Genomic DNA, 144179 nt, shown 5'->3' with positions numbered 1-144179 from the left:
CCAGTGTCACATCACAGCACCCTTGGCTAACCCCGCGCGTTCCGCCACTCCACTGGTAGCGAATTGGCACGTTTTGTTTACGTGGCAAATCTTACTAATTTCGTCGAGTGGTGGCGGGTTTGACGACACATTTATATTTACGCGATCTAACCCCAGAATGCCTCTGTTGCGGCGCTGCTGAGAAGTTACCGCGTGTAGTGTACACGCACCGGCTTTGTGCATTTTATTGGCTCAAGCGAGCTGCTGATGAGACAACCGTGTGCCGAAACCGGTCCAGAGATTTTGCTTGAACGAACCAACCATCCTGGGCCTCCCCCAGGTCGACTCAGCACCAAATAATCGCTGTACCTGGGCTGGTGTGCAAACATTGTAACTGTGGAGGAAAAAGGTTTGCCGGACGTGGTGCTGGCCACCGCACCAACACGTGTGCCGTGTTGGCGCCTTCGCATGTGCTACTCGCTCACAGCCCTCGCCCCAAAAATCTGTTAAGGTGATGGGGAAATGCGGGGGAGGGTCGGGGGATCTTTGACGTTGGTGGGGTAAATTGTGGGTTCTCACCAGCCTTGAAAAGAGATTCGGTCACCAAAACAATTACCCCACAGATGGGATTGCTTAGCAGCAGCAGCTGCTGCACGAGCAGCAGAAGCGAGGACATTGCAGGGCTGCCCCTTTGCCTATACAGTAGGTCTTCGCTTCACGGGTGTGCACACTACAACGCGTTTTCGCTATCACGCGGTTCTCCCATTGTGGAACACTTATTGCACAATGCGGAACGCGCCCCGTTATAACGCGGAACGCGTCCCGTTATAACGCGGTTTCTGAGCTTGAGCTGCGCAGCTGAGCGGAGTGATAGAGCACGCGGAACGACGCGGTGACGTGGCGGCGTTGCCCTCCGTTATTGGCGCCGCCAACTCACAGCGCGGTGTGCGCAGGAGTAGCAGCAGTTGCACACTGCATCTCGCCCCACACTTTATCCCGACTACATTTACTCACGGGGGGACATCGTTGTCGCGTCTTTCACCTTAACGCGGCACTTTTCAGGAATGCATCTACCACTAAGCGCGTTAAACGTGGGACTACCAATGGATCAACCGCGCTCTCTCTCTCTCTCTCCGGTCTCCTATAACAACAACATCAACAACAACACAGTTACGATAACAAATCTTAAACACTCCAGCTGCCACCCCGCCCCGCGCGCCGTTTAACCACTAAGCGAATTGTTTTGTTTAGAAAAAAACAAAGTTATCCGATACCCGTACACAGGTAATTGTAGCGATAAATGCCTCCATTAATTAAGACGTCAAAGGAAATCTACGTTGACGCTTAACACCAACGGAGTCGCGGGCCACGCGTCGGCCACAAGCGCGCGGGTCCTGGGACCTCGAAGTTGCGGGCCCAGTTTTTTTTTAAAGAAAAAAGAAAAAAAAACCTCACCTCTCATGACCCCGGGAGTGTAACGGAATACAAGAATTTAGTAACTCGCCCTCCTGGCTGCATGCACGTGTTTAGAGGGGGCAGGAGAGGGGGGGGAGAGGGGAGGGGGGAGGAGTGGATTGGAGGTGAGGCCGGGGAGAGGGGGGGCAGGAGAGGGGGGAGGAGGGGAGGGGGGAGGAGAGGAGGGAGGAGAGGGGGGGAGGAGGAGGACAGGGGGAGGGGGGAGGAGAGGGGGGGGCAAGAGGAGAGTGCGGGGAGGGGGGGTAGGAAAGGAGGAGGGAGGAGAGGAGAGGACGAGGAGAGGGGGAAGGAGAGGGGGAGGAGAGGGGGGAAGAGGAGAGGGCGGGGGAGGAGGGGGGGCTGTCTTTTCTTACCAAGAGTCAAAAACAGGACTCTCGCATACCACATCATATAACAGTCGCGCCACGGTGGCTCGGAGATATTAACTCCCTCGCCTGGTATGCAGGAGGTCGTGGATTCGATCCCGACCCTGAGGCCTGCTGTATATTTGGGGTTAGAGGCGCACGCGGTGAATGCCACGCGTGAGTGGAGCAATCCGTTAACCACGTGGCGCGGGTTTCGTATCGCCGTGCGGACACCTTTAACCATCACTCTCTATATCATCATCATCACGATGGCTAAGAGATGTTAACTGCCTCGCCGCGAATGGAGGAGGTCGTGGGTTCGATCCCGACCCTGACGCCTGCTGCTGTATATTTGGCGTTTGCGGTGTCTCTCTCTCTCTCGCCGTGGTCACGTGGATTTTTCTCCGGGTCCTCCGGGTTTTCCCCTCCACATGTAGAATCAACATCACGCGTTTCAGAGTGATTTTGCCTGCTCTAAATGTCCACATGATAAGCCACGAAGTCGAGCTATCATTTGCGGCCTGGTAGCTTCTGAGAAAAAGAACTGTCCATACCTCAGTGGGCCTTACCTGGTAAGATATTTAGTTTAGTTTAACAGAGACAAAGATCTCCCGTATAGCCTCTAACAGGCTGTTGGGGGGGAGGGGCAAGTGCTGACATGGAGCACTGATGCAGGCCAGCACGTTCCACGAGGGAGGTGGTGAGTGGTCAGCACCACGCTTCTGCCACCGCACCCAGCTAGTTATTTAAGGCTAAGCCTACCTAGAGTACAGTATTCGTTCGCGAGCGGGAATCGAACTCGGGTCGCCAGGTTCGTCGCGCAGTGCACCGACCACTGCAGCGAGAAAAACAAAACTAAGATAAAGGTCCCCCGATAGCATTTAACGCGCTCGTTGGGGCATGTGCTGTTAGCGAGTGCCACCTATATTGAGGCCGGCACGGCACGTAAGGGTGGAGGGGGGGGTATAGGTGGCCAGCATCACGCCCGGCCGTCTTTGTCTCTCCAGCGGCGATGTTTACCACACACCGCACCAGGTACACATTCGGTCTCAAACAGTGGTAGTAGCTGCAAACAGTGGTGGACTCAACAACACTATTTATGATACTACACGCGATAGGCGATTTCTAGACAGCAAACTGCGTGACTGTTACAATAGGATCGGCCCTAACATGCCAAATCACATGGCATCACCGCACACGATAAGAACCATGAGTTCAACTTGTAGCACTGCGCTGTCCGCTCGCTCTGGCAGTGAGTGAATTCGATATTTAGTGGGTGAGATATTGTGACCTGCAGGGTGATGGATGAGTCAGTGGGTGAATGAGTTAGCGAGTGAGTGTTTAAGTGATTTAGTGGTTGGGGGAATGGATGGGTGGATGAGTGAGTTAATGAGTTGATGAATGGGTAAGTGGGTGAATGAGTTAGCGAGTGAGTGTGTGAGTGGTTGGGTGAGTGAGTGGGTGAATGAGTGACTGTGTGAGTGAGTGAGTGGTTGGGTGAATGGGTGAGTGAGAGCGTTAGTGAGTAGGTGAGTGGTTTGGTGAATGTGGTGAGTGAGTGAATGAGTGGCTGTGTGAGTGGGTGAGTGAGAGCGTTAGTGAGTGGCTGGGTGATTAATGTGGTGAGTGCTTGTGTCAGTGACTGCGTGAGCGTGTTGTCGTGACCTGCGGTGTGATGAATGAGTGGGTGGGTGAGTTAGACAGTTAGTGAGTGGTTGCGTGATTTAGTGAGTGGCTGGGTGAGTGCGTGATGGTTGAACACAGTTGTGGATGAGGCTAAACGCTCACTGTCTGGTCGACCGTGCTCATCACAAAACCATTTATCACAGCTCATTAGACAGGCAGCGGTCTAAGTTATCAAGGGCAACACACCCCCTGGTGGTCACTCCGATGATTACTCCACAGAACCTTCTGTGATGCCAATCTTTGTCATGACCCATTATAATCAATCCACTGCTGGATGAAGGCCTCAATACATTTGTTGTTTTAGATTCATGCATGCCTGATAGTTGGTGGCCAGCACCACGCTTCAGGCCGCCTTTGTCTCCCCAGTGGCGATGTTTGCACACCGCACCAGGTACTCATTTGAGGCTGAATTGACTTAGGGGAGGCCCAGGACCGGTAAAAAAATTATCGTCACTGGTGTTGATGGCCGTGAGCGGGAATCGAACTCGGGTCGCCGGGTTCGTAGCGCAGCGCGCTAACCCCTCCCTAGAAATACAAAGATCCCCCCGTGTAGCCTTAACAGACTGTTGTGGCAAATGCTGATCGCGAGCACCTATGAAGGCAGGCACGGCGCACGAGGTGGTGGGTGGCCAACACACAACACACATCTCGTATTACCTGGCAATCCGTCTCCTTTATTTTTTGTTTCATTTTTGTATTTTTCCCCTTTTTACAAACTCTGTGTGGCCGGTTGAGGGGCGGGAGGGGGGGTGAGAAACCCACAACAAAAGCGTGGTGCCCATTTCACTGAAGCGTGCGTCTCCTGCGTGCCACTTGCACGCGTTCCGAGGGGGGTCGAGCCAGAGGGAGCGATGCGGGGCCTCACGAGTCACAGAGACGCTGAGCCGCTGCCGCTGAGGACCCGGCTTCGAATCCTAGTGAGGTGTTAGCAGGGTCCGTCCATAATGTGGTGGGGGGGATGGGTGGGGGGAATGGGTGGGGGGGATGGGTGGGTGCGGTACCCGGGGCAACTCTGAGCCCCACCACTCCTTTGAAACTAAACCGGAAGTCTTACATCTGACACCATCACGTCGAAGCGCGCCACTCCCCCCTCCCCCCCCTAAAGTGCGGGGCCCGGGGCAGTCGCCCTGATTCGTCGTTACCCTAGGGGCGGCTCCGGGTGTCAGTGGACCGACCACAGGGATCGATTAACGAGTTCACGGTCAACATCGAAGGTCACCGAATGACTGTGTACAGAGACCCCGAGATACACGCACAGAGAGAGTCGCAGGCTTACGGGTGCGGGGTCAGTCCCGCGCCTTGGCCGCCAATGAAACGGCTGAGAAATCCCTCAAGACTCGAGTCAGAAGTGAATTCGCAATGTGGTCTCCTTCTGAGAAGAAAGAAAGAATGATTTCCGTTTCACAAGAATGCTTCCTTTTGAAATGGAACAGAGCGTTTGGTGATGCTTCGTTGGCAATTCTAGACGACGTTTCGGGCAATTGTCCTGATTGATAGCACATAGACTATATCTGCGCTAGATCCATGTGTTATGCAGAAGGGCCATTGCCTGAAATGTCAAAAAAAATTCCCTTAAAATTTCAAAGCGATTTCCGCCCAGCGAGCATTTATGCATTGGCGGTCATCTCACGTGTCGCAGAGCTGATCCAGTGGTGGAAATCCCACATTCCATCCCACCCCAGCCAGGATTTAAACTCGGATCCTTCCTCTTGAGGGCCGCTCGCCCTGCCGAGGGTTCCTCTGGCGGGGTCCTTTAAGGCAACTAACGATACTGACGAACGCGTTGAGTCGGTTTTTTTTGTGGTCCCGTCAAATGCAAAGGGGTCCTGCTGCGTTTCATAGTTTTCACCCTCCTTGACTCTTGCACAGAGGCGATACGGATATTGAAATTGAGATATGGTCATGCAGGGACACAGGTCATTAGCTCAGGAATATATATAGAGAGAAAGCAGAGTCCATCTTTCTTACCTCCATCAACTCTGCTCCCTCCCACGCTGCTGCCTCTTTGATCCGTGCCGTTCCCTCCACATCCCCTGACTCTTAGCTCCGTGTGGAGAGGGAGGGAGGAAGGGATGATGATGATACCTATGCTTCCCACGGACCACGACAATAATAATATAATATTCATGCCCTTGACGTAAGAAAGCCTCACTGAGTCACAGCAATGAGGAGGCTTTTTTTTACAGAAGGTTCATGCTGGGCGGTGGGGTAAATTGTGGGTAGATCGTGGAAGAGTAGACCAAAATAGCTGCTACATGGGGACTCGACTCTAGAGCTACCTCGAGTGCAAGCCCTCCTGCCAGCAGTGGAGTCAGTCAGCAGTTGCAGGGCCGCGCCTTTACCGCGTTTTGGGATGTTTCGGGAAGAGCACCCGGAGAAAACCCAGCACGCCACGCAGGGAGGTCGGGGTGGATGCGACGGTGCAAAAGTTCGCGCACCACCCTACACGGGCCTGACCACCCGAGTTCGATTCCCACCGGCGAATAACATCGGAGACGAGTGGACATCCGAACCAGTCATGGGCTACCTCCCGTCCGGGTCATCCACGGTTAAATTGGCCGTGGGTCACGAATGAATGTGGTGCTGTGTGTGTGTGTCTGTGTGTGTCTGTGTGTGTGTGCGCTTGTGGGGAGCGGTAGTGTCGTGGTTAGCGCGCTACGCTACGAAGCCGGTGACCCGAGTTCGATTCCCCCTCACGGCCAACACCGGTGACGATTATCTGAACCGGTCCTGGGCCTCCCCTAAGTCAATTCAGCCTCAAATGAGTACCTGGTGCGGTGTGTAAACGTCGCCACTGGGTAGACAAAGGCGGCCATGCGTGGTGTTGGCCATCCATCCCCTCGTGTGTCGTGCCGGCCTTCACAGGTGCTCGCTAACAGCACTTGCCCCTACAGTCTGTTAAGCCTTTACGGGGGATCTTTATCTTTGGTAGTGGTCTCTGTGGTTGTTGTTTGTGGTGGCGGAGGCGGCAGTTGCTGTTGGTGATTGTAGGTGGTGATTGTTATTGTGGCATTGTTCGTAGTAGTGGTGTAGCTGCTGTTGTCGTTACTGCTGTTGTTGTTGGTGGTGGTCGTGGTCATGGTTGATACTCGTGGTGATGGTGGTTGTGTGGGGAGCGGTAGTGTAGTACTGTAGTTAGCGCTTTGTGTTGCCAATCATTCACGACCGGTGATAGTGGCGAATATTTTAACCAGTCGAGGGCCTCCCCCTAGGTCAACTCAGCCTCAAATGAGTTCCTGGCGCGGTGTGTGAACGTCGCCATTGGGGAGACAAAGGCGGCGTGGTGTGCAGTGCCGACCTTCATAGGTGGCCATTCACAGCGCTCTCGCCCCAACAGTCCGTTCAAGGCTACATGGGTGCCTTTCATCTTTGTCGTTTGTGGTGGTTGTGGGTGTTGATTGTTGCTGCTGCTGCTGCTAAGAGGTTTTGTAAAAGACAATAACAAATCGACCCTGGAGAGGTTAATTTCTGTCTCCAGGATGATGGATGGATGTTGTTTACATTTGCAATGCTCTGTACGAACGCTGGGCATATTGGGGTCACGTATAATACAATAACAATATATATTGCAACACAATCCTAGATAGTAATCATATTGTACACCGTTCGAGACTGTTGTACGTTACGAAGCAATAAAAATATAACATATAAAAAAAACACCAGGGGATGATAGTCGGTGGTTGAGACCAATGAGAGAACGGCAGCCGGAGGAGAGAAAACGACGCTGTGGGGAGCCGCGTCAGAAGCGGAGGAGATGGAGCGGTGAAATCTTCTCGCGTGCTGGGAGCGAGTTGGATTGCGACGGTCACCGCAGGAGGGTTAGAGATGGCGACGGCGTGGGGAGGGCTTCATCCAGCAGTGGAGAGACCACGGCTGATGACGACGATGATCATGCGCATGAGGATGAAACCGCAAAGGCATTCGCTCCGCACATCGACACCGATCCAATGAGAGCACGTGACGCACAATCCAAAGGTCAAGAGGTTACATTGCATGTCGGGAGTCGACTCAGCCCATCATCACCCCATGCAGGGATCGATAAAATTCGTACCACAGAGAGAGAGAGTGTGTCGTCCGCGTTGCATGGACTCGTCCCCGCCACATATAACGTGGAATGTCCACCCACTGGTTCAGGACTTCCAGAAGAGCCGGGCGCCGCTCCCATTAGACTTGAGAGAAGGAAGACTTCAATCCTGGAGGACCCCCCCCCCCACGCACACGAGGCGATAAAGAGGCCTACTCTGGTCACCGGTGGCTATATTTACCACCGTGAAGCTGCCCAGTGGTTTGGTGATCGCCAATGTTGTTGGGGGGGCCCTAAGCCAAAGGGTTTTGGCAAACTGCGGCTCCGGAGCCGCGTGCTATTATCGTGACGTCATTGGTTTGTGACGTCGTTCATTGAGGACCACCGCCGTCTCGTGCTCACCCACGTGTGCATTGTGCGGCTCTTGAAATATTGCAACGTTTTTTTTTTACCGAAATCGTCAAAAAATTCGCACTTCTTGTTATTCTGGTTTTGCCTGCCATTCGTTGTGAATGTATACACTCCTAGTGGTGAGGCAGAATAGATCACGTGATTATTATGAATATTACAACTACAGCATTGTCATTTTAATTGGGAACGCGCCGCACAGGATTCGCTCACTTTTCTAGACAAAGAACGATTCGGAGGCGCGAGGAGGATCCACGGACGAGCTGAAAGGCAGCAGCAGCAGCCAGTTAGTGAGAAACCTGGCGTGCTACCAACAATTGGCCATGTTCTGCGATCCTCTTTATATCAAGGTGTTATCGGAGAATTAATGAGTGTTTACATGTGGAAGAAATAAAAATCGGAATACTTATTTATACAGGAGGGAATCAGATGAGCTATGAATCTCTTTTTCACAGATGTCAAGCAGTTGCACAGATGTCCAGTATTTTCACAGGTAACCGCAAGCACTGGGAGAAAACCCGACGTGCGAGAGGGGGAAAGACTCTATCCCGTACAGACAACGCATACTCATTTTTTGTATTAATCAGTGGCCCCTTGGGCTGCTTGGGGCCCTGAGCGATTGTTTAGTGTGATTCTGCCTAGCGCCACCAATGCGCAAATCTCTAGGAGACCCACCAACCCCTGCCTTGAAAGCGGAGGCTCGCCGATGGTTTGACACGGTGGCTATACATCAACTGCAGTCACAAAAAAGAGCAATATATATACAGTTGTGCGTGATTGATGGTGTGCTTTTAATATCCCATCAGGCTGTCTAACTTTTTTTTTGCTTAATTCTGCCCTTCGTGTGGCGCTCGTTAACGATAAAGGCCCAGCCCTGCAATTGCTCACTCACCCCGCTGCTGTAATACAAGTATATTAATCAAATATAATTTAATGATTTATCCAGGAGAGAGCCTCACTGAGTCGTATGATTATTTTTTCTAGGAGGGTCCTGCTGCTACATTCGATCTTATTTTAAGATTCTTTCAACCAATGCATGACTTGTTCATTATTATTGTTGTTGTTGTTGCACGCATGGGAGGAAACCGGAGCACCCACAGAAACGTCGGACATCATACCGAACAACACATTTGGTACAACTCGAAAACACACGGGAGAGATTACTACGGCAACAATCGCGAAAACCTTCAGGAATTCCAGGAATGGTCGGGATGGGGAACGCTCCGAGCGAAGAACGCTCCGGTTAAATGAGATAGGAGGGGTGTTCTTCGCAAATTTTCAGAGGTGGGTCACTTTCGCCGATAAGACATCGCCAGTGTGTGCGAGGGTTGCCACACATAATTTGAAACCTTTGGGGTTTGACAGCAGCACGATGATGATGATGCGGGGTGGGTGAATTCACCATTAATGTATTGTCGGGGGTTTGCACTAAAGGTCACCAGGGGCTGCCAGTGGCCGACGAGCCTTGCAATGAAGATTAACTGCTCGAAGGGGTGGAGGGAGTGACGGGTCAGGCGGGGAATGATAAGGAACTGAAAGAGCGAGTGTTTCAATGCTCGCGTGGGTGGGAGTTGTGCGTATGTTATACTGTACTAGCTTTACTACCCGGCTTCGCCCGGGACTTGGAATCTTGTCTTGGATTAATCGGCCTACGCGGAGGGTTGGGGGGGGATGCGTGACGTCAGTAGGCACACTGCGTGACGCTGCCGCATGCGGGTGACATCACAGATGTGACGTCACCACTCACTTGCCGTGAAAAATATATCCATTATCTACTTTTATACTTTTTGCATTGTGTGCAGTCTGGAAGCTACCCGCATGCCAAATTTCAAGTTTGTTGCATGTCGTGAAGTATGCTAAACATTTCGCAAAGACACACATATTCACAAATTTCCCTTTTAAATACAGGATGTTTAAAAAGATGGACCAAATTTCAAAGCTGTATATTTCACGATGGCAACACGTTACAATTACACAAACAGTTACAAACGGTTTAATGAGTTATCAAGTTTTATTAACCATTTTATAAATGCTCGATGTGCCCTCCACCTGCTGTACGGACAACATCGAGACGATCGTTGAATTCTTCCCAATCCCCTCTCAAAGTGTCTTCTTCCACTGAAGTCACCGCTGCCGTGATTCTGTTGTTTAGGTCATCCAGACGAGTCGCTAATGGTGGCACAAAAACACCACGGGCCTTTGACGTATCCCCACAATAAAAAGTCGCAGGGTGTGATGATGTCTGGGGATCTTGGGGGCCAAGAGTGTAGCGCCAATTCTTGGGTCCTGTGCGACCTCTCCAACGTTGAGGCAGTGTGTCTTGCGAATGACTGAGGCTAGGGGCTGTTTGTGCGCTGGGAGAGGCATACAGTGATAATAATTTGAAACTCTATGCCCCGCCCTTTCAAGTGGTAAGAGTTTCATTCATGGGCGGTTCGTGGTTGCAGAAATATAGCGATTTCAAATTGGTTCCATCCTTTTGAAACATCCTGTATGTAGATGTATTTACAACGCGTCTTAGGTGAGTGAGGAACGGTGGCGCCGTGGTTGGCGCACTGCGCTACGATATCTGAATCGGTCGTCGTCCTTTAACAGACTGTTGGGGCGAGGGGTGGGTGGCCAACACCAGACCCGGCCGTCTTTGTCTCCCCAGTACTGTTTATTTACACACCGCACCAGATACTACTTTTTTAAAGGCTGAGTCGACTTAGGGCAGGCCCAGGAGCGATTCCGATATACGTCACCGAATTTGGCCATTAAAATAACACCTGTCAACCGATACGGTTTACCCGTATTTATTGTACATGGAAATTGAGTTTTCAGGTCCATACGGCGTACAGCTGTTTCAATACGGGGCAAAAAAAATTGTCCATTTGTGTTTCTCCCTTGTGATGTTGGACTTTGTAGGATGAACGTTGATATTTATGAGGGGCGCGGGGTGACCAACAAGGTCTGAATTGTTCTGCAATAAGGTAGGGCACTGATAAGGGGTTGACAGGTCTGTGAGAGCTTAACGAACTCTGCTCGACCGGGCTTTGAAGCGCAGTGCGCTAACCGCCGCACCACCGCTCCCCCCCTCAACCTGAACCCCGCCCACGCGAGTGACTCAACCGAGAACCCAAGAAACTTTAAAGGGCCAGTCTCGCGCATGCGCACGGGATTACCGGAAGTGCGGCGGTGGACGACCGGAAGTTAGTCGGGCTGCGCGCTCGCGGCGTTACGCGCGCTTTTGCGTTTAATTTTTAATTTTTCGTTTCTCTTCTCCCTTTCTCACAAAGTTTCTGTTTTCCATTTCCTTCCCCAAGCCTTCGCACTCATGGGCCTGTTAGGAAACCGCCGCGATCGGATACATTCGCAGTAATTGTATTTCTTTTTTCACGCACACATTTTTTTTTTACCTCAGATTTCAAATGTTGTGACGGACGGGCGGAGGGGCATTTAAAAGATGTAGTCCGCGCAAGAAGTTCAACAACAACAGTCGTCGTAAACGTAACGCGTTCACGCATTTACTTGACATTACTAGGTGATGAAGTACTGAGATATTAATTTTAAATTGCTAAAATAAACACAGTTCTGACGTAAAATTTAAATACGCTGCATGGCAAGTGTTGAAACGTTGTTTCGTTTAAGTAATTACGCGAACGCATTTTGGCGTAGTTAAATACGTTTTATGCTCGAGGTCATGTAATCGTTAACATACAACACGTAGCCACCAACAGGAACTGCAGTTCCAGTGGTATTGTACTAACAAACCATAGCAACCATCAGAAGAGGAATAATATATCACGATTAACGTAATACAGTAGGAATATATCAACAATCTCGCATCACCAACAGCACAATAGAACCTAGTGTTACTACAACGTAATACCTCAACATTGGCTCGTTTGCTATAACCAACCAACCAACTCTTATCAACTTTAGTACGGGTACAGAACTAGTAGTAATCAACTCCAGGACTTCACCCTACTCCGTGTACGCGTGTTGCCCCGCGGCAATTTGGTCTTAAACCATGTCTCTGTGGCTGTCGATGGCCATGTTAGCAGCACCCTCACAACCACCACCTCCTCTATCATCCTCGTCGTCTTCATCATCACCACCACAACCCCCTTCAACGTGGGCACGCGGTGGCGACGTCCCGGGCCCTCCAGCTCCTGTAGGGCCCGCAGTGCCTCCGTCGGTAGCCACGGCTCTCACGGGCCTCTTCACGGGCCTCTACGGGCTACTCTTCCTCTGTGTCTACCTGCAGCTGTGGCTGGTGCTCAGGTACAGGTACAAGCGCTTTAGTTTCCAGACCGTCTTCCTGGCCCTGTGCCTCCTCTGGGCCGGCCTCAGGGCCACGCTCTTCGTGTTCTACTTCGAAAACTGCCAGGCGGCAAATCGTCTGGGGGCATTCGCCTTCTGGCTCCTCTACTGCTGCCCCGTGTGCCTGCAGTTCTTCACGCTATGCCTCCTCAACTTGTACTTCTCACAGGTACTGTGGTGGTGGTGTTGTTATGCTGTACGCGCGTGTGTTCAGGGCCTTCACCTTATGACTAGTCGGCCCACTAATGAGTACTCTGGTGCGGTAAAAAAAACATCAGCATTGGGGGAGACAAAGGCGGTCGGGCGTGGTGCTGGTCACCCACCCCGTCGTGTGCCGTGCCGGCCTTCATAGGTGCTACTCGCTAACAGCACTTGTCCCTACAGTCTGTTAAAGCTATACGGGGGATATTTGTGTGTTGTCTGGCCTGGGGAGCGGTAGTGTCGTCGTGGTCAGCGCGCTTCGCTACTCGAGTTCAATTCAAGCTCACGACCAACAACACCGGTGACGATTATCTGAACCAGTCCCGGGACTCCCCTAGGTCGACTCGGTCACCAATGAGTACGTAGTGCGGTGTGTAAAACATCAGCACTGGGAAGACAAAGGCGGCCTGGCGTAGTTGCTGGTCACCCGAACCCCTCGTGTGCCATGCCAGCATTTCAAAAATTATTTCATAAATGCTCCTTAACAGAGCACTTTCCCCAACAGTCTGTTTAGGTCTTTATGGACTGACTGGCCTACCAGAGGTCTTCAAATCGAGGTAGTTTGGTGTAGTGTGTAAATACTTTTGCTCGGTGAGATAATGGTGTCGTATTTGTGTATACCACATGCGTGCTTGTGCGTGTGTGTATTCAAGGTGCACGTAGCTTGGAACGAGCGACGTGGAGACGTTTTTGTTGGTATTTTATTTGGTGTTGGGTCTCCCCCAGGTCTTGCACGAGTATAGGACCCGATGTGTGTACACTTCAGCACTAAGGAGACAGCTGTGTGGGTGGGCTAGTCACACCACCCAGTTGCGGGCCTTAATTGGTGTTTGCGAACAGCATCTTGCCCATCAGTTGTGTGTGGCTTCAAATTAAAACCAAATTTTCGTGATGAATTGTGGATGTTCTTGTTGAGGCTATCGCCCAGGTGAGGTGATGGTGCTACGATCCTGGCCACCTGATTCCTGGATATGAGCAACATCTTCCTCAAAATCATGATCACCATCGCTGGGATAATCTTAAATAGAATGTGTATCATCATTGGTATTTATATCATGTGCATTATCTTCACTTTTACCATTACAATTATCTGCATTATGGTCATCCTCACAATTTCGGACCTCGGTTGAGCTGTCATCTTCACCATGGTCACCATTATCATATTTATCAATGTCATCGTATGAATACTGTAATCCATGGAATAAATAATCAGCTTAACATCTTCACTGGCGCTATTTTAATAATTAAAAATGTAATCGTTTTGCTGCCATTTTTTGCATCGCTGTGTTAAGCTTCATCATTGCCATCTGTAAAATTGTCATTAAAGCTTATCATCATTCTCATCATCTTTACCACAATGAGGTTAATCAACATCATCTTTACTTGAAGAGACTTTTAATCTCATCTTTATGCAGGGCTGTTATTTATTTCATTTTTATTTCATAAATAACTCTCTTAAGAGGCTTTGTGAGTCAGCGGGCTCTTAGGGTGTTTAAAGTAAACAATTATGTTTTATTACTCCCACGATTTATCTCCTACCAATGGGATAATGAAAATAAATTATATCTAAGTTGCTGTTTATTCTCATCACACCGCTGCACAAAACAGCCGTTGTTATTTATGGCCTCTCACCTGGCTTGAGGTATTTATTCGTGTGTATTGTCTCCTGCAGGCCTATACTTAATTTGGAGCTTTCGTGACTGCAGGAATTACTCTGTGGTTCTTTCGGTAAAGTCACGTATAAAGAGAAAATAATAAATTAAATACTAGCATACGACGTTTCGATTGCAACACAAGCAATCATCATCAGGTATAAATGAAATAGAAACACAAATCTAGTATACTTAGAAATGTAATGTAATACAACAGAGTCGGATAACATAACAGTCAACACCCTACCTGGTTGATTACGTTCTTCCTGAGAATGCTAAATTTTAGAGAGAGATAAAACACAGAACCAGAGACATATAGACAGACATATAAGTAGAGACAGATATCACAGAGATACATAGAGAGAGTGCCTATGTTTGTCTCTATGTTTGTCTCTCTCTATGTATCTCTGTGATATCTGTCTCTACTTATATGTCTGTCTAATTGTCTCTGGTTCTGTGTTTTATCTCTCTCTCAAATTTTGCATTCTCAGGAAGATCGTAATCAACCAGGTAGGGTGTTGACTGTTATGTTATCCGACTCTGTTGTATTACATTTCTAAGTATACTAGATTTGTGTTTCTATTTCATTTATACCTGATGATGATTGCTTGTGTTGCAATCGAAACGTCGTATGCTAGTATTTAATTTATTATTTTCTATTTATACGTCACTTTACCGAAAGAACCAAAGAGTAATTCCTGCAAGCCTCTCACTTGCGTTTAGGTGAACGCCATCGATTAAGGCACAAATGACTGCCTGTGTTCGGACCGATTAATGTGGTGATGGATTTGTGATTGCTGTGCTTCAGCCAGTGCCCTTAGAGACCCAGCATATTGTTTACACCGGCATCCACTGGGTTTAGTCGGGAACATTCTCGGCCTTGAATATTACTTGGTGTATTTTCCAAATAGGTCGAGGCCAGCTGGCCAGCTGGCCAGCTTGCCTCAAGGCTCTGCTTGTGTGTGTGTATCTTTCCCAAGTTTGCCAACTTCGCTTGTTTGGTTACACTTTGCTGAACAAACCGATGTTATTTCGGAGCTTTGCAGGTCGGCAGCTGTCAACAAACTTGCCGCAGTGTAAACGCACAATGCAATTAACACCGGCAAACAATCACACTCATCTGTCCCCCACACTGCTCTCTTGACCATAGTCCTTCAGCACAGCAACATTGGGTAGAATATTTTAAGCTAATCTCACACAAAATAATCATTACCATCATGGAGAATATAAGTTAAGCAACTTATAATCGGACAATATGCCTCTATCACGCATATGTCTATCATATCAAAAAATACAATATTTTCACATTCCATGAGCCACACGGTCTACGAGAATGTATAGTTTCGGTGACATTTGGTTAAATACCAGCAAACTCTGAACTGGTTTTGACATTTAGTGTCGTCAGCAGAGTCGCTTGACTGCTGAGATTTGTTGCCAATAAACATCTGGCAGTTCACCACCATTGGTTCAAGCAAGTGTGACTGCCGATGCAACACTAAATGTCGAAACCAGTTCAGTAATGTTGAACCAATCCTGCTCATTTGGAAGCACGTGCTTTTTATGTGTGTGTATGCCTTGTGTTCATTCGTTGTTGTGATGGAAGAGCACATTATTGTCTTTATTGTTCTTGCCTTTATTAAAACAAAGTTAAAAGAAAAGCCATTAGCTTTGTCTCTCCTGTCACTGGCACCATTCAACCTTAAGTGAAAGAAGGGATGAGTTACCCATCTGGTTATTGTGTCACTTGAAATCAAGACCTAAATGAACAAATGCTAAATCCAAACCTTAATGCTTTGTTGATGTGCAGCTATTAGTTTTGAAGATGTGTAGTTTTCAACAACAAAAACGCGTAAGGCTTGCACTAATTGCAGCAGTAATTTTCCTGAGCAGTTACATGGAAAATGAACATGCGCAAATTGTTTGCCAACGGAGCAATACAAGAGTTTCATAGAATAGTGCTAATCAAGATGCATGTATTTGTGTCCCTATTTAATGATCATAACATTGTCGAGTTTTGTTGCAAATATTACGTCTTTGTTTCTAATTTCAGATGGTAATAAGAGCAAAATCGAAGCACGCTGAAGAGCAACATAAAAACAAGTAAGAATGAGTACCTGGGAAACTTTCCAATTGTTTGAAACATACACAAGCGTGTGGATGTTATTAAAACTAGTGACAAAATCACACGGCCGAATTCCTGGCAATCTGCATTGCTGATTTAAAAACCTCATGGAGCAACGACTGTGTTCCACGAAGCTGTTTTAATGAGGCAAATCAGAGCAGGCTAATTTCTGCAAGTCACAGTGATGCATTTTTTTTTATTGCGTGTGAGTTAGGCACTCATTGCTAATCCACCATGCAGCCCATTTGTTTTCTCAGCTGTGCTGAGGGCAGCAGTCCTGCTGATGTTGTCCATTCAACTTCCTGGCTGTAAATCCATTGTTGTGTGTGAGCTCTTGAGCACGCAAAAAAAATCTGCATTGTTTTGGTTTTACACGTGTATATTTATATTAGGTTTTTCTTTTGTGTGCCGAACAGGCGTGGGGTGAAGGTTGGTGTATTATGTAAAGTTGTGGGGTGAGGTTTGGTGTGTTATGTAAAGTTCTGAAACTCCGAAACATCCTGCTGGGATGTGATGTTGTCAGGAGGTACAGCAAATGGGTTTGGGAACCATCTACATCACAAAAGATTTTGGTGTTATCACCTAGTACACTTGGTACCTATTCTGCAGATACTTGAGTTTCCTCCCACACAAAGCAAAACATGCTTTTTAAACATTAGCCAAATATCCCAATGCAAAACCCTCCTGATAATGAGACTCATCATAATGAGCATTGGGACTTTCCTGGGTAAGTAAATAAATGGAGCTATGCACCATGTGATTAAACATTCATTTTATGGACTGGAAATGAAGAGCACTTTCTTTCAAATATGAGCCAAGGACTTCCAATCCTTGTTCATGTTTGTGTATATGATATGGCTGGGTTTCTTTAATAAACAGACAGAAAGTCTGCTGGAAATGCAGTGGAACCCGTAGCTAACGTTATTAAAGTGGACCAGAAAAATGGAATGCTCGATCTGGGGAAAATTGGATTTGGAAATTCGGGAACAATATTTGTGATCGTAAAGATAGTTTTCCCATGCTTGAGCTACGAATTCAGGTCATGTGCAGGTGTAAGACAGAGTTAATGGAAACTGCTTTACAAAACTATTACTGGTAGGAACGAAGTGGACCAGACCACCAATAGATTAATGTGTCCGTCCGCGTTTGTCCGTCCGTCCGCGTTTGTCCGTCCGTCCATCAACATCGCCCCCTACTGCAAACACTTGGCATGACCCTGTCCGACAAGATGGCCACCCGCTCCCCCTGCGATCTGTGAATTAAACAAGATGGCCGTCGCTTCCGGCGCATCACGGCAAAACTTTAAACTTCGCTTCAAAATTACTTTACTGAAACGCAGCACGTTTTTTTTAACACAGACAAGAAACATTTATTAACACAGAGACGAGATACATTTAATCGCCTTATTTGTGCACGAAAAGCACGGCGCGAGGCCTAGTGCGGCAGGCTTCACGAGGCCTAGTTCGGCAGGCTTATTAACACAGAGATGAAACGCAGCACGTTTATTTAAAAAAAAATTACTTTACTGAAACGCAGCATGTTTTTTTAACACAGAGACAAGAAACATTTATTAACACAGAGACGAGATACATTTAATCGCCTTATGTGTGCACGAAAAGCACGGCGCGAGGCCTAGTGCGGCAGGCTTCGCGAGGCCTAGTGCGGGAGGCTTATTAACACAGAGATGAAACGCAGCACGTTTATTGTTGTTGTTGTTGTGCATATTGGCAGTGGTGCCTGACTCGGCTGAATCTGCAGCCCGGCAGTGGCAGAGCGGAGGCAGCGAGAGGCCTCGTCGCTGCTGCTATTCACTCGCTTATAGTTCTACCGTGTTCACTACATCTCTGTCGTGTTCACTACATCTGCTGTGTTCACTACATCTCTGCCGTGTTCACTATCATCTCTACATCTCTGTCGTGTTCACTATCATCTCTACATCTCTGTCGTGTTCACTACATCTCTGTCGTGTTCACTATCATCTCTACATCTCTGTCGTGTTCACTATATCTCTGTCGTGTTCACTATATCTCTGTCGTGTTCACTATCATCTCTACATCTGTCGTGTTCACTACATCTCTGCCGTGTTCACCACATCTCTGCCATGTTCACATCTCTGTCGTGTTCACCACATCTCTGCCGTGTTCACTACATCTCTGCCGTGTTCACTACATCTGCTGTGTTCACTACATCTCTGCCGTGTTCACTATCATCTCTACATCTCTGTCGTGTTCACTACATCTCTGTCGTGTTCACTACATCTCTGTCGTGTTTACTACATCTCTGCCGTGTTCACTACATCTCTGCCGTGTTCACTACATCTCTGCCGTGTTCACTACATCTCTGCCGTGTTCACTACATCTGTTGTGTTCACTACATCTGCTGTGTTCACTACATCTCTGCCGTGTTCACTACATCTCTGCCGTGTTCACTACATCTGCCGTGTTCACTACATCTGCCGTGTTCACCACATCTCTGCCGTGTTCACCACATCTCTGCCGTGTTCACCACATCTCTGCCGTGTTCACCACATCTCTGCCGTGTTCACCACATCTCTGCCGTGTTCACTACATCGTATTCACACGCAAGTATTTCTACTTGTGCTGCAATCTTTGATTATTTAGCTGCTGGCTGCATGTTTGGTGGCGATGCTACCGTTATAGCAGCACCAACTGCGGTTGGTTCTGGGTCCATGGAAACGACGCTTTTCACTGCGAGTTTGTAAAGGGTTCCAGCAGCAAATGCGGTCTCTGTTTCAGCAAGCATCTTTTCAATGTGGGCGTCCAGACAACCATTGGGGTCTTCAAAGTCGTGGTTGTTTTCGGTATCCATGTCGGGCGCGCGAATAAAAACTCGAAGTGCCAAACAAACACTGCTCAATGTAGTACTGTTATATGAATATGCAAAACGCCCGTTTATTCAACTCTATGTAGACGACATAAAATGCACCAAGGTGCCGTTTATTCCCTCTATTTTATTTCACCTTTATACTAGTAAATGCATTCGAGTTTCCCCATCTAAGGTCAATTAATCTCAGATGTAATCGTTTGGAAATGAAAGACTACGAGTCTTTAAATCTCACAGCGTTTCTTGTCAAAACAAACACTTTTAATTAACGTTACACTAGAATACAGTAATTTTTTCTTTAACTCCTCTATACCTGGTCGATATCCCTGTACCGGTACTAAGTATTATTCCTACCAGCCCACCCCGCAGGGTCCTGTTAAATCATTATTATTTGTCCTCCTTTTGCGTGTGTACGTCTGTCTCTTTCTCGAAATAGCCGGGTGCTCAGAGGGGTGCTGCTGCTCGCCTCGCTGCTCTTCCTGGCGGTGAACGTGTCCTGCGCCGTCCTCGTGGCGGGCGGCCCCTCCTACATGGTGCTCAAGCGGCTGGTGCTGCTGCGCGTGCTGGTCAACGATGTGCTGTTTGTGGCGTGCGCCGTGGGGCTCGCCATTTGCATCTGGCAGATGGCCAAGCTGCCCGCCACGGGGATCTACCTGGAGTCTAAGGTGCGGGTCGGGCTGAAGCCAGGTCGGAGCTTAGAGCCAATTAAAACTATAAATTATTTGGATTTTACCAGGTAAGGCCCACTGAGCTATATAGCCCTTTATCAGAGGCGACCTGGCCACAAATGATAGCTCAACGAAGTGGCTTATCACGTGGATATTTATAGCAGCCAAATACTCTAAACGCATGTCACTTCGAAAAGTTGAGGGGAAAACTGGAGGCCCCGGAAAAAAATCCACGTGACTCCAAATATACAATTCTTTGGGGGGTCAGAGAGCAAGAATTTGGGGTTAAGAGCTGGTGGGCATGTGTTAAAAAAACATGTTTAATGTGTATGTTGTTGCAGCCAATGTTACGATTGGGAATTTTCCTTTTGGTCAGGACACATAATGATGCTGTCATAAGACCCTCCACCACGTGACGTTGCCAAACAATATTGTCAAGTGTGCAAGCGTTTAACTTATTGTTTCAGCTCACTGGTATTTAGCGATTAGATTTTATGTTTCGATTGAAACTGGGCCAAGCGTTTTCGGGACAGAATCCAGGTAGTCTGATTTCCCAGATGCTTGAAATCCAAGAAGTCTGACTGCACGTGACATTTCACATTTTTTTTGGTCGATCATTACGTGGCCTAACCCAAGTATCAGTTATGAATTGTGTATAAAATATCGTTTGCAGGCGGTAGGCCCCACTCCTAGGGTAGGAGCTAGTGTCAGGTGGCTAGAGCAGGAGGGAAACAAGTGATAGTGAGGAATGGTCACATCAACGACCTTGGCTGTTTTGGCCACTTGTGCTTGCTTTGATTCAGTTAACCTGCTTGGGTGGCTGTATTGCAGAGGAGGGTCGGGTTAGCCCACAGGATTAAAATAATGAACTCCACTTTGTGGAACTCTTTTTTTGGTTATGCTGTGGGTGGAGAGGTCCCTTTCACAGGAATGTGGAGTTTACACCAATTGCTCAGAGATGTTCACTGCCGAATGCTTGTTTTTAAGCATGGAGACGCTTTTTGTAGCTTTTTTTTGCTATTGGGGTAAAGGTTTTAGGTCAAGGATGTTATATTGTTTGCAACAAGGGCTTTGTGTGGTTTTCGCAAAAGGGTTTATTGCGAGGGGTGGTGCATGTGCCTGACGTTTCACCTAAACAGTTAATGTTTATTTTATTTTTATTTCAAGCTTTACTCTTATGACATGAAGGGATTTTTAATTTAAAATACATAAATATAAACTTAATGTAAAGTAACATTGGATAACTTCCCCCCCCCCCTAAATTATGAATGTAACACTGTATTTACTGCACAGCTACAAGCTGGTTTCAAACGTGCTTAAGTTGGAGTTAAAAATTAACACCCAAGCCTATAGAGGCTGGCAAAATATGTAACTAAAAATACTAAAGCATAACATGCGGGGTTAACCCAGGGATTATAAATTGGCGAACTTTACATGGCATGTTCGGTCTGCAGGCCACACTCGCCTCGACATGTCTGGGCAGATCTCATTAAACAATCGGCATCGTTGAGAAATGGACACAAAACTCCCAACAGACCTCGTTAGACTTTTGCATATAGCAAATTTAATTAGGCACTTACCGCTAGCTGCATTCATTATTTGTCAAACTAAAAAAATGTATTGTTCAGTATTTACACCTTAATTTTTTTCATCTGTGGGGCTTGCACACTGTTGTGTTTCATGAAACTTATGGATTTGTTGTTACAGAGCAACACAGTCAAAAGTGATATAATTAATTCCTCCATAAAAATGTATTCTTATGCTCACGGTAAAAGTTATTTGCGATTGATGCAAATGTTATGCGACATGTTTGAAATACACTAATGGTCAGTATAAATATAGCAAATTGTTCAAAGGATTCTCTACAAAGGCATTCCTTCTAAGGAGTCTACAAAGGAGTACGATTGAGGCATACAAATGAGATGCTACAAAAAAGATATAATTAACAAGATAGTGTTGACTGGGCGTACATGTGGTGTTACAAATGATATGGCCTTACAAAGTGACGGTTTGAGACTGAGGGATTTGACATATATACTAACAGTATAACGTTGAAAACAAAACAGTTCTTGGATCGTGCCCCAGAATTGTGACATGCAACGGAGTCGATCGTTAAGTGTCTTAAAACTTGACAGAGATTTGGAAACGCAAAAGAGAACTTCCATGGCCGCAAAAACGTCATGCTTATATGGCAGCACAAACAACATGCCTACACGATGCTTTTTACCCGGGGGCGGGGTGGTGGCTATTGAGATACCCGACTGTCTGCTTTGGCACCTGTGGTTATTGTAGGGTTAATGGTGTGCAGTTTAGGAGGCTTAGTCGAGCAATGTTGACAAAGTGAGGCTGTCTAGCCGACACGCCCACATTTAATATTTTTAACTGCTTATTCAACCCCCCCCCAAACACAAATGTAACCTGTGCAGTGGGAAAATGAATGACCACACTGTTAAGTTTACAATATTTTGTCAATCTCCTGCTGAATGATGAGAGGGCCTCCCCCACACACCCTGTGCGAGTCGTGGAGGTTGTTTGTATGTACATATGTTGAACTTCTTTCACGCCGTACATAGCCAACCGTGCTAATCGGAGGTGCGGCCATACTTGACCACGCTGATCAGTGCGGGTTGGTGGAAGCGGTGGAGTGTGGACGTACGCACTTGGCAACAATGGATTTTGCTGCGCAGACTTCTGCTGCCAACCACATCGTTCCCCTACAAATGCTACGAAAATCAGATTGTTGTATGATGGTCACCCAACCAAGGCTGCTTAGTTTTCGAGATTGTACGTGTTCCAGCTGATATGGTCGTAGGCATTTTAACACTGTTTAAGTTTAGCTTATTTATAGCAGCCGTGAGTGTCTTTGTTATTCAGGCTGTTATGTCCCAAGGTGAAAAATAAATGAGTGGTAGAAACGTTTTACATTACCTTGTGAGCATGTGGCAATTCACAAGAATACCCCTAACGTCACAACCTTAAGCCCACAGTGCAACGTTTATTCACTGTTGGTCACACTCCATGTTGGTGCTTTTCAAACCACTTGTGTAGCATCTGCTACCTTTATAACCTAGGCCAATTTAAGTGGCTTAAAAATCCACGAAAACTATGTTTTTAAAATAAAATTATCTGCCGTACATGGTAAAAGTTTCATGGTATTTATTGTATGCAGTTCATAAGATGCAAAATATTTGAATGCGTTGGTTGTTGTTGACTTTTTCCTCCATTATTTTTGTTAACACCTCATTTGTGCAGCGAATATGGTCAGAAATGCATTTTCGTTCCTGTCCCCACCGCAGTAATTGTTGAAAATTGTCCAATCACGCAGGTGCGCCACCAATTTTTATCACTTATGTGCCTCCTCCCTCGTGTGCATAATGGTTGTGAAAGGAGAGGACAACGTGCCACTCGCTTTTAACACCCTCCCCCCCCCCATCAGCTGACCAGCCGGTCCTAAAATCTCACTCAGTCACGGGTGAAAGGAGTCGCAGTGACACACACAGAGCCCGTCGTCGGCTGAGATCCCTTTTCGTCGTCGCATCGATGTCGTTGACACGGGACGGGCTCGCTCGTGCCATCCCCATCGATTTGTAACTTTGGTTTTCGGGTGTCTGTTGCCCTTTCTCGTCACCTGCGCTCAGGGTTGAGCTTCTTGTGTTGCCAGTTAAGAGATTAAGTATTGATCATCAGTTGGAGCAGTAATGTTTTTACATCTCGCGTCAAGCCCTGCGTGCATCATAACTGGAATCAAACTCATAGTGCATTGCTGCTGAGAGTTACGGGTATTTCATAAAAAAAAACTCTGTTGGCTATCTTCACGTGCAAATAAATAAAGACCGTTTAGCCTATCGGTCTATTAGCTTTACAGACCAATATTTGCATTAATTTATTTAGACAGTGTACAGAGCTCTAATTATGTATGCTTTTATAATTACTTGAATGTCAGTCAGGACTCTTCCTGTTGTTTTATATCCATCACTCTGAAATACTATTGTATCCTCACCGCATCATGATCAGCTTAATTAAGATTGTTAACATATGTTGCTCAACTCGATTAAGAGAACTAACATGAGCCAGAGCAGTGTTTGCAGCCAATCTCTCGTGTCAGACCGGCTCAACGAGATGACATTGCAATAATTTATATTCTTGGTTCTTTCGGTAAAGTCACGTAGAAGGGAAATAATAAAATTATAAAAATATAAAACTATAAAAAAAATCTCACGACGTTTCGACTGCAACACAAGCAATCATCATCAAGTGTGACATCCACAGCAAAATTTGAAAATGTAAAATGTTCTTTTTTTATATTTTTGTTATTTTATTATTTTCGTTCTACGTGACTTTACCAAAAGAACCAATAATATGAATCCCTGCAGTCACGAAAGCTTTAAATCAAAATTGCAGAAATTTGTCATATTTGGAAACCGCTGTAGTGCTTTGTACTAAACGGCCACGACTATCTTAATGATGTTCAGAAAAAATATAATTTTTAGTTAGTCCTCATCAGTAGTACATACCATTGTCTTGTGTATGTACATTCACGTAATATTTTCACTTCCCCATATATAAAACACTGTACGCCAATACGCAATTGTCTCGGCTGGCAGGGCAAGACATTATTAAACAGTCATAACTTGGGAAATTCCCACCGAGAGGAGTTTGTTTTTCTTTATTATTATTGCAACATATTTTTAAGCCTTACCCACATCCCCCCAACTGCCAAGCCTGTAATAGGAGGTGCTGCAAAGAATGCTTGGTGCACCCTAGGCTCAGGATAACCCCGTGATGTTGTGTCGCGAAAGGAGCTGTTTTCTTAGTTGCCAAGATGTCTGGAGCTATTATTAACTTGTCTGACCACCGCAAAGCACCAACGCGTTATGCCTCTCTCTGCACAAGCATTGCGATTCACTGCTGCTTACCAACCACGCGTTTTCTCCCACATACGCGCGCGTTTTTAAAAAAATCTGAATTGTACATCGAAAACTTCCTCTTTCAAAATCTCGTGGCTCCCTGTGCGCGTATGTGTAGTGTGTGTGGGGAGCGGTGGCACAGCGGTTCGCGTGCTGCGCTATGAACCCAACAGAGACCCAAGTTCGATTGCCGCTCACGGCCAACACCAGTGAGGCTGTTTAGTAAATATCACCACTGGGGAGACAAAGGCGGCCGGGCGTGGTGTTGGCCACCCATCCCCCCATGTGCCGTGCCGGCCTTCATAGGTGCTCGCTAACAGCACTTGCCCCAACAGTCTGTTCAGGCTATACGGGGTGTCTTTGTAGTTCAACATAACACAATGCGGTCAACGTTGACATTTTTGCTTGGATTTTGCAACTTGGCGTTGGCGGGCTCTATATAGTAGTTGTAATAAAAAAGTATGTCTTAACAGAGGTTTTCGTAGCCAATATTACGATTCGTGATAGTTTTTTTTATATAAGACATCACCCCGTGATCAATTATAAATAATGTAATTTATTGATAACGAAGCCTCATAGTCTGAAGACTTTTTTCAAGGTCGGCCTTAAATTTGAGATTTAACCAAATCCTTTCTCAGGAGGGTTTTGCATGTGGGAGGAAACCGGAGGGCCCCCGTATAAAACCTATCGCACGTGCAAGAGGATAACATTAACCATATCCCAATTGGTAGACTTATTACTCGTTTGTTGTATGATATTTCACAAAAATCCGTTGTGCTCCAGAACCCTTGCCTGTGTACCACAAGCATTCGTGTCCACTCTCAGCTCGTTGAAAACACCGCACGTGTGGAAAATAAATCATCGCTGCTTTCCTGTCGCCCCAATTATAAAACGTCAGTCACTCCATGAATGAGGTGTTATGTGCGATATCGATTGTTAGTCAGATCAACATAGCCAGGTATCAAACTCAGATTTTCCAGGTTTGTAGCGCAGTGCTTTAACTGCTGCACCATTGCTCCACGAATCACCATCAAAGCGGGATCCAACAGCACTTCCATCACGGCTTTTTACTGACTGGCACATTACAAATATTGGATTGATTGATACGCAGACCTGAATTTAACATGAAAAATTAAGCAATAACAAACTATAAATAGTATTTTTCGATTTAAAGCTTTCGTGACTGCAGGGATTCATCTTCTTGGTTCTTTCGGTAAAGTCACGTAGAAGGGAAATAATAAAATAATAAAAATAAAACATAATAAAATACAATAATAAAATAATAAAAAGAAAACATAATAAAATACAATTCTCACGATGTTTCGGCCACAACGCAAGCAGCCGTCCTCAGGTGAAGAACAGGGCTGTCAGAAAGACAGCGTCTGAATTCTTTCTGACAGACCTGTTCTTCACCTGAGGACGACTGCTTGCGTTGTGGCCGAAACATCGCGAGAAATTGTATTTTATTATAATTTATTTTTATTATTTCCCTTCTACGTGACTATAAATAGTATTTAGCATCAATATAGGACACTGACATTTTCGGTCATGCTGGTTTTACTAACAGTTTAAAAGATGGCACGGAGAGAAAACTCGCGTGCCCCCTTTTGAGTGCCGTCCAGGTCTGCTTATTCGTTCATATTTAGTACAAGTGCACGCACCGATATGATCTAAACCACACAGTTTACTGGAGCAAGCAAAATAAACGCAGTATAACTTCCTCTTGGTCTCGTACACGGCTGCTCAAGGTCAGCGTTTTTGTTTTGCTGCCTCGGGTTAACTTAAGTGTGTACACCTCCTCCATTAGTGGGATGTGAGGCAGGAAGGTCCGAGTGGATGGGATGGATGTAGGGGATGCGATTTGGAAATGATTGAGCTGGAAAAACAGCATGCGGTTGTGCGAACCAATGTGTGCCATCTGTAGCCAGATGCAGGCAAACACAGTATCCAGATCACCGGTTTGAAAATTGGTGGTAAAATGTTTTCTTCTAATAAAAAAAATACGGATTGATTTACTGCCCTTTGTCAGCCAATTACTGGATAAAGCCGTGCCCATGCTGTGCCAGTCGTCGGGTTTAATGAAGCTGGGATGCACGACTGATTTGGAGATCACTCGCCACTGGAGAATCCAACTCAAAGTATATCTCAGTTGGCAAGGCCCTATTGAGCTATACAACACTTTTACGAGAACGACCACAGCCCAAGACATTCGGCAGTGGCGGCAGTTACAGGATATTGTAGGGTGGGAATGTGTAAAATAACAAGCGCAAAAACAATAATATTTACATGAATATGACTCGGGTCGCCGGATTTATATCGCAGTGAGCTGACGATTGTGCCACCGTTCTACCCGTTGTCACTATTATTTTTTGTATATCACCGGAGGTGTAATAATGCATCGATTAATTAATATTGATTCTTGAGCTTGCGGGAAACATATCGAATTGCATGTGTAAAAATCGATGTGTTTATTTTAATCCGCATGTGTTTTCTGTAATGGGTTCACGTGACCCCTTGTAGCCACGAGTGACGACTATATTCATCACAATGTAAAAAAAAAAAATTCTTTAATCGAATTGTGACAATTGTAGAATCACTGGGGGCAAGGTGGGAGTACAGGGGAATCGTTACACGTCTGCATATCACAATTTCAATGGAACATACAAGAAACAACTGTCCCCTGTCCTAATTTTCCCGGAAACATCTTTGAAATTCACTCTGCATCTCCCGAATCTATTGACTGGAAATCAAAACGTAAAACCGCACAAAAGCATGTTGCTATTCCTCCATACGACACAATCGTGCACTGCGTTACATTCAGGATTTTAAAGGCTGGTGACTTAAGACGTGCATACCATGCGCAAGTATGGGAACTTACTACCGGGTGACAATTTGCTCTCTGTCAAGGGAGACTTGGCGTGCAAATAATGGACAACAACATCCCATTGTCCACTCCTGAAATAACATGGCAATGGAATTATTTAGTAAGGTGGCATTACAGTGTGTTTGCGCAAAACAATCGGCTGCAGGTTTTGTGCAAATAAATTGCAATTTTTTTCATTTTACCGTTGGAAAACACTTTTTGACTAACAATTGGCTTTCTATCTCGATGTTTTGCAGCCTGTTATTTTATTTCCAGACGTTATGGTCGTGGAAATATTATATGTGTGCCAATTATGTCAGAGCTATCCAGTAATGGCTTTGTGATTTTTGAATGTAATGCTTTTACTAAAACATTATGTATAAAGCAATGAAAGTAATAATTCTTTTCCACTTTTATCATTATTAATGGAGCGGTATTATTGACTTTATTTTTTAAAATCCGTAACAGCATTTAACGGTTCTTTTTATTTGATACATATAATAATTGTACATTTTAGTGCTGTCTTCAGACGTGTGGCCCCAATGCAAGCTTAGCGGTTTGAGAATAACGCATCGAGAAGCCATCGTGTGCTGCGCGTTATAAAAGACCTGTTGTTTTATCTGTAGAGGTGCCAAATGCTGGCTCTTTTTAGAAGCGACTGGCCTTTCCCATTGGCCCCGTGGGGGTAAAGAAATGAAACAGGCGTTGCATAGACGATGACGTTCTTATGATGAAATTCTCAAACACGAGCGCATTTCGAGAAGGAAGAAAATATGATCTTCATTGAAGGGGGTGCTGGGGTGTGGCGCCTTGCAGATTATTTCCTACCAAAGGAGCGTGCTCAATAACCTTCGTACAATGCCCCCCCTGTTCAAATTTAAGCGAACACTGCAGAAGAAGAAAATAATGAAATTGCCATACATCTTGAGGACACGAAAGGCGTCACGCCGGCGTGCTGCGCCGTGCTCTCGCCCCCCGTGTCCCCCCCTTCACTCCACCGTCTCTACTGGACACAAGCTGCTATCCGCGGAGTTTATTTCGCAGCCCTTCCTGCAGATGCCTCGATGGTAATAGGGCAGTGGCGCAAAAATGTGTTCCCGCACGTAATTGCCCTCATTATAAAACATCGCAACCTGGCGACCGTACCCCGTTGCGGAGCGATTTGGAAAATGATGACGCTGTAATTACGGCCGATCAAAGGACACGTGTTCTGACCCCTCTTCTTCATCTATCATTCATGTTTAGATCTAAGTCTGCAAAGGAAGGCCACTGCAACCTGTTTATTACACAACTTCAACAGATTTACAAATTTAGTAAACATTATAATTGTCGGTTACTCCGTTTGGTTTATTGTTGTTTTTGTGGATATTGAGTATACTGTTTCAGAGATAGACCATAGCATATTACATACAACAACAATCGTTTGAGTGCTAAATTGCAGTGATGATTATTTTCTTGCCATTGTTCTTACAGTGCAATTGTTCAATATGCGCAGTCTGTATTTTCACGTGCATGTTTCTACCAAGCGTGGAGGTACACATGTTATACTGTATGTCCGTGTTTGTGTGTCAATGTGTGCACATGTGTCTGTGTGCACCCATGTTTCTTTCGGTCGTGAATGTGCCTGTGCGTGTACCCTGTGTTTATGCCCTGTGGTAGTCATTAGGTGTGTCTATCCATATGAACGTATCGGCAATACACCGCTGCAGCATAACACACCGGTCCTCCTAAAACAGTCTGACGATGTTGCTGTTGTCCTTGAGTAACTTGCACTTTCCCCATCAGAAGTTGCCATCGATTCATCTTCTTGGTTTTTTCGGTAAAGTCACGTAGAAGGGAAGTAATAAAATAATAAAAATAAAACATAATAAAATGAAACAATTCTCACGACGTTTCGGCCACAACGCAAGCAGCCGTCCTCAGGTGGACGGCTGCTTGCGTTGTGGCCGAAACGTCGTGAGAATTGTTTCATTTTATTATGTTTTATTTTTTTTATTTTATTACTTCCCTTCTACGTGACTTTACCGAAAAAACCAAGAAGATGAATCCCTGCAGTCACGAAAGCTTTAAATCGAAATTTGCCATCGATTCAGCAGCTGCTTCCCCATTTGAATGTGTGACATGAGTCATAATCTTTTGATACCACCGTCTGCCAAGAAATTATTTTGTAAATGAGTCAAGGAACCATCCAACCAAATCGAGCTGCTCATAACGTTCGTCTTCCGACTGCTTCGACATCACGAAAACTGATTTAAACGCACCCCCCGCAAAAATTTCTGGCCGGTGTTGTGAATCGTGGGAAAATAAATAATTATTTGGAACATTTTTCTTTTTTTCATACCGCACACCGATGTACCGCCAATACATTCATGTATGTCTGCATGTGTCCGTGCGTCCACTCTAACCACCGTACTATGGAGCAGTATTGCAGTGGTTACTGCTGTATGGAATTGTATTAGAGTGGTTAGCCAAAACCTAGATACCTGGTTGCGATAGCTGGCCAGCGTTAACATCAGTAGTAGAAAAGTGTGATCGGAACCAGCGCAGGACCTCCCATCGTTCGACTCGACCTTCGATGAATACCTGGTTCTGTGTGTCTACATCAGCACTGGGGAGACTGGCCACACCACCCGTTTGTGTGTACTATGCCAGCCATTATAATCTGTGCTCGCGAATAGCACTCGCAGCAACAGCCTGTAAAAGGCTACACCGGGAGTCTTTGTCCATGAGCTTGCCTAACTGGACGCCCACCTCCCGTGCATGTGCTCGTTTGCCTGCGAGCAGGGCACGTCCGTGTGCCAGGCGGTGACGGTGGGCACGCTGGTGATCCTGCTGTACGCCACACGCGCCTGCTACAACCTGGTGGTGCTCGCCAAGTCCGCTCCAGGATCCTTCAACTACGACTGGTACAACGTGTCCGACCAGGTACCGCAACACGGCTGTGGCCAATTGCAAGCTATAATCTCAACCCCGTTTGTGTGTTCCTATTATATAGTTAGGGCGTGCCTGTTATTAACACACCTATTGCCAAGCATCATGAGATCCGAAAGCAATTATACTTTTTGTGGCAGTGGTATTTTTTTTTAGAAATACTGCTGGCATAGTGGTTAGGGCATCGCACTATAAGAAGCTGTCAAAACAGTGTTGGATAGTTGACAAAGCTTTAAATCCTTGGCAAGTGATATCTGAAACCTGTCATGTTGTCCCCTCTTTTTTTGTATTAACTGCACTGACCAACATGGTTAAGTATGGTCAAAGAACCCCCACCCCCCGTGACCAACACAGCAATGTAGTGGATTGACAAAGGGCTTTGAAAAAGTAAAGTGCATTTTTTCTAACGCACCAAGCATCAGCTTACAGGCAGAGGTGGCAGGCAGTGGTTCAGATGGAGGCCAAAGGGCAGCGGGGAGATATGTGACAGGCAAGAAGAGGTGGGAGTGGGTGGGTGGGTGGAGGGCCGGCAAGGGGCTGTCAGGCAGGGGCAGTGAGAGGGGCAGGTGGTGGTGGAGGGTAGCAGTTGGCCAGAAGGCAGGCGGAGGGAGAGTTCTTTATTAGGCAGAGGAAAAGTGGTGAGCAACTTGGGTTGAGTGTCTTTTTTAGGGATGGAAGATCACCATACTGGCAGTGTTATTTATGTTTTTTACTGTACTGGCAATAATTTGGACTGGTTTGAATGAAAGTAGTTTTGAATTAATAGTTTAAATTCATTTAAAGTTTGTGGCTGTCTTTGTGTGTGAAACGTTGCTTGCGTTCATGTTCTCTAAAGGAGAGGTGTTGGATTCGTTGTTGGTCATTTATTTCCGCAACTTTCATTTCTTTTACTATTATGTAGCCAAATAAGGTGTTTATTCATTACAATTAGCATCATTCAACAAAATATAATATTGAAGGTGTCGATGTAGTTCATTAATGTTCTTGAAATTGTAGCTTGTTAACCCTTGCGCTATCAATATTTCATTTCAAAGTGCCACTTTTGTTGATGAGGGGGGCTGAATGCCATGCATTTAGACTCGAAAAACAAACAAGTCAAACAACAAAACAGCTTGAATTATTCAGATGTTTACCTCGCTGCAGTTTGAGCCTTCCTTTGTGAGAAGAAATAGTTTTGAAGTCGCAGCAACGCGGCTCAAACGTTGTCACTGCGCCCTCTAGTGACATGACTGCACTTGGACTTGCACCTTTTAAAATAAATCTACAACACGACGTGCTGTGCACGTTGGGAGACTGGCACTGCAGCTGCAGAACGCCGCGGTGGAGATATGTTAACTTTCTCGCCTGGCAAGCAGGTGGGCGTGGGTTCGATCCCGACCCTGATGCCTATATATCTGGAATTTGCATGTTTCTCCCTCCGTATTTGCGTGGATTTTTCTCCGGGTCCTCCAGTTTTTCCCTCCACATTTAGAAACTTGCATTCAGAGTATTTGGCTGCAATGAATTTCCACGTGATGAGCCACTTCTTTGAGCTATCATTTGTGGTAGCCAGGTCGCTTCTTAAAAAGAGCTACATCGCTCAGTGGGTCCTACTTGATAAACTAAGAAGTTTGATTTTCATATCTTCTTCACTCGTTGTGCGGTCAGAACCGGTCTTATCGGGCCACTGTTTGTTATTGGTGCGCACCGACAAACGTCAAACAAGAGTCAATAATTCATCGCATGGGTTAATCGTCGGTTTCCTGTTTAGGGGAGCAGACTTGTACTGCCGCACTGCTGTTGATTGATGTTATTTTAGTAACAAATAAACAATAACATGCTGTTGGTAAAAAAATCATTCAATTTACCAGTTTAAACAGCAATAAACAACACACCCTTGTCTTTATTTGTGCAAAAGCGATGTGGCTGGATGTGGTTGCTTTGGGCAGCAGCAGCAGCAGCAGCGCCTATTTTATTGAAATGTTAACAGTGGACCATGTGGCTGTTGTCACGTATGTTCACGGCAGCACAGTGTTAGAGAAGACTGAGCAACGGGCACAACTCTTACAGAGTTGGATACAGAGCTATACTTACCATATATTACTCTATTACTGATAATTTGTAGATAAAACACCGACCAAAGTCTGATTAATACTGACCATTATAGTCGTCGTTTACCTTTTAAATAGGCCTTGTCGTGTATTCACATCTGTGGTATGTGTGGTAAGTAGTGGTGGCAGGGGGTTGGGTGGAGGCGAGGGGGGAGGGTTGGGTAGAGAAGAATGAGCATTCCAATCCTGGGTTCAAGTTGATTCAATTGTGCTGCCGTTTGTGTTTTTCTCTTTGGTTAACATCTGTAAAGATTTAAAGACAACGCCGTGGTACAATCCGGGTTCCCAGTGGTGCGGCTTGGCGTGGGCGTTTGCGTTCACTCACCCACAACCGCCCCCCCCCTCTCTCTCTCTCGCTCACCCCGTGCCGCTGGCAGGCCGACCTGCAGGAGCTGCACACCAACAGCAAGTTTGTGCTGTTCGGGGTCGTGCTCTTCGTCTGGGAGCTGCTGCCCACCGGCCTTGTCGTCATTTTCTTCCGCGTCCGACGGCCTAACCAGAACCTGGTAACGTTGACTTGCCTCCCTTAAACCCGATAGAGAGGGTTTTGTCGACGATCGGGCTCCTTTCACGCCCCCACCGCCACTCTGGGAATTGTCCCTGCGAGCGTCACACATTGACGCCCGAGGGTTTTTTTGGGGTTAGATCACGTAAATATAAATGTGTCGTTAAACCCACCGCTACCCGACACAGACAATTAGTAAGCTTTGTTAAATAAATAAAACATGCCAATTAGTTACGAATTCAATACACCAGTGTGTTGAAGAGTAAAACCACAACATTTACGATTCGAGTACGACATTTTTCTGGTAATTACAACCAGCCTCATCAGGCAACGACCAGAATTGTGGAGAAATCCTCCTCCTGTTTCGGTGTTAAATAGGGGGGGTGAATATAATGTCGTCACTTGTGAGCCAATCAGGTGTGACGAGAGGGCGACGAGCAGGGTCCGCTGTTCCCAAGTAAACTCTCATCCTCGGGGTCCCTCCTGGCAAAGCCACCCCCCCCCCGGGGGATCCCTTCCTAACCCCGACACTTGAGGGTCGATCGGATGTAGGCACAAGGCCGATGTTCCTACCATCCACCAGGGTCAGTCAAGGGCAGTCGAGTCACGTGCCCAAAGTGCCATATCCCGCCATTTCCATATCGTGCAGGAAGCAAACCCTAGCTGTGGTTTTAGGAGTTCACAATGAACTGTGGGAATTCTGCAGGTGCCTCTTAGTTAGGACCTTTGAGTCTCAGCAGGCACTAACTCGAATACTGTGTGAGAGCGTTCAGGCTGCGCTGGTAAAAGCCTGGGTTTACATTGCAAGTTTCGGTATCCGTTGATCAAACCGGGTTGATGGTCTCAGCCGGTCATCAATGAATGACTTGCACAATAAAAACCATTGCATTAGATCGGTTCTAATCCTTATGATTAATAAATCCTAAATAATTTAATTAAATTTCGTTTTGGTATATCAATGTGACGGAACATTGCTCTCGTATGCTGAATGGGTGAAGAAGTGTGGACCACTATGAGACCTCCTTTACCAGTGGCAAAATATAGTAATAGGTTTTTACCCTTTCAACTGGGACAAAAACTGACACCTTTATTCAAGGCATCATGTTTGCAATAACCACAACACAAGCAGTCAAAATGCAAACAAAAATAAACAACTCTGATGATGATAATGATATGCACTGTCCTTGAAGTTGATTGGTCCAACACCAATGGAGATTAGGCTCTAAGAAAAGCTGTCTCGGGTGTGGACCAATCAACTTCAAGGACAGTGCATATCATTATCATCATGAGAGTTGTTTCTTTTTGTTTGCATTTTGACTGCTTGTATTGTGGTTATTGCAAACATGATGCCTTGTATAAAGGTGTCAGTTTTTGTACCAGTTGAAAGGGTAAAAACCTATTACTAAGTGTGGACCAGAGGTCACTTTAAGGCTCTCTAGAGGTAGCTCTGTGATGTCCGCTTCCGGGGGTCTTGTCTCACACGAAGGTATTCATTGCTGTTTGAGAGCGAAGCACATGGGTTGCTTCGTCTAATAACATGATGCCGATAGCACGATAGGGATACAATTGGGTGGGATATGACAAAGCAATATAATAGTAACAATAACAGAACTCCAGTAATTGATGTGTCCCTTCCCTGCAGTCTGCTGCCGGAGTGCTCGGCGTGCGTGGCTTTGCCTCCCGTGTTCATTTTTTCGACAACCCGCGAAGGTACGACAGCGAGGATGACCTCACGCGACCCCTGGGAGCCCATCCCAACGGCCTCATTGGGAGGTGAGTGCTGCGGATAGGCGGTGGAAATTGTCAAGCGTTGAGGCAGTGTTAATTTATTCGGAATTTCTAGTCATTGTCGTCTTGGTCAAGTCTGACAAATGTGGAAATCTAGTCAAAGTCTTAGCCAGTGGATTTCATTTCGTCATTACAATATATCATTCTGACTAAGGTATCACTGTTGAATTTCCATCCAGTAAATCCATTACTACTACTATGTGAATCACGAACCAATAAAATACTGCACGAATCGTAAATAGCTACTTTCTACGAAACGATAATGGACCGCTTTGGGGTAATAAAATAGGGAGGGCAGATGCCCGAGAGGATATCCGTCGTGGAGATGGGCAATAAATTTGTATGGTGTGTAGGTGCTCGATGGCAGGATGTGTGTGGTAGGGTCAACTGTGGGTGAGAATATGTTTAAATGGGTAAAATGCCAAGTATGCAGCTAATCTGGAGCATTGTTGGTCTGTATGCTTCGTGCATGCCCCTATGGGGGGAGCGGTCGTGTAGGGATAAGCGCACTGCGACCCAAGTTTGATTCCCGCTCGCAGCCAACAACGGTGATGAATTATTACCCGATGTTGTGACTCCCCGAGATCAAGTCAGCCTTAAATGAGTACCTTCATGCAGCGCTTAACCATTAGCACTGGGGATACAAAGGCGACGAGGCATGGTGCTGACCACTCACCCCGTCGTGTGCCGTGCCAGCCTTCTTACCAGCCCACTCGCTCATCGCATTTGCCCCAAACAGTGTATTAACGGCCATATGGGGGGGGGGGGGGGGATCTTTGTCTTTATCTGTGTGACCCCATAGCCTATCGAGCATGTGCGGTCTGTACGGCAGCCCCGGGCGCTATGGCTCCATCCGCAACAGCTATACGAGGTCGGCGTCGCCGCTGCTGGTGCACGGACGTCCGGGATTCTCGGTGTCTCCGTACACCACGCCGCAGTCCTAGAGGAAGAGGGAGAGCCACCACAACAACCACAACTACCACCACACAGCTATTACAACAACTGTGCCGAAGCTTGACGGTGGTGGGAGGTTCGCTGTGCTGCTGCTGCTGCTACTGCTTGACGTCGTGGTGTATGGGCAGCGCACACTCCGACTACCGCACGGCATTCCCAATCGCACAACGCACAATCGACACGTAACCATTCACCACCCCCCCTCCAGTCCATTGATTCATTCATTCAACGTTGTCACCAGCCTGCTTCCCACCGATTTATTTCACTTGATTAGTTGTATTGTTGGATCAACTAATTTTTTTTCAGTATAATTTTGACCGTCTCGGTTGTATTATGTTTTTTCAGTTCCGTGCTGTTTCGTTCACTCAATTAGCCTACATGTATCATCAGCGTTATATTGTGCATATGGTGTGCAGTAAATAGTAATAATTCTGCAAGAGCATGATGCTATGTGTGCAGCATGGGCATAAATTCGATAGGTCAGTGAAACCGCTACATACCTCTCACGCAAGCACCCACACGCTCGCACGCAAAACTTGTAACCTACTGTCGGACAATTGTGGTTATTTTGTATTTTTCCTTTTTTAATATTTCAGTCTTTTTTTTGGTTACGTTTTCTTTGCTGTCAGAATTTCACCTTCAGTGACTCCGAATGGTTGTCATTGTAGTCGAGCAATCGACTTGCAAGAAAGAACGTTTGTGGTTTGGCCCATTCTCCAGGGTATCGCATGAAAAAACGCCTTGGTTACGCGAGAAGACACGCGACCATCGTCGCCGTTACGTTAAACTGTCAATTCAACGTCGTCGTCATCGTTGCCGCCGATGGAAAAACAGAGCAGCTCCCCGATGGTGTTTTCGGATTGTGCCGCGTATTATCAGGCATGGTGTCCGGTGTTTCGCTCCTTGTCCTGGGAGCTATGCTTGGGAACTAATTTCCCCGAGAAGCTCCCACTGTGTGGAGGAATTCATTTCCTAAAGTAGCTCCCAAGCTCACAGAGAGAGCTAGAGTACAACTGCAAAACGTTGCATAGTAGCTGCAGCGCAAGAGTGGTCTTCAATTTTTCTTACTGCTTTTCTTACACGTCGTCAACGGATTTGATGTCAGCTTTTGACGATGGTTATTTGCTTTCTACCGCCGCGTCTGCCGGCAAAGCCAAAATCGTCGCGAAATAATTTATATTTTTATTCGCTCCCAACGGCGAAAAAACTAAAAAATCCCAGCTTGTAACGTTAGCTCCCCCCCCCTCTACCTTTGCACACTTGACGTGGTCGCCGCCACCGTTCGATCCGTCTGCCAGCGGAGTTGAACATGGAGGTGTCAAGCACGCACGCCTTGCCAAAATCAAACGCGCATGCCGCACCTTAGAGAGGGCTGCCAGTTTGCCACGCCACGTACGGTAGTGCACTTTGTGCCACGGTTGGTTAGGCCACCGTGGTGAAATGGGCGTTTGTGCCTTTGCGAAATTGCGGGGGCTGGGCACGGTCATTTCTTTGGCAGCGTTGAGGAGGATCTATGCCGCCTTTCTCGAGCCCAGTTACAGACATGCTGAGGGTTAATGGTGGTATGGTTTACAGGTAGGAGATTTTATTTCGAGAAGTTCTCCTACCGCTGTGATTTCCACATTCATTCGTTTCATGGTCTTTTTTTTTTTCAACGTAAAGTAAAAAAAAGCAGAAACCGATGGTCAAATCTGACGAATTGGAACAGGTGAAACTTTGAACTGAGGGTGAAGATATCCGTTGGCAGTTGTCAAGTGACGTTAAGCACCGATGCCGTTCAGGAAAATGTAACATTGCCCTCTGTGTAGGAGGTGTGGATGCGTTTTATTAAAGGAGCCTTGCGAGCGTGGTGTCAAAAGTTCAGCGAGGGGGTCGATCGACCGCGAGTCCACCAACAAAACGGCCAACATTTACACAAAACGCTTTTGAGTTTCAATGCAGTCGGAATTTTTTGTTTACTGTTCACGTCATTTTAGTTAATACTTTAATGTTCAACTTAGCAGTGTTACATGTAGTTGCGTCACTTTCTGTCGTTCTCAAGTTTTGCCTGCACCAATCGTTTCCCCCGTGCCGCCGTTATAATCCAGTTTAGCAGCCGGAATTTGACATCAAATCACACTTTGTTATGACCAGTTACCTTGTCGTTTGAAAATTCTTACTCTGAAAGCAAATTTCATTTTTATCCAAAAGCCAACTCCCACTGTCGGATTTCTCTTTAAGTCACAAGTTTCAGCCTTAAAAATAAACATTTGAATTTATAAGGCGCATTTCATCTGTATATCGCGTATGGAAAGCAGGAAATTAAATAGAACCAGTACAAATGGCCACTACAAGAGGGTAAAGGCCAATTTAAAGAGGTGATTATCAACACAGATTTAAATAGCTAATGACTTATTGCCTGATTACCAAAGGCAAAAACGTTCTGTCGTCTGGGAGGTTCGCTGTCGCCCATTTTACTTAATTCAGCGGAGCGATGGTTATTCCCTGAACTTGAGCGTTCCGCTTCGGTTGAGCAACACTGGGGGTGGTTTGAGTTGGCACGATTGATGGTGTGGTTGTCACGCGGGTGGCGTTAACCACCACGGGCTTATGCCAAAAAAAGAAGACGGTGTTTGTGGCTGGCAGATGATATGTGAGAGTGAGGGGGAGCTGTGGGGTTTGGGAGGGGTTGCGGTAATAATCTCCTGGTACCAATTTGCACAGTCACAACTTTTTTCCCCAGACGTTCCACCGTATCGTCTTACGCTACTTCGTTTTGATTATAGCGTCGTGTTGGGGTTTTTATTCCCCCCCTCTACTCCGTGTATTATCTTGCAACCTGAATATGTACGATCGACAAACTCGGAACAACAGCGTTGGATTAGTGGAAACCTCACGTGGACGGTTTTAAAAAAACGACGCCCATCAACCGGCAGCGTCCGTGCAATTTGTTGCGTTTGAATTTAGTTTCCAATTTCTGTGAGGTTTTTAAACCGTGGTTAAGGCCCGACGCCTGTCAGACCGCCTGCAATTTTGGTGCCCGCTTTAATCTCGCTGACAAAATGTATAATCGAAAGATCATATGAAAGTTACATCATCAACTGTTTTACGGTCACATCATTGTGACTGTACCTGTGGAATCTTTTAACTTTCTGCTGTAAATCCTCTTGGTATGCAACTCCCCCCCCCTATCTCACCCAAACCTCTTTCTCTGAATAAGGATAGATACGTGACAAAGCACCTGTAACTTACTTCATTATTAACATGACCGATGTGTTTATTTTCTCACTTTTGTATTGCATAGTTTACACCAGCGATATCACGGAGGTGAAGTCCAGCGTGATCCACCGTGCGTTTTTTTCTTTACAAAGCGTGCATTTTGGTGGGAAACTCTTTGAATGCCTGACCTGGACTTGCCACAATACCACTGGTCCACTAAATGCGTCGTGAAGGACGCTGTGCCCGGGTCTTGCTTTCGTTTTGTTGCTACGTGGAAACGTCTCGTGTGTTTCTTTGCCTTTAAATTGCACAGCTTTCCACGTGTTTTCTCGCTCTCTCCACGTGACTGAAAAAAGTCGGTGATTTGCCAAAAGTAGATTATTCGCGAACCATTTAAAACATTCCACTGTGAAGATTTTTTTAGTTATTCATTAACGTTCATCTCTTTTTCTAACGGTTTAATATTTAACCTTGGCGTTTTGTTGTATATATTTTTTTGGTTCTTCAACCGTAAAAAAAACTAATTTGCACCTGAGCTTTGATTCTCAAAGTACTGTAACGCCAGCTCCATCCGAAGTGTCCTGTCATTATAAGGGAAATGGGCTGGCGTTACGAATGTACACGGGCTTGCCTGTTTCTTGGAAAATTACAAAGCTAATAACATGTCAATCCGAATCGGAATCGCAATCACCGCGTTATATATGTTGACGTCAACATTGGGCTACGCTGCTGTGCCCACTGCAATCCTGTTTGCACTGTGTGATCTTACTGTTGAAGCCCACTTTACTCTCAGGGGAGTTTCCTCTCGGCGTCACCAATTACCACCTCCCCCGGCTATCGGGGGGGACCCAGGTCATGGCGTCACGTACGCCTCCTGGCCAGCGATCGCATCCGGCGAGAGACAAATTGGCGCACGCGTCCACGCTGATAAATCACACACCCCAAAAATGATTTCCGGGTGGTGTGCCCGTCGCCCAAGCGTCAGATTTGGAAAATGTTTTTTCCCCCCCACCGCACGATCGTCGTTTGGCCATTTTAGCTTCAATGTCAATGTTCGTTGGCGTAGTTTCACCCCTTTGGTCCTGTGGCCGCACGTGCCGAGACGTACGGCACAAAGCACGGAGTGGTCACGACGGGAGAGATTGGATTATACCGCTCTAGGTCGTCTCCAGAGTTCTGAACACCACATGCAGTGGGGTGACTGAGTGGGACATCACACGCTAGTGTGATGTGCCCGGGTTGTGTTGGGAAGATTTTAATTGCGAGCATCTCCATTTGCCCAAAGATAAATGTGTAGTAATTAAACTGCCGCAAGTTCCCCCCTGAGAGTTCCCTATAACAAGTGTGGGTGTGTGTTGTATTTTTGTATTTTCTATTAGAATTAGTATAATTGGTTGTCTTTCTGAATTTTTTTCGAGTAAAATGTGCAATGGTTTTAATAAAGTCAATTTGTGTTGTTTTCAACAGCGAGTCGCAGTGTGGTTGTTAAACTTGGATGGTTTTATTTTAATAGTGAAGTTTATTTTTTAGGTCGCAAAAGATAACAAATGGTAATGCATAATTGCTCTGTTCGTGAAAGCCAAATTGTCCTTAATAATTTCAGGCCCCCTCCCCCCCTCAATAATGATGAGCTGAACAATTTTTCTATTGAATATTTCAGATTTAATGCAACATACACCCGTCCTTGGTACGGGCAAAAAAGCTAGTTTCATTTAAAGGTTATAAGGGGCCGTCCATAAATGACGTCACACACCTAGGGGGGGGGGGTCAGACATTTGTGACGATGTGTGACGAGGGGGGGTTTCAGAAATGTGACGTCACATCAAAATGTCCAACTTTAAATAAATATAACCAATATAATTGTTATAACAACACTTTTTTTTATTAATTTTCATTAACTATTTTATTACATAAATTTACTAAGGTCACCTTTTATTTATTCCATGAAAGAGCATTTTGCTTCTCCATGGGAGAATGGAGAAGGATACATTTTGTTAATCTTTTGAATGATTGTTATTAAACATTTTTATTCTAATGATTCTACCAGGGCTTTTCATTCTATGGAATGAATATGTGATTGTTATAATTGCTTCGTTCTACTACAAAGTTTCAAGTATGTTATAATTATAAGAGAATTTAAATATCATATTTTGAACATCTGCAGTTTTAGTTAGACGTCTATTTTCAAGTAAATTGTATGCTAAATGTAAGCTTTCCAACGCCTTTTTAATACGTGTTTTCTCCTACATCAGAGTAAAGCGCCACATTAAATACGCACTACAATGACAATAGTTTAAAGTGATTTGAAGCATGTTTTATTTTCAAAATGGAAATATGGTTTTGGGGGGGGGGGCAGAGCTTTGTGACGTCTATTTGAGGGGGGTCTGACTTTGTGGCGCCGTGTGACGAGGGGGGGAGGAGGGGTCAAAAATCGGCCAAAATCGCGTGACGTCATTTATGGACGGCCCCATAATCCCTTGTTCATCATGACGTCATTTTTACTGCTATGTCTCAACAGCGGGACGGAGATCGCGTGACGTGAGGGTTCTGCCTTTGTAGTGAGGGTTGTGAGTTGACGCCGAGGAGGGGGGAGGAGGCGCCTCGCCCCCCATGTGGAGTGACGTCACCCGCTAACTTATTATTAATGGCGGGGGTGTCCATTTTGAGACGTTACCTCTAAATGATTATTAATGAAGGGGCTGTTCGATGTGGAGTGACGTCACCTGCTCATGATTATTAATGAGGGTGGAGTGTGGTACATGTGGCGTAACGTCACCCGCTCATGATTATTAATGAGGGGGGGATCTATTGGAGGACATCACCTGCTCATTATTATTAATGAGGGGGGCTGGCCGACGTGGAGTGACGTCACGCGCAGGAAAGACATTCAGACATCATTGGCTCATTATAGTAGTAAATAGGGTTGTGTTTGGTGATTGCATAACATGAAAATAATTTTGAACGTTTTGGGGGATACATTTTTTTATTTGCAAACCGACACGATCCGCAAAATTTGCTGAAAGTCTTCAGTAAAAAATGGTTCGAACTTGAATGCCTACATGCAGTTGGTAAATAATGAAATAAAATGCAAGAAATTGTGCCCAAATATAACATGCTGAAATGACATGAATGCGTGATTTCATGAGAGTTGTGTTCATCTTCTTGGTTCTTTCGGTAGAAGGGAAACAATACAATAATAAAAAACGTTGATTACGAAGAAAAATAAAACATAATAAAATAAATTATTATGTTTTATTTTTATTATTGTAATAAAATACATTCTTATGTTTTATTTTTATTATTGTATTATTTCCCTTCTACGTGACTTTACCGAAAGAACCAAGAAGATGAATCCCTGCAGTCACGAAAGCTTTCAATCGAATAAGAGTTCTGTTTTTGTAGGCGTATTTTGGTTGAGTGCACTGCCATCGACCTTTTAAGAACGGTACTACAATCGTAATTTGTAATAGAGTAAGCAAAGCAGATCAACAATATTTACAATTAAGTCATGGGAAAATGGCACATCGATAACCGTTTGATATTGCGCCAACCATAATTGCAACTGACAGGAAAAATATAATTAAATCACTTACATCTTGACTTAAAAGCTTTCGTGACTGCAGGAATTCATATTATTTGGGTCTTTCGGTAAAGTCACGTAGATAGGTTAAAATTAATTTTAAAAATACAATTTTAAAAAATAAACAAAAAACTCACGACGTTTCGATCGCAACACAAGCGGTCGCCATCAGGCGGAGAGGAAAGTGGGGTAAGGCCTCTAAATGCAACTGCTAATAGAGGTTTAAACGTGGGCGTAGCCCAAGTGTCAGAACGGAGTGGGCGGGGCACAAGAGTCTAGGTCAGCAGTGGATAGAGCATCCTGTAGAGATGGAGTCTCGGCATTGATAGAGCAAAAGCTATCTAGAGGTAGTCTAGGCCAGCAGTGGATAGAGCAAGCTATAGTTATATCTACGTGACTTTACCGAAAGACCCAAATAATTTAAAGCACTTCCGTTGATTCACAACCCCCACCCCCCTCCTTCCCTCCCCCCTTTCCTCACCCCTCCCCTCCCTCCATCGACACCCTCGACTCTGGCTCGATCGGGCCACCACTCCCATCACCTCGCGCGTCTCCAGGACCAGAGCTGTACATCTGTCGTTCAATCATTTCCGGAACGGCGCTGCTCGGCTGTCTTGGAGTTGAGATTAGGGTACAATAATAATAAGAGTTGTGCATAATAAGAGGGTTTTTTTGGGGGGTTAGAGCGCGTAAATGTATAAATGTGTCGTTAAAACCCGCCACCACCCGACACAGCCAACTAGTGAGGGTTGTCACGTAAACAGAACGAGAAATGTCTGCACAGTTGTGACAAACATGTTCTGTTTACGTGACAAGCATTACTAATTGGCTGTGTCGGGTGGTGGTGGGTTTAACGACACATTTATATGTACGCAATGTAACCCAAACAAAACCTGTATTGTGGATCAATAGCGTTGTTTTTTATCTGTGAACTTGTGGAATTTAACTTAAGATAAAATCATACATTTTCAATACGGCTGCCTGATCGACTATGAGGTGGATGGTGCCGGATCGACTGAGCGAAATGGATTGCAATTAGTCTCGATTCGCGATCCACAATTAGCAGACACGGGAGGGCAAATCTCTGACCGGTGATTTTGTCGGGTGTACGATTGTAATCGCTCTATTTGCAGCGCCGTTCCTTTGAGGAGCGCACTCGTCACACTCGAACGTCGATCGTCAACGTGAGATGAGCGCATTCTCTCTCCGAGCTACAGGTTAGCGCTCAAGTGGATGTACTCACAATGCAATGGGGGGTTTTTTTTCGATTTAAAGCTTTCGTGACTGCAGGGATTCATCTTCTTGGTTCTTTCGGTAAAGTCACGTAGAATGGAAATAATAAAATAATAACAATAAACATAATAAAATAATACTCACGACGTTTCGGCCACAACGCAAGCAGCCGTCCTCAGGTGAAGAACAGGTCCATTCTACGTGACTTTACCGAAAGAACCAAGAAAATGCAATGGGTCTCTGTGCACAGGTGAGCAACATGGTGGAGACACCTGGAAGTGAGGAGGAGGAGGTGACACCTTGAGGAAGAATGGAAAAGAGTGGGAGGGGAGCGCTGTTCCATGACGTTTGGCCTTCAAAACGCTATTTTTGAAGAAAAAAACTATTCAAACCGGATTATCAACCAATTTCAGCTATAAACCATGGGTTAACGTGAAACTGCTGTGGGGACGGTACTAAGCTCGCATAAAACGCCGTGGGAAGCAGTAAATGTGCGATTTCTCGCCACTAGACGGCACGATTTTGGTGTAAAATCGCATGAAAAACCCCGTAATTTGGACGCCAAAAACACTCACGGGAGCAAATCCGCACATTAAAACCGGTTTTACGATTAATATAGTGATAGTATATCACCGAAATGTTACGCGTAAAAATGTTTAATAACCGTATTCTGCCGAGTATCAGGCGTACATTTTCGATGTTTGTAAGGTGCCCGTCTTAACTTATCTGGAGCGTTACTGCAAATCCGGAGATCTTCAGTAACTCACACGTTACGCCAAAAAAATATCAAAAAATTCCGATTTTAAAACATTACGTGGACAACAGCCGTTTAGTGGAGTCCCTGCCACAACCGAATCAAACTTGAACCCAAAAGAATTGCGCATTCTCAGGATTAGCATGCATGTGTAATAAGAGAGCGCCATCTACTGAATCATTGTGGGGGTTACATTACTTATCATACAGTCCACGGTTTATCGATCGTAGGGATTACCGTATATCTGGGGTAAAGGTGATTTGGCGGATCTACCAGGGAAGCCTCTGGAACGTTCCCGAAGGTTCCAGGAGGGGTGTGGCCAGAGGAGGGGCGTGGCCAGAGGGGCGTGGCCAGAGGAGGGGCGTGGCCAGAGGAGGGGCGTGGCCAGAGGGGTGTGGCCAGAGGTGGGGCGTGGCCAGAGGCGGGGCGTGGCGAGTGGTGGGGTGTGGCCAGAGGAGGGGCGTGGCCAGAGGCGGGGCTTAGCCTCCGGGGAGCGAATATAAGCCGGGGGGCACAGCAACGTGAGGGGTCGGTGTTTGAAGATCAAGAGGAGCTACCCGTCGCTGCTGCCCCGCCATCTCCACCTTCCACGTGGAGGCTTGACCTCCAGCTGCTCAGCCGCTCCCGAGCGCGTCGTTAGCCAGCGGTGTGTTAGCGAGCGGGGTGAGCGCCACGTGGCGTGGGGCAGCGAAAGCCACGAGAGCGGGTCGACATCCGCGAAGAGAGAGAGAGAAGGGGCTGTACCGAAGATTTATAAATAAAACACTTGAAGTTACTTACCGTGTCGGAGCCACTCATTACACATGCAACCACTAAAAACACTTGCGCCTGGTGACAATTACGGTCTAACATGAAAAAAGACTGACACACGAACACTCGCACACTCAAAAGACAAACATTCCCCGTGTAACCTTTAACGGACTGCAGGGGTAAGTGCTGTTAGGGGCCGTCCATAAATGACGTCTCGCGATGTTGGACGATTTGACCCCCCCCCCCCCTCGTCACACGGCGTCACAAAAAGTCAGACCCCCCCCCCTCAAATATGACGTCAAAAAGCTCTGCCCCCCCCCCAAATAAAACATGCTTCAAATCGCTTTAAACTATTGTCATTGTAGTGCGTATTTAATGTGTAGCTGCACTCTTGATGTAGGAGAAAACATTTATTAAAAAGTCTATTTAATTAAGTAGAACGTGTTGTCTATATTTATTTAGAGTTGCGCACATCGTCACAAATGTCTGACCCCCCCCCCCCCAGGTGCGTGACGTAATTTATGGACGACCCCTAATCGTATCACCTGAGTACGCATTCGATGTTGGAATTGACAACCTAAGTGGTTGAAAAAAAAAACATTTAAAATCTCAGGATTATGTTTTATTTGTTTATACAGTAATGTGAACAGTAGAAATAACAAATATGCTATTCTCTTTATTACACCTACCATTGGGGTATTTCATGTTAAATATTTTTGGTGTTTTGATGGATTTTACTTTGTAATTTTGGCTTATAATGTTTGTAAATTTACTGGAAAAGATAAGGTAAATGTCAGTGAAATTTCTGCACGATTACCAAACAGTGCTATTTTTTGTACACACAACTTAAAAAGATGTACACAATTAGCCAGGAAATTGCAAAAACGTACTATGGTCAGAGGGAGGTCCGGACGTGTTCCAGCAACATGCGAGTTTCTGTTAATTTAAAAAAAGAAGAGAAATTGAGTGTTGCACATCACAAGGCTGGTTCAACTGTGAGCAGGAGCAGAACACGCGTGCCACAAGGACACTCAATTGATGTTGAAGTTCTGTGCAAGCCGAGTAACTACTAGCCAAGACTCATTAGATAATCATCGAAATTGGAACGTTTTGTTTACGTGACAAACCTTACTAATTGGCTGTGTCGGGTGGTGGCGGGTTTAACGACACATTTATATTCAGGCGATGTAACCAAAAAAACTATTATGGAAACATTGATTGGCTAGCTGCAGGGATGGTGGGAGGGGGGACAGACGTGTTGAAATGCCGTGCAAGTTCCTGTTTATTAAAAAAAGAAACAAGAAATTGAGTTTTGGACGTCACAAGGCTGGTTCCCTTTTCTCATGAAGTATAAAACAAGAAAACTGATTTAATCAACTTCTCAGATGAGAGCATTGCTTTTCATTACATCCAAAATAAGGCTGGACATTACAGAGGTAAGGATAATATTCATTGTTGTATACTTTATATTGATAATTTTTCTTGCACTTGTTGTTTGGGGCGAGATGTTATCACCCTCGCCTGGTATACAGGAGGTCGCGGGTTCGATCCCGACCCTGACGCCTGATGTATATTTGGAGTTGGCATGTTCTACCCAAGGTCGTGAAGATTTTTCTCCGGTCCTTGTGTTTTTCCCTCAACATTAAGAAAATTTGCATTTAGGGTAGTTGGATTCTATACATTTCCACACGGTAAGCCACTTCGTTGAGCTATCATTTGTGGCCAGCTCACTTCTGAAAAAGAGCTCTATATGCTCCGTGGGCCTTACCTGGTAAAATGAAAAAATAGTTTAGTTTAGAATAGTTTAAAACATTCATAGCTTTACCAAAAGTTAAAACGCCGTGCAAAACGTACCCTATTACTCCTAGATTTTAGCAATTTTACATTCCGTACAAATGTTACAGTCATGATAGGAGCTAATGTACAGAATCACAAAGATCCCTCCTATAGCCTTTTACAGACTATTGTGGAAAGTGTTATTCGCGAGCACCTAACTCCCATAATAGCACAGTGTACTTGGGCTGCTGCGTTAATGTTACCAAGTCTATTGTCTCCGTGTATCTCTGCTCAAACGAGCATCAGTGCAGATATGACACCGACAACCCAGATTGTGTGGTTCGAGCGTTCTTCTCCCACTCAGAAGGCCGAGAGCTCTAATCCCTGTTGCCGGGAGCCTTAACTCATTGTTCCTCTACGCTTAATAGAATGAGAATATTATTTGTGATGTGAAGTCAATAGTGGTTGTCTTAATGTAAGGCTGGTTCTTATCAATAGTGCTTGTCCTAGTGGGAGGCTGGTTCCTACCGATAAATAATGTAATTTACACCACTGGCTTAGACCCAAGCTATGGAGATAGGGATTGCAGTGGTCATTTAAACTTTTGATCAATGCTTCCATCAGTGTATAATTACCTGTGTATATATGCAAAGATGAAAGATTGTTCTAATGGTCAAATCTTTAGTGTCGCTAATGATCACCCGACAAGGCACGAGGAGGTTGACGCGGCACCGCATCTGGACATCTTTGTGCAGTATTCCCAGAGCAGATGTTAACACTTGGCACTAGATGCATGCAGTGGTGTGGATGTACACACAGCAATGTGTGTACAAATATAATACTTTATAATTCTGTGGAAGTATTGCGGCAAATGTTTGTACTAAATCGTGAATATAATTCCCCGGTTTTGGTAACCATGTTGAATCAATCACGTCATCACTTCATCTGTTACAGCCTTCCATGACTTATTATAAAAACGGGATGTTTTACAGTGAGTTATTTGAATGTTTTTGTTTGAATTCTTTTAAATGTTTTCTTAGCTGATCATTGATGATAATCATTGAGGTTAAAAATAAGTAAAACAATGCTTCTGTGCTGCTGTGTCGTGCCATTGTGCCCAGGTTTTTGTATTTCAATGCTATGAGAATGCATTTCCACGTGCAAGGCTTGGCAGTGTTTGGCAGAATGTGGATCGGTGTCATTTGTTGGTTTGCCTTGAGACACCACCCAGAAGGTACGTTATGCCATGCACACAAATGTTACACCGTCTCATACGAACATGGCCAGAATGCCCGCCATATCCACCCCTCCATGGCACATTGGCAATGAAATGCCCTCATCATGGGGCGCACGTCTTATTTTTGCTACTCCTGGAACTTTATCATGAAACCAAAAACCTGCTCTTGCCATTAATAATAATACAATTTAAAATGTATTCCTGCCTAGGATCCCAATGTGCAATGCATGAAAAGGAGGAAACAAAAACAGAACCAGGGGCAACCGACTAAACTAAAGTGTGAAGTCCACTTTGGGTTTTCAAAGCAGACGAACATATTTACCGACTCCGATTGCCTGATTTCGAGGCGTTCCATAGCTTGGGTGCCACGCTAACAACAGCCCGGTCACCAAATGAGTGCAACCTATACCTGGGAGTGCCGAGCAGTTGGAGATCAGAAGACCTTCAGGGCGTGATGGGAGTATATAAATCTATTAACATATATATTAGCCGTAAATGTGCAGGGCTGCAATCACTTAAGCTCATAGCACTGCTAGCAGAAACTTCCCCGCGCGTGAGCTCCAGAGAGCTTTTTTCGAGTGGCTATTTGGCCTACGCTGTCCGCACTGGTCACGTGCCTGGGAAGAGGCGTGAGCACCCACACTTTGCTCCACCACACGCGACCTGTCGATCGACTGCGGGGCACCCATTTAAACTGCTAGGTGCGCATGGCAGGGCGATCTTAGAAACTTGCCCATTGTTCAAACTGCCACGCCAAAAGATTTAATCTATTCGGCAACCTATGGATAATTCCAGTGTGATAACTATGACACCATGACATGAACCCGCTTAGCTGTGAATGTTTTTTTATTAGATAGATGACCTATCTTTCGCAATATTATAATTAAGCAACCGATTCACCAACCGTGTGATGCTCACGTAATGGTATAATGACGAATGATTTTGACTGGTCACTCGTATCATGACCCACATTTGGCTGCTGGTTGACAGGTTTTACATGATCGTGATTATTGCTGCTTCTGTTGGCTCTGCTTCTAGTGGCAGCTGAAGTGGAGTGGGAAGTGAATTATGGACCGAAGGTCGTGACCTGGCCTGGAAGCACCGTGATTCTTCCCTGTTCCTTCGCGTACCCCGAGAGTGCTGGATCTAAAGTGACGCTGGCTGTTTGGAAGAAAGACTACGTGCATTCAGGAACTAACGTGTACAGCCTAACAGCTCCAGTGGCATCGTATAAGGACCGGATGTCTCTGGTTGGAGACCTGAAGGAAAATAACTGTTCCCTTAAGATTATCGACGTAAAAAGATATGATGCTTCAACTTATTTCTTTCGGTTTGCGGTGACGAAGAGCTTCACTGGAGCGGGAGGGATTACGCTGGAAGTGAAATGTATGCCACACTAATTTTTATTCATGTTCTTAAGTCGTCCTGAAAATATAGTCATTGCATATCTTTAACAAAGTTATTTTTTTACTTATTTGCTTGTGGATGCATTTTTCGATTTCAAATATTAACATCACAATTTAGGATACATTCTTATACGTAATTTGTAGTGTTTATGCAATCTGATTTGACCTTTTTAGTTTCAGTGCCACCACGTGTTGCCAGTAAGTGTACGCAGAGTTGCCCAACCTGCCGTGCAATAACTTGTCATGGTTCAACGGAGCCGTTTGATTCAATAATGAATCCCCTTTTTTTAAACACTTGGAGTGAATGTCGTGATTTTAATGGCTGTCTGGGGTTATATAAACCCATTAAATACAGCATATACAGATATACAAACATCACCGTTCACGCCTGCAGGTGAATGCATGAGTCGTGAGCTTAAGGTCGTGATTCATCGGTGAATACATTCACCATCACATTACTCGTTGACAACTGTTTTACACGGTAACTATTCACCAATGTGCAATCTGACATTCTCTTCCCAGGGATACTTGAAATGTGCAATGCATTCCGATTGCTCGGCGCTCCTCGCGTTCCACACGATTTGGACATTAATAAAATATATATTAGTGGGTTTCCTTTAATACTTATATATACTTGACGTAAAAGATACTCGAAAATGGACAAGTGAAGTTGAAATGTAAATTTTTGTTCGCGTTTAAAATGGATGAACTGCAAAGATATTTGGTATTTAATGTGTGAAGTAACACTATGATATTACGCATTTATTAAGTAAATATTTGAGTTCAATATCATCCAATTATTTCCATCGCCGTAATCCATAATTCTCTCCCAATGTTATTCATCTGTATTTTCAGATCCATATAAACCCAGATACATCAAAGTAAAGTTTGACCCCGACAAAGTGACAGAGGGCATGAATGTGACTATGACGTGTGAGAGTGACAGCTGGCCCCCGGCTCACAACGTCACGTGGGTCAGACAAATGCGTAATGGGCACAAAGAGTCACTGGCCACGTTCGGAGAAATAATAACAATACGACGAGTACAGGTGGAAGATTCCGGCTGGTACCATTGCACAGCAACGAACACCGAAGGAAGTGGTAGTTCACATAAACATCTAAACGTGTTGTGTAAGTGACATGCAAAACACATCGTTAAATCCCATTACCTGCACCATTGTGTGTTGGCAATAGATATGACTTGTTTACAGGCAGGTGAATTGACCACGCTGATACATTTAACCTGGAGAATAAAGAAAACAACATTAACGGGAAACTATGACAAGAAGCCTTTGTCATAATTTAGTAGAACCAAATTACGCCGTTGTGTGCTATGCGAAATACAGCAGAAAAAAATCGTGAAATAAAAAATGAAGTAAAACCCACAGAGACCTAGGATCAGTGGGACCTGGACCGGTTCTTTAAATGAAATCTTGAATTGTCTCGCGAGACGACGAGTCTGTGTGTACAAAATGTCAGCTCGTTAGGCTTAGTAAATCCGAAGATATTAAGCGTCAAATATATAAACGGACAACAGGGCAAGTTCAATAAAAATGTGTAAAAATGGCCTAATTGTGTGGTTCGAAAAAGCTGTGTGGATGCGATCAGCGTAGAATCTTTGTAAGAAAAATATATCTTCAAAATTAATACAAATACAAAAAGTCGTAAAGTAATACACGTGTAGTGGTGATACGCACTGGGTGTATATGTCGTGTGCCAGCGCGTATGTACGGGTGTGTGTGTGGTGACGCGCGCTGACGGGGAGGAGCAGGCGTCAGTGCGCGGGTGGGGGTAGTGCTCTGATTGGCTGTGTGCCGGTGACGCGCCCAGAGGGAGTGATCGGGTAGCAGCGCGGTGTGATTGGTCGGGGAGTGGAAACACGCGCTGAGCGGAACCGGATCGTAAGGATAGCGCGTGGGGATTGGGTAACTGAGGAGCGGTGCCGACGTTGAGGTCCGCATCCGCTCCGCCTCCCGGGAAGAAGGGGTATATAAGGTGATGCACAGAGGAGCAGGGGGCAGAAGTGGAACCATCTAAGAATGAAGACGAAGGTGCAGAGATAGAGCCCGGAGAGGAGAGTAATGGAGAGTAGAAGAGAGTAAGGTATAGTGTGTAGCCAGCGAGAGAGAAAGGTCTACACGAGCTGAGTGATGTATAGTGTGTAGCCAGCGAGAGAGAAAGGTCTACACGAGCTGAGTGATGTATAGTGTGTAGCCAGCGAGAGAGAAAGGTCTACACGAGCTGAGTGATGTATAGTGTGTAGCCAGCGAGAGAGAAAGGTCTACACGAGCTGAGTAATGTATAGTGTGTAGCCAGCGAGATAGAACGGTCTACACGAGCTGAGTAATGTGTAGTGTGTAGCCAGCGAGAGAGAACGGTCTGCACGAGCCGAGTATGCATACGGTGTAGCCAGCGAGAGAGAAAGGTCTGCACGAGCCGAGTATGCATACGGTGTAGCCAGCGAGAGAGGTGCAAAGTCTACACGAGGCGAGTGGAGAGTGTAGCAGAGGCGCAGAGTCTACACGAGGCGAGAGAGGAGTGTAGCCGAGGCGCGGAGTCTACACGAGGCACAGAGAGCCGGCAGCACAGAATCCAGAGTCAAGAGAAGTGCATTGTGAAGAAGAGAGGCCACGCGTTGTATTGTTACAAGTCAAGATTTAATAAAAGAAGTGTGTTCCCGTCAAGGAGTTTCCTGCCGTCATTTTCCAATACTTCATCTGGCGTCAGAAGTGAAACGGGCTTCCAAGTATGGAGACGAGGAAGACCCGTAGGACCCACGGGATTGACCGCGAGGAAGACCTGGACGACTCGGAGCCGCTGGTGGCGGGGGGTGAGGAAGAGGACTTGCCCACGCTGCAGGGTCCGTCGACGGCGCCGGCCGAGCGACCGGGGACAGACGCCGGGCTTCGTGAGGCGCACTCCCGACTGGCGGAGCTGCTGCTCGCCGCCGCGTCCATCTTGGCGGAGATCAGCTCGTCGGGAGGAGCGGGGACGGTGGGGGACATTTTACAAGGTCGCCCCGCAGATTCCCGCCAAAACGAATGGGGGATTCCCGCCATTGCGCCTGGGCCTACTTTTGGCGGGAACGGCGAGCGCCACGTGGTGGTGGGTTCCCAAGCGCGCGCATCGACGTCATCAGCGCGCGAGGGGGTCCGCCATCTTACGTCTGCTGCTGGAGCCGCCATCTTAGACACCGACGGACAGGCGGAGAGGAACCACGAGGCGGATGACTTCATTTTTCAGCAGCGCCTGCCCACGTTGTCAGCCTTCAAGGCGGAAGGCGGAGACTGGGGCCAATTTCAGCGGAGGTTTTTGGCGCATCAAGAGATGTCAGCGTGGTCCGATGCTACGGCGCTGCGGGCATTGCCCGCCATGCTGGACGACGATGCGCTCGCGGCCTTCAGGGCTGCACGGAAGTCGGACCGCTCCACGCTGAAGGATGCGCTGGGGTTGTTGGCCAGGGTCTACGGGCCTCCCTCTACATGCCGCCACCAGTTCTACGCAAGACGGAAAGCGGCCACGGAGACCGCGCTGGCCTATCGCACGGCGTTGCTGGCTCTTGCTGATGCTGCGTTCCCTCGGATGGACGAGGAGGGCCAAGACGCGATGGTTTTGGAGCAGCTGCTCAAGTTGGCGCAGGACCTGGGGGTCCCTATCAACACAGCTGACGACATTGATATTTCTTCTTTGAGAGTCGCCACGAGTATTCAAGCGCACGAGGCCCTACAACGGAAGCAAGGCGTTGGTTGCAACGCTGCTGTTGTCGCAGCCCCGGGGTTGGTGGTCGCCGAACCCCAAGTCGTCAGCCCACGAGAGGAGGCGTTCGCCACGGGACGACCAGGGGACTGGAGGCCGGGGGCCCGGTCGCCTCTGCGATCGGGCCGAAAGTCGGAGCAACCAAGATCTACTCCGACCCTCGTCACGTGCTATAACTGCGGCCTCCGGGGCCACGTGGTGTCCGGGTGCCGCGCTCCGCGGCAGCGCGCCATGGGAGCTCGGCTGGACGACGACCGAGAGCCCAAGTCATCTCTACAATCCCCGGCAAGTCGCGGCACCTCACACGCTCGGCCTGTTTATTCGGCACACATGGGACGCCGCGTTGCGGCGGAGGAGGGCCGGTTAAGGTTCGGGGATTCGGTTCGGCGAGGGGGGTTCGGCCGGGACCAGGGAGACATTGAATGGGCGGAATTGGGGCATAGAATTGTGGCTGCTTCGGCGGGTTCGTCCGTTGTTACGGGATCTATTGATGGGGTTGAGATTAGGGTGTTAGTGGACACGGGGGCATCGGCAACTATTATATCGGACCTCATTTATAATATTCTTCCAGTCCAATGTCGTCCGCTGCTTCCAGTGGATGTGCCATTTTACGCCGCTAATGGGGGATCGTTGGGCATTATCGGTCAGGTTAGGGCGTCCATTTGCATTGGAGATATCAAATTGTCGGGGCCCGTTTTCGTTTCGTCTTCTTTGGCAGTTCCGTGTCTTTTGGGCACTGACTTTTTGGCTAAAATGCCCATTAAAATTCTTATCGATCAACGATGCATTGAACTGCCATCGGGTCGCCGGATTTCATTTTTGACGGGCCCTACTGACATTCGGACGGCGTGCGCTACGATACAAGCGGTGGCGACGCAGACAGTGCAAGTGCCCCCGGGTTCACAGATGTTGATTCCCCTCCGGTTGCGGAAACCATGGGTGAGGGAGGCTTCGGGACAGAGTATGCTTTTGGGTCCTTCTAACAAGGCTGTCGGGGGTCTTGATTTATCGGTGGCTCACACTTTGGTGCGGGCTGACAGGGATCCGTTTGTGATGGTTTTGAACGCGGGGTCGCGACCAGCTGTCATTCCGCAGGGCACCGTGCTGGCTCACGCGGCGCAGGTCCCTGGGGATGATGGGTTGGTTGCGCAGGTGGGCTCGAGCCCCGCGCGGAACGTTGAGCCAAGGGAAGACCTTGAGTGGGTCCATTCGTTATGTGCCGCCTCGGACGATTTGTCGGCGGCGCAGTTGGGTGCGCTGCGCGAGTTGCTCATTGAATTCTCTGATGTATTCAGTAAACATAAGTATGACATTGGGTGCACGGATTTGTTGCACCATCACATTGAAACGGGCGATGCGGCGCCGGTCAGGCTAAATCCCTTCCGACTGAGTCCCGTGGAGAAGGAACATGTTCAGTCGGCTGTTAACGATATGCTAGAAGCCGATATTATTTCGCCCTCCTCTAGCCCGTGGGGAGCGCCTATTGTGCTGGTTAAGAAGCAGGACGGGTCCCTGCGATTCTGCGTTGATTTCCGTCGCCTGAATAAGATCTCTGTGGCTGACGCGTATCCGCTCCCCAGGATGGATGAGTCCCTCGATGCATTGTCTGGTGCGCGATATTTTTCGACTCTTGATTTGTTATCGGGGTTTTGGCAGTTGCCGCTCGACGAAGAGTCGAAACCTAAGACAGCATTTCGGACTCCAGGGGGGCTGTTCCAGTTTAACCGGTTACCCATGGGACTTCACTCCTCTCCAGCGACGTTTCAGCGACTTATGGAGCTGGTTTTGTCGGGCTTGCAGTGGGATACATGCTTGATTTATATGGACGATGTCATTGTTTTCAGTAAAACGTTTGAGGAACACCTCCGGCGATTGCGAGGGGTGTTCTTGCGAATGCGATCGGCTAAGTTGAAATTTAAACCGGCCAAATGTCACCTCCTTCGTAGGTCCGTTAGATACTTGGGTCACATTGTCGATTCTTCGGGGATCTCCACCGATCCCGCGAAGACGGATTGTGTCGGTTCGTGGCCGACACCTACGTCCGTTTCCGACGTGCGTAGTTTCATCGGGTTTGCTTCTTATTATCGGCGGTTCGTTGAGCACTTCGCCACTATTGCAAAACCCTTGCACGCTCTAACGGCGAAGGGAGTGAAGTTCAAATGGGGACCGGAGGAGGAGGCCGCGTTTCGCTCCCTCCGGGACGCCTTGGTGGGTGCCCCACCCTTGTGTTATCCCGATTTTGCCAGTCCCTTTTTGCTGGACACGGATGCTAGCAACACGGGCATTGGGGGGGTGCTATCCCAAGTCGTTGGGGGTGTCGAAAGAGTTGTCGCCTACGGTAGTAGGGTGTTGTCTCCGGCGGAGCAGCGCTACTGTGTCACCCGTCGCGAGCTGCTTGCCATTGTTTTTTTTTTGTGCAGCAGTTTAGGCCATATCTTTATGGTCGTCACTTTACAGTCCGGACGGACCACGCGGCGCTACAGTATTCATTGAGGGTCGCCCAGCCCTCGGGCCAGTTGTCGCGTTGGTTGGAAGTCCTCCAGGACTATCAGTTTACGACTACGTACCGTAAGGGGTTGCGACACACGAATGCCGATTGCTTGTCGCGGTTGTTGCCTTGTGATGAATGCGCGTGTTTGTCGGGATCGGCGCGCTGTAAACCGACGCTTGCGGGGGAGATGGGGGCACTGGCTGCGACAGCGGGCGCACCGATCGGGGATGATTCCACTGCCTCTCAGGGTCGGGACTCGCTGCTCTCGCTGTCGCTCAGCGAATGGGGCCGCCTCCAGATGGCGGACAGCTCGCTGCTAGCATTGCGCCGCAAGGTTGGGGGTCCCGAGGGGGACCAGGAGCGTACCGGCTCCTATGTACTTGAGCGGGGCGTGTTATTGAAATGGGACAGTTTGTCCCGGCGGAACGCACTCGTGGTGCCTTCCGCTGTGAGGGGGAGGGTTGTCTTGGCGGCACACGAACGCCTCTTGCACTTGGGAGTTAACAAGACGCTTGCCCTGCTTCAGCGTGACTATTACTGGCCGGGAATGGGAAGTGATGTGGTGCATATTCTGAAGGGGTGCGTTGAGTGCGCCAGGCGTAAACCACCGGCCGTGGCAGCTAATCCACCGCTGCAATCTATTCAGGTCTCGCGTACCAACGAGCTCGTTGCACTCGATATTTTGGGGCCCTTCCCAGTCACGCCGAGAGGGAATAAATATTTGTTAGTGGGGGTCGAATACTTTACCCGATGGCCTATGGCGTGGCCTCTCGCTAACCAGTCGGCAGCGGCTGTGACGGATGCCTTTGTCCAGGGCTATGTCCTGGACAAGGGGGCTCCCGAACGCCTGCTGACCGACCAAGGTAAAAATTTTTCGAGTAAATTGTTGCAAGAGGTGTGCGATCTGTTGGGTACCAAGAAGGTGCGTACCTCCCCGTACCACCCGCAGACTGACGGGATGGTGGAGAGACTCCACAAAACCTTGACTTCCATGCTGTGCCAGCAGGTGTGCGAGGCACATGTAGATTGGGACCTGCAGGTCCCGGGAGTCCTTGCTGCGTATAGAATGGCCCCCCATGCAGCTACGGGGTTTTCCCCATTCTATTTGATGTACGGTCGGGAAGCTGACCCGCCAATAGAAACGCAACTTGGCCTGTCCGCTCCACGAACTAATTCTAATTTGGCAGAACATATTAAGTTTAATATTCACAAGCTGACAGAGGCGAGGGAGGCCGCGCGGCTTAATTCGCGGGCTCGCCAAATTGCTAATGAACGGTTGCGGGCACGGAAGGTGTCCATGCACGAATGGAAACCAGGTGACAGGGCCTGGCTGCATTGCCCTCAGGCACCCTTGGCTACGTCGCCTAAATTGTTGAGACCGTGGAGGGGACCCGTGGAGGTCGTGCGCGTTGCACGGCCCCAGTGCGTTCAGATAAAGTGGGGAAAGCGCCGGTGGTACGTTCACCCCTCCCGACTGAAACCGTTCTCGCCTCCATATGGCCTCCCCTTGTGTCGTGATAGCCGGGCGTGTGACGTGACCGGCGACCCAGAGGGGGAAATGTCTCTGCCTGATCCACACGTATTTTCACCTGATCTGCTCCCAGGTGTCTCGGAACTGACAGCTGCCGATCACCGGCGGCCGGATCTCCGCGGCGGGGCCGGCCCTTTCAGGCCCGTTCCACGCCGTCTGGAGCGGCCGGAGCCGCCGGACGGTCGTCAGTGTCCCGCCCCATACGATGGACCAGCCAGACGGACTCGCGCCAGGTCGTGCTACTTTGCATGACCTGCCTCGTGAGGAGTCGGGGCAGTTGGAGCGCCTCGTCACTGCGTGTAGTCGCAGGGACGTGGGGCGCGTTCGTTTCGAATTTGCTCGTATCGTGTTATTGTTGACTTTTCGGGTTCATTGTCAATCTGTACATAGTTATTCTTGTTGTTGTTGTTGTTGTGTTATGTTACGGGGCACACTCGGGGGGTTATGGGGTTTTTTTTTTTTTTTTTTTTTTTTGTTGGTTGTTGTTAGCAGCCGGGCCGGCTGCGAGCTATGTGGGAGGGGGTGATGTAGTGGTGATACGCGCTGGGTGTATATGTCGTGTGCCAGCGCGTATGTACGGGTGTGTGTGTGGTGACGCGCGCTGACGGGGAGGAGCAGGCGTCAGTGCGCGGGTGGGGGTAGTGCTCTGATTGGCTGTGTGCCGGTGACGCGCCCAGAGGGAGTGATCGGGTAGCAGCGCGGTGTGATTGGTCGGGGAGTGGAAACACGCGCTGAGCGGAACCGGATCGTAAGGATAGCGCGTGGGGATTGGGTAACTGAGGAGCGGTGCCGACGTTGAGGTCCGCATCCGCTCCGCCTCCCGGGAAGAAGGGGTATATAAGGTGATGCACAGAGGAGCAGGGGGCAGAAGTGGAACCATCTAAGAATGAAGACGAAGGTGCAGAGATAGAGCCCGGAGAGGAGAGTAATGGAGAGTAGAAGAGAGTAAGGTATAGTGTGTAGCCAGCGAGAGAGAAAGGTCTACACGAGCTGAGTGATGTATAGTGTGTAGCCAGCGAGAGAGAAAGGTCTACACGAGCTGAGTGATGTATAGTGTGTAGCCAGCGAGAGAGAAAGGTCTACACGAGCTGAGTGATGTATAGTGTGTAGCCAGCGAGAGAGAAAGGTCTACACGAGCTGAGTAATGTATAGTGTGTAGCCAGCGAGATAGAACGGTCTACACGAGCTGAGTAATGTGTAGTGTGTAGCCAGCGAGAGAGAACGGTCTGCACGAGCCGAGTATGCATACGGTGTAGCCAGCGAGAGAGAAAGGTCTGCACGAGCCGAGTATGCATACGGTGTAGCCAGCGAGAGGTGCAAAGTCTACACGAGGCGAGTGGAGAGTGTAGCAGAGGCGCAGAGTCTACACGAGGCGAGAGAGGAGTGTAGCCGAGGCGCGGAGTCTACACGAGGCACAGAGAGCCGGCAGCACAGAATCCAGAGTCAAGAGAAGTGCATTGTGAAGAAGAGAGGCCACGCGTTGTATTGTTACAAGTCAAGATTTAATAAAAGAAGTGTGTTCCCGTCAAGGAGTTTCCTGCCGTCATTTTCCAATACTTCACACGGAATAAATTTTACTGAAAGAACTCTCAAAACGAACGCTCGAATGCAAACGTGACTCTTTATTCACAACAGGTGGAGGCGGCGTTGCCTCCTCAGTGACGTATGGGGCCAAGGTGGTGCACGTGACGAAGGGTGCACAGGCCATGCTCCCGTGCTCATTTTGCATTGAAACGTTCACTAAATCGTCATACGTGGAAGGCTACTGGCTCCTCAACAATGAGAGATATTTTACACAATTTGTCTACCGAGTAAGTGACAAATCCACAATAATAATGGACTACCAAGGCCGCGTTTCTCTACCTGGTGACCTGACAGCACGCAACTGTTCTCTACTCATTGAAGATATCAGAATATCGGATGAGAAAACTTATTATTTTTACCCGGAAGTAGATGGTACACGAATAGGTGCAGGAATGGGAATTGAACTGAAGGTCATTGGTGAGTCTTTTTAAAGCATTTTTATTGACAAGGCTTTATAATTATGCACGTAAAGACACATTTCTGAGGGCTTTGACAATTGAATTTGTCAGTCCCAAATATCTAAATAACAGTCTGTATTGCATGTGTAGTGGTGGTGTTGACGCGCGCCGACTGTGACAGTGATGGATCACGGGGCGGCACGGGGTGCGGGGTTGGGCACGCGTTGTGGGCGTGGTATGGACGCGCGCGCCGGGAGTGACGGAGGACGGGGCGGCGCGGCGTGGGTGGTGAGGCGCGCTGAGATGTGGGAAAACAGGATCGTAGCCAGCGCCCAGTGATTGGTCAAATAGGATGGGTGCTCTCAGCGACGTCCGCAGGTGGGGTATAAAGGGGGACGCGCGAGAGCACTCGGGGTTGTTAACCAGTTGAAGATCGAAGACGGAGTTGAAGACATAGTGCCCCGAGACCCCTAGTCCCGCTGTCCTTGTAGGGACCGGGGCCCTGTGTGGCTCGGAGGCGAGACTGTGGGACCCGTGGTCCGACGCCCACGTGGGTCGGGACTGGGGGACCCACAGTCGAGACGGACACCCCGGCAGGGTGGTCCCGAGTAGCTCAGTGGGCGTTAGTCGCCAGAGTAGCTAAGTGGGTGTTGGTCACCCGAGTAGCTCAGTGGGCGTTAGTCGCCAGAGTAGCTAAGTGGGTGTTGGTCACCTGAGTAGCTCAGTGGGCGTTAGTCGCCAGAGTAGTTAAGTGGGTGTTGGTCACCCGAGTAGCTCAGTGGGCGTTAGTCGCCAGAGTAGCTAAGTGGGTGTTTGTCACCCGAGTAGCTCAGTGGGCGTTAGTCGCCCGAGTAGCTGAGTGGGTGTTTGTCACCCGAGATACTACAGTGGGTGTTAGTCACCTGTGAAACGAAGTTGGTGAAATAAAGAGTGTGCTACCCGTGAAGTCGTCTCCCGCCGAGTTACTACATTACACATGTAAGACTACGTACTCTACGTGTCAATGTACATAAAACACAACACAGAGCACAACTTAAAACACGAACATAAAACAACATATATGAGATGTTTTTTGGATTAGATCACGTAAATATAAATGTGTAGTTAAACCCGCCACCACCCGACACAGCCTGTTAGTAAGGTTTGTCACGTAAACAGAACGTGCCAATTCGTTACTAGTTCAGCACACCGGTGTGTTGGTGGGTAAAACCCACCAGCACACCGGTGTGTTGGTGGGTAAAACCCACAATATTGACAATTCGAGTACAATGTCTGCATCTTTTGAGCAACGCTGATGATGCTGGAACCCACAACAATTACAATGTTGTGGGTTCCAGCTTCATCATTAACAATGTTGTGGGATCCTCTTTAACACACCTGTGTGCTTAAACTAGTACCGACTTTGCATATTTTGTTTACGTGACAAACCTTACTGATTGGCTCTGTCGTGGTGGCGGGTTTAACAACACATTTATATATTTACGCGATCTCACCCAAACACCTCTATTATGGATACTATTGGTCGCGAAACCCTACTGTGTGTTAAACTGACTACAACATTCTTAAAAAAATAATACTCGTGGGCTTTATGCCATGAATGTCTAACCTAAACGTCACAAGCGTTTACTCGTATAGACTAAAGCGTGTGTTAATGTCCACTCCTCTGTCTTTGCATCACAGCGGTACCAGACATCGTGCTCGCACAGCAAGATGTGCCGGCACTGGCGATTGGACAGCCGGCCTCCCTGAGCTGCAGTGTAGCGAACGTGTACCCCAGGGGCTCGATAAACATCACCTGGTGCGAGGATGTCATCACTGGAGGAGTGATCACGGAGACTGAAACGGCGCTTCCAGATGGAACGTTCAACATCACAAGCAGACTTAACTTCACGCCATCAGCAGACCATTGTGGAAAGAAGTGTCCTTGCTCTGTGCGGGGTGTGAACCTCCGATCAATGCTCCAGGAAACCATCGCGTTGTATTTTGAAAGTAAGCAATGCACTTTGCAATGATAACAATAAGTGGCAATATACTGGACAAGCATCTAGATGAAGGAGAATGTCTCTGTCGATTGCCAGACATTATTTTGTGTTGGTCCATACACCTTTCCCCCAGTTGTTGGAGATGGAAATAATTATGTTTACATCGTTTGGGTAACATCCGCTATTCAGTGAGACTTTCAGCAAATGGGTGGATAGTAATTGACACAAATAGGCAAACAGTCAACTATCAATTCATTATTAAACTGGAAAAATTACCACTTTTTTCCCAACCTGGTCAGAACTCACAAAACCAGTATAGTGTAATTCGCAAGTCACTTGGGGCATTATACTGCCAATCGGAAGCAAAACATGAAATTATTGCGATGTTGAACCCCAATTGAGTAGTGTGAATGAGCAGACGGTGCGTAGTAACATCATGGTTATCGCACACCATCGGCAGTAAACAGGCGGCGGAATGGACTTTTAAAATGTTGCTTAAATCCACAAATTCAAAAGACGACACAATCGATGGCAACATGGCTTGTGGCGCAGAATCTGATTCTGCCCACGAGTACACTAATTGCACACGATGGGCATGTACGTCGCAACGCCATTTTATATCGCAGAAAATACTTGTGAAGAGTTATTTTGTGCATACCGTAATTCTCAATTTTACTGAGACGAAAGCTGCAGAGTGTACTTTTTCTTCTTCCAGCATCGGGCATCAGTGAACGGATTTGTCTCATATCTCTGGCAGCACCTATTCTGGCCTGGGGAGCTGTGGGCTTGTTTTTTTTCTATTTAAAGAAAAAGAAAGGTAAAAACTGCATAAAATAACAATATTGTTATACAATACACATCTTGTTCAAAGAATAGCATTACTTTATTGTGCTGTAATGAATGCCGTGTATCAAAAATATATCACAATCATCATCGACCCTTGTCGAGCCATTACTGGATGAAGGCATAAAATAAAACAAAATAAATCACGTTTCGGGCGCAACACAAGCATCCATCATCAGGTGGACGCTTGTGTTGCGCCCGAAACGTCGTAATTTATTTGTTTTATTTTCTACCTACGTGACCTTACCGAACGAACCAAAGAGTATGGATTCCTGCAGTCACGAAAGATTCAAATTAAGGTTGAAGGTCTTTCCATATCGTCGTCATCCATCATGGTGCTGCAGCGCCCACAATCCATCTGCGAATAAACTGGCGTCATCACTCCATTTCCGTGGCGGTCATATTCCCGGGCACATTCCCTCCTTTGGCTGTCATGCCATCGCCAATCCTGTCCATCCACCATCGTTCTGTCTAGCGATGTGTCCTGCACAGGCCGGCTTGCCCTGCTAACAATGTCGCTGAATTTGGGGTTGTCCTCTTAGATGCGTATGCCCTAAAATAGCTGTTCAGCCGATCACCTCACCCACCACCTCACCAATCACCTAACCAAACATCTCACGAATCATTTCACGGTTCATCTCACTGCTCATCTCACTGCTCACCTCACAGAACATCTCACCGATCAGCTCACAGATCATCTCTCCGATCATCTCTCGGAACATCTCACCCATCAACTCACCCATCAACTCTTCGTCGAGTGGTGTCCTCCTCAAGCACATTTGATGTTTTTAACAGTCACATACATTAATGTCTCTAGTTTGGAGATATTTTTTTCTCCCAATATTTCTCCCATTATGGTAATTTCTAGAATCTCCCTCAATTCTTCTTTTTGCACAGCTATTGTTCCATTTTCGTCAGCGATTGGGTTTTTGATCGATCTTTTTGATCGATGTTACAACCAGTACATAACGCCATTACTTAGAAAGAATTAAACTTCCAATCAGTGCATATTGGCCACTATAAAATGTATTATCCAAAGAAAACCCATGCCATAACTGCTCATGTGCACTGACTTGAAAAGTGTCTTGTGCTGCCATATTGCTACGTTGCTTTTCATTAGCAAATTAAGTTTTCAAAACACACCATTTTTATAGTCATATGCGATGTTAAGAATATGTGAATTGCAGTAACTAAACTACATTGAAATCTAACAGTGTAGAAAAATTTCGACATGTATTTGGAAAAACACATCGCCCTGTCATGCCCTCTATCGTTTAACTCTGTGTGTGGCATTACATTTCTTTCCTACAGCACCGGCCATCACTCCAACTGAACATAGAGAAGAGGTTCAAGTTTACGATGATTTGGTTCTTCAATGTCATTCTGCTTAAACAGTTTTCAAAACCAGGAAATGTCTATTTCCCACAAAGTAGAGCTTTACAAATGTCTTATGCTATACATGAAAATACAGGACTGCTTACAACTCCATGAGAAGCCTACAAGATGGGTTCAGCCCACTCTATGGACTGAATTATTTCTTTAAACTGCGATCATGTTTAATTCTGCACCACATTGGTGACCTGAAGCCTCATTTGGCATCGGTCTCCATTTGATGTCCAGTTAACCAAAGTTATGGAAGTTACATTAAATATGAATGACTTTGCTCACAAAGTGACAAAATTCAGTATTTTGTTGTAATATGATAGGTTGCAGTGTAAAAAAAGGAAATTCACTCCCTGCGTGGCATAACTTATGCTCTTACCGCCTATTACAGGATAACTGTACTCTATACATCTTAGTGCCCCCTACTGTTTGTACATGTGTGTAATGTTTTCAATCCAAATTTTCTTTACCCAAGTTTTATAATCGTGCTTAGAAATTCTGCAATAGCGTACGCGTCCGTGCTTGCTCAAATGTTCGCCATGATGGAACGACAGCCCATAGAATAGTGCCTTAACACACGTCTTCCTCACAAAACTTTGTAAATGAAGAGAAATGGCTCCAAGTGGATGGCAACACGATTAGCATTATGAATGTCTGTAAATAGGGGTCCTAATAAACAAACACACATATCACTTTGGCAATTCAAATACATAATTGGGGGTGGGTGTTTCACTTCTGTTGTGCCACGTATGTATCAGGACTTGTATGTTAATGCTGATTAAATGTTTGGAGGTGATCTCTCCAATATAGATTTGACGATTTCATGGTCATGAAGGAGGCTTGTTATACGGTGTATGTCCAGGTAAATTAAGCGTCGCCTTCACTCAACAAACACTGCTCGCTCTTGCACGGATTAAGGAAATTTGCGGAATCAAAGTCTTACACAACGTGATATATGTGTAATATACTGTCAGACAGTCCATGCCTTATCAGTAGTGGGATTCTATCTGGAGGAAAGGTTAATGGGCAGAGCTACCATGGAAGCCTCTGGAACATTCTCCAAGATTCCAAGAGGGGCGTGGCCAGAGGCGGGGCTTAGCCTGGGAAAAGGGAATATAAGCGGGAAGTCGCGGAAGGGTTGGGGTCGGTGGTTGAAGATTGAAGAGTAGCTCCCCGTCGCTACTGCCCCGCCATCTCCACCAGCCACGTGGCGGCTCGACCTCCAGCCGCTCAGTCGCTTCCCAGCGCGCCGCCAGCCAGCGGTGCGGTGGAGAGCGGGGTGAGCGCCACGTGGCGCGGGGCAACGCAATCACGCCAAGAACGAACGACGGCATCCGCGTAACGAGAGGAGTCGTGGCTGTGAAGAACCTTTAATAAATAAAGTTATCCCGTGTCAGAGCCACCTATTACATATGTATTGCAATGATTGGTATAATGGAGGTCCAACCACTCTCATATTGTATGTAATTATCGCAATTTGTGATAGTAATGAGCTACCTCTCCACTCTTTAACTGCACTCAAATTCAACGTCAGCTCTTTTATGCGCTGCCAATGGAGGAGGGGATCCCTCAATGGCTTCATAATAAAAATGCACACAATTATTTGAAAAAAAAAAACACACGTATGGGGTACATGTATTTATGTTCCTGAATTTAGTGGCGTAGTATCGACATCAGCTCAGGGGGTGCAGAAATCGGGTCAGGTGGGGCACCACGGTTGCACTGAGGCGATTATATATCGCAGCTCTTCTTGCCGAATCACATCTTTAAGCATTTTCATTAAAAAAAGACAATTAAACCACATCTAGATTTGAAGCTTTCGTGACTGCAAGGAATCATATTCTTAGGTTTTTTCGGTAAAGTCACGTAGGTAAAACATCAAAATTGTGTTGCCTCCGAAACGTCGTGATTTTTTTTTTATTTTTTTTTCATTAAACCACGTCTGTTCTTTGACACTGTTGTTGAAAACATATCTCATGGTGGTTGCAAGGAGGGCCCGACTCAAAGCTTTGGCCACCAGGGGGGCCAAGGCGCCCCCTGCCTGACCCCCATGCTCATTACGCTGCAGGTGATCAGTCTTAACTCGTGGCTGAGATTGGTTGGGTGAAACACTCCGAATCTGACGCAGGAAGAGGGATGTCGGGAGAGGAACTGGAAGACAGAGTTCCTGGAACGACTTAACTTCCCTATGTGTCTTACTGTTGCTCGAGAACCAATTTTTATTTTATTACGAGAAATTTGCATTGGATTATTAATTATAATGCAACGTGAAAGAGTGTATTGGGCTTTGGTGAGATCGGTTTCCTGGGATTCTGTGAATACATTTAATTGTGCATCTGATGGAAGAAATACTGGTCATGCTGTGTCAAGTTCACATGTTATTCCCCCGTTCTTCATGAGTTTCCTCTGGGTTATCCCATGGATAAAAACGCAGACAAATGAACAGGTATAGGCCAAACATCCGATGTCGATAAAATTACATGCAATTACTCAATTGTGATTAAACAGGAACATCACACCCTACTGTGCAACCCTTGCAGCACCTTCCTCAGAATAGTTGAGACTTAGAAAGTATACAGTAGAGTATTTAACAAGCGAACTTACTATCCTGTATGAGAACAAAAATTGATTGGCTAGCTGGAGGGATGGTAGGAGGGAAGGATGGACGTGTATAAAGGCCGTGCGAGTTTGTTTATAAAAGAAAAAAGGTAAAAAGCAAGTTTTTCAATGCACACTTTTATTTGCACTCAAAAGTATCAAGTAAATTATTTTGACCCCAGAATTAATCAAATTTGATGTGCTGAACAAAAGTGCGTGGCTTACAGAAAACAAATTAAACAAATCGAAAGGAAACCACCAACTTTCATTCAGCAACATCAAATTGTATTATGGGGTCAAAATAACGTGTTTTATACTTTTTAATGCAAACAAGAGTGGGTGCATTTACAAGCTTGTTTTTACTGTGAAAACTTGGAACTATTCAACGACTATTTGATTTTACCAGGTACGGCCCACGAGAGCCTTACAGAAGCGACATGGCCACAAATTATAGCCCAATTCAATGGTTTATCACGCGGAAATTTATAGCAGCCATATGCTCTAAGCGCATGTTTCTAAATGTGGAGGGTAAAAACCAGAGTACCCGCACAAAAATCCACGCGACCATGAGCAGAACAGAAAAACTCCAAATATACAGGCTTCAGGGTCAGTATGGAAACCAGGACTTCCTGTATACCAGGCAACGTAGTTAGCATGACCCTGTACAGATGACAATGATGCAGAGGTGTGGACTCGAGTCATGTGACTTGGACTCGAGTCAGACTCGAGTCATGAATTTGATGACTTGCGACTCGACTTGGACTTGCATAACAATGACTTTGTCCCACCTATGAGATGTGGACTCGAGTCATGTGACTTGGACTCGAGTCAGACTCGAGTCATGAATTTGATGACTTGCGACTCGACTTGGACTTGCATAACAATGACTTTGTCCCACCTCTGCAATGATGGACTGCGTATGTCAAACCTTGACCCTCCAATAAATGAAAGGATGTGCATTGCTATATGTGTACGTAATGAAAGGTTGATAACACGCAGCGCGCATATGCACAACACCGTTTTGAACGTGCACAGATGAAGCACTTTCATTTCATTTAAAGCATTGGTTTCACCAACAATGATTAGAACATTTTTTAGACAATTTGAATAGTGATAACATAACGTAATTTAATTCAAAATCATGTTCACGGCTCTCACCTGTTCACTCTACTTCAGCATAAGCACGTTGGCCTCAGCGCTTCGGAACGGACGTGACAAAGCACACGTTATTATTCATTACGATTATGCCCGTGGAATTATTTTCACAATATCAATAGTTGTAGATATTGTCATTGTTGGTCTCGCGCTAAGGCAGAGGGAACCACAACGGCCGCTCCGGCGCCATGACGAGAGTTGAAAGAGCCCGCCCCTGATTGGTCAGGGCCTCCCCCAACAACAGCCGCTCCGATTGGACGAGATCTTCACCCTTGTAACTGGGTTCGACCATTCATGATTTAAAATAGGGGGGGGGGGTGGGGGTTTGTCGAAATGTTCCGAGCATTAATTACACAATTAAATGAAGTACATAACGCTAAGCGGCCGAAGATCCGCGGAAACTGGATTAATTATGTGAATGAATTATTGCATTGTCACGCGAGACGAGTCTGTGTACACCATGTCACGTGCATTAGGCACCGCAACAGTTGATCGGCCCTTGTCAGCAGCAAGAGCTTTGGATATCCAACTTTTTGGAAGTTCTGCTCGGGAGGGCAGCCAAAATGGTAAAATAAAATATATTTCAAAAACTTTATTAAAAACATGCTTTTATGAAATGTACTAAAAAGTAAAAATATCGATCGTCACAGCGTCAACATGAATGTACTGTAGTGATAGAAGAACTCCACGACTCCAGGAAGTGGGCCCGAAGCTTGTCATAACGTAAGGGACCGTGAGCAATTACAGCCAATGTCAGTTGACCGTGGACAATTAGACCCAAGCCGAAACATAACATATAAAAAATAATATTTAAAATATATATTTTTTCATGATAGAATATAGTATTGTCATCAGTATGACGTAAGTATACCAAGTTTGCAGTCGATACCACATTGGGAAGTGGGTTAAAATTGAGTTACAAGATTAGAGGATACAACAACGACGACAACAGAGTGAGTTAAATAAAAGCGTATAATAATAAAAGCATGTAATAATAAGAAGAACCCGCAGAGCGTTCACCCAGAGAAAAGGCACAATGACGCCTGTCTGAATGCAGAGTCAACACCATCACCCCGCACAGAAATCCTCTCTCATTGAGACGCTCATACATCGGGCTACGAAAGTGTCAGATGGCGATGGTCTGACAAGTGAAGTTAAACGTGTTAAAGAAGTGCTGCAATTGAACGGTTACAATGATGCACAAATCAACAGGGCATTGAATGCCAAAAGCAAATAAAATTAAAACTATTACAATCGAGTATATTGCGGGAGTAACTGCTGAACTAGACAGATTTTTCGAAAAACAAACCATCCGAGTGAGATTTGGCATGATAAATAAAATACAGAAACAAATAATATGGTCCTAAAGATGAACTACCAAAGCCATTAATAGAAAGTGTGTACCGGATGAATTGCTATTGTGACAAATGCTATGTTGGTCAGACAGGACGAATGATCAGCTTGAGACTAAAAGAACACCAAAGGAATATTAAATACTCCCAAATACAACTGTCAGCAGGAGCAAAACACGTGTGGCACAAGGACACTCAATTGATTATGATAATGTTGAAGTTTTGTGCAAGCCTAGTTACTACTGGCCAAGACTAATTAGAAAATCTATTCGAAATGGACTGTTTTGTGTCGTCACAAACCTTACTAATAGGCTGTGTCGGGTGGTGGTGGATTTAACGACATTTATATTTACGCGATGTAACCAAAAAAACCTCTATCATGAAAAACATTGATTGGCGAGCTGCAGAGATGGTGGGAGGGAGGGACAGACGTGTCCAAAGAACGTGCGAGTTCCCGTTTATTAAAAAAGAAACAAGAAGTTGAGTTTTGGACGTCACAAGGCTGGTTCCCTTTTCTCATGAAGTATAAAACAAGAAAACTGATTTAATCAACTTCTCAGATGAGAGCATTGCTTGTCATTACATCCAAAATAAGGCTGGACATTACAGAGGTAAGGATAATTTTCATTGTTGTATACTTTATATTGATCATTTTTCTTGCACTTGTGGTTTGGGGCGAGATGTTATCACCCTCGCCTGGTATACAGGAGGTCGCGGGTTCGATCCCGACCATGATGCCTGATGTATATTTGGAGTTTGCATGTTCTACCCAAGGTCGTGTAGATTTTCCTCCGGTCCTTGGGTTTTTCCCTCAACATTAACAAACATGCATTTAGGGTAGTTGGATTGTATACATTTCCACACGGTAAGCCACTTCGTTGAGCTATCATTTGTGGCCAGGTCACTTCTGAAAGAGAGCTCAATAAGCTCCGTGGGCCTTACCTGGTAAAATGAAAAAATAGTTTAGTTAAAAACCTTCATAGCTTTACCAAAAGTTAAAACGCCGTGCAAAACTTACTCTATTTTTCCTAGATTTTAGCAATTTTACATTCCGTACAAATCTTGCAGCCATGATATGAGCTAACTTCCAGAATCACAAAGATCCCCCCATATAGCTTTTTACAGACTATTGGGGCAAGTGCTATTCGCGTGTATATATGCAAAGATGAAAGATTTCTAATGGTAAAATCTTTAGTGTCGCTAATGATCACCCGACAAGGCACGAGGAGGAGGTTGAGGCAGCACCGCATCTGGACATCTTTGTGCAGTATTCCCAGCGCAGATGTTAACACGTGGCACGAGATGCATGCAGTGGTGTGGATGTACACACACCGATTTGTGTACAAATGGAGTACTTTATAATTCTGTGGAAGTATTGCGGCAAATGTTTACTAAATCGTGAATATAATTCCCCGGTTTTGGTAACCATGTTGAATCAATCACGTCATCACTTCATCTGTTACAGCCTTCCATGACTTATTATAAAAAACGGGATGTTTTACAATGAGTTATTTGAATGTTTTTGTTCGAATTTTTTACATGTTTTCTTAGCTGATCATTGATGATAATCATTGAGGTTAAAAATAAGTAAAACAATGCTTCTGTGCTGCTGTATCGTGCCATTGTACCCAGGTTTTTTGTATTTCAATGCTATGAGAATGCATTTCCACGCGCAAGGCTTGGCAGTGTTTGGCAGAATGTGGATCGGTGTCATTTGTTGGTTTGCCTTGAGACACCACCCAGAAGGTACGTTATGCCATGCACACAAATGTTACACCGTCTCATACGAACATGGCCAGATGGCCTGCCATATCCACCCCTCCATGGCACATTGGCAATGAAATGCCCTCATCATGGGGCGCACGTCTTCTTTTTGCTACTCCTGGATCTTTATCATGAAACCAAAGACCTGCTCTTGCCATTAATAATAATACAATTTAAATTGTATTCCAGCCTAGGATCCCAATGCGCAATGCATGAAAAGGAGGAAACAAAAACAGAACCAGGGGCAACCGACTAAACAAAAGAGTGAAGGCCACTTTGGGTTTTCAAAGCAGACGAACATATTTACCGACTCCGATTGCCTGATTTCGAGGCGTTCCACAGCTTGGGTGCCACGCTAACAGCCCGGTCACCAAATGAGTGCAACCTAGACTTGGCAGTGCCGAGCAGTTGGAGATCAAAAGACCTTCAGGACGTGGAGTCTCTAAATCTATTAACATATATATTAGCCGTAAATGTGCAGGGCTGCAATCACATAAGCTCATAGCACTGCTAGCAGAAACTTCCCCGCGCGTGAGCTCCAGAGAGCTTTTTTCGAGTGGCTATTTGGCCTACGCTGTCCGCACTAGTCACGTGCCTGGGAAGAGGCGTGAACACCCACACATTGCCCCACCACACGCGACCTTGCCGATCGACTGCGGGGCATCCATTTATACTGCTGGGTGCGCATGGCAGGGCGATCTTAGAAACTTGCCCATTGTTCAAACTGCCACGCCGGAAGATTTAATCTATTCGGCAACCTGTGGATAATTCCAGTGTGATAACTATGACACCATGACATGAACCCGCTTAGCTGTGAATGTTTTTTTATTAGATAGATGACCTATCTTTCGCAATATTATAATTAAGCAACCGATTCACCAACCGTGTGATGCTCACGTAATGGTATAATGACGAATGATTTTGACTGGTCACTCGTATCATGACCCACATTTGGCTGCTGGTTGACAGGTTTTACATGATCGTGATTATTGCTGCTTCTGTTGGCTCTGCTTCTAGTGGCAGCTGAAGTGGAGTGGGAAGTGAATTATGGACCAAAGGTCGTGACCTGCCCTGGAAGCACCGTGATTCTTCCCTGTTCCTTCACGTACCCCGAGAGTGATGGATCTAAAGTGACGCTGGCTATTTGGAAGAAAGACTACGCTCATTCATCAATTAACGTGTACAACCTAATAGCTCCAGTGTTTTGGTATAAGGACCGGGTGTCTCTCGTTGGAGACCTGAAGGAAAAAAACTGTTCCCTTAAGATTATCGACGTAAAAAGTTCTGATGCTTCAACTTATTTCTTTCGGTTTGTGGTGACGAACGGCTTCACTGGAAAGCGAGGAATTACGCTGGAAGTAAAATGTATGTCCCACTTATTTTTATTCATGTTCTTATGTCGTTTTGAAAATATAGTCATTGCATATCTTCAAAAAAGTGTTTTACTTATTTACTTGTTGATGAATTTGGCGATTTCAAATATTAACATCACAATTTAGGACACATTTTTATACAGCATTTGTAGTGTTTATGCAATCTGATTTGGCCTTTTTAATGTCAGTGCCACCACGAGTTGGCAGTAAGTGTACGCAGAGTTGCGCAACCTGCGTGCAATAACTTTTCATGGTTCAACGGAGTCGTTTGATTCAATAATGAATCCCCTTTTTTTAAACACTTGGAGTGAATGTCGTGATTTTAATAGCTGGCTGGGGTTATATAAACCCATTAAATACAGCATATACAGATATACAAACATCACCGTTCACGCCTGCAGGTGAATGCATGAGTCGTGAGCTTAAGGTCGGGATTCATCGGTGAATACATTCACCGTCACATTACTCGTTGACAACTGTTTTACACGGTAACTATTCACCGATGTGCACTCTGACATTCTCTTCCCAGGGATACTTGAAATGTGCAATGCATTCCGATTGCTCGGCGCTCCTCGCGTTCCACACGATTTGGACATTAATAAAATATGTATATTAGTGGGTTTCCTTTAATACTTATATATACTTGACGTAAAAGATACTCGAAAATGGACAAGTGAAGTTGAAATGTAAATTTTTGTTCGCGTTTAAAATGGATGAACTGCAAAGATATTTGGTATTTAATGTGTGAAGTAACACTATGATATTACGCATTTATTAAGTAAATATTTGAGTTCAATATCATCCAATTATTTCCATCGCCGTAATCCATAATTCTCTCCCAATGTTATTCATCTGTATTTTCAGATCCATATAAACCCAGAGACATCAAAGTTAAGTTTGACCCCGACAAAGTGACAGAGGGCATGAATGTGACTGTGATGTGTGAGAGTGATAGCTGGCCCCCGCCTCACAACGTCACGTGGGTCAGAGAAATGCGTAATGGGCACAAAGAGTCACTGGCCACGTTCGGAGAAAGAATAACAATACGACGAGTACAGGTGGAAGATTCCGGCTGGTACCATTGCACAGCAACGAACACCGAAGGAAGTGGTAGTTCACATAAACATCTAAACGTGTTGTGTAAGTGACATGCAAAACACATCGTTAAATCCCATTATCTGCACCATTGTGTGTTGGCATTAGGTATGACTTGTTTACATGCAGGTGACTTAACCAGGCTGATACATTTAACCTGGAGAAGAAAAAAAACATTAATGGGAAGTTATGACAAGAAGCCTTCGTCATAATTTAGTAGAACCAAATTACGCCGTTGTGTGCTATGTGAAATGCAACAGAAAAAAACTTGTGCAATTAAAAATAAAGTAAAAAACACAGACCCAGGATCAGTGGGATCTGGACCGGTTCTTGAAATGAAATCTTGAATTGTCTCGCGAGACGACGAGTCTGTGTGTACAAAATGTCAGCTCGTTAGGCTTAGTAAATCCGAAGGTATTAAGCGTCAAATATATATACGGACAACAGAGCAAATTCAATAAAAATGTGTAGAAATGGCCTAATTGTGTGGTTCGAAAAAGCGGCGTGGATGCGATCAGCGTAGAATCTTTGCAAGAAAAATATATCTTCAAAATTAATACAAATACAAAAAGTCGTAAAGTAATACACAAAATAAATATTACTGAAAGAACTCCCAAAACGAACGCTCAAATGCAAACGTGACTCTTTATTCACAACAGGTGGAGGCGGCGTTGCCTCCTCAGTGACGTATGGGGCCAAGGTGGTGCACGTGACGAAGGGTGCACAGGCAATGCTCCCGTGCTCATTTTGCACTGAAACGTTCACTAAATCGTCACACGTGGAAGGCTACTGGCTCCTCAACGATGCGAGAGATTTTGAAAACTTTGTCTACCGAGTCAGTGCCAAATCCACAAGAATAATAGACTATCAAGGCCGCGTGTCTCTACCTGGTGACCTGACAGCACGCAACTGTTCTCTACTCATTGAAGACATCAGAATATCGGATGCAAACACTTATTTTTTTTACTTGGAAGTAGATCGTAAAGTAATAGTTGCAAGAATGGGAATTGAACTGAAGGTTACTGGTGAGTCTTTTTAAAGCATTTTTATTGACAAGGCTTTATAATTATGCACGTAAAGACACACATTTCTGGGGGCTTTAACAATTTAATTTGTCAGTCCCAAATATCTAAATAACAGTATGTATTGCATGTAAGACTACGTACTCTACGTGTCAATGTACCCATGCTTGCAATACTGTGGTGAAAATGTTATTGCGCGTTCAGAAGCAGTGTCGGTTTTGTGCATTCGGAACTTGACTGAAATCGAATACATCAAATCCACTCCCTTTATATATAAACATAAAACACGAACATAAAACACAACATAGAGCACAACTTAAAATACGAACATAAAACAACATATATGAGATGTTTTTTGGATTAGATCACGTAAATATAAATGTGTCGTTAAACCCGCCACCACCCGACACAGCCTGTTAGTAAGGTTTGTCACGTAAACAGAACGTGCCAATTCGTTACTAGTTCAGCACACCGGTGTGTTGGTGGGTAAAACCCACAATATTGACCATTCGAGTACAATGTCTGCATCTTTTGAGCAACGCTGATGATGCTGGAACCCACAACAATTACAATGTTGTGGGTTCCAGCTTCATCATTTACAATGTTGTGGGTTCCTCTTCAACACACCTGTGTGCTTAAACTAGTAACGACTTTGCATATTTTATTTACATGACAAACCTTATTGATTGGCTCTGTCTTGGTGGCGGGTTTAACAACACATTTATATATTTACGCGATCTCACCCAAACACCTCTATTATAGATACTATTGGTCGCGAAACCCTACTGTGTGTTAAACTGACTACAATAATACTCGTGGGCTTAATGCCATGATTGTCTAACCTAAACGTCAGAAGCGATTAATCGTATAGACCAGTGGCGGCTGGTGATATTTATTTTTGGGGGGGCGCATTTTTTTTATTTTATTGAGGGGGGCAAATAAATATAAAGCAGTGCCAAAAACCATTTTGACTACTTGAATATAAATTTTGATGATCTTTATTTACATTTCAGACCAAAAGAAGTACCAAAAAGCATGTTTCCTACTTGAACATAAATGTTTCTCTTTTATATACATTTCAGACCAAAGTACCAAAAAGCATGTTTCCTACTTGAACATTAAAACGTTAGTTTCATGCTATTATCAATATGGCTGCGGCTACTTTCATGACGTTTGCATTTGTCAGAGAGATGTTTGAGGTCTCTTACCCCCGTCGTTGTCCACAAAACTTCAGTGCCGACACTTTGAAATAAAAGACAGGGAAAACAAAAAAGAGAATTGCTAACATCACATCCAGCCAGCCACCTCCGTTTCTCATAACAAGCGCGGGTGAAGCTTCGTGTGTAGCTTCGTCCTCTGTCACTGGCCTGCTGCTGGATTTGTAAATCAGGTTGGTCCAGTCCGAGATCCTTTATCTTTTTTATTTCTTCCAGCGAAAGCCTTGTGAAAGGGTTTTTTTGTAAATAAATTACAGAATTTGGATGAACTGCTGCCATTGTTTACACAAAAAATTTGATCAGCCTAGCAAGTGTCGAAGTGGTGTGGCCTGCGCACTCGCAGTAGTGGCCCAGAGCGTAAATTTGAATGACAGGTGACGAGAACCAATCAGATTGGATAAAATAACATGTATCCAATTCTGATTGGCCAGGGACGCAACGACTTGCGCCCCGAGGAGAATCTTTAAGAAACCAATTAGAGACCAGCTTCAGGTCACATGCTGTCCGAAAATTTAAAGTCTCACATAGACATCCATTTGTCCGGCGCCCCGCATGAAACACATTGAAAAACATAGAAAATAGTTGACCGATTAAAGCCAGTTTTTATTAAATGCTGATGCTTTTCTTACTACCAGCCGGCACATCTTTATGTATTTTTATATAATTTTTGTATATGTATATTCTTGAATCTTGATGGGGGCGGCGCCCCTGCGCCCTCTATTGACGAGCCGCCACTGGTATAGACTAAAACGTTGTGTTAATGTCCACTCCTCTGTCTCTGCATCACAGCGGTACCAGACAGCGTGCTCGCACAGCAAGATGTGCCTGCACTGGCGATTGGAAAACCGGCCTCCCTGAGCTGCAGTGTAGCGAACGTGTACCCCAGGGGCTCGATAAACATCACCTGGTGCGAGGATGTAATCACTGGAGGAGTGATCACGGAGACTGAAACGGCGCTTCCAGATGGAACATTCAACATCACAAGCAGGCTTAACTTCACGCCATCAGCAGACCATTATGTGAAGAAATGTCCGTGCTCTGTCCAGGGTGTGAACCTCCCGTCAATGCTCCAGGAAACTATCACACTCCATTACGAAGACAAAGGTGATGAAAACTCAATATCACAAGGATTTTCCAACGCGGTCCTCTCCTTGTTGAGTGAAGGCTCTGTCGATTAACGGGGCGTCTTTAATGGACTTGCCGGAGTGAATGGCAATGCACGCTGTGATTTTTCGATGTCCGTTATGATCCTCGGCGAATTAAACACATTCACACAGAGCATATCTTATATTTGTAGATCAGTGTAGAACGTGGTACTTCTCTTTTCCGCTTTGATGTTTGGGGGTGACGGCAGATCTGGATCTTATTTTTGTCTATTCACACATTTTACTGTCCGTGTCCTAGTAGCATTGTGGAATACACAATGGTAATATGAATAGATTCATCAGCAAATTATGCGTCACCTCTTATTTGCACAAGAGCAGTGAGTTCTGGGTGACTGGTCCATGCAGGAACTTTAGTGGAATCAACCTGGCCATGATCGCCACCATCATCAACACCTCTATTGCAATGATCATTTCCACTGTCATCAGCACCACCACCATCATCAACGCCCTTAACCATTATCACATCCATAATCATCACCATCCTCATCATCACCTATACCACGATCATCACTACCATTATATCCATCAACAGGTGATGAACGCCTTCAAAATCTTCATAGGAGCATGACGACAATAACTTTAAGTGCTTCAGCCTTGTCACCCTTTCACAAACACCATCCAAATGGCTGAATTGACATGCTTTTTTGCCTTCACAGATCACTTGGATATAGTCATGCTGGTGGCTGTCGGAGTCGTTGCATTGGGCGTGCTGTTTATTCTGCTTATCATACTGCTCATTCTGCGAAGACGGAGAAGGGGTACACTGCTTTTTCGCAATTGCTTCCAACCAACGTACAGAAAAAAAACATTTCAGAAGTGTGCAGTAACGCACGGCTCATTTCTCAGCCCATTGCAGATGAAGGCCTTCCCATGCTGTGTCAGTTGTGGGAGTTTTTTTACCATATTTCGCCATGCTGGTCAGTGCTGGTTGAGGGCCCCCCTTTATTAACTTGTTCAGATATCACTCGCAAAGAATGTTTGCGAGCCATGGCTGGGAATTGAACTTAGGTTACTGGGGTCATAGTGTAGTGTGTTCCTGGTTTGGCAGTCAAGCCAACCGCAGCTAAAGTTATTGGCAATCAAAATGTAGACATTTGCGATAACCAGGCAGGCCTTCATCCAGAAATGTTGTAACAAAGGATTGTAAAAAAAATACTAGGGGTGCACAATTGGGCGTGATAGTACCCAATCGCCAGTCTCCACCCAAATTCTACGTTGAGCTAATCCAATCAACTCCACGATTCCTCAGATCCAATTGCTGAGCAGCAAAATGCTTTTCCAATGTATCAATTTAAACGGGATCACTTTTTGCAAAATAACATGACACAGAACTGTGACAACCCTGACAACAGAATGTTAACAAATAATGACGGTTATATTTTTGTGAATCGCTGCAGTTTGTCTAATGGTTGCAATCCAGAGGTCGCCGGTTCGATTCCATCTTCTGGCTCGGCAGTTGAATCAATTGTGCGGGTTTCTTAAGTCCCACGTCTCGAGATGACTGGGAACGGAGTAATAAACAAATCAGAAATCGAACAACAGGGTTTAGAAGAGGTTTATTCGCCATTGACCACATACTAATAATCAGATTCTGGAAAAGACCAATTAACTTCAATTAACCATTACGCCTAGCCTTCTGTAGACTTACGAAAAGACACTTTATCTAAAGTAGAAATGTATTGATCATCGAAGCTCTCACAAACCCAGGCCGAAATACAAAACATTTAGAAGATAAAGGGGTCTTTTTTATTTCCATAAAGCAGAAAAGCCGCACTAGAATGACACGCAGAAAGTGTCACAGTACATTTCAAGAGGGGAGTAAGACAAAGGTGATATGCCATCACACAAAAATGTTCACAGTGACGCCTGTCCAAAATTACATGGGAGAAACAAAGGCATAACTATGAACGCAGAGAACATCACCGTCACGTCCACCAATGGGAATAAATTGCAGGAAATTCGACAAGAACCTAATAGAGAAGTATGGAACGCTGGGCTCTGGAAAAATATCAGCAAAGCAAAGGTACAACCAGTTCGCCAAACAATTTGAGATCGCTGTCAGAGGGACACAATTAAATGACAGAGCCGAGATTATCTGGGACAGCGATTGAAGGTGGATCATAAAAAAAATGAAATGAAGTGGCGGACAAGTGCAAAATTGTATGTTTTGGGAATCTGAGCTTGATTATGAAAAGTAACAGTATTCATGCGCCTAAGGAATCCGTGTGTACTGCGTGCAATGACATGGTTCAGAAAACATGGCCATGAACACGGAATATAGAACAAAACAGAAATTTATGCACAAACAGGAATGCTGTTAATTGATTAGAGAACATATATATGTTGAACTGCTTTCGCATCATACATAGTCAACCATGCTAATCGGAGGTGCGGGGGGAAGGACAACAAACTATAGGTCTCTGTGTGAGTCTATGGGTATCTGTGTGAGTCTATGGTTATCTGTGTGAGTCTATGGTTCTCTGTGTGAGTCTATGGGTCTCTGTGTGAGTCTATGGTTCTCTGTGAGAGTATGTGGGTCTCTGTGTGAGTCTATGGTTCTCTGTGAGAGTCTGTGGGTCTCTATGTGAGTCTATGGTTCTCTGTGAGAGTATGTGGGTCTCTGTGTGAGTCTATGGTACTCTGTGTGAGTCTATGTATGTTGAACTTATTTCGCACCATACGTAGCCAACCGTGCTAAATCGGAGGTGGGGGGGGAACAACAAACTAACCACAAAAATTATTTCTAAAGAATTTTTTTCAATCTAGATTTAATAGTGCACAGCTCCATCGGATTTCTAATATACAGGTTAATGACGTCATCCATGACGGTTGGGTCGGACACATTACCAGAAGGGATGACGGACGATGATCAAGAATACTGGAGTGGCAGCCAAGGCATGGAATTACCGTGGAGATGGAGCAATGCAATGAGCTTGCGCGTAGGCCGCTATGTGGATTGGTACATTGCAGAATTATGAGTCGTGATGGTGGCTTGGGGAGGGGTTCATCCAGCAGTGGATTGACCATGGATGATGTTGATGATGGGTGGTTTACATGAGGAAGGACATTTAAGCGAGGTTGTTTTTTTGTTTCCGAAAAAGGAAATTTAGCAACATTGTGGTAGTCGTTGCCTTATCTGCCTCAACCATTGAGTTCCTTCTGCTCATTTAAGGACCCACCAGAGCATGCAATGTTTCTGATGGCATTGCCCATACATATTTCGTAACCACGTGTGTCTATTGCAAAGCCAAACTTTAAGCGGATACAATATAGACAGTAGAAACGTGACGAACTACAATTGTTCACGTGTCAAAACACGTCTCCTCTCTGCCCTCAACTTATCATCTCTGGGTCGAGGATTAAATATCCCAAACATGGCCTCACTCAACGTTTGAAATTCCGTTAAAAGAAAAATATAAAGCCCGCTACATAATACCGTGCATATATATTGTCAAGAGAGCAAATGGTGCGATAATGGCCATGGTATTTGGTCCTCCTAGAATGCCTTGCATGTCACGTGACATCACCACTGGCGTGTGATGCACACACAGCTGTTTTAGACAACCGCCATATTCTGTGCGTAGGTTGAACTTATTTCGGGCTGTTCGCAGCCAACCGTGCTAATCGGAGGTGCAGGAAAACGAGACACATGTAATCCAGATTAGTTTTTGTTCGGCATCATCGGTGCGGCGAAAGCCATCATTGGCCAACAGATTTTTTGTTCGTACCACTGGGACTTCAGTGTGGCGAATTTCGTTCTACTCCGATGGCCTACGACATGGGTTGCGTGCATTATACATGCAGTTTGGTGGTGTCATGTGACATGCGAAGAAGGCATGATGGGAGCAGCGATCCTTTTGTCACAATCACGTGTTTTGCTCTCGAGGAATTATTCTCGTCTCCAGCCTGCATGTGCTTGTCTGTCTGATGCACTGTGCGTCGCCGTTTTACGGAAAGTCTCAGAACTGGTTCGTGTGTTTTTTTCTCGCTTTTCTATATTATCTTAAGCAAAGCAAAGCCGACCTCACGAGTGCCTGCATCCAGAACTGATGCCATCGGCGCAACCTCCGTCCAACAACGACTACAGCCTGGATGCAAACCCGCGAGACGCGGTTCCGAGGGCTAGAGATACGGGGTACGATAAGCCTACCAGGGTGTCTGCAGACGAGGCTGTGTACAGCAATGTGGAAAAGAAGCCTCGAAAGGCCAACAAAGGGGCTTCCAGTGCCCAAGGGCTGGGCCGTGCGGGCCCAGAAGTCGACAGTGCAACACTTTCAGGCGAGTGCACATTTCAGGTGTTACCCTGTTGCGCGTCTTGAGTCGGACCTGCTCGGGGTTTTTTCTTTTTTACAAAGCCCTCTCATCGCATGTTCAGTGTTGAGCGCTGGGCAGGTGGCCAGACACGTCAAGCACAGCGTGATAACGGGGGGGGGAGTAGTTTGCGCATATTCCGAGGGCTCGAGGCTAGGCAGGTACCCTCTTATCGGCGGCCCCACACAAAGCAACACCGCATTATGATTAGGGAGCCCCATATGTCTCCTCGTATTTTAACAATTCGTCAATTCAACCAAGCGGTAACGACGACGCGCGACCCTTGCAATCAAGCGCTGTGGTTCTCGAATAAATTGGTGGATCACACAGGGTATGTGTGATCTTCCTTCCCGTGGATTGTCGAGGTGCCCAGACCCTGACTTGAGGGATGGCGGGAGAGCAAGTAGACTAATCTCCATCTGTTTCCATCTTCTACGGAAAGGGAGTGTTGCCCCTGCCAGCAACATGGGTTTCCTCCGATTGCTCAGGTTGTTTCCTCTCACCTTGTATGAACAGTTATAAATTGGCCAAAATCAGCGTAAAATTAAACACGTAAACATTACACGCATTCTATTCTTTGGGTCTAAAGCCAGGGACCCTCCTGAAAGAAAGCCATTGTACTCAGTTTGCCTTTCCTGTATTCGTAATTATTATTCATATTGATTATTCTTACGCCACATTCATCACACAATGTGAGAAAAAAACATCGTTTAATCGAATCGCTATCCTTAAATCGTGAGGGCTGAATTCAAGTTCAAGTTCATTTATTAGGTATAGCCCTGTGAGCCATTCGGCTCTTGAATCGGGTGCAACCGCAACAAACAAAAACATGAACAAGAAAATATCTTAAAGTGAATATATATGCAGTGGGGCAGGGGGGATGCTCAATCACGGAAACCCCCTCAATGTTGACTAATCCCCCTGCCCCGCCCCCGGGCCCCCCACGATGTCCATTGCTAAGACACCACTTCCTCATGCGTGTCAAGTGCCTCCTAGAAGGGGCCCAAAATGTACCAAGGCCTTCCTCTTAAATCATTAACGGTGCATAAAACTCGGGTTTTTGCCACCTGCCACGGTTTCTTTTTCTGGGATTGTATTCCTTCAGTCGTGGCTGCATGCTCTGGCAAATCTCTAAATATTTCTAGGACACTGAAAGTCAATATTGTTTTGGTCAGTTGTGCAACAATAACAATACACCGCTCAAGACGACACATTAACGTCGTGCCCTTCCTTGTTCCCGATATTTTGAGATATATTTTGTCCCGTAGTATATCCAGAAAATGTGTATGCCTCAGAGCTGAATAACCTGGATGTTTAAAAGTGGTTGTCATCTCACAGCGGACGCATAGTTACAATTTGCATGCATTTTCTGTTTTAAAAGTTCAACATTTTATTTTGTCTTCTTTGCATGTTTATGTATTTTCCAGTTGAACGTTAAATAACTAAAATTTCAGTGGCCTACTACGGCCTTATTTTAGCTCCTACGGAGGGCTTTTTTTGGGGGGGGAGGTTGGCCGCCAATTTTGTAAATCTGTTGGATCAACTTTTTACCCCCACATTTAGGGGGTAGGGGGTCCACTTTCATAATTTTTTTGATTCAGGAATTCTGAAAGGCTCTTATCATTTCATTGACGGACCAACGGACAAACGGAATGCCGGACTTTTATATTCGAAGTCTGTGCAATTGTGCATTATATACAGTACGGCATAGATTACCGCAGACACATTTTGCAATACTTTTTTTGTATCTTAGAAGGATCGTGTTCAATTATAACTGTCATTAATTCTGAATTCTCCATTCACGCATCACCCGACGCAACAGATACAGTCCCCAGCACTCTACCACAGAAACAGCCCAGGACCTTGGAAAACGAGAACGCGGTAACCTACAGCAAAGTCAGCTTCATGGTGAGTTCTCATTCCATTTGCGCGGTGTTATTGTGTTGTGGAGTGGGACAGCAAATTAGGGACCCTGTTTGAACATCGATCGTCCACTCGGAGACCTCAAAATCAAGTATAACACGTGGAGACTGCATTTCTAGCATCCTGCGATTTCCCATAATTCAGGCGAGCCATCCAGTTATAGATTCCCCGTGGTGATGAATATACCGTATATACATTGTTAGTTCATTCCAATTTGTTGCATTACTCTTTGGTTCTTTCGGTAAAGTCACGTTGGTAGAAAAATAATAGATCACAACGTTTCGATCGCAGCACAAGCAATCGTCATCAGGTGGGACAACCACAGCCAGAAAAGACTGCTGAAGTAGATGAGAGATCTGCCATGGCACGAGGTTATATAGGCCTCGGCAGTAGGGGGGGAGAGAGAGGGGGGGAGGCGGGGCAGAAAGTAGACCCCGTGGCAGCACCCGAGTCACTGGAGTAATAAAATGGACCACCGCGGCAGCACTGGAGAGGTTGGCTGCAGGGAGGGAGAAAGAAGGAGGGGGAAGAGGGGGGGCAGAAAGTGGACCCCGCGGTAGCACCCAAGTCACTGGAGTAGAGATCGGAGAGAGATGCACAGAGAGAGAGAGAAAGACGCAGAGAGTCGGAAATAACAGCTGACATAGGCAGGTAGGATGGAAACATCACAGTCAGTTAATACTTTACCTGGTTAATAACTTCCTTCCAATGATTGGTTAGTTTGTACCCATTTTCTCGGTTGAAGTTGTGTCTGTGTTTATATATCTGGATGGCTTCATGAACAAATCTCTGATAATAGCCGGTGGGTTTGCAAAGTACCTTCGTCTTGGAAAAGTCAATTTCGTGTAAGCCCACTGCGTTAAAATAATTATCAGCAATGACAGAGGTATTGGTCCTACCGTGTTTCAGATCTGCCTTGTGTTCGCGAACGCGGTCCGAGACATTTAGTTTCCCCAATGTAACTGCTGCCGCAGCCACAACTCAGTTTGTAGACACCCGGGTATTGCATATCAGGAATCACATCATTTACAGATGGGATAAAATCACGGATGTTGTGTACTGTCTTGAAACGAACCTGGATCTTGGGTTTGTTTAAGATTTTGGAAATCTTTTTGGTAACCCCTGCTATGTATGGTAAAGTGATGGTTTTTGTTGGATCATCAGAAGGTTGTCTCTGCATGGCTGGGGAGACAGCTTTGCGGATTGTATGGTCAGAATATCCGTTCATCCTGAGGGCTTAGTGTACATGCTCCAGCTCACTGGCTAGGTGATGCTGGTCAGAGATGCAACGTGCCCTATGGTGTAGTGTTTTGATGAGGGAATTCTTCTGGGCTGGATGGTGGAGGGAGTCAGGCTTTAGATAGGCATCCGTGTGGGTGGCTTTCCTGTAGACAGTGTCCCAACGAGCCATCAGGTCTCTTTCGATCAAAACATCCAGGAATGGTAGCTTGCCATCCTTTTCCACTTCCATGGTGAATTTGATAGATGGGTGTATGGAATTTATGTGGTTGAGAAATTGGTTCAGTGCTGGCAGGCCATCTCACCTACTTCAGCAGTTTTTTCTTGCTGTGGTTGTCCCACCTGATGACGATTGCTTGTGTTGCGATCGAAACATTGTGATCTATTATTTTTCTACCTACGTGACTTTATCGAAAGAACCAAAGAGTATGGATTCCTGCAGTCACGAAAGCTTCAAATCAAGATTGTTGCATTACTTTCTTTCAAAATGTTAAATAATGTAAACGATGCAGAGAAAAATAAGGCGCATTTCTTGTGGCTCGTCTTGAGGATACAAATGTAGTACAGGACTTCGGAGACGATAATTGTGAAGGCACCTTTTATTAACACACACGATCTCGACTACACACACTTGATACAACACTAGCCGTCTAACATCGACGGCGCTAAGGTAGCTGGCAGGTTGTCTAGCAGCGCAATGTCGAGCGATGACAGAGACGGCAGTGACGATGGTGACAAGACAATCCGATTACCACAAACAGCCTCTAGCTACGGCTCTCAGCCCCTTTTATCTTAGCAGCGTGGCCTCGCTCCACCGTGGCCACGCCCCCCTTCTTGAACCCACTAGCAGGTTCCAGGTTCTTCCAGATGGACCCCTCCTGTTCTTCCACTCTGCCGACACACCCGCGTATACTGTCGCTCACTGGCGTGTGTACTATTTGTACACCGCAGTTGCCGCTTTTGGTCACCAGCCGGCACTTTTCTTGGGGCTCTGGGGACTTGCACAAATGGCTTAATGGACTCAACAGAAGAGTTTGACCGGGCTCCAGCCTCCGGTCCTTCGCAAGAGGCGGCTTCGGGAGAATTTCCAGGCTTCAGAGGCTTGGATCCTCTGGGCGGCACAACGCAATCTTTCTGAAGCACAGTTCCGGGACCAGCTGCCCCGGCTCGTCGGACACATTAGACACCAGCCGTACAGGACTTGGGGATGAGCTGTCTATCTGGGGATGAACATAGGGCTTCAGACGTGACGGGTGTACAAACTAACGGCGACGCCCTGCCTGTATCCGCACACAATGTGGCCTTTTAATTTCCACCACTTCAACGGGACCTCGCCATGGCCGATGTAATTTGGGGTACGTACCCAGTGGTACCTGTAGGTAGTGTAACCAAGTCCTGTCATCAATTTTCCATGGAAGCAAGTACTCATGCTGCCCCGTGCTCTTTTAATTTTCAGCCTGCTTTTTGGCGTAATTTTCCCTCGCTGCTTTTCACGCGCCTCGAACAATCATACGAGCATGACCTGCATGGGCGCAGGCATGGTGGCCTTCCTTTTTCCCCAAAGCCATGCCCAATTGAGCTTCCATGCGGGGTTCGTTCTCTCGCCCGTACATAAGATAGAACGGGGAAAATTCCATCGTGGCATGTGAGGTCATCCTGTATGCCACTAGGACCCATGGGACGTGCAAATCCCAGTCCGTTTGCAACTCATTAACTGCCTAACAGACCATCGGTCCTGTGCAGGCGTGTTACCATGCCATCCGTTTGAGGATGGTATGGTGACGTTCTGATCTTTTTGGTACCCAAAGCATTGCATACCTCCCGCAGCAATGTCGACGAGAAATTCCGCCCCTGATCTGTGAGAAGCTGCTCAGGCACTCCCTTCTCCATCACGTAGCTATGCAAAAATGCATCGGCGATGGATGCGGCTGATTGGTCTGGTAGGGGGCAAGCCATTGGCCACCAGAAAAAATATTCCACACCGACCAAGAGGAATTTATTTCCCTTTTGGGTAGCCGGAAACGGCTCCAGAATGTCAAGCGCAACCAGCTCATTAATTCGGGATAGACTGCAATGGAGGCTGAGCCTTTCTCACCGGTGGTTTACGGCGTGCAATCAGTGCAGCCCTTGACCAGGCGGTACACATCGTCTGACATACCTGGCCAATAAAAATTTTGCTGTAGCATCAGCAACGTTTTCCGGACTCCGAGATGCATTAACTTATTTTTGTGCACCACCCGCGTCACCCTACCCGCAGGGCGGTGGGGACCACTGTACAATAGCGCTGCAGCTCCTCATCCCACCTGATCAAAAGTCCTTCATGAAGGACTATATGGGACACTCCCGTCGTGACAGAATTTCCGCTTTTCGCCGCAGTGCAGCGCCGCAATTTCAAAAGTGTCACGTCCTCTACCTGCAGCCATCCCCACTCGGCGTGCATGAGGCCCAATGTGCTGTCCCTAGGTGTGACCACCTCGGCTGGTACTGCGTGACTTGACGCCACCACAACATGCGGTGACCCAGCCTCAGGTGGATTACACCTGGCAGCACCCGTCGAGCACGCACATCGCACACTCAGCGGCAGGCAGGACAGGGCATCTGCGTTGCAGTGCCTCTTAAACCCTTTCGCGAGATTACCTTAAACGAGTACTCCTGCAGTATTTACAGCCAGCGTGGAAGCTGGCTGGACGGCTGGTCAACTCGCAAGGAGTATTGGAGAGCCGCATGGTCTGTGCGCACAATGAAGTCCCTGCCATAAAGATATGGCCTATACTGCTGTATGAAATATACCATGGCCACAAGTTCCCTGCGTGTCACACAGTATCGTTGCTCCGCGGCAGACAGCACGCGGCTAACATATGCGACCACTCTCTCCATCGTTTTTTACCTGGGACAAGACTGCTCCTATGCCCGTGTCACTGACGGCAGGGAGAAATTTGGATAGCCGAGGGGAGGCACGTTAGCAAGATGATCATGCAACGTGACAAACGCGGCCTCCTCCTCCCACTGAAAGTTCTGTTTTTTTGCGGTCAAAGCGTGTAATGGTTTGGCAATCGTCGCGAAATGCGGAACGAACCGTCGGTGATATGTCGCAAACCAGAGGAAGCTGCGCACTTCACCCACCAACTTTGGAGGTTAGCCAATCACGCACGCACGCCGTCTTGTCCGGGTCCGTGGTTATTCCGGACGCGCTGACAATATGGCCCAGATACCGCACAGATGTTTGTAATGGATGACATTTTTCCGGTTTCAATTTGAGATTGGCCACCCGTACCTTGACGAACACCGAACGCAATCGCGTTATCTATGCCTTATCAGTCCTACAAAAACAAAGCATCTGCCTGAGTATTTTACGTAATTAAATCCTTCCCTCCCTCCACTCCCCATGAGTGATGGTGGGCAGTTGTGAAGAGAGTGGAGAATTGTTCATACCTGGGTAATGTGCTTATAACCAGCTCTGGTTTTGTAGCAGAGGTCTCACTCCTAATCAGTCAAGTGGCATCAACTTGTGATCATCTGCGTAATTCTGTGTGGAAGCTGCATATGAAGCTCCGGATCTCTTTGGCCATAGTTATGCCCTCCCTCCTCTCCACTTGCGAAACGTGGAGCCCTTTAAAGAAACATCTGCGAAAGTTTAAACCATCCAGGCTGCCCTGCCTACAATCCATCCTGGGTTTAAGCAGACTGGATTGTTTTTAGGAGACCATAGATCCTTAAAAGAGTCCATTGTGAGCTCCTCTGGCAGGCAAGGCTGCGTTGGCTGGGTCATGTAGCCCGCATGCCCAGCCACCACATACCCAAGCAGCTTCTGTATGGCCGGGTAAAAGGGGCTAAACGGGCATGTCACGAGCTACAGAATAGATTGAGCTGATGCAGTACAGAAGGATGTGGAGCTGGTTGGACTTGCTGACTGTTACAAATGGTTTAAAAATCGTCCTCTGTGGAGGGGGCTCATGAAGGACGCTAGTGGACAGTTGGAGGCAGTCGCCCTCAAGAAACAGTGGAGAGCGGAGGAGCTACGCTCTCAACAACGAGCGGAGCACCGGGCCGCTAAAAACACGCAGCAAGTTGGCATAGTAGGGACCACAGGCGATGGATCTGCCAATCACCTCAGTCGACCCATGACACCTGAGTCTGTTCCATGACCTCCTACCAACGAGCCTTCAACACTTCAAGTGGCCTCAAGGTGCATCTAGCTTGGGACAAGTGCCGTGGCGATGTCATCGTCACTTAAGTGATGAATGGCGGTTTGTTGTATGCAGGAATGTCTTTGTGTGTGCATGAGAGAGTGTGTATTATGTACGTGTGTATCGTGTAGCATGTCGGCCTTCATACGTGCTCGATATCAGTCTGTTAAAATGCTCTGTGGGGGGTGCTGTCTTTGTCTATCTGGGACAGTGTATACATGTGTTGGGAAAGTATTTGTATACGATTGTGCACGATTGTATGTACACACACATTCGTGAGTGTGGACGTGTGTGTCTGCGTGCATGTTTGTGATGGTGTGTGTCTGTGTGTGTGGACGCAAGGCAGACTCAAGGTTGCTCGCTACTGCCCCCAACAATCCAATGAAAAGTTACGCAAATCCCCTTGCCTATATACCCTGTCCCACGTGGAATTGGAATTGGGAAAAATCTTGGTCTACGCAATTTCGAGAATTTCGTAAGCCGTTTGGTACTTGGGCCCCAGGTCTTGGTAGTACAGTGGTATATGGTTGAACGGAGACGTCATCCTTGATTTAAATTATGTGTTCCCTGTGGAAGTAAAGTTCCAGTTCATTGTGAAAGAGCTAACGACTAATCCTGTGAACCTCCCTCAATTGGATGGACGGAGTGTTTTTTTTTTGTTTAACACGTAGGCTTTCACGACCAATATCATCCATAATATAGGTTTTTGGGTTAGATCGCGTAAATATATAAATGTGTCGTTAAAACCCGCCACCACCCGACACGTTCTGTTTACGTGACAACCCTTACTAGTTGGCTGTGTCGGGTGATGGCAGGTTCTAACGACACATTTATATATTTATGCGATCTAACCCAAAACCAATATTATGGATGTTTTTTTTTATCTACTGGAACGCTTAATTAATTTACGACTAAGTTGTAAATTAGTGCAGGAGGAAATGTTTACTTACACTGTTGTGTACTTATCTGACATTAAAGCGACTTTGTCCAACAGTGCATTGATCATGGCTGATGATCACAACGATTGTAATATGCCATCACCACTAATGTCAACGCTCCCTGCTCCCCTCTTGCTGCTTTGAAGGGAAATTGATTAAATAATTTAGCCTACTTTACATCTTTTTTTTAATTTACAGCACTAAGTCATTGGCAGTGTTGAGGATTATAGTGATACATTGTTTTCTTACTTTATTTTCTTATTTTATTTTATCATTTAAAGCGCAAGGGGCCAAGAGTTGTGTTGGAGAACCCTCGGCGGGAAGATCAAGTGGAGACATGCTGTGGTCCGGCAGACGGTCAGACCACCCATCCTGAGCAAGCATCGAGGCCCTCAGGAGACGAAGACGGAGCTGGCCCCGGCTACGGCAGGGATGGGGATGAATGCGCCGGTGTTGCCGATGAATGTGCCAGTATTGGCGACGATAATTACGGAGGAGGCGTTGAGAACGAAGGCGATATTGTTTACGCCACGTTGTCATTTGGCAACCCTCCGGGGAAAGACTGAACACAGCTTGAAATGTACTTTTTTTTAGCAAAAGTGTGCAAAAAAAGTGCTCATTCATATAGAGCTTATTAAGAGCAACTTGCCACATCACTTTTAAATTCCGTGTTGAAAGAAAAAAAACACATTACTTGAGTTAAAATTGTACTTCAAGATAGATTTTCTCAATGCTGAAGTCATTTTACAAGTGGATGCAATATAGTTGAAATAATATTACAGTCGAAATTTTATTGTAAGAGGTATTGGACTGCAGGAGCAGCTCGGACTGACTTGCTGCGACTCCAATCTGTAAAAAAAAAAGTGGATTGTTGGAGTTTCTCAATGTTTATTATATAAAAGCCGAATTGACCAATTCTGCGATGTGGATCTGTAGTTAAAGATTTTTGCATGTTGAGACTTAATATCCAAGTCAAAGTAATGCAGAAATGCTTAACTACTCCACAGATAACGTAAGCACAATTTTTCCTGTGCTAGATACACCTTTGTATATGTACTATACCTCCGTTTGCCTTTGTATATCTGTCTTTCATTGGTTTGTCTCTGTGCACCGCTATTTTTCTCTGTTTGATTTTCCGGACGTTTCCCGCCTCTCCTCTTGTTGCCGGATCTACGTCTTTTTTTTAATCTCCATTCGTTTCTGTATCTCAATCTTCGTTAAAGCTCCATTTGACTCTTGTCTCCATCTGCCCCTCTTGTATCTCTGTGTTTCCCTGCATCTCCACGTAAATAATGACAAATCTTCAGGGGAAAAAAACCCCTCGGATTTTCAGGAGTACCGCCCCTGCAATATTAGGAGCTTTTTTGTGAACCGTGGGAGGTGCCGTACATTTTAGGATTCGCAGATAATTGGAATGTGGATTTGTGGAAATCTACCTGTGTACCGGAAATAACCCATCATTATAGACATTGTGGTCTGAATATTCAAGTGAGCATGGGCAGTGCCTCGTCTACAATGGCAGTCCTGAACTTGGGGTTAAAATTTGCACATTCCCGTGCCAGCGACAAATCTATCGAAACGATTGTGCACTTCCTGCAAAGCGCTAATTCTATCGGCACCCTTGAGTACGATGGACTGAGTCGACCACCCTTGAGAATTTAACCCATGACCCGAGTACACTTTTAGCATTCTGCCATAGGACCACGTGCATATTAATGACCGGTAGATTGTATCCAACTAATAGGATTGTATATAGCTTGCTTTACACATTCTCATTGAAATGGAATCGATATTTTTTTAAGCAGTTTCTGTAACTCAAGATATAACTAAAATTACATTTTATGCAGCTGTTAACGTGTAGATTCTGGTCTGTATCTACTTATAAAGTAGAATTGCGACTCTTTGTGCTCATTTAGCCGGGCCAGGTTGTGGATGGGCTATGAACATCACTTTGGAAGAGTGGAGAGATAAGTTTGGAGTGGCGTAAATGGCTAGTTCAGGTCGGGAGTGCTGTCCAAGCATCAAGTAACATAGGGGGAAGACTAGAAATGCCAGATGATGGGATACTGTCAGGGCAGATCTTGTAGGTTGCATGTGTACTGTGCAGCAGCTGTGGAGGATAAAACATGGCATTGGTGAGGTGTGGTGGCATCAACAGCTTGATTACGATGACATCTTGATGCTGAGCTCCGTATTGGTGTGCAAAGTATTGAGTCTCGACTGCAAAACATTGTTATCTGTATATCTACGCAGTGGCTACTGATAGCATTGGAATATACATTTCATGATTTTTTTCTTCAATTTGATGTTTGTGTTTGAGTATTTGTCTAGGCCTCGCTGTGCGCTGCGTTGCACCAATATCCGAGTAGATAACCTCGCATTCAATAAAGCTTCAGAGCCAGGGTGAACATCCAACTCCAAACGTATTTAATGAATTGAACGAGGTAAAACTGATGGAAAAACACAGCACAAATACAGCATCTGTTAATACTTGGAAATATCAATACAATGAATGAACACTACAGCATCATAACATTGTCTTAGATAACATGAAACTCAACAATAGATCCTGGATGGACCAGGCACCTACATTAGTACTGAATAGCTATACAAGAGAATAAGCTACTGTGTTAAGAGCACATCGTGTGATCACCATACTGCAGCCCTAAATGTATAGCCTTATTATTTGTTTCTCTCGGTTAAGTCACGTCTAAAGATAAAATAAGAAATTAAATTAAATTATAGAATACGACGTTTCGATTGCAACATCGTCGTATTCTATTATTTAATTTATTATTTTATCTTTAGACGTGACTTAACCGAAAGAAACAATAATTCCTGCAGTCACGAAAGTTCTAAAATTAATATGTATAGCCTTACACAACACTAAACTGTGGATGAGATTTTTCGTCATCCTTGCTCTCAAGATCGCAAAAAGGTTACATGGGTACAAGTCTGACTCGACTTATTCAATTACAAGTAAGATTCACAATGAGGCAAGTGGCATGCTTCGTTGGTAACTAGGCCTCATTTATCATAATTTAACAGCATTATAAAGGCATTTACAGCATTATAACGGTCATTTTAACATTATAACAGCATTTCCAGTATTATAAGAACATAAACGAACTTACAGACAATGCTTCTTAAAGTCCCACAATGAACAGATGCACCTGTGGTCACCGAGACGTTATTTGTGCCTCCATTTTGTACTCTGTGTAATGGCTGACACCCGCGTGGTTGAGAGGGAATCTAAAATCGTAACTTCCTGGTCATGTGACCAAACGCGGCATCAAAACAGGAAATTCCTGTGTACACACACCCCCACATCTGCCGTGAGACAAACACCTGCCGTGAGACAAACACCTGCCGTGAGGCAGAACAGTATTATTAATCAGTATGTAGTGTAATACAGTACTTTTTTGTGCTAATTTATATGCAAATTTAAATTGTGTTTTATAAAGAAGGCACACCACTGCCTGAGACATCACTTATTATATATTTTTTTTTCATTGTTATTGACGAATGTATTTGCGTTTTTTGTTATTTGTGCTTATGCACCACTGCCGACGCACTATCCCAGAGAGAAAAAAAAGTTAAATTGTACAGATTAAGTTGTGTACAAAGATATGTCTAAAATCAAATCATGGAACTAAGATCGAAAACTATATTCCTTCCAAAATAGAAAACAGAATTCAACTTTTAAACTTATTTATATGTCCACGTTCCTTGTTAGGTTTATGGAATGTTAGTTTCCATCAGCAATTTAAAAAAAAAATTGCAAGGAATACTTTTTTTTACAACGATGCACATCTAGGACACCGTTGTTGCCAAAGTGGTCAGCAACTTCTTGGCATGATGTCAATTCGAAATTAAGGAGCCTGAAATTTTGTAGCATGAAACCATACAGTAAGTGCTTACCGTTACGAACACTGAGCTGTAGTCCACATTAACACATTCATTAATCCACACACATCTGTTGTAAACGGCGGTGTCAACATGTTTGAACAAGAACCAAAACCAAATGAAAGAAAGGAAAACGTTTGACCACTAGGGGACGCTGTTCCATATTATTTGGCCTTCAAAATGCTCTTTTTTTTTAAGGAAAACTGATTCAAACTGGTTTAAATACCATTTTAAAAGGAAAAAAACATGGTTTTACGTGGAACTGTTGCGTAAACTGCACTAAAACCGGATTTGCAGTAACTCACGTTTACGGAAAAACTATGCCTAAAAAATATATCTAAAGGTTTTGATTACAAAAGAAAGCTGTCTGAAAAAAATGCAGAGGGACATTCCGTGAGCAACAGCCGTTTAGTGTCGTGCCGAAACAAAGCAAACTTGAACCGAAAAAAATCTGCACATTCTCCGGATTTATAAGACGTTTCGGAAAGTGGCACGCAAAACCTTGTGTCTGGTGTAAATAAATGAGTTTTTTAAATCGAATAAATTCGTTTTCAATCTCAGGCATGAGTTCAAGCGGTCGCCGGAGTGAGCTTATGAGGACACTCGCGTCCTCGTTCATCATCGAAGGTTTGATGTCGGTCGCAGATGATAACTGAAGAAGGGCCAACCACCGAAACATTGGTTCTGTATATTTATGTATGTTTATTTTACTTTGAAGGCCACAAAGACAATGGTCCCCCGTGTAACCTTTAACAGACTGCAGGGGCAAGTGCTGTTAGCAAAGTAGCAGCGCGTGTAAAGAAGCAGGCATGAAGCGGTGACGTGGCCAGCGCCACGCCCGGCCGTCTTTGTCTCCCCCAAGTGGCGACAATGTTCCACATCGCAACTCGGTACTTTACCCATTTGAGGCCGAGTCGACCTAGGGGAGGCCCGGGACCGGTTCAGATAATCGTAATGAAGATGATCAACTGCCCTTTGAATTTCTGAAGCATGTAAGGCTGCACCATGTACATGCGGAGATGATTATTGTTATATATTATTAAAATTATTATTTACATGCAGACGGCAATCGGCGTCATCACAACTCCGACTCATCGCAAAGATAGCCACGAGGTGGCGGCGACTCACGGTAGAGATGACTTCAAGCAAGCGCACACTAACCACACCCGCCTTTGTCTCCCGAGTGGCAATGTTTACACACCGCACCAGGTACTCATTTGAGGCTGAGTCGACCTAGGGGAGGCCCAGGACTGGTTCAGATAATCCGTCACTGGCGTTGGTCGTGAGTGGGAATCGAACCCGGGTTGCCAGGTTCGTAGCGCAACGCGCTAACCGCTACCACCTCCGCTCCCCACACCAGCAGCAGCAGCAGCAGCAGCAGCAGCAGCAGCAGCAGCAGCAGCAGCAGCAGCAGCAGCAGCAGCAGCAGCAGCAGCAGCAGCAGCAGCAGCAGCAGCAGCAGCAGCAGCAGCAGCAGCAGCAGCAGCAGCAGCAGCAGCAGCAGCAGCAGCAGCAGCAGCAGCAGCAGCAGCAGCAGCAGCAGCAGCAGCAGCAGCAGCAGCAGCAGCAGCAGCAGCAGCAGCAGCAGCAGCAGCAGCAGCAGCAGCAGCAGCAGCAGCAGCAGCAGCAGCAGCAGCAGCAGCAGCAGCAGCAGCAGCAGCAGCAGCAGCAGCAGCAGCAGCAGCAGCAGCAGCAGCAGCAGCAGCAGCAGCAGCAGCAGCAGCAGCAGCAGCAGCAGCAGCAGCAGCAGCAGCAGCAGCAGCAGCAGCAGCAGCAGCAGCAGCAGCAGCAGCAGCAGCAGCAGCAGCAGCAGCAGCAGCAGCAGCAGCAGCAGCAGCAGCAGCAGCAGCAGCAGCAGCAGCAGCAGCAGCAGCAGCAGCAGCAGCAGCAGCAGCAGCAGCAGCAGCAGCAGCAGCAGCAGCAGCAGCAGCAGCAGCAGCAGCAGCAGCAGCAGCAGCAGCAGCAGCAGCAGCAGCAGCAGCAGCAGCAGCAGCAGCAGCAGCAGCAGCAGCAGCAGCAGCAGCAGCAGCAGCAGCAGCAGCAGCAGCAGCAGCAGCAGCAGCAGCAGCAGCAGCAGCAGCAGCAGCAGCAGCAGCAGCAGCAGCAGCAGCAGCAGCAGCAGCAGCAGCAGCAGCAGCAGCAGCAGCAGCAGCAGCAGCAGCAGCAGCAGCAGCAGCAGCAGCAGCAGCAGCAGCAGCAGCAGCAGCAGCAGCAGCAGCAGCAGCAGCAGCAGCAGCAGCAGCAGCAGCAGCAGCAGCAGCAGCAGCAGCAGCAGCAGCAGCAGCAGCAGCAGCAGCAGCAGCAGCAGCAGCAGCAGCAGCAGCAGCAGCAGCAGCAGCAGCAGCAGCAGCAGCAGCAGCAGCAGCAGCAGCAGCAGCAGCAGCAGCAGCAGCAGCAGCAGCAGCAGCAGCAGCAGCAGCAGCAGCAGCAGCAGCAGCAGCAGCAGCAGCAGCAGCAGCAGCAGCAGCAGCAGCAGCAGCAGCAGCAGCAGCAGCAGCAGCAGCAGCAGCAGCAGCAGCAGCAGCAGCAGCAGCAGCAGCAGCAGCAGCAGCAGCAGCAGCAGCAGCAGCAGCAGCAGCAGCAGCAGCAGCAGCAGCAGCAGCAGCAGCAGCAGCAGCAGCAGCAGCAGCAGCAGCAGCAGCAGCAGCAGCAGCAGCAGCAGCAGCAGCAGCAGCAGCAGCAGCAGCAGCAGCAGCAGCAGCAGCAGCAGCAGCAGCAGCAGCAGCAGCAGCAGCAGCAGCAGCAGCAGCAGCAGCAGCAGCAGCAGCAGCAGCAGCAGCAGCAGCAGCAGCAGCAGCAGCAGCAGCAGCAGCAGCAGCAGCAGCAGCAGCAGCAGCAGCAGCAGCAGCAGCAGCAGCAGCAGCAGCAGCAGCAGCAGCAGCAGCAGCAGCAGCAGCAGCAGCAGCAGCAGCAGCAGCAGCAGCAGCAGCAGCAGCAGCAGCAGCAGCAGCAGCAGCAGCAGCAGCAGCAGCAGCAGCAGCAGCAGCAGCAGCAGCAGCAGCAGCAGCAGCAGCAGCAGCAGCAGCAGCAGCAGCAGCAGCAGCAGCAGCAGCAGCAGCAGCAGCAGCAGCAGCAGCAGCAGCAGCAGCAGCAGCAGCAGCAGCAGCAGCAGCAGCAGCAGCAGCAGCAGCAGCAGCAGCAGCAGCAGCAGCAGCAGCAGCAGCAGCAGCAGCAGCAGCAGCAGCAGCAGCAGCAGCAGCAGCAGCAGCAGCAGCAGCAGCAGCAGCAGCAGCAGCAGCAGCAGCAGCAGCAGCAGCAGCAGCAGCAGCAGCAGCAGCAGCAGCAGCAGCAGCAGCAGCAGCAGCAGCAGCAGCAGCAGCAGCAGCAGCAGCAGCAGCAGCAGCAGCAGCAGCAGCAGCAGCAGCAGCAGCAGCAGCAGCAGCAGCAGCAGCAGCAGCAGCAGCAGCAGCAGCAGCAGCAGCAGCAGCAGCAGCAGCAGCAGCAGCAGCAGCAGCAGCAGCAGCAGCAGCAGCAGCAGCAGCAGCAGCAGCAGCAGCAGCAGCAGCAGCAGCAGCAGCAGCAGCAGCAGCAGCAGCAGCAGCAGCAGCAGCAGCAGCAGCAGCAGCAGCAGCAGCAGCAGCAGCAGCAGCAGCAGCAGCAGCAGCAGCAGCAGCAGCAGCAGCAGCAGCAGCAGCAGCAGCAGCAGCAGCAGCAGCAGCAGCAGCAGCAGCAGCAGCAGCAGCAGCAGCAGCAGCAGCAGCAGCAGCAGCAGCAGCAGCAGCAGCAGCAGCAGCAGCAGCAGCAGCAGCAGCAGCAGCAGCAGCAGCAGCAGCAGCAGCAGCAGCAGCAGCAGCAGCAGCAGCAGCAGCAGCAGCAGCAGCAGCAGCAGCAGCAGCAGCAGCAGCAGCAGCAGCAGCAGCAGCAGCAGCAGCAGCAGCAGCAGCAGCAGCAGCAGCAGCAGCAGCAGCAGCAGCAGCAGCAGCAGCAGCAGCAGCAGCAGCAGCAGCAGCAGCAGCAGCAGCAGCAGCAGCAGCAGCAGCAGCAGCAGCAGCAGCAGCAGCAGCAGCAGCAGCAGCAGCAGCAGCAGCAGCAGCAGCAGCAGCAGCAGCAGCAGCAGCAGCAGCAGCAGCAGCAGCAGCAGCAGCAGCAGCAGCAGCAGCAGCAGCAGCAGCAGCAGCAGCAGCAGCAGCAGCAGCAGCAGCAGCAGCAGCAGCAGCAGCAGCAGCAGCAGCAGCAGCAGCAGCAGCAGCAGCAGCAGCAGCAGCAGCAGCAGCAGCAGCAGCAGCAGCAGCAGCAGCAGCAGCAGCAGCAGCAGCAGCAGCAGCAGCAGCAGCAGCAGCAGCAGCAGCAGCAGCAGCAGCAGCAGCAGCAGCAGCAGCAGCAGCAGCAGCAGCAGCAGCAGCAGCAGCAGCAGCAGCAGCAGCAGCAGCAGCAGCAGCAGCAGCAGCAGCAGCAGCAGCAGCAGCAGCAGCAGCAGCAGCAGCAGCAGCAGCAGCAGCAGCAGCAGCAGCAGCAGCAGCAGCAGCAGCAGCAGCAGCAGCAGCAGCAGCAGCAGCAGCAGCAGCAGCAGCAGCAGCAGCAGCAGCAGCAGCAGCAGCAGCAGCAGCAGCAGCAGCAGCAGCAGCAGCAGCAGCAGCAGCAGCAGCAGCAGCAGCAGCAGCAGCAGCAGCAGCAGCAGCAAACACACGAAGCTGCATCATCATCATGAGCATCATACGCCTTGAAAGACCCAAACATCCGCGAGGTTCATAGACCGCCACCGCATCCATTGCACCAACCAAGTGTATTATAATTGATGACAATGATGGTGGTGATGATGTAGTACGGAGACTGTTGTACCCACCCAGACACAGAGCCATGGGACGGGTGGCGACTCAAGACTCGGTGGCCGATCCACAAATACGGAGGCAGGTGAGGCATCGTCGTCCCAGCAGCGATTACTGTATAGTTATTCAACACTCCACTACTCCTGACTCGGCAATCATCTTGCCTGATCGACCACCTCGAACTGCTTGTTGTTGTGTTTAGTTTGTTGTTTTTCAACCGAGCACCTCCGATTAGCGTGGTTGGCTACGTACGGTGTGAAAGAAGTGCAACATGGTACATATCTCAATGTACAGCATCAACAGCCACACACAAAAGACATATCTATAGATTCACCCTGAGACCCATAGACTCGCACACAGATCTATAGATTTACTCTGCAACCCACAGACTTGCACATAGATATGTAGATTCACATATAAAACCAGGCTCATACATGGGCCCTTAGGCTCACACACAGCTCGAATAAACTCACACACAGCCTATTAGGCTCGCAGATTTCTATATATGGACGTGGAGGCATAGCACGATGTAACACAATGTTTGTTTCTGGGTAGTAAGTGTCCTGGTCACAAAAGCAAAGTTTGTGGTGAATAATAGCTATTTTCTGTACTTTTGATGCATAAACAATTGGAAAATAACACTACCCAGGAACAAAAAAAAATGTGTTACACAATATATGTCATCAACATTGCCACTCCGCAATTCTCGACGCAGCAATCAATCAGCTGGCGCCTTAACAACTGGTCTCCAACAACAACAGCAGCCACGCGACTAAAGGAAGTGAGCTATTATCAGTATGATGACAAAATTGGTCATGAAACGCTTTTCAATGCACACACTTTTATTTGCACTCAAAAGTAGAACAGACGTTTGTTTTACCCCCGAAATGAATCAAATGTTGATGTGCTCAAGAAAAAGTGGGTGGCTCGCATAAATTAAATTAAACACATAGCGTCTTATGGTCTAACACCGTTTGAGACGAGGCTCAAAAGAAAGCTGTCTCTGGTGTGGACCAATCAGTTTCAAAGACAATGCATTTATTATCAGAGTATGTTTTTTGTTTGCATTCTGACCCCAAGTATTGTGGTTAATGCAGACATGATTCCTTGTAAAAGGTTTCAGTTTGGTGTTTTAACATCTTAACACCTGTTTTGTTGCCAGAATAAAGGGGCAAACCTATCCTCATTTTTTGGTACTGGCAAAGGAGGTCCCATGATGTAGACTTCCTGTTTTATTGCCAGAAAGGGGTAAAACCTATTCTTCATTTTCATCCTTCGATGCTGGAAAAAAGGGTCCCATGAGCTCTTAGACAACGGTAGTGAAAAAAACAAAACCCCCAACATCGTAGTAGCGTGGAGTTGCATCTACACTTGAATTCGGGCTCACGATCATTGCGAAAATGACGCATTATCACTGAAGCAAAGGAGCAGACGCACGCGCCCCTCTCGCGGGACGCCTTGGAGCCACGATTAAGGGCAACTCGCAAGCAAAGCGTAGAGTTAAAAACGCACACTCGCTCGTTCAGGAGGAACTTCAGGGTCGTGCCTATCCCGTGGCACGCGGGCTTACTGCGACACCTGAGAACAAAGCGGGCAGCCGAGGCGTGCCGAATGAATTGGTATATGTTGAAACTCGTGAATAGCGAGGGGTTTAAACGGTACTCGTGGTCCTCGACTTACGAACATAGTGAGCTACGTGACTCGTTCGTAAGTCGGGGTGTGTCTTTACGTGCCTTTTTGTTTTAGCCGACATCACCGACCTCGTATCGGTAGATGGCAGCAAATGTTCATTAACACAGATTCCCTGCTGCTGCTGCCGCGTTGGCGACGATGCACACTCACAATTAACAACAACGGCTCAAACCAACACGTGGGGTCAATAACACTGAGTGTGGCCTTTACAAGGAGCAATATAAAACAGGCGACGTTTCGGGAAATGGCCCTTTTTAAATCCTTTATATTAAGTTCGCTTGCTTGCTTGCTTGCGTGCTTGCTTGCTTGCTTACGACCGTGCAAATATTTCGGTCGTTTTTTAACCCACTTCCCGTGATCAAATCGAGCTGACATTTTCCACACAGACTCGTTGTGCGAGACAATTAATGTTCGTGAAAAAAAATTTCAAAAATGTTACACTTGTTAGGCAAAAACAATTTATTTTACATTTATTCAAATACAACTCATTCATGGCTTTGGCTGAACGTCACAGTGTAGGAGCCCAGAGCGTAAACCCTCCACAGGCCGTGGCGGAGTAGCGCAGTTGGTAGCGCCCTCACTTCCCATGCCAAAGGTCGCGGGATCGATCCCCGCGTCCTCCACAGGCGAATATATTTTTAAATCCTTTATATTAAGTTCGCTTGCTTGCTTGCTTGCGTGCTTGCTTGCGTGCTTGCTTGCTTGCTTACGACCGTGCAAATCTTTCGGTCGTTTTTTAACCCACTTCCCGTGATCCAATCGAGCTGACATTTTCCACACAGACTCGTTGTGCGAGACAATTAATGTTCATGAAAAAAAATTCCCAAAATTTTACACTGTTTAGGGAAAACAAATTAAATATTTAATTACCAATTGTTTAATACTGGCAGACAATCATCTGACCCATTGGTGGCAGCCATCTCAAGCCAGAGGACGAGAAGACTCTAGCCGCCACGCATATAAAGGATTTATAGTGAAAAACTTAGTTTTTACGGGTTTACTTGTTCATGGTATACGGAGAGGCCGGAGACGTATACAGCGATCTCCAGAGAGGTAGAATGGCCTCAGTCGACCTCTCTGTGTGCTATGAAGAAGGGCTATTGCCCGACACGTCGCCTATTAGATTGTATTTTTTCCAAGGCCACCCAGTGCTTTGAATGTATTGAGTGGGGTTTTTTTTCTCGCCATCACATTTACGTTGTCCTGTGGGGTATTGGAGTCGCGTTTTAACCAATGATAATTTTATTCTACTGAATGACAACAAACATAGATACGATGTGACGTCTGATGGAAAATAAGAATAGGCTTTACCCTTCCCGGCCTTAATACTAACAGGAGGTGTGAAGATGTTAGTACACCAAATAGACAAACCAAGTCTGCATTAACTACGCATGAGTCTTGTGTTAAAACATGAAGAACAAACGTGCTCTGGTCTGACACTGGTGAGACTAGGCCATAAAGAAGGCTGCTGTATCTGGTGTAGGCCAATCAGTTTCAAAGACAATGCTATTTATTATCAGAACATGTTTGCATGGTCACCACAAACAAGTTCGTGGGTTTAATGCAGACTTGATACCTTGCAAACAGGTTTCTATTTGGTGTTTGAATATCTTTTAATGCCGGAAATGGTAAAACCTATTCTTATTAATCTTTTAAAACAGTCTGCCTCAGCAGCAGACCATGCTTTCCCACCTGATGACGGACGCTTGTGTTGCGCCCGAAACGTCGTGATTTATTTTACTTTATACCTACGTGACTTTACCTATTCTTATTTCTCATAAACGTGCTTTCAAAACAACGTTGTGCATTGTCCTTGAAACTGATTGGCCTACGCCAGAGCTGCAGCCTCCTGTATGGCCCCGTTTCTCCACCGGTGTTAGTGGGTCAGAGAACAACGCCAAAAATGCGAGCACAGCAAGGGCAATGCAAGTATCAAAGTGTAGCGTCGGACATACGTATGCACACACCGCCTGTTTACTTACCTGCAGTTACGGCCAGCGGTATGTAGGGGGTGCCAGCCTGTACAAGGGGATAGAGAGAGAAAGCCGGACCATAGAGAGGCTGGGTTCTCCTCCCCAACCGCAGGTGAGGGCTGGGGAGGGGAGGGGCCTTTCCAGGATTCTCTGGAAGATTCCAGAAAAGGGGCGGTACCGGGGGCGAAGAGTCCCCGGGACGAGTATAAAAGGCGGCTCTCAGGTCGGCTCGAGGCAGTGCTACGAAGACTGAAGACCAGCTAGGTTAGGACCCTGGGACTTCGGGACCCGACGTCCTTTTAAGGACTGGGCCCGAATACGGACCAGTGGTCTGGCTGGGTCGGGTCAGCCAGTCTCCCCTAGGTCACCCCTAGCCAGAGGGCTTTAGCTTACCCCGAGTGATAGAGCCCGGAGGCTGTACCTCCTTAGTGAGCGGGGTAAAGGGGTGCCGTGATACGTTGTTATAAATAAAAGTGTTGCCTCCAAGGTATGTCGCAAGTCTCCTGGAACCCACTACAAAAGCATTGATAGCTCGGGTCGAGCAGCTAATATACCTTTGGACGTCTGAACACCTCCTGTTATTAATGCCGGAAAGGTTAAAGCCGATGATATTTTTCAAAATTTCCATGCCACCAAAGGGGTCCCATAATGTTATGTTTGTTGCGAGACATTTGTGTGTGTGGAAAACCGGGTTTAACCGGTTTTTCTCATTCGGTTACCGGTAACGTGAAAACAAAGCCAGATTTTAACCACCATAATCTCTACCCTGTGCATCCGCGCGATTAATTGTTGAATATATTCAATTAAATACATATTCGACTATTACCATACTCCATTTATTTAGCTCCTCCTTTAAAAAAACGTCACAGTGTTCTTGACGAGATGCGTTGCCTTTGTTTGGCATTCATTCGTTCCAACGGGCGGGTTCCCCCCGTTTCGCCCTCTGCTGTTCGCGGCTTGGAACTTGCAACACTGCAAATCTCAGCGCCCGTCGCGCTATCGGTATCGGCTTTCAGACGAGCTGATTCGTCGTCTCTTCGAGGGTTTATACCACCAACAACCGACCCGCGTAAACAATACGTGGCCAACTACGAGTTACTGTTTCAGCACCACCGGCGTGTTGGAGAGTAAACCCACGACCATTTGCAATTCGAGTCGCCGTGACGTTTCGCTGGTGATTTGGACAACGGCTAGCTTCGTCGGGCCATGTAGCCAGAATTGTGAAGAAGCCTTCCCGTTTCCGGTCCTAAATAGATCTGAGAAACGTCACAGTACTCGAATTATAATTGATTTGGGTTTACTCTCCAACACACCGTTTGTGCTGAAGTAGTCACTCATTGGCTACGATTTGGATAGGTTACAAACCTTGCCAATTGACTGTGTCGGGTGGTGGTGGGATAACGGCACATTTCTATTTACGCGATCGAACACAAAATACCTTTATTCTGAATAATATTGATTTGATTTAACGTGGATCAGAGAACTCATGGGGTCAGGATATATGGAGTCTCACCTGCAAGAGTGACCCGACCTGGGTCACCAATAAGACGCAAGCAAAACGAACACGAGTACTGTACTGTACATCGATTAAACAAATATAAATCTGTGCAAAAAAAAACCCAATCGTGTCAAATGGAAAACTGACAACGTTGCACAATCTCAAACCGTGATATTAAATTCCCTGCAGCGTAAATCGTCTGGGGCAGGTTATTTTTGTCAAGACTGATCACAGAACAATTCCACGATTAAAGCTACGGAAGTATGAAAACAGATCTATAGGGTGACCACAGCAACAATATGTAAACAGATGAGGACGTAAATATGTCATCAACATTGCCCTTAAAATATAAAATCATGAGCAGCTTTTGAAGGTCGCTCTCCGCGGCAGGGTGAGTGTGAAAAGCGCCGCCTGCGACGTTGTGGTTCCAGAGATCACTCAGATGTGCCTCTGTGATGTCCACTTCCGCGCGTCACTTCTCTGCACGCAAAGAGATAGGGGGGTCCTTTCGTCTCAATACCCGAACGCCGAGAGCACAATCGGAACAACATATATTGGAGAAAATATTTGTAACAAAAATTTTGCGTGACATTATTCTGCCGTGGCAAGGCGGGTGGGGAACTTGTGCTGCCTTGCTAATATGTGGACACAGAGGTCACCTGTACACACGTGTGTGTTCCTGTACACTTCAGTCCAGTACAAGGACAATGCATTGTTGTCCTGTACGTACTGTTGTCCTCCCCCGACACCTCCGATTAGCACGGTTGGCAACGTACGTGCTTACGTGAACTTCTTTCGCACCGTAAGTATCCAACCGTGTTAATCGGAGGTGCGAAAGAACTTCAACATGCATATGTACACGCGTGTTCCTGTGCACGTGTATTTCCGTACACACGTGTGCGTTAATGTGCGCGCTTCGGCGAGCGGTCGTGTAGCTCACGGCCACCAATACCAGTGACGATTATCTGAACTGGTCCTGGATCTCCTCCTCCCCCCCCTCCTGCTCGACTCAGCCTTAAATGAGTCCGGTACCTGGTGCGGTGTGTAAACATCGCCACTAGGGAGACAAAGGCGACCGGGCGTGGTGTTGGCCACCCACCCCCTCGTGTGCCGTGCCGACCTTCATAGGTGCTACTCGCTAATAGCACTTGGCACAACAAGTCTGTTGAAGCTAATAGGGGGTGGGCGAGAATCTTTGTCTTTGGGTGTCCAGTACATGTGCATTTATGTATACAGTATAAATAAAAGATAATTACTTTGATGCAATTGACGAGGCATTCATATCTCGACGTTTCGTTGAACTGGCTTTGTTCAAGAACGACTAGGTTGTTGGAGAGGTGTAATTTTTTTTTTAAAAGCAGGAATAAGTGGGGTGGGAAAGGGTAGAAGCGCAGGCCCTGCAATGTCTCGCTCTCGCCACTGCTGGCGGAAGAGGCCTACACTCGAGGTGAGCTCTGGGGAGACCCTATAGACTAGTATAGAAGTCCTGTATCCTCCTCTCGCACGCTGGCCTGGCGTATTTATTTACTAAACTAAAACATATTAATTTTACCAGGTAAGGCCCACACTAAGCTATCTTTTTTTCAGAAGCGATCCGGCTTGCACAAATGATAGCTCAACAAAGTGGCTTATCGTTTGGAAATTTATTGCAACCCAAATACCCTAAACGCATGATGTTTATTCGAAATGTGGAGGGGAAACACCGGAGGACCCGGAGGAAAATACACGTGACAAAGCGGGGAGAGAGACGAAAATTGCAAATTTCCAGCAGGCGTCAGGGTCAGGATCGAACCCACGACCTCCTGCATACCAAGCGAGGTAGTAAACATCTCGCTGCCAGTTGTGAGTACCCACACTTTACCCCACCACACGCGAGACCTGTCGATAAATGACCTGTCACGTACAGATTTATATTGCTGGGTCAGGATCCGACGAACATAACAACAAGAGGATCGTTCTATCTCGAATTCGGTGTAAAATACACATATTTAAAGAGCCGCAAGGCACTGTGTGGTGAAGACGAGACGGGTAGTCCTAAATAAATATCAGCTCTGGAACTACAGGTTTACGACTCCTGCTCATGGTGAACTGGACTTCCATGGTGAACTGCACTTCCATGGTGAACTGGAGTCACATAGTGAACTGGCATCCCATGGTGAACTGGAGTCCCATAGTGAACTGGACTCCCATGGTGAACTGGACTTCCATGGTAAACTGGAGTCCCATAGTGAACTGGCCTCCCATGGTGAACTGGAGTCCCATGGTGAATTGGACTCCCATGGTGAACTGGACTTCCATGGTGAACTGGACTCCCATGGTGAACTGGACTCCCACACAATGCGTACTCACAGCAGCTGTACGCTGCGAGTTCAACTCACAGCCTCCCCGTCCACCCCCTGTCCTAGCGGGGTGGGGGGGGTCTCGACCGCCACCCCCTCCCCTATTCTCCCCTCTGTTTCCGTCCCTGATCATCACCCACCCCCACTCGCCCCCCCCCTTTTCCTCCCCTTTACTCCGCCCGCTCCCCCCACTTCCTCCCCTCCGCCCAGCGTCCTCCCTCGCTCCACACGTGGCCCCCTCCCACCCTCACCTGCTCCCCCCTCTCGCCCTTTCCACCTTCGTCTACCCCCTTTTACCCCCTTTGCCCCCACCCCACCCCCCCTGTCATCACCCCCTCCCTTGCTCCAATTAAATACGATACTGGGGCCTCGCAGCCCCTCCTCCCACCACCCACCCCCCCCCATCCACCTCCACACACGCGCGCACACCTGTCAAGCAAAGACAAAGGTCTCGCGTGCAGCCTCTTGCAGGCAATTGAGGCAAGTGCTTTTAGTGCGTAAAGCGCCGACGATGATCGCCACAGCGCACGACGTTGCCTCGTCGAAGGCTGAGCCGACCTAGGGGAGACCCACGACCGGTACCGGTTGAGATATTCGTCTTCTGGTGGTTGACCGCGAGCGGGAACCGTGGCGTGCCCAACCGCAGCGCCACCGCTCTTAAAAGCTGACCTGATTCCATCTGCCGGCGTGGCAATTTGAACGTCGGTTCCGCAATCCCCCCCCTCACCACGTTCCCTTCTCTCCTGCGCCCTGTGTCCACGTCCCGCACTTTCGACGACTTCGCCGCTGCTGTTCGCCCGTGATCGAAGGGCAGGTGACGCGTGCCGTGGGGTCAAATGTGGGTGCTCCGAATCTCTTCTCCAGACGCGTCTTTGTCTCTGCTCACCGTGGAAGAGGAGACCGAATTACCCCCCTCTAAGCTCGACAGTTGTGGTGGCGAGATGTTAACCACCTCGCCTGGTGTACAGGAGGTCGTGGGTTCGATCCCGACTCTGACGCCTGCTGCTGTATATTTGGAGTTTGCGGTGTATCTCTCTCTCATCATCATCACGGTGGCTAGGAGATGTTAACTACCTCGCCTGGTATACAGGAGGGCGTGGGTTCGATCCCGACCCTGACGCTTGCTGCTGTATATTTGGAGTTTGCGGTGTCTCTCTCTCTCTCATCATCATCACGGTGGCTAGGATATGTTAACTACCTCGCCTGGCATATAGGAGGTCGTGGGTTCGATCCCGACCCTGACGCATGCTGCTGTATATTTGGAGTTTGCGGTGTCTTTCTCTCTCTCTCCTCGTGGTCGCGTGCATTGTTCTCCGGATCCTCAGGTGTTTTCCCGTCGCGTATTTGGCTGCGAGACATTTCCACACGACGAAATGTCGCTTCTTAAAATGAGCGAATACAGCTCAGTGGGCCTTACCTAGTAAAGTTCAAAAAACGTTTGTTTCAATAGAGGGGCCACTTCCGTCAGCAGCGGCGTGATCAAGCACTTGCAGGGCTGCGCTTACATCAATGTATTAAACCCCACCCCAAATATCCACAGCCGTAAGACGCTCACACACACCCTTAAAGGGTGCTTAGAGGAGCCCCTGAGATCTCCCATCGGGATCGATACCGGAAAAGCTGTCTCTTTAAAATGGGAATAATATTACCGTGCGGTTACTATAACCGTGTACCACCATGGGCTACACCAAAGACAAAGATCCCCCGTATAGCCTGAACGGACTGTTGGGGCAAGTGCTGTTAACGAGCACCTTTGCAAAGCCGGCACGGCACACGAGGGGGTGGGTGGCCAGCACCACACCCGGCCGCCTTTGTCTCCCTGGTTGCAATATTTACACACCGTACCAGGTACTCATTTGAGGCTGAGTCGACCTAGGGGAGGCCCAGGTCCGGTCCAGATAATCGTCACTGGTGTTGGCCGTGAGCGGGAATCTAACTCGGGACGCCAGGTCCGTAGCGCAGGGCGCTAACCGCTCCACTCGTACCATCACTCACCACTCACACTCATTACACACTCTCCACACACACACAGCCACAATCATTCCCCACACACACTCATCACACATTCTCCACACACAGACAGCCACAATCACTCACCACTCACACTCATTACACACTCTCCACACACACACACAGCCACAATCATTCCCCACACACGCAAGCCACCATCACTCACCACGCACGCACACTCAACACACTCCACACGCGCGCACAGAGGAAGCCACAGCGCCATAAACACTTCGCGTCTCATCCGCTTTTATTTTGTTTTCTATCGATCGCAGTTTCGAGCGACTTCCATAGAAAACAAGGTCCACTGGTAAGAGCGCGGTTTGGGGAGGGTGACAGAGTGGGGGGTGGTTGGGTGGTTGGGTGGTTGGGTGGTCCCTCTTCAATCAAGGAGGACCGGGGGGGGGGGGGTGCGTGAGTTTAGTGGCCTCTCAGCCTCTGGGCAGAGCCGTCCCTCGAGTGCACGACTAATCACGGACGACCGCCCCGGGCCCCGCGCTTTGGTGGGAAGAGTGGGGGGGGGGCGCCCGCGCTTCGACGTCACGGTGCCAGATGTAATACTTTCGATTTATTTTGAAGGCGTTGTGGGGGGGGGGGTGTCACACTGGATGAGTTGCCCACCCATATGGACGGCCCTGTCTCTCTGTGTTTGTTAATTTAGTTGTAAGAGAGAGAGAGACAGAGAGGAAGCGAGGCAAGGGTAGAGGGGAGTAGCGTCACGCGGGACCCGATACAGACCAACGCTGACCTCATCTATTTCCCTAGGCTAATGGTGATGTCATTAGGAATATATTGTGTACCTGTGTGTGTACGTGTGGTGATGCATCTCTCAGTGTGTGTGTGTAATACGCGTGGCGTACAACGTTCTTGTGTTCATTTTAGCAGCATTTGATCACTCGTGCGTGTGTGTGTGTGTCCGTGTTGGGTTTAGGTGGAAGAGAACGAGTGTGGTACCGCCATCTGAAATGCTTCTAACCTCTTTAAGAAATCATCGTTAACCGCATCAACATCATCACCACCATCATCATCATCACAATATATGAAGTCATCACTACGATCATCATTGCCTCTCGCGATGAGAGTTAACGTTCATCGGGTGCCATCATCATAATTACCATCATCATCATCATCACCTTCATCATCACCATCATCATCACCACAATGCCCTAATCACGACCTATGTCAACCTTCATAATCGGAGTCATCATCATCACCACTAAATTACAACCCCCCAAAAAATATACTACCGTTTAACATTTAATCACAATAATAATCATAAAAAATAAATCACACCACGCGCGTTGTAACACGGGGGGGGGGGCTACATCATTAGACATCACTCGATGTGGTGGGGGCGGGGGGGGGGCTAGGGGGGTGAGGTGGGGGGGGGGGTGAGGCGGGATGGCGTCACGTGAGCTACCAACACAGAGTAATGATAAAGGTAGCTGAGTGGGGAGGTGATTTGGTGGGTGGGTACGTGGGGTACACTTCGGTAGGCGGTTGCACTGGATAGGTGGGGTAAGGTTGCGGTGGTTGGGGTATGCGAGTAAGTGGCTCGGCAGATTGGTAGCTGGGCAGGTAGGGAAGCGGGTGTACAGGTGGTTGTGCAGGTAGGCACGTGGCTGGGTAGGTGGCTGTGTAAGTAGGTTTATGGGTATACTGACTTTCAGCTGCGTGGGTACGTGGGTGGGCGCGCAGGTGAACTGGTTGGTATCTGGATGCCCAGGTGTGTGGGTAGACAGTTGAATCAGGGAGCTTATAGCACGCAAGCCAAGCGAACGGACGAACTGCTGAGCGAATCGATGAACAGAGAGGGCTGGACGGCCAGGTGAGTGTTTCGGTGAGCAGTTCGCCGGACGGACAATTTGATCGGTTCAGTATATAGACAGGTGAGTGTTTCGGTGAGCGGTTTGCCGGACGGACAGTTTGATCGGTTCAGTATATAGACAGGTGAGTGTTTCGGTAAGCGGTTCGCCGGACGGACAATTTGATCGGTTCAGTATATTGACAGGTGAGCGTTTCGGTGAGCAGGCAGCTGGACGGACAGGCAAAGTATTGTGGAGAGCAGTGGACACGCGAGCGAGCGGGCGAACGAGCGAGCGAGCGAGCAGTGGACACGCGAGCGAGCGGGCGAGCGGGCGGGCGAGCGGGCGAGCGAGCGGGCGAGCGGGCGAGCGAGCGGGCGAGCGAGTGGGCGAGCGGCTGATCTTCCACCACCGCTCCTCCCGCCCCCCCACCATCACCGAAGAGGGTGCCGGGCTCCTCTCACTTGGGCGCCGGCACGAGGTCGTCGATGCTGCCGCCCTTCTCGAGGCGCTTCTCCATCTCGACGAGCAGCTTCACGCCGTCCACCACCATCTGGACGAGCTCCACCTCGGAGAAGCCGATGCGGTCGGCGTTGGAGATGTCGAAGACGCCGCCGACGGCCGCCGTGTCCACGCCGCCTGCCAGAGAGGGGGGCTAGATGTTAACTCCCTCGCCTGGTATGCAGGAGGTCGTGGGTTCGATCCAGACCCTGACGCCTGCTGTATATTTGAAGTTTGCGGTGTTTCTCTCTCTCATCATCATCACGATGGCTAGGAGATGTTGACTACCTCGACTGGTATGCAGGAGGTCGTGGGTTCGATCGTGACCCTGACGCCTGCTATATATTTGGAGTTTGCGGTGTCTCTCTCTCTCTCTCTCATCATCATCACGGTGGCTAGGAGATGTTGACTACCTCGCCTGGTATGCAGGAGGTCGTGGGTTCGATCCTGACCTTGACGCCTGATGTATATTTGGAGTTTGCGGTGTCTCTCATCATCAATACGGTGGCTAGGAGATGTTGACCACCTCTCCTGGAATGCAGGAGGTCGTGGGTTCGATCCTGAACCTGATGTCTGCTGTATATTTGGAGTTTGCGGTGTTTCTCTCTCTCCCGCGCGGTCACTAACACACACACGCGCGCGCGTACCCGTGCCGCGCTTCTGCAGGCGCAGGCGCTTGAGCGTGTCCCCGAAGCCGGCATGCTTGCTGAGGTGGGGCAGCTTGATGTGCACGCCGGCACGCAGCCCCGTGCCCAGGTTGGAGGGACACGTGAGCACGTAGCCCAGGTGCTCGTTCCACATGAACGGGTGGCCCTTCTGCTTGAAGATATCCTCGATCTGCCGCCGGGGCCAATGAGGTGGGTGGGTAGGTGGGGCGAGGAGGAAGGGGGCGAGGTGGGTGGGGGGGTGGGGGGTGGGGGGGCGACAGGGGGAGGGAGGGGGTGGGGACATAGGGGGAGGGGGGCAAGACGTGGCGGAGACCGACGGTTAAATCGAGGTGTAGGAGGACCAGGAGGAGGGAAGGATGTGGGATGATTGGAGGAGGAGGACTAGGTGGAGGAGGGAGGGGAAGGCAGAAGGGGATGGAGGGGAGGGGTGTAGGTGGAGGGGGGAGGCCGCTGCTCACCTTGGTGAGGCCGGTGCAGAAGCGCTGGAAGACGGACTTCATGTCGCCGCCCTTCTCCATGGAGATGACGCGGAGGTGATCCTCCTCGTTCACCCACACGAGGAACTTCTTGGTGTCGTTGTGCCTGTCCACCAGCACCACCAGCATCAAAGACAAAGATCCCCCGTGTAGCCTTAACATACTGTGGGGGCAAGTGCTGTTAGCGAGCACCTATAAAGGCCGGCACGGCACACGGGGGTGGGGGGTGGGTGGCCAACACCACGCCCAGCCGCGTTTGTCTCCCCAGTGGCGATGTTTACTACACAGCGCAGCAGGTACGCATTCGAGGCTGAGTCGACTTAGGGGAGGCCCAGGACCGGTTCAGATAATCCGTCACTGGCGTTGGCCGTGAGCGGGAATCGAACCCGGGTTGCCAGGTTCGTAGCGCAACGCGCTAACCACTACCACCACCGCTCCCCACACCACCAGCAGCACCATCACCACCACCACCATCACCACCATCACCACCATCACCACCAGCACCACCACCAGCACCACCAGCACCACCAGCACCACCACCAGCACCACCAGCACCACCACCACCATCACCAGCATCACCACCACCAGCACCACCACCAGCACCACCACCAGCACCACCAGCACCACCACCACCATCACCAGCATCACCACCACCAGCACCAGCACCACCACCAGCACCACCAGCACCACCACCACTATCACCAGCATCACCACCACCAGCACCAGCACCACCAGCACCACCACCAGCACCACCACCAGCACCACCAGCACCACCAGCACCACCACCACCAGCACCACCACCAGCACCACCACCAGCACCACCAGCACCACCAGCACCACCACCACCAGCACCAGCATCACCACCACCATCACCACCATCACCACCAGCACCACCACCACCAGCATCACCACCACCATCACCACCATCACTACCACCACCAGCACCACCACCAGCATCACCAGCACACCACCACCAGCACCACCACCAGCACCACCACCAGCACCACCAGCACCACCACCAGCACCACCACCACCAGCACCAGCATCACCACCACCATCACCACCATCACCACCAGCACCACCACCAGCATCACCACCACCATCACCACCATCACTACCACCACCAGCACCACCACCAGCATCACCAGCACACCACCACCAGCACCACCACCAGCACCACCACCAGCACCACCAGCACCACCACCAGCACCACCACCACCAGCACCAGCATCACCACCACCATCACCACCATCACCACCATCACCACCAGCACCACCACCACCAGCATCACCACCACCATCACCACCATCACTACCACCACCAGCACCACCACCAGCATCACCAGCACACCACCACCAGCACCACCACCAGCACCACCACCAGCACCACCACCAGCACCACCAGCACCACCACCAGCACCACCACCACCAGCACCAGCATCACCACCACCATCACCACCATCACCACCATCACCACCAGCACCACCACCACCAGCATCACCACCATCACCACCATCACTACCACCACCAGCACCACCACCAGCATCACCAGCACACCACCACCAGCACCACCACCAGCACCACCACCAGCACCACCACCACCAGCACCAGCATCACCACCACCAGCATCACCACCACCATCACCACCATCACCACCACCACCAGCACCACGGGGAGGAGAGGGGAGGAAGAGGGTGAGAGTAGAGGAGGCGATCGTGAGATAGAGGAGGAAGAGGGAGGAGGAGGAGGATGTGGTGGGGAGGGGGGGAGACGGAGGAGGTGGGAGGAGAATGTGAGATGGAGGAGGAGTTAAGGTGATGAAGGAGGAGGAGGAGGAGGCAGAGGTCGCAATCGGGTACCCGATATCCGTACCCTACCCGATACCCGGCTACCCGTACCCGGCCGGGTAGGGTACGGGTAGCCGTTTGCGACCCTGGTGCGTGTAAGGAATCAAAACCCGTTTGCGACCTCTGGGAGGAGGTGATGAAGGAGGAGAAGGAGTATCAGGAGGAGTAAAAGGATGAGGTGGAGGGGGAAGTGGAGCGTTCGGCTAAGTTTCGCGATTTGAGTCACGCATCGGAAATTTGTCAAATTTTCCGACGGTGAACCGGACTGACTGTGCCGGCACACGGAAGCTGCCAGTGACGTCCACCGAGAGCGAAGCAGATGGGCGCGTAGGAGTCGTGGTGGCATAGCCATCCTCCTCGTCATCACCACGTGACGCGCATCTTCAAATCTCTCCATAGACTTGCCCCACCTCATCTCGCCTCTCTCGTCTCCCTCTCTGTCCCTCCTTCTCCCTGTGCCCAATTATGTTGTCTATCCTTCTGCCGATAAACTCAACACTGTCCATAGACTCAACACTGCACCATAGACTCAACACTGCACCATAGACTCAACACTGCACCATAGACTCAACACTGCCTCTGCACATGAAGAAGTCCCCTTCATTAACCTCCTCCCGTTCCTCTCGCAAAGCCTCACCTCTTGTCTACCATCGCCCATTCCCATCCTCTTCCCTCCCCTCGCCCCTCCACTCCTTCCCGTCCCTCCCCTATATCCCTTTCGTGAACCCCAAGTATCCCTCTATATCGCTGCTGTCACTCGTTCTCCGAAACCTTGTAAGCACGCGCACCCCCCTGCCAACACCGTGATCATTTAGATGATCACGGTCAATTACCACGACCGCCGCGGTATTAACCGGGGCAGCCAGCTGATGCTCGCCACCAACTGCCACCACCAACCCCACGTACCAAATCCCGCGGCCGTCGGGCCAATCGCGGCCCATGCCGGACGCGAGCAGCAGCGGGGAGACGGGCTTGTCGAACAGGAAGTGGTCATCGATCAGCTGCTGCTGCTCGGCGTCAGTCATGCTCTTGAGCGCGTAGTACTTCCCCTGCAGATCCCCATCCAGCTGGCTCAAGGCTGTTGGGAGGTAGGAGGGGAGGAGGGAGAGGGGAGGAGGGAGGAGGTAGGGGGAATTGGGGGAGGAGACGGGGCTTAGTGGTGTCACTAATTTGTTTTTTTCTTTGCGGGATTAACAGAAGTGTCTGGCACGTGACCACAGTAGCCACAGCCGTAGAGAGAGGTACAGTGGATGTGGTGTGCCGGGTATGGATAATATTGTCCGGGTCATTGAGCTGGACAGACCACCTGGCCTAAATTATACGCTGCGTCTCACCACCTCCCACTCTCAATGGAGAGATGATGATGACGATGAGATCTCACCCCCACTCACCCTTGATGGGCGATGACGATGATGACGATGATGGTGATGATTAGATGAGAGGTGGCTCCCCACACCCACTCGATGGACGATGATGGTGACGATAACAACGATGGTGATGACGACGATGATGGTGGTGATGATGATGATGATAACGGTGATGACGATGGTGACCACGATGATGATGACGATGATTATGATGATGGTGACGACGATGATGACGACGATTATGATGATGATGGTGACGACGATGATGATAACGGTGATGACGATGGTGACGACGATGATGATGATGACGGTGATGACGACGGTGACGACGATGATGATGACGGTGACGATGATGATGACGGTGACGATGATGATGACGACAATGACGACGGTGATGACGACAGTGACGACGATGATGATGACGGTGATGATGACGGTGACGATGATGATGACGACGATGATGACGACGGTGACGACGATTATGATGACGGTGATGACGACAGTGACGATGACGATGAGCTGTGCCCCCCTCCCTGCCCCCCACCAACCCCTCCCCCCCCGACTCTCACCCTCGATGGAGAGGCTCTCGATGGCTCGGCGCTCCCCGCGGCTGCAGTGAGGGGGGAGGCAGAATCCCCGGATGCTGCGCCCGGTGCGCACGCGGCTACTCAGCACGTAGTCCGGGTCCAGGTCGTCCCCCCCCTGCACGCACAGCAGAGACAAAGGTCCCCCGCGTAGTCTCCAACAGACCGCCGGGGCTAAGGGCTGTTGGGAGGCGCACGAGAGCGAGGGTGCGGCCGGCTTCCACGCCCGGCCGCCTTTGTCTCCCCCGGTGAAGACGTTCGACGCACACCGCGGCCGGGTACGGACACACGGACGCAGCGTCTTTACCCGGTGAATTAATTATACGTAACACACGAGTGACTTTAACCCTTGTAAGGCTTTGACCACCGAGGATATGTGGACAGATGGACAGAAAGAAGGACAGATGGACAGACAGACACACAGACAGATGGAAAGACAGTAGGTCCAGCAGACAGATGGACAGATGGACATACAGACGGACGGACGGACTGACAGGCAGATGGACAGTCGGTCCAGCAGACAGGTGGACAGACAGGTAGACAGACGGACGGACTGACAGCTAGACGGACCAGAAAACAGATGGACAGACAGTTGGACCGACAGACAGACGGATAGACGGACTGATAGCCAGACGGACGGAGAGTCGGACCAGCAGACAGACGGACGGATAGACGGACTGATAGCCAGACGGACGGAGAGTCGGACCAGCAGACAGACGGACGGATAGACGGACTGATAGCCAGACGAACAGAGAGTCGGACCGGCAGACAGACGGACAGACAGACGGACGGACAGACGGCCCAGCACCCCGCGAGCGCCGTGGCGCGCACCTTGAGGTGGTCTGCGTCGATGTCGGTCTTGTGCTTGTCCGTAGGGAGGTAGCCGTTGTGCCGGTCCTGGATGATGGGGTCAAAGAGCTCCTTGAACACCTCGTAGGACTCCTCGTCTCCCGCCACGCAGCCCACCGTCATGATGAACGGGTGGCCTGTGGTGGTGTGGTGGGGGGGGCAAGTGCTATGAGCATGAGCAGCAGCAGCAGCGGCGGTGGCGGCGGCTGTTGAAGGCCGGCACAGTGCCACACGAGGGTGTTGGAGGAGGAGGCGGAACAGCAAAACGACACGAACTCTCTGTGCTGAAGCCCCTCTCGTTGTGGCTAGCAGTAGGGCTAGGAGATGTTAGCTACCTCGCCCGCTGTGCAGGAGGTCGTGGGTCCGATCGCGACCCTGACACCTGCTGTATATTTGGAGTTTACGTGTCTCTCTCATCATCATCATCCTCACGGTTGTGAGATGTTACCTATGTCGCCTGGTATGCAAGAGGTCATGGGTCCGATCCCAACCCTGACCCCTGCTGTATATTTGGAGTTTGCGTCTCTCTCTCTCTCCCCCCGTGGTCGCGTGGATTTTTCTCCGGATCCCTCCGTTTTTTCCTCTCCACGTTTAGAATAAACGTCACGCGTTGAAAGTGCGTGGCTGCTATAAATGTCCACATTACATGATGAGCAACTTCGTTGAGCTGTCATTTGCAATAGCCAGGTAGCTTCCTGAAAAGAGCTACGCAGCTCAGTGGGACCTTTACCTGGTAGAATAGTTTAGTTTAGTTTTTTATAGAGCTCCTGATCTTCTCTCACTCCCATCGTTCGTACGCAAGGGTCATCGTCGTCGTCATGATCATTACAATGACAACTATTATTATGAATCACCATTCACGACCGCCGCTGCCGCGGTAACAAACGCTCGGAGCGACTCACCCGGGTTGTCCACCCCGGTCTGGATGATGTCGTCCAGGGTGAAGCCGCTGGGGGTGTGCCTCTCGCGCAGGGCCGCGTACATCTCGGGCGAGAGCACCTTGGCCATGTGGTTGTTGTGCTGGCTCAAGTCCGGGAACTCGGCCTCGGACGAGTAGCGCAGCTTGAACGCGTTGTGGGTGTTGCTGAACGGCATGGTGGCTCCTCCTGACGGCGCACGGGCACGCAGACGGACGTCAAACGGACGGACGGATGAATGGACGGACGGATGGACAGGCGGGCGGATGGACGGATGGAGGAACGTCAGACAGACGAACGGACAGACGGGCGAGCGGATATGACGGACGGACGTCAGACGGACGGACGGATGGAGTCAGATCCATAGACGGATGAACGGACGGACGGATGGACAGGTGGGCGGATGGGCGGATGGAGGAACGTGAGACAGACGAACGGACAGACGGGCGAGCGGATATGACGGACGGACGTCAGACGCATGGACGGACGGACAGATTTGACAAACGGATAGATGGACGGACTGATGTCGGCGAGACAGGCAGACGAAGGGTGGGAAGGAACACATCGTCCTATGTACCAACACAAAGATCCCCCCCCCCATAGCCTTAACATACTGTTGGGGCAAGAACTGTTATGAAGGCCGGCACGGCACATGAGGGGGTGGGTGGCCAGCACCACGCCCGGCCGCCTTTGTCTCCCGAGTGGCGATGCTTAACGCGTCGACCCATATACAAAGAACACACGCACACAGGCACAGACATGTGTACGAACACTAACGCCCGACTCGCGACCAATTCATCGGAGTCGGTGCGGTGAACAAATTGAGATATTTACACGGCAGTGCCTAGCCCTCTTGCTGTACAAGGCAGTACAGCGAGTGGATTAATCTCCCATCTGTTTCCATCTGTACGGGGATAGGAGTGTTGCTCTCCCCCTTGTGCAAGGCGTGGGTTTTATTCGGGTGCTTCGATTTCTTCCCACTTGGTATAAATGATAGGCGCCACGGTGGCTAGGAGATGTTAACTACCTCGCCTGGTGTACAAGAGGTCGTGGGTTCCCGACCCTGACGTCTGCTGTATATTTGGAGTTTGCGGTGTATCTCTCTCCCCAATGGTTACTTGGATTTTTCTTCCAGGTCCTCCGGTTTTCCCTCCACATTTAGAATGAACATCACGGCGTTTAGAGTATTTGGCAGCTGATGTGAAATTTCCACATGGTGATGATGATGATGATAAGCCACTTCGTTGAGCTATCATTTGTGACGGTCAGGTCGCTTGCTGAAAATGGAGCTATGTAGCTTAGTTGGCCTTAACCTGGTAAAATAAAAAATAAAATAAAAAAATGTTTAGTTTTAAAGCAGGTAGCGGTGTTAATAATTAAGCGCGGCGACATAAATCGGGCGTGTGACTGGAATACAGAAGAAAAATCGCTTTGGGAGGAAAACGACAACAAGAAAAACCTCTGACCTTGCAACATCGGTTTGTGTGTTGCGTGCGGTTTACGATGTACACGTGTCTCCCCCACCCCTCCCCTCTCCACCCCCCTCTCCGGGCCCCCAACACCCCCCCCCCTCCCACATCTTGTTAATCAGTTCAAGAGGTTTTGAAACTCAATGACCATCCAGCACGGCCTGCGTTGACCCAACCGCAGCTCGATATGCCACGGAAGGGGGGGGGGGGGTCGTGGTGTTGGGGGTCAAGGTCATATTGATTGGCGAGCCGACATGGACATTCAAAGCGTGGGTATTTGCACCCCTCTTCCAATACGCCGGGCAACACTGGGACAGAGAAGATGCAACGACGTCTACCTCTCTGGCACAGGTGAGAGGGGGTGGTCCGGGAACGTCGAAGTCGTTACCGCGCTCTGCACTACGAACCCGGCGAGCCGAGTAAGATTCCCGCTCGCGGCCGACACCGGTGACAATTGTCTGAAGCGGTCCTGGGCTTTCCCCCTAAGTCAACTCAGCCTCAAACTAGTACCTGGTGCGATGTGTGAACATCGCCACTGGGGAGACAAAGGCGGTGGGGCGCGGTGCTGGTCACCAGAGGTGTGGACTCGAGTCATGTGACTTGGACTCGAGTCAGACTCGAGTCATGAATTTGATGACTTGCGACTCGACTTGGACTTGCATAACAATGACTTTGTCCCACCTATGAGATGTGGACTCGAGTCATGTGACTTGGACTCGAGTCAGACTCGAGTCATGAATTTGATGACTTGCGACTCGACTTGGACTTGCATAACAATGACTTTGTCCCACCTATGAGATGTGGACTCGAGTCATGTGACTTGGACTCGAGTCAGACTCGAGTCATGAATTTGATGACTTGCGACTCGACTTGGACTTGCATAACAATGACTTTGTCCCACCTCTGGTTGCTGCTACTCCGTGACGTCATTTATTAAAGGGCCACCACCGTTTAGACGTCTCGTATTCACCCACGTTGCATGGCGACTATTGAAATATTGAATTGTGTGTTGGTGGGGGGGGTTATTTTGTTTCAGATCGAATTCTATCAAAAACACATTTCTCATCGTTATTTTTTTTTGTTCCCCCCCTGGGGCGAGACGGTGGGGGCCGGGGGAGATTTTATTATTTGTACGTGCTATGGAGAAGGGCCATTTCCCGAAACGTCGCCTATTATATGTGTCCTCTTTAAGGGCACGCACAGACACACACGCGCGGTGTTATCGACAAACGCGTTGTTCTTTCGTCCTCTACAGGGGAGGGCATCTCGAGGCGAGACTCGAGGGGCGCATCTGTCGTGCTGACACTCACAGTGCACGCGTTGTACACAGCGCAAATACCATCGCGTTCGATCAGATTCAGAATATATATACCGGAGGAATCCGATGAGCTATGAAGCTCTTTTTTTATAGATGTCCGGTGGAATATAATAAACAATAATAAAAAAAAAATGTAAAACATCTTTGTAATTTTCTTAAAAATGCCAGCAAATCAAAGCGCCTTCTATTGCATCTCATCTCAAACGTAAGAATATACCAATAATGATAACATTTTTTAAAAACATCTTTGTCATTTTCTTAAAAGTGTCAGCAAAACAAAGCGTAAGAATATAACAATATTTATAATATATTTCTAAAATAATCTTTGGCATTTACTTAAAAGTGTCAGTAACTCAAAGCGCCTTCCATCGCATCTCATCTCAAACGTAAGAATATAACAATTATGATAATTTATTTTTAAAAAGCATATTTGGCATTTACTTCAAAGTGTCAGCATATCAAAGCACCTTCTATCGCATCTCATCTCAAACGTAAGAATATAACCATAATGGTAATTTATAAAACATGTTTGGCATTTACTTAAAAGTGTCAGCAAATCAAAGCGCCTTACATCGCATCGCATCTCAAACGTTCAAAGCCCCCCCCCCCATTCCCAGTGGCAGCTGTCCCTGTGCGGAACAACGCGACTCGACCTGCAAGTTGAGCCCTCGTCTGACAGTAAGAGGCGCAATGTTTGCCTCCATGCGAATCTGCGCCATTCACATCTGTGCCATTAAATCTATTCATGCGCTATTATATCCGCTATTAAATTTGTGCTAATAAAACTTAGAACTACAGTAAACTATTTTTATTTTATTTTAACAGATAAGGCCCCACTGGACTAAAGAGATTATTTTTTCTGAAGCGACCTGGACATCACAAATGATAGCTCAACGAAGCGACTTATCATCGTCGTGTGGAAATGTAAAGCAGCCACAAACTCTAAACGCTGATTCTAAGTACGGAGAGAAAAATCCACGCGACCACGGGGAGAGAGAGATACACCGCAAACTCCAAATATCCAGCAACAGGCGTCAAGAGTCGGGGTCGAACCCACGACCTCCCGCATACCAGGCGAGGTGGCGAACATCTCCTAGCCACCGTGGCGCCCCATTCCGACCGTGACACCGGCACGCAACGATTGGCCTACTCGTTTCTTATGGCGTCACGGGATCTTTAACGTCCACTGTGAGTGAATCAGCAGACGGCGAGTACTAGGCTATGGTTAATGCACCCGCGTTATTAACCAGGGCGCCCTTCCGGATTCGAACCTCTGTGCCACGTCACCGCTCCATACGTTGGATGATCGACTTCCTGGATGGATCAATAAATCTATAGATGGAGGGATGGGTAAATGGATGGCTACAACAATCGATGGACAGATGGCTGGTTGTCTGTAATGATATAGTGGCTACATTGATCTATCTATAGATGGACTGCTGTGTAGGCAGATCGATGGGTGTACGTATAGAATATTCATATGGCTTGGCAGACGACTGATTGGATAGCTGGCTAGAAGGCGAAAGTTGCTATATCGATCAACCTATAGACGGACTGCTGTGTAGACAGATTGGATTACGTATAGAATACCCAGAGATGGCTTGGCAGACGGCTGATTGGATGGCTGTCTGAATGGAGAGGCAGAGGGGATGGCTGGCTGGCTCAATGGCCACGTGGCAAATTCACACCCTGAATGGATGAGACGGCAGATGGATGGCTACAGCCTGAGCGACCAATGTATAGATTGATTAATAGCCAGATTATGCGTTTAGGACAGGCGTTACAGAAGACTGGCCCAATGAATGGATTAACTAACGGATATATAGATAGATAGAACGAACAGGTGAGTGATGGAATAGGTCAGTATATTGGATAGACGGATGACGGGTGCGTGAACGAATGGTTATATACAGAGAGCAGCCTAAATGAACGAATCAGTGAATAGACAGACGCCTGTTTCAATGAATGAATTACGTATGGACGCATGAACCGCGCGAATGAATGAAGGACCGGATTTGATAAACAGTTCTGACCGGCGTATTGAACGAAACGTAGATATGAATACAGGAAGACACACACGTGACGAGCTGAACTGAATTGGACGGATGAGACGAGAGATGCAATTAGCAGACGGGGCTGACTCTCAGAATCTTCGGCGCAATCACCACAGACAACCGACACAACCAGCATCAGCAGCATCAGCAGGATCAGCAGCAGCATCATCAGCAGCAGCATCAGCAGCATCAGCAGCAGCATCAGCAGGATCAACAGCAGCAGCATCAGCAGGATCAGCAGCATCATCATCAGCAGCAGCATCATCATCAGCATCATCAGCAGCATCATCAGTAGCAACATCAGCAGCATCATCAGCAGCAGCAGCATCAGCAGCATCATCAGCAGCAGCATCAGCGAGCACAGCACCGCACGAGAATTTCCATACGGATATCCGACCGTTTGAAATCCCTAGCTCGCTTGTGCTCCAAGCTCCACATTCCATAGCGCGCATAGGGGTTTATGGAGGAGGGGGGAGGTCAGCCAATGTTCTTTTCCCCGACCCACCCATCCCCCTCGCCGTCACCAACCCCACCCTGCCCACCCAGCCACCCCGTATCCCATCGGACCGTAACCGCTACTCCGTCACACACACACAGGGTTCAGCACCATCATCACCCGGCACCATCACCATCATCATCACCATCGTTAGTCCCACCCCCCCCTCCTCCCACGCGAAGCATTGATGAACGTGGGTGAGCGAGCGAGCGAGAGGATGGATGATGGGTGAGTTGGACGTGAGCTCGTTTACCCGGCGGAGTCGAAGGCGGAGTGGAGAGAATGGAATCCGCGAACAGCAGGAAACACGGGTAGGGCGAGGGCGGGGAGGGGGGGCAGGAGAGGCGGGGGGGAGGTAGGGTGGGGGGGTAGGGTGGGGGGGAGGGTGGGGGGGTCTTATGGGAGAGCAGAGTGGTGGGAGGCCGAGACGTCACATATACGGCGGCGTGCGTGTATGCATATACGTGTTAGTTTGACTCAGCCTCAAATGAGTAGCTGGTGCGGTGTGTAAACATCGCCACTTGGGAGACAAATGCGGTCGGGCGTGGTGCTGGCCACCCACCCCCTCCTGTGCCGTTCCGGTCTTCATAGGTGCTCGCTAACAGCACTTGCCCCGACAGTATGTTAAGGCTATATGGGGGATCTTTGTCTTTGTATATACGTGAATGTATATACGGGGGGTGGGCGGCGGAGGGGAGGTGGAGGGAGCGGTGGCGCAGTGATGAGAGCACTGCGGCGGCTGTGATTCCGTACGACCCCCGTCGTACGGAATCACAGCGGGCGATTGATATCGATATGTCTATCTGAACCGGTCCTAGATAATACCCCTGTCCATCAACTGCACACTGGCCAGAGTGGTGAAGTATGGTCAAGCACCCCCCCCGCATCCGCCCCCCCTCCTCTCCGCTCGTGTGCCGTGCCGGCCTTCGTAGGTTGCTGCTCGCTAACAGCACTTGCCCCTACAGTCTGTTGAGGCTACACGGTTGGGTGGGTGGGCGAAATATTTTTGTCTTCGGCGGTGCGAAGGGGCCGTCCATAAATGACGTCACGCGATTTTGGACGATTTTGGACCCCCCCCCTCGTCACACGGCGTCACAAAAAGTCAGACCACCCCCCTCAAATATGACGTCACAAAGCTCTGCCCCCCCCCCAAAACCATATTTCCATTTTGAAAATAAAACATGCTTCAAATTGCGTATTTAATGTGGCGCTGCACTCTGATGTTGGAGTGTTGTTATAACAATTAGTATTGTTATTTTAGAAACTCTTAGGTTTTTTCGGTAAAGTCACGTAGGTTAAAAAAGAAATAATAAAATATAAATAATAGAAGAAATAATAGAGTATAGTGTATAGTGTTGTTATAACAATTCTATATTTATTTAAAGTTGCGCATTTTGATGTGACGTCACATTTCTAAAACCCGCCCCGTCCCTCGTCACACATCGTCACAAATGTCTGACCCCCCCCCCCCCCCTAGGTGCGTGACGTCATTTATGGACGGCCCCACAGCGGATCACAGAGGCATCCACGCCAGTGCCGTCCCCTGCCCTGAGTGGGTGACCGCGCGCAGAGCGGCAGCGTTGTCGAGACCTCTGCCCCCTGGGCTCTGTCGGAGCGATACGCCGCCAAAGAGCGGTCGTGAAATGACCGCGTGGCAGAGGTCGCAAACGGGTTTTGATTCCTTACCCGTACCCGTACCCGGCCGCACCAGGGTCGCAAATGGGTACCCGTACCCGTACCCAACCCGAAATGAGTGACAAACGGTTACTCACCAGTGACTCACGGCCTACCCGTACCCGTACCCGGCCGCACCAGGGTCGCAAATGGTCACCCGTACCCGTACCCGGCCGGGTACGGGTACCCGTTCCCTACCCGTGCCCTACCCGAAATGAGTGACAAACGGTTACTCACCAGTGACTCACGGCCTACCCGTACCCGGCCACACCAGGGTCGCAAACGGGTACCCGTACCCGTACCTGGCCGGGTACGGGTAGCCGGGTATCGGGTAGGGTACGGGTATCGGGTACCCGGTGCGACCCCTGCCGCGTGATGGACCCCCCCCCCCTCCTCTCTCTCGCGTGTCTCGCTCCGACCGCTGGACTCGGCGATCGCGGCCGCTGCCGTTCGATAGCCCCGAGGGACTTGCCACTACGACGACGATGCGTGATACAGTGTGGCGATCAGCAGCAGCAGCAGCAACAACATCAGCAAGAGCAACAGCAGCAGTATCATCAACAGCAGCAATATCCTCAGCAGCAGCAACAACATCAGCAAGAGCAGCAATATCATCATCAGCAGCAGCAATATCAGCAGCAATAGCAGCAATATCATCATCAGCAGCAGCAATATCAGCAGCAGCAAGGGCAGCAATATCATCAACAGCAGCAATATCGTTATCAGCAGCAGCAGCGATATCATCATCAGCAGCAGCAGCGATATCATCAGCAGCAGCAGTGTAGTTTTTTTGATTATCATCAGCAGTCGCAGCAACAGTGTCATTATTATTGTATTATTATCGTCAGCAGTAGCGTCTTGCTTAAAGGCTTGTGGGGAGCTGTGAGCGAAGTGGTCAGCGCACTGCGCTACGAACGCGGCGACCTGAGTTCGATTCCCGCTCACGGCCACCGAAACCACTGACGATTATCTGAACCGGTCCTGAGCCTCCCCCGAAGTCGACCGAGCCTTAAACGTGTCGTGTGCCTGGCGAGATAAAGGCGGATGTGAGGTCCAGCCACACCATCACCTCGTGTGCCGTGCCGACCTAAATAGGTGCTCGCAAACAGCCGCAACATTCTATAAGGTGAATACCATATATCTTTGTCACTTCTGTTTGTTATCAGGACAAATCAATGAATAATCTATATATCTATACCAGCGCCAAACCCTCCGGTAAATCACGTGACTTCTGGGCGTGGCCACCACCCCCCACTCCCGAGTCCCTCCCCTCTCCCCGCCCACTGTGAAAACAGACGCTGCTTCTCCTGCGTGCAGAACGCCGCCACAGTGGCTAGGAGATGTTAACTACCTCGCCTGGTATACAGGAGGTCGTGGGTTCGATCCCAACCCTGGCGCCTGCTGTATATTTTGAATTTGCCGTGTCTCTCTCCCCGTGGTCGCGTGGATTTTTCTTCGGATCCTTCAGTACCCCCCCCACCTCACATTTATAATCGACGTCATGTGTTTAGAGTATTTGGCTACTGTGAATGTCCACACGATGATAAGCCATTTCTTTGAGCTATCATTTGTGGCCAGGTCGCTTCTGAAAAGAGCTGTATAGCTCAGTGGGCCTTACCTGGTAAAAAAGTGAAAAATTCTACTTTTAGCTTAGTTTATTTCACTTCTTCTGATCGCTCATTCCTTCTATAGTCTCCCCTCTCTCCCCTCCTCCCCTCTCATCATCATCACCACCACCACCACCCTCTTCATCATTCCCGACATCTTCGCCCCACCGTTCCCCCTTCCCCTCTCTCGCCTTCCTTCCCTCTCCCTTTCGTTTTCGCTTTCTCCTTCCATTACATCCTTGACTTCACTTCCCTTCCCTTTGTGTGTATGTAGGCAATGAAAAGAATATTTACAGTTGTTAAAAAAAATCATCCTATTTTTTTTATTCACAATAGTAACGATGCATCGATTAAAAAAATCGATTATGCCCAATATAGATTCGTCGATTCTATTTTTAATCGGATTCGTTGCACGTCACGAGTTCCCGCAGAAACCGGAGGAGGCATTGACAATGCACTGCAATCAAATTCAATCGAATCGCGGCACCAAATCGTCGCAATTAATCGATTCGCTAGGGCGAGGTCACCGTTAGGAGCCTGATCAGGAAATGCGTGCGCACACCGGTAGCAGCAACTGAGTGTCACGTGGTTTGCGGCAACGCTTGCGGGGTCACGTGGTCTGTCAGAACACTGCCCCTGCTACCTAAATCTATTGGTATCTACGCTCAGCCGAACAACCGGTTGACCCTATAACTCCGTGCACTCACTTCGTACCGTACCATCCACCTTCACGCTTACCCCCCCCCCACCCCTTCGACCAGCCTCATCCACTATCACGCTCCATCCATTCCTCCTTCAACCCCCCTAACCCCCCATTGCTAACGGCCGTCAACTAACCCACACCCATCCTTCGCTTTTATTTTGCCATTTTGTGCCGCAGTCGGTAAGCATTGTCAAGGCGCATTGGCGACATGCGCCTTTATTTCGTCGGGAGGAGGAGGAATCCGATGAGCTATGAAGCTCGTTTGTTTCACAGATGTCCGGTAGGATCACGGGTTCAGAAAGTCACAACAACAACAAACATGGAACCTTTTAGCCAGTATCAAAGTATGAAAAAATAACAATAGGTTTACACCCTTGCTGGCAATAGTAAAACACGAGGTGTTAAGATGTTCAAACACCAAATAGAAACCTTTTGCAAGGAATCAAGTTCGCAGTTACCACAAAGTACTTGTGGTGAACGTGCAAACAAACATGCTCTGATCATATTCTTAGGTTTTTTCGGTACAGCTATCGTGCTGTGACTGTTCCACCTGAAGACGGAAGCTTGTGTTGCTTCCGAAATGTCGTGATTTTTATTTTATTTTTTTATTAATTTACATTTTTTACCTACGTGACTTTACCGAAAAAACCTTAGAATATGAACCCTTGCAGTCACGAAAGCTTCAAATCTAGAATGCTCTGATCATTTTTATGCATTGTCTTTAAAGCTGATTGGCCTACGCCAGAGACAGGAGCCTTCTTTGGGGCCAAGTCTCAGCAGCGTCAGAGCAGAGAACGCCAAAAGGCGACCAGCACAAGGACAATGCCACGATCAGAACATTTATAACTCGGGGTGAGCAGCTACGAAATGGGACCTTCTGATACTGGAGTGGAGCGGTGGCGCAGTGGTCGGCGCGCTGAGCTGTGAGCCGACCGACCGACCGACCGACCCACTTGAGTTCGATTCCCGGCCACGGCTGTAACGTCAGCGGCGAGTGATGTCTAAATCTGTCCTGGCGGTCTTTGTTCTCACGTCCACTCGGTCGACTCAGCCTTCACTTAACAAGGAGCGTCTGGCGCGGTGCGTCAACGTTACCGCTGGAGAGACAAAGGCGGCTGGACGCGTTTCAAACCACACCACTGCCTCGTGTGCAACGTTGGCCTTAATAGGTGCTCGCTAACAACACTGACCACCCCCCACCCCATGGTCTAAAAACGTAAAATATAATATTGTACCTTTGTCTTGTTACGCCTAGTAACGAATGTTCTCTCAGCGGTGAACACAACGAAGTAATGTACGGAATTCGTGTTTAAAAATCTTGTCGAAATCCAAATTTAAAACCTAATTTTCGCACGGCACGTATGCACGACAGCATATAGGCAAACACATAGACAGTCTATAGAGACAGTCTCTATAGAGACAGTCTATGGCGCATAACCTAAGGTCGCTGTACCGTCATCTGACAGTGATGGCGACTGTGAAATTCCTGCAACCCACGCATCCCAACAATCGAACGCGGACGTTGAAAGACACAAAATGTTGCGAACCCATGCACATTCACATCGCGAGAAAATGCATTTCTCGTGATCTGTAATGATACTTAACGTGCGTTGCTCCATGCCGCGCCACGCATAGCCAATTCTCTATCAGATACAGATGTTCCGTACTCTGGAATTACTGTATTCACATTGCCAAAATATCATCATCATCATCCCTCAATTACGTGAAGCATGGACTGGGGGTCAGTCTGATGGTGTGTCAAACTAGCCAGGAGGTCTCCTCCTCCATGTAGCCGAGCTCACAAAAAGACAAAGATGCCCCGTATAGCCTTAACAGACTGTACGGGCAAGTGCTGTTAGCAAGCACCTATGAAGACCGGAACGGTACAAAACCCTTACGAATTGGCTGTGTCGAGTGGTGGTGGCGATTTTAACGACACATTTATATTTACGCGATCTAACAAACAAAAACAACATCTGTTGTGGAGTGGCACCATTGTTGAGTTTTAATGAAATTGCGCGTCAGGTTTATGCGATGGCGATTTTTTTTTAGGTTTTACGGGCGTTTTATGCTGTTACTTGTTATGCGGTTAAACGGCAATTTAGTTTTTATAACATGCAGTGCGTGCTCAGATGATGATCATAATATTGCGCTATGTAAATGCGTAGGTGCGTGTTTGTAATTATACATTTGTTTTTATTTGTATCACATCTAAGGCAGGCACGTTCATTACGGAAATGCGAAAACATCGACAAAGGCAACACACACGTGCACATCCATTACAAATACACCAACACACACGACGCACACTTCATGGACACAAAGATCCCCTGTATGACCTCAACAGACTGTTGGGACAAGCGCTGTTCGCGAGCACCTATTAACGCACCTCCGATTAGCACGGTTGGCTACGAAAAAGTGCGATAGAAGTTCAACGTGATACGTACAATGCCGGCACACTGCACGATGCAGTCATCATTAAGCCCTGCCGCCTGTGTCTCCCCAGTGCTGGTGATTGCGCACAGCAACGGGCTACTAATTTAGGGCTGGGTTGACCTAGCCGACGACCAAAACCGGTTCGGATATCGCTCGCTACTGATGTTGGCCGTGGTGGTCAGGAATCGGTCCATGACGTCGCCGTGTTGGTGGTGGAGCAGCGCGCTAACCACTGCGCCACCGCTCCCACGTACTCACGCAGGCACGCGCATCGACACACACACACCTACACACATAGCGACACACCACCCACACCCAATTCATCCCCCTCCCACTGTCCCCTATAACATTTTGGGGGCACACGAGGGGGTGGGTGGCCAGCACCACCCCCGGCCGCCTTTGTCTCCCCGGCGCTGATGTTTTTACACACCGCACCAAGTACTCATTTGAGGCTGAGTTGACCTAGGGAATCCAATCTACGTTTTCAGCGTTCGTAGCGCAGTGCGCTAACGACTGCACGACCGCTCCCCACCTACACGCACAGACATACTTATACACACGCACACGTACACACCTACACACACGCGCACACACGCGGATACCGATGCGCACACCTACACACACGTACACCTACACACATGCACACCTACACACACGCACACCTACACACATGCACACCTACACACACGCACACCTACACACGCGCGCGCCCCTACACACACACGCATACCTACACACACGCACACCTACGCACACGCACACCTACACGCACGTATACGCACTCCTACACACACGTACACACACACACACGCACACCTACACACGCACGCACGCGCGCACCTGTTCGCGCAAGCGCGGATAAGACGCGCCGAATGCACGGAACGCGTCTAATCATCCGCGCTCACCTGGGCGATTTCTCACGAGATGAAGGAAGTCGAGGGCGCAGCAGCTCCTCCGGCGTGGAGAGTGAGAGAGAGAGTGAGGCGGGTGACAGAGGCGGGGTCGGTCCGTGTGCTGAGCGCTCGAAGACTCAAGGTCGCTGCGTCAGCCCCCGCCCTGCCCGGCGCGTTTTATGCGAGACGGGCACCACGAGGCCATTGGTCGCGAGAGGGAATGGACCCCCCCCTCATCCCCCCCCCCACAATACCCCCCACCCAACCGCAAGGTGCCCCCCCCCCCCACCATCCATCCCATCCACCACTCACCCAGCCATCCACCCCCCCCCCATCTCATCCACCCCCTTCCCTCTCACCCCCTACCTCCCTCAACCGCCGCCGCCTTGACCACCACCACCAACATCGTACAAAAAAAGACAAAGATCCCCCGTGTAGCCTTAACGGACTGTTGGGGCAAGTGCTGTTAGCGAGCAGCTCCTATGAAGGCCGGCACGGCACATAAGGGGGTGGGTGGCCAGCACCACGCCCGGCCGTTTTTGTCTCCCCAGTGGCGATGTTTTTACACACCGCACCAGGTACTCATTTGAGGCTGAGTCGACCTAGGGGAGGGTCTGGACCGGTTCAGACAATCGTCACTGGTGCTGGTGTTGGCCGTGAGCGGGAATCGAAGTCGGGTGGCCGGGTTCGTAGCGCAGCACGCGAACCACTGCGCCACCGCTCCCCCCATCGTCATCACCACCACCACCCCCTCCCTCCTCTCTATGCGTCTATAGTGATGTCCAGTTTTCACCGCCTGAAAATTACTGTATCGCCCTCTCTCTCTCTTTCTCTCCCTCACTTTCACAGCTCTCCTCTCATCTCTCGATGACTCGCCCGCTCTCTCTCCTCCGTCGTTGTCTTCCTCCACGCGCCTCCCACACTCGACGATTCTCTCCCATCCCTTCCGTGTCTCTACCAGCTCTCATCTCACTCTCATCTTCATCACCATCCATCAATGCATTTCTCTCTCTCCGCCATTCTCTCTCATCGTCATCGTCCATCCATCATTTCTGTCTCTCTCTATCCTGACTCCCTGCAGCATCCGTCTCTCTCAGTCTCCCATTCTCTCTGTCTCCCACGTACTCTCCCGTTTCCCTCGGAAGCGGTAGTTCAAGAGTAGTGGTACGTGCCGGTATAAAACACCGCTAGGGAGAAAAATCCGGACTGTATCGCATCTTGTACCGACAAAATAGGAACACTTGTAATGGGATGGAGAAATGTAATTTAACACAAATTTTTGTAAGTTAAAATATAATTCTGCTACAAATCATCGGCCCATGCGCATCGCTGTATAATTTCACACCGGAACACACATACTCAGCCTCGTGCAACGTCGAAGAGATGATACAGTCTGCATATATACTGCATGTGTTCAAATGTGTTTCGTAAGCTATTCATTTATGGACGTGGGCCCGTATGTATGCGGGCGATGGTCAAGGTGAATAACGGAGTGTGTGCATCCAAGGAATGGAACGCGTTTGTAGAGCTCCACCACCGGTGAGATGGAGCAATGGAATCAGGTCGTAGATCGGTGGCATCGCAATGATGGCGAGATGTTAACTCCCTCGCCTGGTATGCAGGAGGTCTTGGGTTCGATCCCGACCCAGACGCCTGCTGCTGTATATTTGGGGTTTGCGGTGTCTCTCTCTCTCTCTCCCCGCGGTCGCGTGGAATTTTTCTCCGGGTCCTCCGGTTTTTCCCTCCACATTAAGAATCAACGTCACGCGTTCAAGAGGATTTTTGGCTGATGTACATTTCCACGCCTTTGATAACAAGCTACCACTTCGTTGAGCCATCATTCGCGATTGCCAGGTCGCTTCTGAAAAAGAGCCGCGTAGTTCAATGGGCCTTTACCCGGTAAAATAAAATGATAAATGAAAAGTGAGCCGTGACGGCGGCTCGGGATGGATTGACCATGGGCCAGAGCCGTCCCTGGGGTACACGGCGAATCTGGGGCGACCGCCCCGGGCCCCGCGCTTTAGGGGGTGGGGGGGGGGGCGCTTCGACGTCACGTTGTCGGATGTAGTACTTCGTGTTTGGGTTGAAGGCGTCAGGTGAGTCCACACATTGGGATTTGTCCCGCCCTCGGCACCGCGCTAATGGACGGCCCTGACGATGGCTGTAGATGATGCTGATGATGATGATTGCAATATGTAAATCAATGTAGTTTAAGTAATATTAATATTGTTTTTTTTCCGACCAAAGCAGGTGACTGGAGGTTGACCTATGTTCACATCACGACGGGTGACCTTTAAAAAAAGGTCCCAAAGATCGCCTCGCCCGCAGAGGTCAAACTTGCGTGACCCCTGCCGTTCATCACTCTAACTCAATAAAAGCGCCTCTCAGCCCACGTAGTAGGGAATCATACACACGTATGTGTACACACATACACACACATACGTGTGTGTATGTGTGTGTACATAAACGTGTATACACATAAACACATGTGTAGCGGTTACCTCGCTGCTCTACCAACCCGACTACCCGAGTTCGATTCCCTCTCACGGCCACCAACACCGGTGACGATTATTTGAACGGGTCCTGGGCCTCCCCTAGATCGACTCAGCCTAAAACGAGTACCTAATGCAGGTGTGTAAAATATCGCCACTTGGGAGACAAAGGCGGCCGGGCGTGGTGAAGGCCACCCTCCCCCTCGTGTGCCGTGCCGACCTCCGTAGTCGATGCTCGCTAGCAGCACTTGCCTGAACAGTTTGGTAAGGCTATACGGAGGATCTTTATCTTTGGAGCGGTGGTGCAGTGGTTAGAGCGCTGCATGTGCTCCGACCCCATCTGATTGTAAATTCATCATCATTAACCAGGGTCAATCCACTGCTGGATCGAGGCCTACCAAAGTTGCTCTCGCCAGCCTCTCGCGAGGCAACACATCCACCCAGCACCCTGCACGCGAACTGATTTTATCGCTCCATCTCCTCGGGGTGGGGGTGGAGGAGGGAACGCGTTCCATTCCTTGGCCGCCGCTCCGTTATTATTCTTGAAGATCCCCCAAATAAACTTGGTTCATGACTATAAATGACCGTGTCCCTCTTTGCTGTTTTTGTTATTCTGGATTCCTCCCGGCAATGTCGTGTAACTGCCGCCATTGAGCTGTAGCCTATGAGTCTTTATGCAACTCTATGGATCTCTGTATAACTCTATGGATCTCTGTATAACTCTATAGATCTATTTGTGACTCTATGGATCTGTGTTTAACTCTTTTGATCTCTGTATAACTCCATGGATCTCTGTATAACTCTATGGATCTATTTGTGACTCTATGGATCTCTGTATAACTCTATGGATCTCTATGTCACTCTATGGATCTCTGTGTGACTCTATGGATCTCTGTATAACTCTATGGATCTCTATGTGACTCCATGGATCTCAGTGTCACTCTATGGATCTCTGTGTCACTCTGTGGGTTTCTATGTGACTCTATGGATCTCTACGTGACTCGATGGATCTCTGTGTCACTCCATATACCTCTATGTGACTCTACGATCTCTATGTAAATCTATGACTCTCTAAAAACTCTATGGATCTCTATGTAACTTTATGGACCTCTATGTGACTCTACGGATCTCTATGTAACTCTACAGATCTCTATGCAACTCTATGGATATTTATGTAAATCTGTGGCTTTCTATGCAACTCTGTGCATCTCTATGGATCTCTATCTATAACTGCCCCGTAACTGCCACGGTCGTGGACTGTGGTCGTCCGTGGAACCGAGCTGCTTAGCTCAATGGGAACGTCACCCGGCGGAGACAATTGCGAGTCCCGAGTCTGGCTCCTCCAATTGGTGAAGTATGGACACCAGAGGTGTGGACTCGAGTCATGTGACTTGGACTCGAGTCAGACTCGAGTCATGAATTTGATGACTTGCGACTCGACTTGGACTTGCATAACAATGACTTTGTCCCACCTATGAGATGTGGACTCGAGTCATGTGACTTGGACTCGAGTCAGACTCGAGTCATGAATTTGATGACTTGCGACTCGACTTGGACTTGCATAACAATGACTTTGTCCCACCTCTGATGGACACTCAACACCCACAACCGCGCTCGGCATGGGCAGGCCCTTCGACCAGCATTGCGAATGACGAATCACATTCTGCACGAGTATAATTCACCGCCCCCGTGCAATTGCATCAGCACATTGATTGTAATTTAGATTTTTGGGGAAAATATATATTGTTTTAATGTTAGATTGATTTTGCTGATCACTCGCTATTGCCAATGATAGTAAACCAAACCCTGTGAGCCATTTGTTGAAACCCATTAAGACGTGAACAATTTCATTACGATAGCCTTTCCACATCGACCATGATCCATTGACTGTTTGATATAATTAAATAACGATTGACCAATTATGACCAGGAATATGTGTAACCTTGACCCTAACCCTGACATTGATGACACAAACAACGTCTCTACTGTGCATATTTACAACACTAACTCGCAGTGCTTCGTCTATCCACCGCTGGATGAAGGCCTCTCTCCACACCCTTGTCGGTCGTGGAGAGGATGTTTGACCATACTTCACCACGCCGGTCAGTGCGAGATGATGAAGGAGGGCGGGGCGGGGGGGCGGGGGGTATTGCCAAGGACTGGTTCAGATACCACTCACCACTGATATTAGCCGTGGCCTGGAATCGAACTCAGCGGGCCTAGATTCACGCTGCACAGAGATTTAAAAAAAGAGTTAAATAACGCTGCTGCCGATGATTGATAATAATCGATGACGGCGATGATGAAAATCGATTACACCATCTGACGCCTGCATGATGGAGTTTCCGGCGTCTCTCTCCACGTGGTCGCGATTTTTTTCTCCACGTTGAGAAATCGACATCCGCGCGTTCAGAATATTTGGCTGCTGCTATAATTGTCACGTGATGATGATGATAGGCCACTTTGCTGAGCTATCATTTGTGGCCAGGTCGCATCTGATCAAATAGCTCAGCGGACCTTACCTGGTTTAAAACACAACCCAACAAAGTTTAAGAGTTCATACTCTTTGGTTCTTTCGGTAAAGTCACGTAGGTAGAAAAAATAATAGATCACGACGTTTCGATCGCAACGCAAGCAATCGTCCGCCTGATGATGATTGCTTGCGTTGCGATCGAAACGTCGAGATCTATTGTTTTTTCTACCCACGTGACTTTACCGAAAGAACTAAAGAGTATGGATTCCTGCAGTTACGAAAGCTTCAAATCAAGATTTCAGAGTTTCGCTTATTTATCCGGGAAATGAATCATCACTTGAGTCACGGGATTTATTTTCAGAAGAGTGATGCTACTCTGGGGGGTACGTGGGTCTGGCCCAAGTTAATTCGTCAGAGATTGGCATCGTTTGGGAAAAGAATGCGCGGAGGGACCCCTGAGAAACCCCCACCACGCACACCGAGGGGACAAGAAAGCTCTCGGAACGATTTGATTTTCGTACTTGGCGATGTTCACGACACGGACGTGGTGTTATGTAAGAGCGGACGTGGGAGAGGGGGGGTGGAGAGGAGAAGGGGGGGGGGGCAGAGGAGAGAGGGGCAGAAGGGAGAGGAATGGAGAGAGAGCGAGGGAAGAGGAGAGGGGAGGAGAGAGGCAAGAGGAGAGACAGAGCCGGGGAGGCAGAGGCAGATATCAAAGCATAATAAGTCGGCATATGGCTGGCGTGTGTTTGTGTGGGTGTTCGTGCGTGCATTGTGGGGAGCGGTGGTGTAGCGGTCGCGCTACGAACCCTGGCCAGCCGAGTTCGATTCCCGCTCACGGGTCTCTGGGCCTCCCTTAGGTCGACTCAGTCTCAACTGAGTATCTGGTTGCGGTGTGTAAGCATCGTCACGAAGGGAGACAAAAGCGGCCGGGCGTGATGCTAGCCACTGCACCTCCTCGTGTGCTGTGCCGGCCTTCGTAGGTGCTGCTCGCGATCAGCACTTGCCCTCAAAAGGCTGTTAATCAGCCGCCTATACGGGCGACCTTTGTCTTCGCATATGTTGTGTGCGTGCCGTTGTGTGGGAATGTGTGGAGGAGGATTCATGGGATACGGGAACATGTGGGATGATGGAGGAGGAGGAGGAGAACGTGGGATGGAGATGAGATGGAGGTGTGAATAATGACGCCGATGACTTCCTCTCGTGTTGCCAGGACACGCGGTCGCTGTGTTTGCTGAAGGGAATTGGGAATGGGAGATAAGGGGTGGGGGAGGGAATAGTGTATGAAGCAATCTTGCTATATCACTCACTCACTACATCACTCATTCACAACATCACCCACTCACTACATCACCCACTCACAACATCACCCACTCACAACATCACCCACTCACAACATCACCGACTTACAACATTACCCATTCACAACATCACCCACTCACAACATCACCCACTCACTACATCACCCATTCACAACATCACCCACTCACAACATCATCCATTCACAACATCACCCACTCTCTACATCACCCACTCACAACATCACCCACTCACAACATCACCCACTCACAACATCACCCACTCACAACATCACTCACTCACTACATCACCGACTCACAACATCACCCACTCACTACATCACCCACTCACTACATCACCCACTCACAACATCACTCACTCACAACATCACCCACTCACAACATCACCCACTCACTACATCACCCACTCACAACATCACCCACTCACAACATCACCCACTCACAACATCACCCACTCACAACATCACTCACTCACTACATCACCGACTCACAACATCACCCACTCACTACATCACCCACTCACAACATCACTCACTCACAACATCACTCACTCACAACATCACTCACTCACTACATCACCCACTCACTACATCACCCACTCACAACATCACTCACTCACAACATCACCCACTCACATCACCCACTCACTACATCACCCACTCACAACATCACCCACTCACAACATCACTCACTCACAACATCACCCACTCACATCACCCACTCACAACATCACCCACTCACAACATCACTCATTCACAACATCACCCACTCACATCACCCACTCACAACATCACTCACTCACAACATCACCCACTCACATCACCCACTCACAACATCACCCACTCACTACATCACCCACTCACATCACCCACTCACTACATCACCCACTCACATCATCACCCACTCACTACCTCACCCACTCACAACATCACCCACTCACAACATCACTCACTCACAACATCACCCACTCACATCACCCACTCACAACATCACCCACTCACTACATCACCCACTCACATCACCCACTCACTACATCACCCACTCACATCATCACCCACTGACTACCTCACCCACTCACAACATCACCCACTCACAACATCACTCACTCACAACATCACCCACTCACATCACCCACTCACAACATCACCCACTAACTACATCACCCACTCACATCACCCACTCACTACATCACCCACTCACATCATCACCCACTCACTACATCACCCACTCACAACATCACCCACTCACAACAACACCCACTCACAACATCACCCACTCACTACATCACCCACTCACTACATCACTCACTCACAACATCACCCACTCACTACATCACCCACTCACAACATCACCCACTCACTACATCACCCACTCACTACATCACCCACTCACAACATCACCCACTCACAACATCACCCACTCACAACATCACCCACTCACAACATCACTCACTCACAACATCACCCACTCACATCACCCACTCACAACATCACCCACTCACAACATCACCCACTCACTACATCACCCATTCACAACATCACCCACTCACAACATCATCCATTCACAACATCACCCACTCTCTACATCACCCACTCACAACATCACCCACTCACAACATCACCCACTCACAACATCACCCACTCACAACATCACCCACTCACAACATCACTCACTCACTACATCACCGACTCACAACATCACCCACTCACTACATCACCCACTCACTACATCACCCACTCACAACATCACCCACTCACAACATCACCCACTCACTACATCACCCACTCACAACATCACCCACTCACAACATCACCCACTCACAACATCACCCACTCACAACATCACTCACTCACTACATCACCGACTCACAACATCACCCACTCACTACATCACCCACTCACTACATCACCCACTCACAACATCACTCACTCACAACATCACTCACTCACAACATCACTCACTCACTACATCACCCACTCACTACATCACCCACTCACAACATCACTCACTCACAACATCACCCACTCACATCACCCACTCACTACATCACCCACTCACAACATCACCCACTCACAACATCACTCACTCACAACATCACCCACTCACATCACCCACTCACAACATCACCCACTCACAACATCACTCATTCACAACATCACCCACTCACATCACCCACTCACAACATCACTCACTCACAACATCACCCACTCACATCACCCACTCACAACATCACCCACTCACTACATCACCCACTCACATCACCCACTCACTACATCACCCACTCACATCATCACCCACTCACTACCTCACCCACTCACAACATCACCCACTCACAACATCACTCACTCACAACATCACCCACTCACATCACCCACTCACAACATCACCCACTCACTACATCACCCACTCACATCACCCACTCACTACATCACCCACTCACATCATCACCCACTGACTACCTCACCCACTCACAACATCACCCACTCACAACATCACTCACTCACAACATCACCCACTCACATCACCCACTCACAACATCACCCACTCACTACATCACCCACTCACATCACCCACTCACTACATCACCCACTCACATCATCACCCACTCACTACATCACCCACTCACAACATCACCCACTCACAACAACACCCACTCACAACATCACCCACTCACTACATCACCCACTCACTACATCACTCACTCACAACATCACCCACTCACTACATCACCCACTCACAACATCACCCACTCACTACATCACCCACTCACTACATCACCCACTCACAACATCACCCACTATCAACATCACCCACTCACATCATCCATTCACATCGCCCACTCATATCACCCATCCACCCATCGTCACTGACAGAAGATGGTAGCGTCGCCAGCACCACGCAGGGCCGACTTTGTATCCCCATCGCTGATGTTTTGCTCACTGCACCAGGGCACGCATTCGAGGCTCAGTCGACCTTGGGGATGCCCAGGACCGGTTCATGATCATCGTCACCGATATTGGCCGTGAGTGGAAAATCGAACTCGTGTCGTAGCCGGGGTTCGTAGTGCAGTGCCGCTAACCGCTACACGACCGCTCCCCACAGCTCCAGACACACGCACGCTGATGCATACTAATGTGCACCCAAGGACACACACGTCCCTTGTGTGTTCTCGTTCTTTCGATATCTGAATTAAAAATTCGCCCCCCTCTCTAATGCCTCTCTACCCCATATCTCCCCTCTGTGACTCTCTCCTCCTTCAAACTTCTCCCCCCTCTCTGTCTCTCTGCTCCATCCTCTCTGCTCGCCTACCTCTCTCCCCCCTCTCTCTCTCCCCTCTCTCCCATCTCTCATCCTTTCCTCTCTCAAATCTCTCCCCTCTCTCTCCTCCCTCTCTCAACCTCAGTCGACTCTCCCCCCTCCCCCTCTCTCCCCCTTCTCCTCCCTCTCTCCCCCATCTCTCATCCTCTCCTCCCTCAAACCTCCCCCCTCTCTCTCTGCCCCCCCCTCTCTCCCCTCTCCCCCATCTCTCATCCTCTCCTCCCTCAAACCTCCCCCCTCTCTCTCTGCCCCCCCTCTCCCCCCCTCTCTTTCTCTGCTCCCTCTCTCCTCGCCCCCTCTCATCCTCTCTGCCCCTTCCCGTTGCCATGGCGACTCCCCCCCCCCTCTCTCTCTCCACGGCGGTGCTGCTCGCGTCACGGCTCAGAGAGCGACGCGTACAGTGACTACACACAAAGACAAAGAACCCCCGTATAGCCTCGACAGACTGTTGGGGCAAGTGCTGTCAGCGAGCGCCTATTGAAGGTCAACACGGCACGCGAACGGATGGCGTGGCCAAGACGACGCCCACCGCCTTTGTCTCCCCCAGCGGCGATGTTTACGCAACGCACCGGGTACTGATTTGAGGCTGAGTCGACCTAAGGGAGGCCCCAGGACCGGTCCTATACCGTCGTCGCTGGCGTTTGCCCGTGAGCGGGAATCGAACTCGGGTCTCTTGCGGGTTGGAAGCGCAGAGCGCGAACCGCTGCGCCACCGCTCCCCACGCACCTACAAAGACAAAGATCCCCCAGGTGGCCTCTTGGCAGACTGAGAGCGCAAGAGCTGTCAGCGCGCACGCGCACGCACGCGCAGCCACAACTCCGGTTGGCGTTAGACGTTGAAATAATGCAAACATAGACGACCTTCAACAATAACATTTCCCTTGTCAAGTCCCCCCCCCCTCCAAGTCCCCCCATTCCCCCCTCTCCCAGCCCCCACCCCCCACAAGCCTTTAGCATCTGCATAAATAACATCATTCGTTCTACAAAAAAAACAAAGATCTCCCTTATAGCCTCTACGAGACTGTTGGTGCAAGTGCTTTTAGCGAGCAGCAGCAGCAGCAGCAGCAGAAGGCCGGCACGACCACACGAGGGGAGGGATGGCCAGCGTCCTTCTCGCACGCTCCCCCGAGAGGCCACGTGGAGTCACTCACCGACACGCCTCATCGCCTGCGTCGCTATCGCCGCGTTCCACAAAACGCGAGCGGACGCTAAACTCCCATTGCGACACTCGATATTGGAACGCGCGGCCGTCTCTGCAGTTAAATCCACCGCTGGATAAAGGAGCTCCTCGCCGCCGTATCGGTCGCCGGGATTTGGGTGACCATACTTCACCGCGCTGGTCAGCGTGAGATGGTGACGGTGGGGCGGAGGGATGGAGGCGAGGCATAACCGGTGCAGATAATAACCCTGGGTATGGAATTAAACTCCGTAAATATCTTCATTCATAATAAAGGGGTCTTGGGTTCGATCGCGAAAATATAAATGCGTCGTCAAACCCGCCACCACCCGGCACAGCCAATTAGTAAGGTTTTTACTCTGTAATTCTTTCGGTAAAGTCACGTAGGTAGAAAAATAATAGATCACGACGTTTCGATCGCAACGCAAGCAATCGTCATCAGGTGGGACAACCATGCACAGCAAGAAAACAACTGCTGAAGTGGTGGTTGTCCAACCTGATGACGATTTCTCGTGTTGCGATCGAAACGTCGTGATTTATTATTTTTTCTTCCTACGTGACTTTAGCGAAAGAACCAAAGAGTATGGATTCCTGCAGTCACGAAGGCTTAAAATCAAGATAGGAAGGTTTGTTACGTAAACAAAACGCGCCAATAATTTACTCGTTCAGCACCCCGGTATGTTGGAGAGTAATTCCACAAGCAGCGTCATCGTGGGTTGTCTTCATATCAGGGTGCGCTAACCACTACGCCACCGCTCCACCATTGTCCAAGGGGCCGTCCATAAATGACGTCACGCACCTAGGGGTGGGGGGGGGTCAGACATTTGTGACGATGTGTGACGAGGGGGAGGGGGGGTTTGAGAAATGTGACGTCACATCAAAATGCGCAACTTTAAATAAAAATAGACAACACGTTCTACTTAATTAAATAGACTTTTTAATATAAAATGTTTTCTCCTACAACATCAGAGTGCAGCGCCACATTAAATACGCACTACAATGACAATAGTTTAAAGCAATTTGAAACATGTTTTTAAAAATTGTGACGTCATATTTGAGGGGGCGGGGGTCTGACTTTTCGTGACGCCGTGTGACGAGGGGGGGGGGGGGGTCAAAAATCGTCCAAAATCGCGTGACGTCATTTATGGACGGCCCCTAACGACGAATGCCGACCCGGTTCAGATATCGCTGTGCCACTGATGTGCGCCCTGTGACCGGGAGTAGTCAAACCCAGGCGCTTCAAGGTTGCGAGTGCGCTAACCACTGCGCCACCGCTCAACGTCCGTCTCCGACACACGCACATCAAAAATGAGGACAACTCAACTCGTGGCGCAAGTATAAATCATCGGATGCATCTGCCGTGTCACATTCAGACTTCTGTTACTGCTGTTGCTCGACTGTTCTGGTCTGGGGCTGTTCTGGTCCTGAACTGTTCTGGTCCTGAACTGTTCTGGTCTGGGGCTGTTTTATGTGGCTGCTTTGCCCATGCTTGGGGATTGGTGTACTTGCGCAATTTGAACGCACGTACTTTATCTATTTGTTTTTAGTGACGTGCTTACCTTTCCTATACTTTGTACACCGATCGTTTTTTATCTTTCTTGTAACTTTCTGACCTATCTTTCTTGTAACTTTCTGACCCGCCCATGCTGGACATCTATGAAAAAAGAGCTTCATAGCTCATCGGATTTCTTCAAGATAAATAAAGATTCTGATTCTGATTCTCAATTCCTCCCAGGCTTTTTGCGCTCTAACGGAACGATCCTTATTTGGGCACGAACACCCCCCCCTCCCCCCAAAAAACCCAAATATATAGGGACAGCCCGGATCTAATGGCTCCATATGTATTAGCATAATTATTAACATAACTATTAACATAATAAGCAATGTTAAAATGAACATGATAAATAACATAATTTATCATTCGTTCTGCCGCGAGATTATTGCCCTCCCCTGACATTGCCCGTTGGACACGCGCCGACAGAGCGCTTCATCAGCGGTCACGTGCTCGCCTGCTGTGTGTGTGTGTCTGTGTGTGTGTCGGTGTGTGTGTGTGTCGGTGTGTGTGTGTGTCGGTGTGTGTGTGTGTCGGTATGTCGGTGTGTGTGTGTCGGTGTGTGTGTGTGTGTGTCGGTGTGTGTCGATGTGTGTGTGTCGGTGTGTGTGTGTCGGTGTGTGTGTGTCGGTGTGTGTCGATGTGTGTGTGTCGGTGTGTGTGTGTCGGTGTGTGTGTGTTGGTGTTTGTGTGTGTGTGTGTCGGTGTGTGTGTGTGTGTGTGTCGGTGTGTGTGTGTGTCGGTGTGTCGATGTGTGTGTGTCGGTGTGTGTGTGTGTGTGTGTCGGTGTGTGTCGATGTGTGTGTGTCGGTGTGTGTGTGTCGGTGTGTGTGTGTCGGTGTGTGTCGATGTGTGTGTGTCGGTGTGTGTGTGTCGGTGTGTGTGTGTCGGTGTTTGTGTGTATGTGTGTCGGTGTGTGTGTGTCGTGTGTGTGTGTGTCGGGGTGTGTGTGTCGTGTGTGTCCGTGTGTGTGGGTTTGTGTGTGCCGGTGTGTGTGTGTCGGTGTGTGTGTTTCGGTGTGTGTGTGTCGGTGTGTCGGTGTGTCGGTGTGTGTGTGTCGGTGTGTGTGTGTCGGTGTGGGTGTGTGTCGGTGTGATGGTGTGTGTGTGTCCGTGTTTGTGTGTCGGTGTGTGTGTGTGCGTCGGTGTGTGTGTGCCGGTATGTGTCGGTGTGTGTGTGTCGGTGTGTGTGTGTGTCGGTGTGTCGGTATGTGTGTGTGTCGGTGTTTGTGTGTCGGTGTGTGTGTGTCGGTGTGTGTGTGTGTGTGCGTCGGTGTGTGTGGGTGTGTGTGTCGGTGTGTGTGTGTGTCGGTGTGTGTGTGTGTGCGTCGGTGTGTGTGTGCCGGTGTGTGTGTCGGTGTGCGTGTGTGTATTGTGGAGACAAAGGTGGCCGAGCGTGGTTCTGGCCACCCACCGTTCCGGCCTTCATAGGTGCTCGCTAACAGCACTTGCCCCAACAGTCTGGTATCGGCTGTACGGGGGCATCTTTGTGTGAGTTGTGTGTGTTGGTGTGTGCGCGTGTACTGGCCGTGTGTCGCTGTGCGTGTCTGAATGGGCTGTGTGTGATAGGAGGTGTGTTGTTTGTCTTTGTGCGTTCTCGCCCTCTCATTAGGGCCTCGCGAACAGAACTCGCCCCAACGGTCTGCTGGAGGCTACACGGGGGACCGTTGTCTGTGTCTGTATATCAGCACAATACGTCATTCGTTTCCCCATGCGCGACTCCTGTTGTGTGTTTGTCACGTGTGTGAGTGTGTGTGCGCGCGTGTGTGTGTGGGTGTGTGTGTGCGCGCGTGTGTGTGTGCGTGTGTGTGCGTGTGTGTGCGCGCGTGTGTGTGTGTGCGTGTGTGTGCGTGTGTGTGTGCGTGTGTGTGTGCGTGTGTGTGCGTGTGTGTGCGCGCTTGTGTGTGTGTGCGTGTGTGTGCGTGTGTGCGTGCGTGTGTGTGTGCGCGTGTGTGTAGTGTGGAGCGGTAGTGCAGCGGTTAGCGCGCTGCGCTATGAACCCGGAGACACGGGTTCGATTCCCGCTCACGGCCAACACCAGTGACGATTATCTGAACCAGTCTTGGGCCTCCCCTAGGTCGACTCAGCCTCAAATGAGTACCTGGTGCGATGTGTTAACATCGCCACTAGGGAGACAAAGGCGTTCAGGCGTGGTGCGAGCCACCCACCTCCTCGTGTACCGTTCCGGCCTTCATAGGTGCTTGCTAACAGCACTTGCCCCTCCAGTCTGTTAAGGCTATATGGGAGATCTTTGTGCGTGTGTTCGTGCGTGCGTGTGTGTGTGGGGTGAACAGTCGTGTAGAGGTTAGTTTTGCTGCGCTACGAACCCGGCGGTCCCGGGTTGAATTCCCGCTCACGGCCAACACCAGTGACAGCTATCGGAGCATGTCTCCCTTAGGTCGACTCAGCCTCAATTGAGTACCTGGCGCGGTGTGTAAATATCGCCACTAGGGAGACAAAGACGACCGGGCGTGGTGCTGTCCCCTTCCCCCCCCCCCCCAACCTATGAAGGCCTTCATAGGAGCTCGCTTACAACACTTACCCCAAAAAGTCTGTCCAGGTCTTATAGGAGATCTTGTATCTCGTGTGAATGTGTATCAGTGTCGAGATCGGCCTCTGTGGAGGAGGCTCGTGAAGGAAACGACTGGGCAGTGCCAGGGGGCCCCGCGGAAATATTACAGCTGACACCGTGACGTCGAAGCGCGCCCCCCCCCCCCCCAAAGTGCGGGGCCCGGGGCGTTTACCCCGATTCGCCGTTGCCCTGGAGACGTACGGCTCTGCGTCGCGACGTCACATCATCTGCACGTGCGACCAAGAATCGCGAACTCCACCCTTCTGCTCGGGTTCTCGTCTCGAGCGACGCAACATCGCCCCACGCCTCACCAATCCTCGTCCTCCACCTGTAAAGCTTTCTTATTGGCTGCCCGCCGTCTTCCATCTGGTCACGTCTCTACGGGTCATATCTCCTCTCTGGACGGGGTCAAGCCGTGAAAGCGCTCTTCGCCCGTCGATTCGAG

At 48.4% G+C, this 144179-nt stretch overlaps 3 protein-coding genes, 2 long non-coding RNA genes and 2 pseudogenes across 6 annotated transcripts; 6 read left to right on the top strand and 1 right to left on the bottom strand.

The window, feature by feature from the left end:
- Positions 1 to 11077: 11077 nt before the first annotated feature.
- On the top strand, positions 11078 to 40416 carry GPR137C (G protein-coupled receptor 137C). Of its 2 annotated transcripts, XM_078868204.1 has the most exons (7): positions 11078 to 12391; positions 16126 to 16175; positions 19478 to 19706; positions 30264 to 30404; positions 32878 to 33006; positions 34648 to 34778; positions 35596 to 35840. In XM_078868204.1, exons 1-7 carry the CDS (start codon positions 11930 to 11932, stop codon positions 35735 to 35737), a joined length of 1284 nt encoding a protein of 427 aa, XP_078724330.1. In that variant the 5' UTR covers positions 11078 to 11929; the 3' UTR covers positions 35738 to 35840. The 2 variants fall into 2 exon arrangements, with proteins under 2 accessions (XP_078724330.1, XP_078724331.1); XM_078868205.1 differs by lacking the exons at positions 30264 to 30404; positions 32878 to 33006 and having other exon boundaries at positions 19478 to 19661; positions 34751 to 34778; positions 35596 to 40416.
- A 20937-nt stretch (positions 40417 to 61353) lies between these two features.
- On the top strand, positions 61354 to 63871 carry LOC144941898 (uncharacterized). The gene is made up of 3 exons (XR_013639287.1): positions 61354 to 61430; positions 62139 to 62240; positions 63578 to 63871. It is a non-coding gene; the product is annotated as an uncharacterized LOC144941898 (long non-coding RNA).
- Positions 63872 to 69309: 5438 nt separating this feature from the next.
- On the top strand, positions 69310 to 71704 carry LOC144941897 (uncharacterized). Its single transcript, XR_013639286.1, has 3 exons — positions 69310 to 69365; positions 70387 to 70500; positions 71536 to 71704. It is a non-coding gene; the product is annotated as an uncharacterized LOC144941897 (long non-coding RNA).
- Positions 71705 to 71837: 133 nt separating this feature from the next.
- LOC144941896 (uncharacterized) lies at positions 71838 to 91556 on the top strand. The gene is made up of 8 exons (XM_078868400.1): positions 71838 to 71883; positions 72756 to 73031; positions 73646 to 74011; positions 76015 to 76329; positions 77048 to 77149; positions 80400 to 80669; positions 82525 to 82610; positions 89271 to 91556. Exons 2-8 carry the CDS (start codon positions 72815 to 72817, stop codon positions 89553 to 89555), a joined length of 1641 nt encoding a protein of 546 aa, XP_078724526.1. The 5' UTR covers positions 71838 to 71883; positions 72756 to 72814; the 3' UTR covers positions 89556 to 91556.
- A 2148-nt stretch (positions 91557 to 93704) lies between these two features.
- LOC144941619 (uncharacterized) lies at positions 93705 to 95131 on the top strand (annotated as a pseudogene).
- A 457-nt stretch (positions 95132 to 95588) lies between these two features.
- LOC144941618 (uncharacterized) lies at positions 95589 to 108134 on the top strand (annotated as a pseudogene).
- On the bottom strand, positions 107398 to 129019 carry LOC144941768 (creatine kinase B-type-like). Its single transcript, XM_078868195.1, has 8 exons — positions 128846 to 129019; positions 116169 to 116372; positions 115249 to 115403; positions 114403 to 114535; positions 113373 to 113544; positions 110603 to 110726; positions 110124 to 110313; positions 107398 to 109614 (listed from the first exon to the last, which is right to left on the bottom strand). The coding sequence occupies exons 2-8, from the start codon at positions 116359 to 116361 to the stop codon at positions 109436 to 109438; spliced, it is 1146 nt and encodes a 381-aa protein (XP_078724321.1). The 5' UTR covers positions 116362 to 116372; positions 128846 to 129019; the 3' UTR covers positions 107398 to 109435.
- Between the last annotated feature and the right edge of the window lie 15160 nt (positions 129020 to 144179).

This window comes from Lampetra fluviatilis, chromosome 25 (genome assembly GCF_964198595.1).
Source record: "Lampetra fluviatilis chromosome 25, kcLamFluv1.1, whole genome shotgun sequence".
In the NCBI taxonomy this organism is placed as follows: domain Eukaryota; kingdom Metazoa; phylum Chordata; class Hyperoartia; order Petromyzontiformes; family Petromyzontidae; genus Lampetra; species Lampetra fluviatilis.
This window is presented reverse-complemented; position numbering and strand designations above follow the sequence as displayed.

What these genes read in the sequence shown, in the direction of transcription:
- GPR137C (XM_078868204.1), top strand. Translation starts at nt 11,930, where the DNA reads ATGTCTCTGTGGCTGTCGATGGCCATGTTAGCAGCACCCTCACAACCA. An exon ending in GAAGAGCAACATAAAAACAA is followed by an intron (nt 16,176 to 19,477) that starts GTAAGAATGAGT and finishes TTCTCGAAATAG; the next exon opens with CCGGGTGCTCAGAGGGGTGC. An exon ending in CCCAACGGCCTCATTGGGAG is followed by an intron (nt 34,779 to 35,595) that starts GTGAGTGCTGCG and finishes GTGACCCCATAG; the next exon opens with CCTATCGAGCATGTGCGGTC.
- LOC144941896 (XM_078868400.1), top strand. Translation starts at nt 72,815, where the DNA reads ATGAATGTGACTGTGATGTGTGAGAGTGATAGCTGGCCCCCGCCTCAC. An exon ending in TCTGCGAAGACGGAGAAGGG is followed by an intron (nt 77,150 to 80,399) that starts GTACACTGCTTT and finishes TATTATCTTAAG; the next exon opens with CAAAGCAAAGCCGACCTCAC. An exon ending in ACAGCAAAGTCAGCTTCATG is followed by an intron (nt 82,611 to 89,270) that starts GTGAGTTCTCAT and finishes TATCATTTAAAG; the next exon opens with CGCAAGGGGCCAAGAGTTGT.
- LOC144941768 (XM_078868195.1), bottom strand. Translation starts at nt 116,361, where the DNA reads ATGCCGTTCAGCAACACCCACAACGCGTTCAAGCTGCGCTACTCGTCC. An exon ending in GACCGGGGTGGACAACCCGG is followed by an intron (nt 115,404 to 116,168) that starts GTGAGTCGCTCC and finishes ACACCACCACAG; the next exon opens with GCCACCCGTTCATCATGACG. An exon ending in CGAGAGCCTCTCCATCGAGG is followed by an intron (nt 113,545 to 114,402) that starts GTGAGAGTCGGG and finishes ACCTCCCAACAG; the next exon opens with CCTTGAGCCAGCTGGATGGG.